Source organism: Lissotriton vulgaris, chromosome 7 (genome assembly GCF_964263255.1).
Source record: "Lissotriton vulgaris chromosome 7, aLisVul1.2, whole genome shotgun sequence".
NCBI lineage: Eukaryota > Metazoa > Chordata > Amphibia > Caudata > Salamandridae > Lissotriton > Lissotriton vulgaris.
Genome location: NC_141695.1, coordinates 170466753 through 170610931, shown reverse-complemented (window position 1 = coordinate 170610931; position 144179 = coordinate 170466753). Strand labels below are relative to the sequence as shown.

The 144179-nt window shown below is 44.3% G+C and overlaps 1 protein-coding gene across 2 annotated transcripts; it reads left to right on the top strand.

Annotated features, from left to right (window-relative positions):
* Nucleotides 1-70197: 70197 nt before the first annotated feature.
* On the top strand, nt 70198-141927 carry LOC147701099 (chemerin-like receptor 1). Of its 2 annotated transcripts, XM_086928571.1 has the most exons (3): nt 70198-70281; nt 86138-86193; nt 137363-141927. In XM_086928571.1, the coding sequence occupies exon 3, from the start codon at nt 137385-137387 to the stop codon at nt 138579-138581; it is 1197 nt and encodes a 398-aa protein (XP_086784697.1). In that variant the 5' UTR covers nt 70198-70281; nt 86138-86193; nt 137363-137384; the 3' UTR covers nt 138582-141927. The 2 variants fall into 2 exon arrangements, with proteins under 2 accessions (XP_086784697.1, XP_086784698.1); XM_086928572.1 differs by lacking the exon at nt 86138-86193 and having other exon boundaries at nt 70209-70281; nt 137363-138802.
* Nucleotides 141928-144179: the final 2252 nt, after the last annotated feature.

Genomic DNA, 144179 nt, shown 5'->3' with positions numbered 1-144179 from the left:
ACTGTATAACTCCTGAATTACAACCAGGTGCCCTTCTGGGATATCATATTTTTCCATGGTCTCCAAAAGACATTTCCTGTCAACCAGGTCAAATGCCACACAGAAGTCTACAAAGCAGCAATGCAACTTCCCTCTTTGCTCCATCGACTTCCGTATCACCGCATATAAGGTGAAACAGTGTTCAATTGTAGAATGTCTATCCTTAAAGACTCCTTGTTCCACCAGCACGATCGACCGCTATTCCACCCAATTCTTCAATCTACCCAGGATTATTGTGGCAAAGACTTTCTCACGGACATCCGCAAATTAATCAATCTATAATTCTTTGGGGCTTACTTATTTCCCTTCTTATGTATTGGTCTAATTACTGGCCCCCTTAATTTTTTGGAGATATGACCAGAATCCCATATGGCTAAGAACATGTGGGATAGGAATTCAGCCCACCAGTTTAACTGACTTTTAATATGATAGCGGGGAGGTTGTCGGGTCCTGCTGCAGGGTTAATGTTAGATTTCTTATAGTTTCCTTTACGTTTTCTACTGTAGAAAGCTTTTTTAAATCTTCGCCATTCCCTACCCAGTTGATTTTTCTGGTTACTACGGACGCTTCACTTGTCCCATACATTTTGCTTAGGTACTCTTCCCATGCAGCTTCTTCCACTACACAACTCAAAGCCTCAGGTGTCGGTCCTGAGGCTTCCTGTGTCAGCTTCCAAAACTTTCATAAGTTTTTTGCTTCAATTATTTCCAGCAGGGTTTCTCAACATTTGTCTTTAAGACTCCTCTTCTGGTTCCTAACTAGCATTTTGTATTCCTTTCTCAGTCTAATAAGATTTAGCAGCCTGCTCTTGTCATACCTTATTCTTAGGCTTTCCTCTTCTCTCTTTATTAACCTTTTCTTATTCATGCATTCCAAATTAAACCACCTTGATCGTCTTCCTTGTATTACTTCCTTGGCAATAGGGTAAGCTTTCTTATTTTTTAGTTCAGCTCTGAGGCATTGTACAACATGTTCTATTGTTTCTTCAAATCAGGTAACTTTCTGGCCCTTGCTATTTCCATATTTATTTTCTGTTGGAGGTTAGCCAATTTTTCTATATATTCATCTGTTAGTCTCGTTGTCAGGCATTTGGGGTACTCCAATTGTTGGGGAAATACTATTTCACAGTGGCTCATTGACCTCATAAATAATTCAAAGTGCAGGGGATTATGATAGCTGCCCACCCTTTAGGTTACCCAAAACCCTTTTGCTGTTGCTAAATTCCCTAAAGGTTTGTATTGCCTGGTGAACAGTTTCCAACCTACCATTTAGATTTAACAACCCCCTTGACCCCAAATACTTCCCTAGTGTTAGATCTTGTCTAGCAGAAATACAATTGGGGAAGTCAGCTGGCACTATATTAGACAAGCACAATATATCATTAAATCAGGGATCTAGTTTTTTGGGATTCACTTTATGATTGAAATCTCCCATTACAATGATCAAATCATTCCCAAACTTTTCCCACAATACATCCATATCTTCCTTGAAATGCCCCATCTCCACCCCATACTCCTTGTGGGAGCCCCATTGTATGTAGACATTCTCAAATACCAAGTTTTCACACTTCCTATCTGTAACCAATAGGGATACCTTGTAGACAAGCAACCATTTACATGTTACGTTTATTGCCGTAACCCTTTACGCAATCCTGATTGATGTGAGTGTCATAAACCCCCCAAGGGTTGACCGAACATTTTTGTCCTAGGTGATGTTGGACTTGGCTCTACAGGCAAGTTCACCCCTAAACGTTTTTGCTTTGATATGTGACTTGGTGTTGGTTGTTTTTTGGCTTCTGCGCACTTTACTACTGTGTCCTAGTGTAAAGTGCGTGCGCACTCTGAGTGCGTGTGGTGAGATTGGCCTGCCCTCCCATAGGAATGCATGGGGAATATGTGTTTTCCATGGTAGTTCCTGATGCATGGGGAGTGCAGGCTCGAGTTTGGTATGTGCAAACTCGTGAGAGTAAATGCTGCGCAATGATGTGTGCGGTGTTAATGTGTCTAGTGTGGGAGTGCCACTTCTAGAAGTTGGCATGTCTGTGTAATAAAGGTGAAATGACTGTCTGGCTTTTGATTGGCTGGTGCTGGCTGGTGTGCCTTGTTCAAGAGTCAGGATGGGTCTGCCCCGGTGGTGAATAGAGAGATTGACAGCCAGATGGGTGGGAGGAGTGCACCTGGGACTTGAATAGGGCTGGGCCATTTCTAACAAGTGGCCTGTGAATTTGGGCGAAACCTTCAATTAAAGTGGATTTGTCACATAGCCCAGTTTCCTGTAAGCAAATAATCTCTGCACACTGGGCTATTTGCTATATACTTCTGACTTTTGTCTGTCCTCCTAGTCCATTTATGTCCCATAATATAATTTTCAAGCTATGCGACAACGCATTTTTCAAATTGTTTTCGTTAAGACAATAAACCTCGTTCTGATTCCACTGGGGTGGGCCTAGATAACTAATTTCTAGACTCCAGTTACCCCAAGGTACACAAGACTCTGAGTAATCAACAGCCATTTTGATGTTTTCTTTTTCCCCACACTCTACGGCTATCAGCCTTACCTGCCTTTTCAGAAAGGCATTTCCTTGTTTGTTACCCTGCTCCAATTACACTTCTGAGATTAACCTCATCCCTTCTTTCAGTACCTCCTTTTCAGCTTTTACAATAGCTGCTGCCTTTAGCAGCCCTGAATACACTAAATCCTTGATTGGGTATTATCAATTGCAATTTTCTTCTTTGTATTTCTCCTTAATGGCCTCTTTCTATTTTCCTTGGGGCTTCCCATGCTCCCTGCTAAAGACCTGTTTTCACTTGAAGACTCATTGATCAATATTTCCGGGGGGTCTTTTAGCGCGTTAAATACTTTTGGCTTCCTTGGTGCCATCCTTTAGAACCCCTTCCATGTCCTGTGTATTTCTATGGATGTTATATTGGAGTTTGGGGTATAGATCTCAGGCTTCCCTCCTACTAAAGTGTTGCTCCGCTATTAGCCTCACCCACCCTTTATAGGCTTTATAGGCTTTCTGGCTTGTACCTGGCATGAGTATTTCTGCAGCAATAATTAATAAAAATAACTTTTCTCTTCTGAGGGTACCCTAACATTGGATACAGAAAGCACTTACCTCTGAGGTGCGATGTCTGGCTGACCGTGTCTCATACTGGAGCACTGACTATACCTCGAGCCTCAGTCCTTTTTCTTTTCCTTTGACTATTTAAGCGCCAGGTAGGCTCCAATGCTGTTGGACATCTCATCCTATGTGCAACACTGTCTTAGTTGCAGTTTATCCCACTACTGTGGCTGATACAAATGGGCAGAAATGGGGTCCGGCAGGGGGGAGTGCTACCACAAGCTGGGGTCTTTAGGCCCCTGCTCCTCCCTTTCCCAATTGCTTGCCTAATGGCCCCGCCCCCTTCCTTAGGCCTCTACACGCCGACTCAGTTTCCTTTGAATTTGGCACAGCTGCTGCCTGCAGCCAGCTGCACACACTTGCCACCTGGACACAGGCACGTGTACCCTTCGCACCCGCGTTCTTCGCCGACCGCTGGCCAACCACCAGTGTCATTGGGGGTGGTTGGGGAAGTTGGATCCCGTGTTGTTTCAAATGCTCCTTCAGCGATGTTGTCCTGTTGCAGGGTTTCAGCATTCCAGCGTCATGTTGCAGGAAGTGAGGAAGTTAGGCTTATGATGTGAAACGCGAGTTACAGCAGTGAGACAACGTCAGTAGCATGGTCAGCTACACAGCAGAGGTCTGTAGTCTGTAGTCTCTCTTCTACCAGCCAGGGTCCCTGAGATGTGTGTTAGATAGAAAGAACAACAATCACACTACTGAGTTTACCAGACACACATACTACCCCATCACTTCCACTGACATTGGTGTGCTTCCAGGGGTGTAGCTTAGCTAGTGAGACTCTGGGGTAAATCTCAAATTTCCGAATAGGGACAATGCTGATTTGCATTAGGTGGGTCTCTGTCTAGAAAGGCAAAAAACAATGGTTTGGAATGATACTCCGAGGAATTGTCACTGGTTAAACTATTTGCAAGCATTTTTCCAATCACATTTAGGGTCTGTGATTGCCGGTAGTATGCATGGAAACTTCAGACAGGTGCACCTTTCCAAGCCTACCTCTGCCAATCATTGTAAATTCCAAAATGTAGTACATTTGCACAAATACAAGGAGCACTCCTAAGGGCTCAGATTTACAGCTTTTATGGTAAATTAGTAAATATATATATTTAAGATCCCAATCAAAAAAGTAACATGTTAGAACCTCAGTTAAATAAGAATGACAAGAAAAACTGACACAGACATAGCAGACCTAACTCAGGGCCCCCAAACTACCAAACCAAGAGGTATATTTACAACAACTTTACACTGCCGTAGCGTAAATGTTATGATATTGCTGCAGCTCTTTTCTTATCACCTTATTTAAAAGTTGCCCCTAACTGTAGTTAGCTGCACTTTTCTGGGGAGCATGCGAATTTTAAAGATTGCCACTTCTGTTAGCGAGAGTTAACTGAAAAGAAATGCAAGATGGGCTTTGCTGTGAATAAACTGCTGCTAGTGCTAACCCCACTTCACAATATTTACAAGGAATACCTTGTATGGTGCAAAACCCCCAAATCTGCCTCTGAGTTAAGTTAGAAGCAGTTTTCTAAGACCAGAAAATAGCTGGGCTTAAAATTGGTGCAAACACTTGAAGTCTCATTTCAGAGGTTTTGGTGCTGGACAGCGCACCACAATAAGATAGGGCATTGCTGCAACAAAACAGCGCTGGCACACTTTACACTGCGCCCTCCTTGCAACACAATGAATACACCGTATTTACTGTACAGCAATCCATGTCCAAGGATTTACAGATATTTTCTTAATCCAGACTCGTCTCTTGGCATTAAAGTCAGCATCGCCAGCATGACACAACTCCAGCAATGCATGTGACAGGCCTATCCCTATGGCACAGCGTCAACTTTACACCCGCCGTGAGGCAGCCGTAGGTTTTTGATGCAGTGGCGTCCTAGAATTGTCACAGTGAAATCTTATAGATTTCACTGCACCACTCCTACAAGGCTCTGTTTGCTTGGGATTGCCAACCCTGTGTACATCCTACCTGCCGCATGTATAATGTGGCATAGGGATTCACAAGGTCACGCATATGTAGAGATGCGTCACTTTGTACAGAATCTAGTTTGGTGTCAAGGGTGTATGATGTCACCTTCCCCAATGGCCAGCTCGGTACACTGACACAAAGGAGCTTCTAGGGTGTGAGCACAGTTGGAGCACCAAGGTGGACTTTGCACGCTGCATTGTTTGCGTCTGTAGCTTTGGCCAAGTGGTAGTGCTGAGGGTGTTGTCGAAAAGTTCTTTGATGGCCTTGATCCAGCTGCACTGGGTGGGGCGATGATGGCGGTGGTGCACGGTGGGCATGGTGAAGGCGTGACTTATCCTCTGATGGTTAGTCCAGGAGACTTTGGTGGTGTGGCTTTAGTGAAAGTTCCAGCTGGAGGAGAAGACGGGGTGGAGTCTGGCTCTGTGGGTTGGTGCAGTGACTAGCTCATTGAGTCCAATGTTGGCGAGGTTCACCAGGAGGGTGGTGGTGTTTGGTAACTGGGGTTATCCAGGTGGAAGTTGAGGTCTCTGAGTAGGATGTAGTCAGTGGATGGAGAGCCTGGAGTGCAATGAGGTCTACAACTGCATCAGTGAATTGGGGTTCATGGGCCGGGGGCCTGTAGACGAGGGTGCGAAGGAGGGTGGAGTTGGGATTGGTCAAGATCTGGAAGTGGAGGTGTTCCATGGTAGCCGTCAGATCATTAGAGTGCATTGTCAGTCGGCGAGTGATTTTTCAGACAATGGCAATGCCTCCTCCTGGGTGCTTGGGGTAATACGTGCGGGTGCATTTGTAGCTGTTGTGGATGATGATGGCAATATCCAATCCAGAGCAGAGGTTGGTCCATGTTTCTGTGAGCAAGGCGATGTGTGAAGAGGTGGTGTTGAGGATGTCCCAGATTTCTGTTGCATGTTTGGGGAGGGACCGCATGTTGAGGAGGATGCAGTTAAGCCAGTCGGCTGCACTGTTTGTTGGCTGGGTGCCAGGAGGTGCTTGTGTGCTGATGTGGCATAAGGAGCGTTTGCAATTTTGGCAGGCACAGGGTGCAAGGGAATACTACAGTGATACTAGATGGCAGGCGGTGTGGCAAACAGGGTTAATGTAGAGGAGGGTGCAGCCATCGTACCGGTGGAGTGTCTCGAGAGGAAGGGTCCTTGGTGCTTGGCGCGGTCCAGAGGTGGACAGACGCTGACAGGCTTAACTTTGGTCCATCAGTAGTACGCCCGCTGCATATGGCTGAACAGCAGCCAGCATTAGGTAGTTCTGCGAGGGCGACTGGACAGCTGGGAGGTGGGAAATGCGAGAAAGAGCACTGGAGGGGATGTGTGCCCTGGGGGTGCGGGGCTGTAAAGATATATTTTTAAATCTTATCTCGAAGCCAGGTCCCGCATCTTCTGTGCGCCTGATCTCCTGAGTCTGCTTCCAGGAGCAGGAAGCAGGCAGCCATGCTCCCTCCACTAAGCCAATCACAACGCTGTTGTGATTGTTCTTGAGCACTGTGACAAGGCGTTCAGCCAGGGGCTGGAGGGGTGCGCATGTTCTCCGTGCAGGCTGTAATGCAGCTTGCACTGCGAACAGGGACATGCGAATGACTACTTTGGGCAGCCTGAGAGGGCTGACCAAACAGTCATTGCGCATTTGAGTGGGCATACCTCCCTGCCCCTCTCCTGCTCCATGAGTAGAGCAGCGCCAACCACCCTCCCGCCCGCAAAGGAAACATGGCATAAGAATATCAGAAAGTTATCATCATGATATGTTTTCTTTTTTTGCACTGCTTGAAAGCAGTGGGGCAACACTCTACCGCCATAGTGGAGGAGCTGCCACTAGTGGTGCATCACCCAAAGGCTCCAAGCCTGGGCCCTACTCGACTCCCGGGCATCCTCTGCTACACGTCCCACCTTCTCCTCACCTGGACATTGACATGGCGGTGCATTCTGCTGCACTCTAGCCAGATCTGTGTCTCGGCCAGTAGGAGCCTCAGCCAGGTGGGATTTCACCAGCCTGGGTACAGCAGTCACCGTCAAGTCCGCTGGGGAACCTCCCAATGCAAGTGATGCAACAGAGCACCCTTATGCATGAAGTTGCAGCTCTCCCACTACACAAGTTTGGTGCAGCTCAGGAACCTCACCCTCCACAGCGCTTAGTCGGCACAACATCCACTGGCTTGCGATGCAGAAAGGCAAGTCCCCCCCCTTGGTAATCCGCTCCGTGCACTCCAGTGTAGTGGTGGCATTCATACCTCACTACATTGGTGTGCAGGAGTGCCTCTACCATTCACAGCTCGTACAGGTCAGCAACAGGTGTCCATTTCACCTGGCAGACTTCACCACCAGGTAAGGGCGACAACGCCTCAATGTATATCACCAAGGCCCAGCAACTCCACAGCACTTTTTCATCCCACTCCAGATCCCAGATGCAGGCACAGCAAGGCCCCCGAGCCCTGGGGACTGTCTCTGGTTTCAAGGTTTTGGCTGCTATGTTGTTGCAAGGAGGGAACTATGAAAAGTGATGCATCACAGGTTTACCCCAGCAATGCACCTATTTTCATATATGTAGCCCTGATTCAGCATTTTCTTTTCCACTGGGACTCTGGCTAGTCATACTGGATGTGGGGGGTTTGGGGAGGTTGTTAATCTGTGCTGCACTTGTCCCTGGCTGCTCCATTCTGCATTCCATTGTGTTTCAGTTTGGGTCGAGCCAAGAGTCAGCGGAATGCGCTGCTCTACGAGGCATGCAGTATTCAGTATTAGTAGTCTGGGCATGCCTACCACTGTTGATTGGTTCCTCCCTGTGCTTTTCCAAATGCTTTTGTTTTGTTTGGTGAATAGTGCCATTTGTCCCTCTTATGGGTGCGTTTGTCAAGCTCATGGCGACTGGCCCCCTTACTTGGGTCATTTCGCTTCAGGCCATTTGATATTCCCGGCGCACTCTTTTTTTACTTGTGTTTTTAGACTTAACACTAGCGCTGGTGTTTGGAGTCACAGAGTACTTGTTTGTTGCAGAAAACCCCCCTCCATCAGAACTGTTGGGAGCCAAGTATGAACTCCTCGGAAGCGCCAACCCTGGTAAACATCCATTTTGTAACAGTTACCAATTACCACACTGTTGCCGCAGGGCAAAGCAGAACAGAAACGCCTGACAGCAGGGGTGAACAGCAGGGGTGAACCTGCTTTGCAGCACGCAGACCGATGTTGACCTGATAATAACCCTGGGCGGGTAACTCTGTTCAGCGAGGGGAGTTTACAGAGATTTGCCTACTCTGCGCTCCATTGCAAATGCGGAGGTAGGCAAAACTCCATCTCTGTGGCGGAGCAGAGTTAGCACCTCATAACGTAGTGTTTTTTTTTTAAGAAGGACGTCAAGGACGCCAAGAGAAGCAGGAAGGTGAGTGGTGAGGCACGGGAGGCGGCAGAATAACAGGTAAGTGCCTTATTTATACCTTTTTAAAGCATTTGGGAGCAGGGAAGGAGCAGAGTGGAGTTATGCGCAGCTCCACAGAGATTTTTCCAAACTCTGTGGAGCTACGCGTAAAAGTACTACACCAGCTCTGCCCAGGGCTACCTGATAATATTATAAAATGCATTTTTTGCTTTTTAAATGCTTTATACAACTGACAACCGGAAAGCTAAGTATGTCTCCTCCCTTCTTCCTGTTCTGCCCTTCTCCCAGTCCGTACATTTGTGCTCTGAGGCCTCTACACCCATCACTCATCTCTCCTCCCCCTGCGTGTTGACACCACTCGTGCACTGAGGCATAAACAGAATCAGGCAGTGGTGCACAAGCATTACTGAGCAAGTAGCAAGGCTCTGCATTGCCTGCCAGAGTGTGTGACTGCAGAAAACGCACTGGACAAAGTTAAATGAAGCAATGCCTTTTTTAATCCATACCAGGCCAGCCAGAAGTGGGGGCTCAACTGCACTGGCTTCCACACTCATTCAAAGTCTCTCTTGAGTGCTGTAGCTGGCTTCGGCCTCACTCATGTGATCATCACTGTAACATTCAGCTGTGGATTGGAGCAGCAGTTCATTGTTCCTAAGTTTGATGCTTTTCGCTGCGCCTCTGCTGTAATTGGTCACAGTAGCATTCATTGCGAAACAAAAGGGGATGATGGACGGAGCGTTTGAGCAAATCAAACACTCACCCCCAGTCAACTGATCTGGGTTTTATCCATCACCATTCTTTAGCTCACTGAGCCACCCCAGTTCAGACATGGCCATATGCAAATCAGTCTGACCCTGTGCCTCATGGGAACAGTCCAGCCCGAACTGCCAAGACATGTCTTCCCTGGACCGTAAACAAGCATCCTGGGACCGGTTTCGGATTCATAATCCTCATCAGCCAGGCTATCTTGAATCCAGTGGCCAAGTGAGCAAGGGACTCACGTCTGAGCATACCCTGCCAACTTAGGGCGAACAAAGCGAAACAAAAGGGGATGATGGGCGGAGTGTTTGAGCAAATCAAACACTCACCCCCAGTCAACTGATCTGGGTTTAATCCATCACCATTCTTTAGCTCACTCAGCCACCCCAGTTCAGACATGGCCATATTCAAATCAGTCTGACCCTGTGCCTCATGGGAACAGTCCAGCCCGAACTGCCAAGACATGTCTTCCCTGGACCGGAAACAAGCATCCTGGGACCGGTTTCATATTCATAATCCTCATCAGCCAGGCTAACTTGAATCCAGTGGCCAAGTGAGCAAGGGACTCAAGTCTGAGACTACCCTGCCAATTTAGGGCAAACAAAGGGAAACAAAAGGGGATGAGCGTTTGAGCAAATCAAACACTCACCCCTAGTCAACTGATCAGGGTTTAATCCATCACCATTCTTTAGCTCACTCAGCCACCCCAGTTCTGACATGGCCATTTGCAAATCAGTCTGACCCTGTGCTTCACGGGAACGGTCCAGCCTGAACTGCCAAGCCGCAGCTGACAGATCTGAAGAAATATTGTGAATAGTTTATGATTTACAGCCGCTTGTAGCACGTGCTGCTGCGGCTTTAGAGAGAGAGAATTAAAGCAGGGAGTAGTGTAAAAACAGGAGTGTTGAAAGAGTAACGAGGGAAAAATGTTGTCCAGTCAAGTATTACGCATCAGACGTGAGACTAACGCATTTCAGTGGTGGTCCGCATCACCACACTGAAATGCATTGTCAGGCATATTCGTTATAGCGCCTCGGCTGCCAAGCCATTAGTGCTGCTATACTAAGCTGGAGTGGTTGGTAGTGCTGCCCACGGCACTGTGCTTGGGGGAAAGATGTGTTAGAAGCTGCTCTAGTGCTACAATGACTGATACAATGCATAAATTAAAACGTTTAAGACCCCCGGTGCCCCTCCTTGGCGATGTATTATGTTCTGAATGACATCATAAGCGCTGTGCGATATTACGTCCTGCTGCCTGAGTTAGGTTTTGGAGGCTGGCAATATTAAAATCAATCATGTGACCACGCCAGAACCAACCCCACGGAACCACAGCGCATGTGGAGGCCACTGTGCAGCAGTGGAGCCTGATGCTGAGCCTCAGTGAGTCTAATGCCAGGGGCGGCTCATCGTGCACATTTGCTGGGGGAGTAAAAGTGACTGCTGCTGCTTACAGCGAGCCAGTAGTCTGCAGAAACAGGCGCCAGCTGGCCTGTAAAGTGCTGTGGCAAGCCTCACAAGTAAGTGACAGTGTCACTGTGAGACAGCACAGCCGAATGTTAATCCATTCCACGAATGAGCTTTTTAGCGTGATCAGCTGCCTGCAGGTCATCAGTGTCTGGAATGGAGTGTCATTTCTTTTTTACATGGTTCATGTAAAGCCGAAAATGATACTCCAGTCCAGACACGGACCCACAAGCAGCTAGCTGATCGTACTGCCACTAAAAATCTAATTTGCTGTATTTAGGCCAGATGAGCCCCCTCAGTGTCATCCGCATATTGGACCATAGTGTCAGTGCGGGGGCAGAGGAAGCTCAATCAGTTGCCGCAAGGGCATGAAATCCTTGTCCCCAGGTCTATCTCTAGCCGTGCCTTGGGGTGGCAACCAGGTGAGCCCCACTCATTGGCCCTCTTGTGATCTGGGCTCAGGGTGCTACTGGGGCACAGGACCTCCCATGCACCCACCTACGGAGGCGGCCTCACTGCTATTTCAGCTCACAGGCTGCACTCCCAAGGCCTGCCTCACCTACTCTGTTGGGCCGCTTCAGCAATACATTAAAAAGCTAATTTGTGGAACACTCGGCTGCACTGAGTCTCACAGTTCAAGATACACGATCATGTACACAATATACACATCTGATCGGAGTTGGGATAATGCAGCAGGTGCATGCACTTACAAGAATGTTTGTATACACCATGTGATGTTTCTTAAACAGTATCTGCCTGAAATGTGGAGTCCGATACACCAGAGTACAGGATGTTTATAGTCAAGTTGGTACAGGATGTGAACCTATTTATATGTGTATGTACTTACAATGAGCGAGAGCATTCCACCGTAGCATTTCTATCTATGTGCAGGCATGTGAGTAGTACGCACAAGGTCTATAAAATGAGTGCACAATGGGGCATATTACCAAAGAGCTATAGCGAGTTATCAGCACTTTATCGCAGCCAAAGTAGCGATAAAACTATCATCCCATTTGCAAGCTGGTGATAAAAGCCAATATCACCGGTTTACCTGCAATAGCAACCGCAAAAAACATTGCCACTCATGACCTAGGCAACTATTGTTAATGAGATGCAGAGTAGACGTTCCTGTTCAAAAAGCTGCAACAACACCACGTCACAACATTCTCAACGATCACCCAGATTGGTGATAAGAACCCAAAACAAGCAGAGGCACACGTATTCCATCAATGTGCAGGCAAAATTGGGCCACCGGGGAATTTCCACCAATGTTGACGCCAACCACCCAGGCACTGTACAGGATTCCTACATCTTTTGACAGTCCATCATCAACCAGCGGTTGATTGAACCTACGTAAATGCACTGCTAGTTGGCAAGTACCAAATGAACACACCACAACTTCAGAATCATGCAACTCACAACACTGGAAAATGAACACGTTTTTAAAGACTCACATACAACATGCCAAACAACATGCCCACCCACCAGACACGGCAGCACAACTTACTGTGGGAACCTGTGCCAGCCATGCACATAAGCCATCAAGGGCATGGCACCTCAGCTACACAATAGCAGATTGTGGGAAGAGGTGGGGACCAGGCATGTGTGAAGGAGGCAAGTGACAGATGAATGAGAATATACACAATGCCAAATGTGGCGTGGATGTGATGGCCAGACTGCAGCATGCAGACTACACACATATCCATGTTGACATACGCCACTGGTGTTTAGAGTGTAGTGGACAGTGTATGCAACCATGTCACCACAGCCAGTGGGGAAGCTTGTGGAAATGTAGCTTGTTATGTCCCCCTGTAAACGTGTGCTGAGTGGGCTGGCCTGACGTACGCCAGGCCAGCATAGGGGTGTGAATAAAAGCACGTAGCTCTGGGCGTGGTTCTCTTGCGGAATGCCCAACGTCTCTGCCAGGGCAGCACCCTCACCCCACAACAAGACCTATGCCGTGAGATGGGTTGCCAGCGATCCTGTGTGCCTGATGCACCCCGGGCCGCTGGTCCCCGAACCAGTCTTGGCCACTTCTTCTGCGCACCCAGGCGTCAATGCTCACCTGCCGGCACTGGTGTGTGTCAAAGAGGGCCCACTACATGCAGGTGCAACCTCCAACCCCAAAGTCCGCTTACTAGGCAGAATCCTCAGACCATCACAGACTCCACGAGCAAGACCAGCTGTACTCCTTTTTCGTTGACATACTCCACCGACTTCCATAGCGGACTAGTAGGTGACACATTTGGAACTGAGTCTTGATTACACTATGGCAGAGAACATTATTTATGGCTGATTTTATGTCACTATACTCACTTCGATATGGCGCCACCAAGTCTGTGCATAGCTTTCCAACCACACTTGTTTGTGGGCCCACGCGGACTACTGCCCTCGGGCCACATTGCGCTTGAGTAGATCACGCATTTGGAACTGAGTCTTGGTCTTGGTCATGCAATGGCTGAGTTCACATGTCAATGCAGAGTTCACTATACTCCCTTCAATGTGGTGCCACCAAGTCTGTACATAGCTTTCCAACCACACATGTCTGTGGCCACTTGCTGGCAACTACTTCGGCCTACACTGCAGTCGAGTAGGTCACACAGTTGGAACTGAGTCTTGATTTATTCATGGCAGAGTTCATATCATTGAACGTGAGGAGAATTGTAAGAGGAAGACGCATGTCAGTCAGGAGGAAAAAAAGATCATCGTTACTGAGGTGTCCGAACCCTACCAACACCTGCCCTGGTGTCACTAACATCGCGCACCAACTACACATGGCTGTGGGCCTCTGCTGACCGCTGCCTCCTGCCTACACTGTGGTCAAGTAGGTCACACATTTGAGACTGAGTCTTGATTTAGCAATGGCAGAGTTCATATCACTGTACTGGTCTTATCTCAGACTGCATCCCCTTTCATCCCCGGTGCTACTAAGTCTGTTCCCCGACATTCATGGACACTCTTTGGTTGAACTCAGGTGGGGTCTGATTCTATGGACTGGGGGTTGTTTTCATTATCATATGGGTGGTAATGACTTGGTGGCAAAAACCAGGCTGTAGCATTTCACTCCATGCCACTTCCGCCTGCTTCTGCCCTCTGCATCATGCCCTGAAGGACACCTTCCACTGTCCCCCGCAACCCTACGCCACATTCCCCTTGGACATAAACAAGGACCTGCTCAGTCCGCATGGTCCTACCTCAGTGCACCACAAGTCAAGTATCTGGTCAGACCATCATTTGATCTACTGTGACATCCCCCTGGATACCATACCCTTACGCCCAGCACCTATTTATTTATTTATTTATTTTTAATATTTGTAAAGCGCTGCATATACCCGTAGGCGTCTTGGCGCTAAAAACCAATATTAACTAAGGAAATGTGAGGGGATAAACCAGTTAAATAGAACAGATGTGACGGAAGAGAAGAAAAAGAGATTAATGAGAGAACAGCCAGGTTTTCAAGAGTTTGCGGAACTGAAGCAATGTAATACTTTGTCTGATGTTGAGGGGCAAGGTGTTCCAGAGTCTGGGGGCCGCCACCAAAAAGCGTCGGTCACCCCAGGTAACTGTTTTGGTGCGAGGGACAACCAGTTGGCTAAGAGTGGCTGATCGTAGAGCTCTTGTGGGTTTGTAAGATTGTAATTGGTCTCTTAGAAAATGTGGTCCTTGATTATTGATTAATTTAAATACTATGCAGAGTGCTTTGAAATGAATTCTTTTTTGTACAGTCAGCCAATGAAGATCTTTTATGTTTTTGGAAATGGGTTCAAACTTTGTTTTGCCGGTGAGAAGGCGAGCTGCTGCATTTTGTATTGTTTGAAGTTTTGCAATTACCTAAACCCAGACTGATTCGCCAGTGGAAAAATGTGGACCAACACACACTGAACACGTCACTCAGGGGAACTGTCCAGCCGATAACACCTAATAAAGATATAGATCAAGACTGTAAGGACATGATGGACTATTTGGCAAAAGCCATCGACCAGATAGCACCCGAGAAACTCCAAACAAAAAATAGTGGAAAAAAGGGAGCCCCATGGTTCACACCCGCTTTGAGGGATCAAAGGAAGGCTCTGCGTAATATGGAGAGAAACTGGAGGAAAAATAAGGATACAGATACCTGTGAACAATACAAGAAGGCGTTTCGCAGCTATAAAAAATCCACCCGGGAAACTAAAGCTTCATTTTATGAGATCCGAATAAATAGGCCGACCAATGTTCAAAAGGAAACGTTCAAAATCCTGAAGGAACTAACTAAAAGAGCTCAGGATGCAGAAAGCAGCATAAACTGTGATACTTTCCAGAAATACTTTCTGGATAAAGTTGACACCATTATGCTCGAAATAAAAAGTATGGGGTACGTCCCAATCGAGCAGCAGACCACTCTAAACCCAGCTGCCAGCTGCCTATCATCATTTCCCCCTATGGACCCACTAATCCTCGAATTACTGATGAGGAAGACAAAATCTGGTTCCCCAGCAGATCCATGCCCCCCAAGTATTTTCTGCTTGGCACGTCCTATTCTAGAGGACCATATCCTAGCCACACTAAATAAATCCTTGAGCACTGGCAGGCTCCCCACTAGCTTTAAAGAAGCTCGTGTAAGACCGCTGCTAAAGAAAGTGGGGGCAGATCCCAACGCCTTAAAAAACTATAGACCCATATCCCAGCTGCCTTTCCTGTCCAAAGTACTCGAGCAACATGTGCTAAAATCTCTGTCAAGCTTCCTGGAGTCTAACCATCTACTCCATGAGAGGCAGGCAGGTTTCCGCGCACATCACAGCACCGAGATTGTCATGCTCTCGGTGCTGGACAAGCTCAGAAGGATGGCTGACAGTAAGAGACCGAGCGCCCTGATTCTGTTAGACCTATCAGCGGCGTTCGATACTGTCAGCCACACCCTTCTGCTGGACAGGCTGGCTGGGGTTGGGATTCAGGGCTTAGCTCTTCGGTGGCTGGAATCATTCCTATCTGGGAGAACCCAGAGAATCCAGATGGGAGACAGCATATCAGGAGTGGGAGGTCTGACTTGTGGTGTCCCCCAGGGCTCAGCACTATCCCCACTCCTGTTTAACCTATATCTGCAGCCTCTGATTAACACACTAGCGGGGATGGGCTGTCGGGTGTTTAACTATGCCGACGACACACAGCTGTTGCTGGGCATAGATGACACCGTACAAGCCCAGTCACACGCCCAGGACATACTCAGATACACAGTCCACTGGATGGCCACTAACCAGTTAAAAATCAACCCGGAAAAAACAGAGGTGCTGATAGTACCATCCAAGTGCTCCTCCTGGAGTGACATGTACTGGCCCCAGGAGCTGGGCCCAACTCCACAGCCAGCTGCCACAGTCAAAAGTCTTGGCATCAAGTTAGACAGTGCCCTTTCAATGACCAACCAGGTTTCCACCGTGGTTGGTACCTGCACTGGTCTTTTAAGACAGTTGCGCAAACTAGTTCCTCTCCTCTCCCAGTCGATGCTTCGCACAGTGGTTTCTGCCACCATAGTGTCAAGACTCGACTATGGAAATGCGCTCTACTTAGGCCTGCCAAAAATGCTAATAAACAGACTTCAGGTAGTCCTAAACGACGCCGCCAGACTCATTTTTAATCTCCCGAGGAGAGCGCATGCCTCTCCATTATTAAAGAGTCTACACTGGCTGCCAATCGGGCAGAGGTCCGTCTTTAAAAGCCTCTGTATAGCCCATAAAGCCATCTATGGGAAGGCCCCGGCTTACATCAAGGAACGGATTGAGACATATAGACCGGAAAGAAACCTCAGGTCTTCAGACGCCCAACTCCTTGTATGCCCACGTTTCAAACTGGCCACAATGGGAGGGAGATCTTTCTCGGTCCTACTACCGAACCTTTGGAACGCCCTGCCTGAGGCACTCCGTAAGGAGGGTAACCTACTCCGCTTCAGGAAAGCCCTGAAAACCAACCTTTTCAGAACAGCACTCAGCTTAGCTTAAGTCCTGCCCCTTCCCTCCACCCTTTTTTTCAGTATCCCGGCTGTTATGTTCTGTGGTCAAAAGCGCCCTGAGACCTGCAGGTGATTCGGCGCTATATAAACCCGCTATAACAATAACAATAACAATAACCGTCCCATGGCGGTGTGCCTGTACTGGCCCCCGTGCATTCTGGACCGCTAACTCTGTGCTCCTTAAATTTTGGACCCTGTCTTCTGAGATATTGGATGGCCTCCATGTGTATGTGGCACTGCGCTGTCCGCTGCCTCCGGCCTACACTGCGGTCCACCAGGGCTCATACATTCAATTGAGTCCTGACTGGCCCGGATGTGGCATCACCACAGGAGGCACACACCACCACCGCCAGCAACACCTCCAAACGTCCAAACACCAACTGCCAGAGTCGAAAGTGTCTTACTGCCAGACTATCAGAGTTGCTCACACCTGTCTTGGATGCCTTCACCTGCCTTATACCCTGCTCGGCACTCCAGGTGCCACTAACTCAGTGCACCACGACTCAGCATCCATTTCTGATAAAGTTTTGTCCTGTGAAGAGCTCACGCAGCAATGTCACCTCAGGCAGTGTGGGAGACCTGGGACGATGATAAGGAAGATGATGCAGGTGTAACACACCCCACTGCATATGCATCAGGAATATCTCAAAGGGACACAATCCTAGACATTTTCTTCACATTAGAGTGCGCAGCTCTAGTGCCCCAACCTCAGTGCACAGCAACTCATGGACACTTCTGTTTACTCATTGGGTGACCTCTATACTTGCACCGGCTACCGCCATGATGCTCCCCAGTTGTATCTGTAATGTTTCTGTTTTCTCTTTCCATTTTAATAGTGTTCACTGTTGTAGTTTTTGCCAGCACCAACCACTCCGTGAGGGCTGGCTTGCACTCACCCAGCATACATCCAGCACAGGCGTCACTGTACATGTGACCATGCCAATAAATAACCAGTCCCACAAACTATCTGCATGTGTCCGTGAGGTCTTAATGTATGCATGAGGGCCTTGAGCAGTACAACATTACATTGTGCTTTGTACAGCGGATGCAACCATGTCACCGCAGGGAACAGGTAAGACCTTGGACATGTACCTTTGTCGTCATCCACTCAATACATAAGAGGAGTGGACTGGGCCGTCATAAGAAGGTCCATCGTGGGTGTGTGAACGGTAATTCTGGAGCTCTGGACATGGTTCAGTACAGGAAATGTACAAATGCATGTGTCTCTGTCACAGTGTGGGTCTCCTTTGTGGAGTATTGGTGGTCCCTGATGGGACTTAGACACCCACATATGTGATGCAGTTAGGCTTCCATGTGCTCTGACCCCACCCACACCTGTTCGGTCATCTCCTTTTGGCATTCTGACAACTGGCTTTTGAATGTTATGTGTGCCTTGGTGGAGTGTTGAGAGCCAGCCGTGGGGGTGGGTGCTTCCTGCTGTGTGGTCTGTTCAGGGGCTGGGGTCTCCTCTATGTGGCTTGGCTGCCCTGCTCCTGGGAGTGGGTTGCCTAAGATGTCCATGAGCTGTTTTGGCACGTCAGTGTCAAAGGTGTGCTGGTCCTCTCCCGCATCACTGATGAGTTGTCTGGTCTGCTCTGCTGGAGGTGTTGTTTGTCCCTCTGCAATGTGAAGGGGAGATGCATGTTGACATTTTGTTGACATGTATGTTGGCACATTGTTCTTGTTTACATGCAGACTGTATGACAATGTACATTGTGACTTTTTGAGAAGTGCTGCAAATTTGATGCGCGACAGTGGACATTTGGACTACATGACGGTTGTGAGGTTGTACACGTACATTTCAATCTCACAGCTTCCTGCTATGTTAGATGTGATTGGCCTGTTTCTGCGCATGAACGGACCCAATTGTGTCCTCTCTTCTGCAGTGTCGGTGTTGCACTTGGTACCACATTGTCGTTGGATGTGCTGTGATTGCTATGTGTGTGTGCTGCTGTGTGCCACAGGGATCAGAGACATGATCCTGGGTCATTGTGTGTGCAGTGTGCTACACATCCTTGTGCATGTTTGACATTGTGCCCATCTCCTCCCGTCCCCCCGTTCCCCCAGTCCCTGGTTGTTACTGACCCTGTTGATGTTTTGTCAGGTCCTATTGAACTGTGTTCATACTCCCAACTCCTTGCTTCGTCTCCACACTGATGACTGTGGCCTCCATTTCCTCCAGCTCCTCCTGTGGCGCATGACTCCCACTTCTTGTCGCCGTTGCTGCTTTCCTGTTGGCAGCGGATTTGTGCTTGGTTTGGCTTCTCACATCATGCCAGCGCCTCTTGGCCTCCTCCATTGACCTCCTCGACACTCAGACTGCATTCACGTTAGTCTAATGGTGGGTCAGTTGATGGTGGTGTTCTGTCACCTCCGTAACACTGATCTGGTTTTCTTGCGGACTGCACCCCATCTTCCTCTCCCTCTTCTCCTTGGCCTTCCCCAACCCCGTTGTTCCTTGCTGGTGGTCTGTTGGGCTTGTGGGGTTCGCGTTGACCTCTGCAATCGGTCCCGGTGCATTCATGGTGCTACGCCCTTGGAATTGTTTTTGGTGTGTTATTGTTGTAGCTTTTATAGTGCATTTTCTCACATAATGCATGGGATTGGGGCCTGTCGCTGGTTTTCACTGCATTTTGTATCGCAATTGGGCTCAACGTTTGTGTTTTGCATTTTTTTCGGCATCACGTTGACTCTTTTGCTGTTATTTGACGCGTTGTCGTAGGCCTATCGCATGGTACCATCGTGTTGACAATACTTAGTTAACACAGCGTTATTTGCCCATGATAGACTGCAATATGGAGAGTTGCTTTAAACTAATTTTGCGGTAATTATCACAATTCTTGAGAATATCCCCCATTGTGGACTGACATTTGTATGGGACCTTTTCTATATTTATGATTAAAAAAACAGCTAGGGCACGGACTGCCATGGTTGTACGTTTTTGCGAAGACTGTAAAGATTCATTGTAAGTAGCAAGTAGCACGTGCACATATGTAAATAGAGAATGGGGCGGCATTCCGATTGCATCTACTTGCTAATGTGCCAACGTCGAATGTGCGTTGTACCATTAATGGAGAGGGAGTTATGAATGATAGGAAGGAGGTGGCAAGGCCTCTCATAGTAGAGAGAATGAACAAGCATTTTGTCTGCTTGATATTCCGGCTGACATTACCACAGATTATTCAGAAAATTATTGGCATTGTTGTATAGTTATTATCATTGTCTTTTTTCCATCAATATTTTGCCATTTTATCACCATGTTATTTTAATGTTTTGTCTAGCTGTGAATGACGCGTTCTCTGGCAGCAGCTGCTGTTTACGCCCCTCCCATACATTCATTTTTTGCACTGTTTACTTAGGCGAATGCAATTAAAAAAATATTAGAAGTGAAAAAGAATACTTGTCAACTACCTCGTTTATTGTGCACCTGGGGATTCAAGCAAAGGCGTGGCAGACCTTCATGAGGCCTCCTGTTAATGTGCCTACCACGGTCTTTAAGAGGCCCTCTCGAAGGAAGAACTTTTTATTGTAATGGCAGTCTGACAAATTTCTACATAGGGACACAGCTGTACACTCAGCAGGCAAACCACCCCTGATATATTGAAATAACAGGTCTAGATTGCTGTCCTTTGTATTTCATCCGGGAGTTAAAACAAAAGGGGCATAATAGCAAGAACCTCATTAGAATTTTTGCCGTTTCCTGCCACTAAAACAGCGATAATTTTAACGAGGTTCTTGCTAATATGCCCCAAAGTGCCTGCTTAATCTCCATCTCGTCCAAGTTTTGACAGTACCAGAACCAGGGATATATATTTAGGGGGTCATTAGGATGGCAGGCGGACTTAGCCCGCCGGCCATCCTATCGGGTATTGGGACCGCCCACCATAAGGGCAGGGGTCCCGTGGGGGATATTAGGATGCGCCCGCCACTGTGGCGGGCGCATCCTGCATTGTGGCGGGCGGTGCTCTCAGCACCGCCCGCCACAATGCTAACAATGCACAAATACATTTGCATTAACAAAGCCACTTTGTTAATGCAAATGCAGGGGTGTACCCCGTGTACACCCCCCACCTCTCTATCACTCTGGGGGCCCGCAGGGGGCCCCAAGGCATCTAACTAAGCCCATGGTAATATGGCTGCCGGTGTCTAATAGACACCACCACCATATTAAACCTTTTCTGCGCCGGCCGCAAGGCGACCGGGGTGGAAAAGCGGCAGAGGGTCTTTCCGTCCACTGCGGTCCCCCCACCATAGTAATATGGCGGGCGGTCATTTATGTGAGGATGTCGGGTGGATTGCCCCCGCCAGGCCGGTGGTGGCTACTGCCAGACTGGCGGGGGCAATCCGCCCACCATCCTAATGGGCCCCATAGTGTGATTAACGAAACATAACTTTATAATGTTGGAACTAATAGTAATGGTTCTACAAAGATGTTTTGTTCGGTGCACTTTCATCACCGGTGAATAGAAATCTAGCCACTGTGTTTATTCAGGGATCTGTAACTATCAGTTGGGCATTGCTGCGTTTTATATGCAGAAAAACTCTATTCATTATTTTCGCAATTGGGCTTACCTTGATGACCATCTGATTACAATAAGCTTCCTTTAATCCTTTCTTATTTTAGGTTCATCGAACGTCCCCCAGCTTCTGTTACATTTGCTTATAAGTCGTCTGTAGGGATTCCCCAACGTTTGATTCACAATGGAATCTGTAAGGGGTTAAACAGTAGTAGATTGTTTACTTCCTGATTTGTATGTCTCTATATTTATTCTGTTATATTCAGTGTTGGGGGTTCCCATGTCTTATAGTCCATCGGTCTGCACCCCATTAAGTTGAAACATAGGTGCCCACCCTGCTTCCTATACTGCAGTTGTTCCCGCTATTACAGCCTCGACTAGTTTTATTAACCCCTTTCAACCTTCATTTACATATTCACAGTGTTTTACTTACAGTGCTTTGCTATTGTCAAGGGTTCCCTACGACTGTTAATTTAAAGAGGACCCCTTCTCTCGCCGCATCTGTACTTTAAACAAGAGCGGTTGTGTGTCTTCCCAAGTCGTATCCGATTTCCCCTTCCTGGGCCCGTCTTACCTTATTTGCGGCTGGAATTTCAGCGTGTTTGTTGTAAACGGACGCCGCTGTTCTGAACCTTCTTTCAATCGTTGACCTGCGTTCTGAGCGACGTTTGAAATCACGCCGTCCCCACTACGCTGCGCATGTCTGGCAGCCATTTTGGGTGTATATTATTCCTCTCTACCGATAGAGTCTATTTTTCACTATTTTCTATCTTGTTGAGTTCTTAGACTGCCATTTATATGTACATTGCCCACATACCCAAATGGTGGAATTATTCTAAATTATTCAAATATTTCCCTGTTAAACTCTCCATACGGAATCTCTATTAGCTACAATTAATGACGTACTCGTGACATTCGATTTTACACCCAGAGCAGCTATTATTCATTGCAATTTGGCCTACTTACTAAGCATGGGCAAATTTTGCAAATCTGGCGTTCGCGAATTTGCGTATTTGCGAACTCGCAATCCGCAAAATCCGCGAATTCTCGCGAATTTGCAGATTTTTTTGTTTTTATAGTGTTCGCGAGGTTTTCTGCCAGTTCGCGAGGATTTTGTACCAGTTCGCAATTGCGAACTTACTTGTCAGCACGCAACGGTCGCGACTATGTTGTTTCTACCTCTGGTTCATCATCACAGGTTCACAGCACCCTCTGTTTCAACACTGCCACCCTCTGTTTCACCCATGCCACCCTCTGGTACATCAATGCCACCCTCTGGTTCATCATCATCACTGTAGATTATGGGGGGAAAAAGCAAACACACCTGCCCTGCTTCAACTGACATGAATTAATTTGGGGTTGATTTATTAATGTGTCACTGTTTTAAAATTCCAGTCTGGCACCTGCTTCCTTATCTGTAATTTGCTTTCTGTTGCAGTGCAATTTTTTTTTCCAGGACCTTTGTGGCCTACTTGTAGCTATTCTATGATCCGGCTGTGAGGGTCAGAGCAGGGTCATACAATTGTTGGAACTAGCAACTGAACTCTGGAGGGGCCCCAGTCAGGAAGCAATACAGGGAATGGTTACTAATGATGAATTTGAACTTTTGCACCTGCTGAGTGCTTTCAGTTTAGCAAAACTCATTTTTCTGCAGAACAGCAAATGTAATGCCCCAAACAAACTTACTTGTGAAAGTTGATTTCTAATCCAAAAGTGATCCAAAGAAAGTCAAAAGGCCTCAAATCCAAAAAAGGGCAGGCAAATGTCAACCTGAGGGGTTATTCTGATAAAAATCATCATTTTCAGAAGGTCAATGCTGCTTGCTAGTGGATTTCTTATGCAGAATTGCAAATTTTGTAATTTCGCGAGTGCGAGATTGTTGCTGCCCGCCGCACCTACATGTTCGCAATTGCGAACTTACGCCACACGCCGCAAAATTGTATCTCCAAGAAAAAGAAAATCCACTGCGTGCGACTTTGCGGATTTTCGGTATATTCGTGAGCGTTCGCGGATAGCGAATTTACCGAAAATCCGCAAAATCCGCGAGCAGAACGGATTTTCCACCCATGCTTACTACTTACATATCAAATGACTTCCCTTATTCCAAAATGAGTTTCAATTTGTGTTAATTATTGCAACAAACGGTACCTACCCTACCAGATTTATTTCCTCATTTAAGAACTAATTATGTTACATACTTCTTAACTATGTGTGTTCTATGGTACTCCAAAAAGCTTGAGTTATTCTCCTAGGTGTTATTAGGGTACCATTTGAAGCTGTTAAGCTCACTCAATATAATAATGCTGACTGTCCCCCCTAAGAGGTTTCACAACCCGGATAGATGTTGCATTACATCATAATTCAAGGAGCTGTTCCTCTGGGTAATCCCTATATATCCCTACCTCATTTTAAGTTGTAACAATCTTCTCCCAATCCTCTCTACTGTTGAGTCTGTTTTTAATAGTGTCAAACCTTACCATATACCACTGTGCCTGCTGTTTTCTACGTTGTACACTGTTACCTCGCCTTCTCTGTTCTTTCATTTTCTCTATGATCACCCATCGTATTTTATTCACTGTATGGCCTTTTCTCTCCAATGATTGACTAGGGGTGCGTTTTCTTTACCGGTATTAATCGCAGATCTGTATTCACAGACCCTTTGCCTCAATTCTCTTCCTGTTTCTCCTATGTAGCTTAGGCCACATAGGCAAAGGATCAAATAATAATGTTTTTGCTTCTGCAATTGTTCAGGGTCTTCATGTCATGTTTGACTGAGTTCAGGGTTATACTTTTCGTGGTGATGCAAAGGTCACAAATGCTACAATTACTGCATCTGTGATTTCCTATCACCTTATCCCCATGGATAGTCAGTTGGTTTTCTTCTGCATCCTCTCTGTATGTATATACTAGTGAATTACGTAGATTTTTGTTTTTCTTAGATGCAAACATGGGTTTAGGTAAAGTGTTCATCTCCCCTTCATTTAAGATTTTCCAATTGTGGTTAATGATGTTTTTAACCTTGTTGCTGATATTGGAGAATTGGCTTACCATAACTATTTTCTCGTCCTTGTCCTGTGGTTGTTTACCCTCTAATAGGGATTCTCTGTTATAGAATCTGGCCCTCTTAAAAGAGTGATTGATGAGTTACTTGGGGTGACCTCGCTTTCTGAATTAAAAAAAAATTTTTTTTTAGAGTAGAGAGCTCGCAAATTACCACCAAGACGATACAGGTGGTAACCAGGTGGTAAAAAGGTGCCCAGAATGCTTAATCTTTTTTCTCAATGGCTGTGTGGTAGGCTCTGATAAGGTTGAGGCACATTTTGGCTGCTGTACAAAGGAGACCAAACAGGAAGGGAGGATTTATAAGGTCAGAGTTACACTCTTTGACCAAATAGAAGAGGGCATTTATACAAAGTACAGGCTTACTAATACTGTTAATTTAGATTTAATAGATGAAATTCACCCTTTATTACAAAGAGAGACATTTAAAGGCCAGGCCATTCCTTCACAAACAAGTGATGTCCTCTGTGTGTCTTTTAGTATCAGGGATTTACCAAACTTTTTTCTGATTTTTAAAAAATGTCTTGAAGCCTCAGTGCTAAAAACAAATAGATACATTGAGTTTCCTCATACATCAGGTGACGGACTAGGCGCCAAGGTTTTATTTTTCAGAGTAGAACAATTCCCTAAGGTAAAATGGTTGGACTGATAAAATAGACATTCCAATCTGTCCCCATCCACATCTCAGTATTTTTATGCAGAAAAAGAAATAAAATATCAAAATACCAAATACAGGTAGTGTGTGTAGTAGTGAATGTACAGTTACTTCCATTGTAGCACGTTATCTAGACAGTATTATTCCTATATGTTCCGCCACTTTGATCAGTACACCGATCTGGCCACAGTACTGCCTGGAGGTAGTTTTCTTTTTGGGTATGCAATACAATATACTTTTTAAAATATGTATATACTTTTTTAATGTGCTGGCTCTCTTATAATATTTAATGTATTTTTTGGTGACAGTAGCATATACTCTTCACCCATGGGTTATGACCCCTTTCGTACATCCTTATTTATCCAAGCAGTGAAGATATACTATAGCACACTGACAAACAGGTCCATATTAGGGCTGAGATTGGGCCTCCTCAAAGGACACTTCCGGTGCCTTAGAGTGCATAAGAGTGGGGCAGCACTGAATTATACATCATACGTATCTTGAAAAATGGTGGCTTCCTCTAGTGTGTTAAAGGACGTTAGTGATGATGACATACTTCCACTTCATGCAAAACATCAAAATGAAGATGCCAACAGAGCCATTGATGGCAGGAATGTTGGAACACAAATCACCAACAACTATTTTTAAAGTAAGTGTTTTTATTATTGATATTTTCCACTTGCACAAAGTATTATTCTTAAATTGTAAACAATGTGTATTTCTATTCCACACAGGCCATTGAAGAACAAAGGGGCTCAGTACAAGGGCGGGCTGACATCAGTCCACCCGCCATGGTTGCGGTTCGGGGGCCTGCCGCCGGTAAGGATGCGGTCCGCCGGGTGCATTAGGATGTGTCCGGATCTATGGCTGGCGTCCAGGGCCCTGATCAATTTGGACGGTGCTGCTGGCTGCTGCACCGCTCGCAATGCCAAAATGATGTGCATGGAAATGGAGGAGGGTACCATGGGTACCCTCTACAGTGCACATAAACCCTCCCCCCAATGGGCCCCCAAACCCAATCCCTGCCAGCCTTTCCATGGCAGCATTGCCACAATGGAAAGGCCTCTTCCAGGACACATCCTACTAGGCAACACCACCATGTTAGTGGCCATTTTCCATCTGCCAGGCAATCGGTGCAATTGCATCTGGCGGACGGACTTTGCTTCCGCTGCGATACCCGCCACCATCCTAATTTTGCGAGGGTTAAATGCTCAGTGATGGCAGATGGACCGCAAACGCCGGCCCAGCAGTGGCGGTCCTTCCGCCATCATAATGACCCCCAAGTTTCGTTGTTCAGCTCAACGTTTAATTATAAATTTATCTTTGATATATTTTTTTCACTTTCCATTGCATACAAGAGTAAACAAATTGGTAATATAACAACATTTTTAGCTTTACTGTCTCATTGTCTTGCATTTAATTAATGTTACTCTGTCAATATATATTGGTATAATAGTGGCATGTACTTCTGGGGTTTGTCTAGTACTGCATCTTATTGTACCTATTTTGCGCAGCCAAACTGCTATGGCTTCATGCCTCTTCACACTCTCATGGTACACATCCCACATCACATTTTGCATGTTTATTTTCCATTTCATTCACCACATTACTAATTGTTTCAACCCTTTACTACATCTTTACTAAAATGTCAGGGACCTTCTAGATAGGAGACTTATAGCAGACACAAGGTGAACTACAGATCTATCAAATCCTTGTAGCACTAGCTATTAGCTAAATGTGTATGCTGATGTTGCTCATCACATCTGTCGGCATTCATTAATCCACAAAGTGTAGATATGGCCTCTGTTGATGCAGTTATTATGTGCATATAGCATAATGTGATTCACAAACGTGATTAAAGCCAGCTGTCATGGATTTCTCTTTGGCACTTCAATTTGATCCAAAAGAATGCATTTTCCTTAATTGCTATTTTTTTTTTTACTTTTCTCACCATTTTGAAAATGTCAAGCTTATTGTAATTTTGCTTTTAAAATTAAAAGACATCGCTGCCCTGGGCCTTACATTAGCTCTATGATTTCACAGCAATCTGCTTCGCATAATGCGTCTTGTTGAAGGATTAATATTCCTAATTATCTGCATAGTTGGACAGGACCCACATGACTGCTATGTATGCTATGCTATGCAAAGCCATAATGATAGTTCAGATAATATAAGCCCCTAACTATTTTAGTGCCCAATTCTATACCATTCGGAACAGTTTCTTTAAGGGGTTTGGCAACACCCACAATATGGCAACCTTAAGACTGGAACTCAGTCCCTGGATCAGTCCTAGACTGACTGAAAGAGGCAGTTTATTTGACAGAACTCCATTAAAAGATGTTAAATATGACTAAAACATTACAGGCACCTGACGACTACTCCACAGCAAGGGTAGAGAATACACTTTATTCCATTGTGCACACGGCACAAACTATATTGCTTTAGGGCATATATTCCCTCCCCACAAGGAAAAATTGGAATACAGTCCGGCTGACCATGCCCCATTTGACTTACAGGTAGACACAGGAAGAATTAGTCCCCCAGTGCCAAATACCAGATGAGACTCCAATCTACAATAAATAAAAGACAATGATGTATCAGAGGTCTCATCACATCCTCTGTGGGCAGCAGGTAAAGCAATAATAAGAGTGATCATGATAAGAGACAGCGCCATAACATGTTTTTCTTTAACATAATTTTAGTGGGTTCCAATGCATATGCAAAGCACACAAACAGGCATTTTATCATTTTCATATAATGTTCAATAACACATCTTAGTTTCTCACATTCATATCCTGCAATCGTTTTGAACTTTTGACCCTCCGCTTCCCCCCTGCCCCCATGAGTTACTACAGAGATTTGTACAAGTTTTAAACATCATTCCATGTCCACTGACGACCTAGAGAGAAGGATGATCTGCATGTAACCTCCCAGTGAAGTGTTCAGTGGTTGTGTTTATGGAGTGTATCAGTTTACTAAATTACTGTTACTTAGGCCTTTACGACTAATTAGTGGTAGAAGCAGGTGATCCCACTAGTGATAGTACAGGTGAATCTGGCTCCAGGTGTATAAGACTATCCCCCAGGGCTTCCCAAGCTCGGGCCACATCTAAGGTGCCTGTTCCCCTCTTAATGTCTCTTAAAACACGCTCCCCTCACACTGCCTGTTTCTTTAATTGATTGTGGCATGTGGTCACCCGGGGACGTACAGGGTCCTTCCAGTTCCTAGTGTTGTCCCTTCTTGCTATATATAAAGCCAGATCTTGAAATCCACTCATGACTTTGGTTTTAGAGGTTGTGAGGGAACCAGTTCAGTAAGCAATGGCCAGGAGAAGCAGGGGCCTCCTTTTCTGTAACTGTAGCTACTATTCTCGTAATTTCTTCCCGGAAGGTGTTGAGCGCTGTGTTACAGTCATGGATAAACCCTGCATGGTCAGGATGTATTAATTTAGTCATGAATGGGATGAGCCTGGCTGCTAGGATTCTGCTTAAAATCGTGTAGCCAATAGTAGGCATTGATAGCAGCCTATAAGATTTGTTGTAGTGTGTGGGCTTTCCAGGTTTCTGTAGGGGCACCACCAATGCCTCCTAGGTAGAGACCGACAGACACCCAGGTACTATGGATGCGCTGTATAAGATTCCCAGTTTAGGGGAAAAGCTCCTCAGCATAGGATGAGTAGTCGACCGGGAATCTATCTGTTCCTGATGTCTTGCTGCACACAAGGTTTATAATCACCTCCCTAACATCCTGTGGCATGATCTCCCTGCCTAGGTCCTCCACCTCCTCATCTGTGAAGTGTAGGTGAGGCAATGATGACAGGAAGGTCTTTAACACCCCCTCATCATGCAGCATGGTGCTCCTGTATAAAGCTGAGTAAAACTGCTGAAAGTGATTATTGATTCCTTGGCCAGCTGAATACCTTGTATCCCCTCTACCTCAATTTCTACTATAACTGACCCCCTTTTCACTGCATTAACCAACCAGGCCTGTAAGCATCCCATCCGATCCCTCTCGGCATGAGTTCACTCCATATATTAACTATATTTGAAACACCACTAGTCATTCCACATGTTCTACCACTTTCTCCTTGACATCTATTAGGGCCTGCAGTAGATCTGGGCTCCCAGGACTGCGCTGTTCTAATTCATGCAATTCCTGTTCTGCTGTCAACACTTCCCTCATCAGAGTTTCCTCAACTCCCATCGGCTCAGCTATGCACTGACCACAGGTCATCACTTTGAAGGCATCCCACTCTATCTGGGGGGAGGATGCTGTACCATTATTATCTGTGAAATACCGAGATCACTGCACCGATTCCGACACAGGCCCTGCTGTGTGGCTGCAAGAACCAACGCATTGTGGGACCTGCTGCAGTTGTGCCGCTGAATCAAGTACCAAAAAACACACAAGATGATGGACCGAATGTTGCACAATGGCAAAACATACACCCCCAGTCACAGATCTGGGTTTAATCCATTGTTATTTTGCTCACCAAGCCACCCCAGTTCAGACATGGCCATATGCAAATCAGTCTTGACCCTGTACCTCATGGGAACAGTCCAGCCCGAACTGCCAAGCCATGTCTTCCTTGGACCGGAATCAAGCATCCTAGGACCGTTTTCTGGCTATCAGCCGTCCTCAGCCAGGATAGCTTGATTCCAGTGGCATGAAGAGTACGGGACTCACGTCTGGGCATACCCGTCCCACTCGGGGTGGCTACTGCAAAAACAACAGGTGATGGACAGAATGCAGGACAATGTCATACATTCACCCCAGTACAGAGATCTGGGCCTAAATCCACTGCATATGGCTGGGGTCAAACTGGAATGACATTGTGAGCAAAACAACAATGGATTTAGGTCCAGTGCTCTCCATGCCACTGGAATCAAGCTATCCAGGCTGATGAGGGTTGAAAGCCCGAAACCGGTCCTTGGACGCTTATTTCCAGTCCAGGGAGGACCTGGCTTAGCAGTTTGGGCTGGACTGTTCCCATTGGGCACAGGGTCAAGACTGATTTGCATATGGCTGTGTTCAAACTGGAATGGCATGGTGAGCAAAAAAATGATGCATTTAGGCCCAGATCTCTGTACTGGGGTGAATGTATGACATTGTCCTGCATTCTGTCCATCACCTGTTGTTTTTGCAATTGTCGCCCCGAGTGGGACGGTTATGCTCAGACGTGAGTCCCGTGCTCTCTATGCCACTGGAATCAAGCTACCCAGGCTGATGAGGGCTGAAAGCCCGAAACCGGTCCTTGGATGCTTGTTTCCAGTCCAGGGAGGACCTGGCTTGGCAGTTCGGTCTGGACTGTCCCCTTGGGGCACAGGGTCAAGACTGATTTGCATATGGCTGGGTTCAAACTGGAATGGCATGGTGAGCAAAAAAACGATGGATTTAGGCCCAGATCTCTGTACTGGGGTGAATGTATGACATTGTTATGCATTCTGTCCATCACCTGTTGTTTTTGCAAGCATCAAGAATCATAGCATCCCCAAGTCTCATACATCGCACTTGGGCACCAAGTCTACAAGAACACTGGGGCTGCAGTAAGAAACCAACGAATCACCTCCCCACACAGTAAGAAACCGATGCGTCACCTCCCCTTAAGTAAGGAACTGATGAAACACTTCCCCTGTGTGGCAGTAAGGAATGGATGCATCACCTCCCCTGAAGTAAGGAACCGACCCATCACCTCCCCTGCGCGTAAGGAACTGATGCATGACCTTCCCTGTGGCCATTCTTCCTTTCAATTTTAACGCATTCAAGGAACTTTGTGTTGAAAATGTTGCATCTGCAATCGGCTTTGAATAGAATTGTTTCTACTTTTTAAAAGTCATATATTTATTACTGTTTTGTGTTTTTGGTCATTTGGTCTTGTTTGTTTTGATAAAGATTTCTTATTTTTCATAACTGGTGTGGTGTCCATTTGTAGTGTTTTCACTGTATTACTGTATGCATGCACAAAAGCTTTAAACACTGCCTCTGAGATAAGCCTGTCTGCTCGAGCCAAGCTACCAGGGTTATTTTAGAAGTGTATCCCCCTTACCCTGACATGGAAGAAGGGTCCGTACTTGGATTAAAGTACCTACCTCTGCCAATTAGAGACCCCAATTTCTAAAATATGGGTAAGATAAGGTATGCTCAGAGAGATGAGAGGAAGCAATTTCGAAGCTGGTAATGACACCACTGGAGGGGTCTCAAACTTAGAGCTTTGAGACTGTATTGATCTCTTGTAGAATCAAATATTGGGTGTTCCATCTGTGTTAGGGACATTTTGGAGTGTGGCATGTGTGGTGGGTCAACTGATTGCACTAACTATCCTTGTGTTACTCATGAGAAGGTATTTGGCTTGGGGGGTGGGTCATGGGTTATGGCAGTGGACAGCCAGTGGTGCTTAAGTTGTCTTTCTTTTCTTAAAATCAATAACATGTCTTAGTCTTTTTAAAGGGGTTGGTACATGATCAGAATGCCCATCATTCAGTTTGTCCATAAGATGACAAAGCTTGAGAGATGAACAAAGCCCTGAAAGTCTCAAGTGAAGTTTACGAACCAACTAAGGCAGAATATGAAAGCTAGAGTTTCACAAAAAATGATATAAAACTTGACCATGGTACTGATATTCTCAATAGCATGTGTTTCAAAGGAACAAGGTATTACAGATCGGGTCTCAAAACATCTAACGCACAAGGTCACTATCTGTTTGAGAATAATAGATTGAAGAGGCAAGTCTCACCTCCAGCTTGAAATCCATTATTTAACAAAAAGCTCTAACCTGAAGTACTTATTCTGAGACAAAACCCAAGCTATCAGAACTCTGTACCAAATTGTATTCAACTTTTTGCCTCCCTAAAAATATTTAAGAAGGCACTCACTGACAGGTTCTATCCAGCTGGTAGACGGGACAGTGGAAAACAATTAATTTATATTGATAACTTAGATTCTCTTCATGAGAACAGAGCGATTTCAGACTAGTCTAAAAAATAGTATAAAGAAAATTGAGGAATAAACATAATTTGAAGTTGGATGATGTAGATGGCCAGCAGCTTCCTGAATTCTTGTAAACACAAAGGCACAGAGCACTGGTGACAGGACCAAGACATCCTGATATCTCTGAATCACAGGAGTCATGAAGAAACACAGATAACTTGAGTCACACATGGGCTTCCTTCTGTAGAGTTCTTCTTAGTTTAGTTCACTCACAGGAAATTTTAATTTGCCTATTGTTAGTGTGTTTAAGCCCACAATAACTGAAAGTATCAGACCACTGAAACCTACTGCTCATCTAAGGAATGCATTCTTGAACAAGCTGAAAATGTCTGTGAGTTTCTCATTAGGCCCCAGGATGGGGATCTTTCAGAAATGAAAACTTAAGAGTGTCTACATTTGTAGACATGAACATTTATAGGGAGATCGATTTAGATCTAAGCTGTTGATGGAAGTAAACTACAAATCAGTCTTGTAGACTTAAGTTATGTTTATGATGGGACACCAGATTGATGTGCTGGAATCAGTGGAGGGAGGCACCAACCATATAATCTGTTGGTTTGGCTCAAAGTCACACGCAATTCCAATTGGGTCTTGCTGGAATTTCCTCAAATCAGCAGATGAACTTGGGTTTTGTTAGAGTACAACAGATATGAAAAGTTGGTTCATGGCTTGAAAGGGTGCTGTGTACATTTAAGAGTGTGTAAATAAAAAGGAACAGAGCTTTGTGGACAGCCACAAGAGAGAGTGGAAAAAGAACAGATGATGGACAGAATGCTGAATCAATCAAACATTTAGCCCCAGAGAGAGTGGATTCATCTTGACCACCTTGCAAAACTGATAACATATAAGAAAGGATGGATAATCTGACATAAGTGATCATTAGAAGGTCAGATAAGTCTGCTCTCATAAGTAGTGTACATAGGATGAACAGAGGTACATTAAGAGAGTTACAGATTTGGTGATTATTATAGAGACCATTGTCATGGTACATTAATTTATTTTAAAAAGAAATTCTAGAACGGATCCACAATTAGACAAATAACTAGCTATTGGCACATTGCTATCTACAGATCTGTGTATGTATTATAAAGGTTGTGTCAGAGGAGTGCAGACCACCAGTCTCCCCTGGTTTCGTCATTCTAAAGCAGGCGTGATTTGAAACTATTGAACACACGTATGAAAAAGCACTTATTTGCTAACACAAAGTGAATTGTGTAGGAATGTGTGGTTGGAATAATATAACTGTAAAACAACAATTACCAGGAAATGTCTCACTAACAAACACTTGTAAGCTAAGACTAAACTGTTTTCTATGAATTCGATTTTTGTACAGCAAAGAGGGAAGTATTTAAGTTCCTCCTTCTTTGGTGTTTCCACAGTTGCTCATATACATTCTTCAAAAATCTGCTGGGTCATTTTCTCTAGTCCTAAACTTATGTGCACTGGTTCGGATGAGAGGAGTACTTAACAATTTAATGAAAATACTAATGAATTTGGTACAGCAAACAATGTGTACTGGGTACTCTACAATGGATTTATTTTAAGCAACCATTGCCCTCACTTCAAGCATCCCAAATGTGCTATCTTTAATTCCATAAACCTATCCTTTTAGGTGTCCATATCAAACTATTACTATTTCTTGTTAAGGTGCCACAATCATTGTTTTTGTGGGTCATTTATCATTATTTTAATTTTAGTATGGGATGCAGATGCTTGGAAAATGTTTGCTTCCTGGATGTTTCCCCAGCAAAATGTGCATCATTCATGTAAGACCCCACATGGCAGGCTGGGAGTAGAATGGCCAAGGATGCTATGCTTTTTCTATCAGTCTTAGTACCTGTAGGTATTTAGAGAGCAGAACTTTAACACAGGAAGGGTTCTTTTATTGTTCCTGGTGATCTATGATTTGAAAAGAAAGGTTTTAAGGTCTTTGTAAACTGAGGTAGAGATGCAATGCTTGCAGGTTAAATGGAAGACAATTCCAACATCTCAATGCAGAAACTGAGAATGCTCAGTCCCTATATCTGGTGGTGTGCGATTTGGGGAAATCTACCAAAAACTGTTGTGCTCAACTTAATGTTCACTAAGGTCTATGCCAGGAGAATCTGTTGATCATAGAATGGGTTAACTTAAATATTGCTCTATATATTACAGACATGGGGACTGATTCACAAAAGTAACCTTAGACCAAAAGTCTAAGTTTAGACCTGAAGTATAAGTTGTAACCCAGGCCGGGGAGGTAAAGCCGGACCCGATGGGGGCCCCGGTCAAATGCCGTCCCTGGGTGGGAAGCCCGCACCGCCAATGTAAATTACAGGCAGAGAGGGGGCGACGAGGATTGGTCCCTAAGGGGCGAGCACAGGCCCCCACAATCAGGGGATTTACAAGCTAGGGTGAGGGGGGATAAAAAGGGCAAGCAGGCCTTAAAATGACACAACCCCTCCACCCCTTGCAGAAGAATCAGAAGAAACCCCTTCCAGGTGGCGAGTCACCATCCCTTTCCTGCCCCTTACTAATCCCCAAAAGCCTGTGTTGCCTTTTAACCCTTAGTCACCACTGAGGACTTGCTTATGGTACCTTAAAAGGTCGCAGTTTATCCAAAATTTCATATGCTTACACATTTGGTACACTCATGGACATACCATTTGATCCTTCAATGTTCATGCTATACATTTACATTATTTATACTTCTCTTTGCTTGAAGTATGGATCCAAACTGCTCAATTTTCCAGGGAGGGGAGGGACCCCTTATCTAGGCCTCTGATTCACGATTCTAGGCGTCAGCTTGCTACCGACTTGGAGCGTTGCAAGTGCCATCCTGCTTGACCTATACCCTTTCGTGGGCCCTCTCTGCTCCAAAGGGCTCCTGCTGTGTGGCATCCCTGTCATGTGCTTATCTAGGTTCCTGATCGATACTGTGACCTTATGCCCCTATTCGGCTATAAATCCATTTATTCCATATATTTGCATAACCGTTCAAGTGCGATTTTCTGTAAAGTCATCTCTGGCCTCACACGAGCAGAGCCACAGAGCCACATTCCAGCATGACTCTCTGCTACTTCCTTTGCGACCAATTAGTGCAATGACAGAGCAGCAGTCACTATCTGATATTCCTAGATAACACTCCGAGTTCTTCAACAAGATAAAAACTTAGCAAACCTGGAAATCCCCGCTTGCTATGTTTTGATTAGTAATGGAACTCTAATGAGCAACTGATAACTATCACTTCCTAGTGACATCTTTAATTGACGTCTTATGTCCAGCAAACTTGCGTCAAACCCGGCACCTGTCAGGTATAAATATTACCAACGTTGCCTTAAGCAATGAGCGAACATGTTGCTGATGCCAGCTGCCTGCATGACCCCGTGTTGGTAAAAACTAGCACTCTGTCGCTGCAGCCTGCTATCCTGTGGTGGTGAAGCTGCTGATTACCATTATCGCCGCTACAGCGCGACCTATGGTGCAGTACGCTTGAGGAGCCGTGCAGCCGTCCTCTGCGAAGACATCCAGCCCATCTGCCCGCGGACGCTGTCACCCCTCCTTCCTCCAGACGCGCTGAAGAAGCCGCTGCCTTTCTCGTGCAGAGAAATCCAGTCCCGGCGCTTCCAGTTTACCCTCGCAGGTGACTGGGATATCGAGAGAGACCCCTGAAGGAGATACCAATCCTCCATCATTCTATTCAGAGGTATGGTGTTGACTAAACCCTTAGACGAGAATTCTTGAAACAAACCTTGGCAAAACCAACTTAACTTAAGCTACTTACTTACTCCCCCTTCTCACGTGTTAGGCTTAGGTCAGGCACACTGGGGTAGGCTTAGTTAGAAGCACCAGTTGAGTATGTTAGCCTAATGTATATATGACTGTATATATGTTTTATTACTTTTAAACCATTGTATGGCTAAGAAACCATATCAATGCTTTTACAGTTCTATTTCGCATTACTTATCTTACTGTACGTACTTTTTCTAATAACAGTTATTGCAATTGTGGCAATACATTTCTCTTGTACGAGAAGAAAGACTGTTCAATAAATGTTAACCTTTATTGATACACGCCCGTCTCTCTATTCTCTACATACTGTGAAAGTAAACTGCACTAGACTGACTGAGTGAAATCTGTGTCTATTGTTTCACACGACCCTAGAGATTGACTCTTGATCTGAGGAGCAAAGTTGTCATGTTGCACGGTTGTTGGAAAGCTGAATCCCTTCTTGTCTGTGCCAAGGAAGCTGATCACTTCCTATGCAGAGAAGAAAGTTTCCAGTGACCTCTGAGCTAGTTGGTAACACAACCCAATTAAGTTTAGCATAGTCAGTGGAGGCCTGGAATACCCGCAGTTCCACGTAGATACTACTGTTTATGTTATTCCAATGCGCAGGGCCTAGTGGGAAACTAGGAACTACACTACATGGCGCCCAACGTTTGGTAAGGCGATAAACTAACGCAAGACTTGTAGAGTAACTCAGTCGTGCATATTTCACACCCCTTTCTCCCGTAAATACTCCAATAGACGTCTGGAGTGGGTGAAAGGTTAAAATCCGCCCGACCTTAGTAGGAAGAGATTCCTATGTAAAGCTCTGGTTTATTCAACGTTGAAGGATACAGTGTTCCAAAATATTGTGCATCTAATCTTTGTCTCCTTGGAGACCTACTCTGCAAAAACTGCATTTATACAATGTCAGTAGAAAACAACGGCACCACTGGGGCCGCAGTAGATGCGACTCAGCAAGGTCCCGAATACACAGACCCGGGTGCTATTATCATCCCGGTCCAGTTAAGAAGATCTATAACTTTAAAACTTATAGAACACGGACTGACACCTCAAGGTGGTACAGTAATTTTCGTGATAGAGGCTCACGAGTATCGGCAGACAGAGGTATTCTATTCATGGATAAACTTTCCAGCGGTAAACGCTATAACACAAGAGTTTCACTATTACAAAATAGAGGAACCTCCGGATGAGTACGCCCCTTTCGAGGAGGTTGAAATTCCACTTAAATTTCAAGAGCACCTGCTCTGGTTTAATGGCGCCCTAAAACACAATGATCACATAACCAGGCTCGGTCCACTAGGTAGACCAGGAGCCACGTGGCCGGTTCTAGCCAGCTACACACCACATCCTGACATTGCAAAAATGTCTAGAGAAGAGCTGTTAGCACAGCTAAACACATTAATAAAAATACATAGGCAATTAGTCCAATATGTAATACGGACTGCAACAGTCCAGCCAGCTGTTAATACACCACAGCTGACCCCTCATCAGGGGAACACAAATAAAATTACACCACAGAACATACAGTCATGTCTTGGTAAAACACCCGTAAAACGGGAACAAATTCCTTTCTGGTTAGCCCAGAAAATCACTCAAATAGAGGCAGTATTTCCTGATACTACCCCTATTGAGAAACACAGAATCTTGACCATCTGCCTTCCTATGGGAATCGCACCACACGTGGAGGACTGCGACACTTGGGGTACAGTCTTTGCTTCCATTTACACAAAAACACACGGTGTTCCGTCTATGGCGGTAATACCAGACGTGCTAAAACAGATTCAAAATGAATTCGGTCCAGAACCAGCTTTAAATCTAGGTATGAAATTACTGAAAGACTTCAAGCAGGTCACGGCTATATTATTAGCCAATGTAAAGGGAGAAGCAGCATCTGTGGCGATTCGCCAGAAGTTGAGGGAAACAGATATAAAAGATCCTGTTGAGCTTGCAAAAATCATAGAAAAATGCTATGAAGAATTAGGTAGAGACAGCTTGGGTGGGAAACCAGTTAAGCCCCAACTGCTCGAAAATCCTGAAAAATTATTTATTAAAAATAATTTAAACACTCCTAAAAAGAGCTGGGATGGAAATAAACAATCCACTCCCAAGGAAAAAGTTTTCCAGTCCAGAGGAAGGTCTCCTCGACGGAGGGAAAGAACTCCGACTCGAGAACGCCAGTCTCCCCAACGGGAGCCCTCTGAGAAAAGATATAACCTTAGAAATAGGGATAATATAAAAAAACCTGACAGATATCAAAGTACTGATACACGTCCCTCTCGATCTTTTCCACAGAATTCGGAAAGAAGAGGACGGTCAGACCCAGGAGAGCACACCAAGTCCAAAGACAAGGAACCTGCTCAAAATAAGAAATCTCAATTTCCTAAAAAGAAGGTAGCCAGTATTAGAGTAATCAACCATGCCGAGAATACTGAGGACACAGTTGAAAAACGGGGAGTGGGCATTGACAATGTTGGACAGTGCAGCAGAGATCAGTATAGCGCGCAAGAACTTGATGAGTCATCTGGAGACAGTGGACACGAATGAATACATTCAGGTTGAAACTGCCGACGCCAGACTTAGCGAGCCCCATAAAATATACGAAATAACATTGCGTATAGAGGGTGATAAGACTAGGAAAATTAAGGGTCTATTTTGGGATAAGCTCTCAAAAGGCTATGATATTCTGTTAGCTGAAAAAGATTGGCCCCCGGAGTTTGTCAGGGAGTGCCCTCGTGGCGAAGAAGTGATTATGCCTGCCTTCTCGAATCACATACCGATTCACAAAAAATACACATATGCAAGGAAATGGGCAGTAGCCCAGGCACCTGCATTGTATAAAAATCATGTAGGATGGGATGAGGATTCTCCGCCTCACAAAATCCAACTAAAAAGTGAACCAACTGCCCAACGGCAGTATCCCATAAAGCAAGAAGCTAAAAAACAAGTCAGGGAGATCTTAGATCAACTTGAGTATCAGGGGGTGATTGAAACATGCACCTCTCAAATGAACAATCCTTTGTTTCCTGTCTCCAAGCCAGACAATTCATATCGTCTAGTTTTGGACTACAGACACCTTAATACATGTTGCAAAACTTTTGCAGTACAAAACTCGCATAGTGCAGCCCTAATGAATAATATAGTTAGGAAAAAATATAAAACGACATTAGACATTTCTAATGGTTTCTTTTGTCAAAACATTGCACCAGAAAGCAGATACTTGACCGCTTTCTCCGCATTTGGGTCACAGAAAAAATTCTGTCGACTCCCACAGGGGTTCAAGAACAGCCCAGGACTATTCTCAGCTAGGGTAACAGAGTTACTACAAATCTATGATGATGAAGCATTATCTTACGTAGATGATATTTATCTCACAGACGACGACTTGGATACTCACTTGAAAAGAGTGAACACCATTATACTTGGGTTCGCAGCAGAGGGTTACAAATTCAACTTTAAAAAGTCCCGAATTGCCCATCTGACAGTACTATTTTTAGGGTACGAATTATCAAGTGAAGGGAAAAGCCTAGCGGACAACTTCTTAGAGAAGTGCGCTGTACTCCAAGCTCCAAAAACGCTGAAGAATTTACAATCAATACTAGGTTTTCTGAATTTCGGAAGAACTTACATACTAAATTACGCAGAGAGGGTTAAACCTCTCTACGAACTAATAAAACCTGATTTAAAACAAATCAATTGGACTCAAAAACACACAGAAATTTTGAGATCACTGCAAACAGACATGTTAGCAAAAACAAAATTAGATACACGTGACAACACACGTGATCTTGTAATCCGAGTCATCCCAGGAAGATGCGGATTCACGTACCTAACCTCTAATGAGGGAGAAAAGGTACCAATTTCAATTAAGTCTCACTTGTACACACAAGCAGAAAAAACATTCAGTCGCACAGAAAGAACTGTGAACGCAGTGCAAATCGCATTAGCAAATGAACGAGAACTAGCACACGGCAAACGGATTAATATCCTTACAGCGGAATCCGCCTTCGAGGCGCTATTCAGCCCAGTAAACCTGCCTACAGTGTCACTGGATCCGAAATGGATACAGTGCATAGATTCTCTAGGAGCGGAAGATGTGAAATACTATTTCGCCCCGCAATACGAAGAACTGAATGATTTAGAATATGAAGAAGAATATCCTCTGCCAATCGAAATCCTGCCTCTCCCACAATACGCATGTATAATCTATACAGATAGCTTTGTACAGCATTTCAACGTAGAGAGAAAATCCTACGATGCAGCATGTGCGATTATTAAAGGTCGTTGGCTGTGCGGTAAATTCAGACCGAAAGTAACAAAAACTGAATCTGTAAGAAACTGTTCGGTTCAGAGAACTGAAATCAGATCTTTAAAGATGGCGCTCGAAAATGCAGAACGCGAATTCCCCACACTTATCGTGTGCGATTCTCATTTTTGCGTCAAATCTTACAACAACAAACTGCAGAGTTGGATCGAAAACGACTACAAAGATGACACAGGTGCCACAATAAAGCATAAATTGCTTTGGGAACAAGTAGCTCTTTTACACAAAGAACTACAAAAGACTCACGTGATTCACGCACAGAGTCTTCAACGTGATGGCGTTCACGTTGCAGGGAATTCATTGGCTAATACAGCCACCACGGAAGCAACTAAACCGGCTTCCGTAGCCACAAAAAAGCGTACAGATAAGTATATAGACGGGGAAACCATGCTAGCAGTAAAAACGACCGTAAAAGGCGACTGTGCAGCACTACCCGTAAACTATCCACTCAATTATGCATACATAATCGATGCAAACTCCGTTCCTTTTGCTCGAATCCCTGGAGTGGGGGATAGAGTAATTCCAAACAGGAGCAGGAGGGGCTTCCTCCTACTGGAAGCACACATGGGGTTGGGTCTGAAACACCAAACAATCAAAGCCTCTCTGAAAGAATTGCAATCAGAGTACTGGTGGCCAGGAATGAGTATAGATATTCAATGTTTTGCTCAAAATTGTGAAGACTGCAACAGAGATCGCAGTAATGAACAGGCCAGTGTAGTTTCAGGATCCCTACTAGACAGCATAAGGCGGTCTATCTGCGCAATCAAAGAAGAGAAGCGCGTCCCAGTGTACAACGTTTAAGACGAAAAGCACTTAAAAAATGAGGCCACCAGCACTCGGCTGACGCCTAGAACTGTTATAAAAGATTAGCGAGTCCATATCGGCACATACGCAATTACCACGTTCCATTCTGACCAGGGTCCTGCTTTCAGTTCTCGAGCTTATAGGGAGGCCATGGCCAGCATGGGAATTGGGTTGCGGTATTCTTGTCCGTCGCATCCCGAAGGGAATAGTGTGGTAGAAAGAAAAAACCGGGACATAAAGCAATCTATAACAGCGAAGGTATTAGGTTCAGGCGCTGGTTGGGTCAAACATTTAATAAGTGTCCAAACTAGTCTTAACAACATGCCAAGAAATTCTCTAAAAGGTTTCAGCCCATACGAACTATTGTTCGGAATAAGAATGCGCGTTCAGGACCTCGATAGTCAGATGTCAGTGGTACAAGAAGAAACAAAGCAGTTTGAAGTAAAAGACCGTTTGGCTGTTTTACAGGAACTGAATGAAACAAGAAAATCATTAAGCAACATAAAGTTAAAGCAACAGCCAAATACCACTGACGAGGCACCACCCGCAACAGCCCCAGCAAGGCCTGTCTGGATTCCAAAGATTGGGGATCTAGTCAGAGAAAAGATTGCGGTTAAGAAGGAATTTGGGCCTTCTTACAGAAAAGCAGTACCTGTCTTAGCAGTCACCGGAACAAGATCAGTTGTGCTACCGCCCCTTGCTGGTAAAAAGGAGAACAGAGTCGTGTCCATCGATCTGGTAAAACCACAAGCATGTGGCCTATAATCAACAGTAGGCCCAGTGGACTCCCAAGAAACAACAGAATACCCAAACTTGCAACAATCCAAGAGGTTCAAACTGAAAGACTAATCACATTCGATCAGCCTGCAGTGCACAATGAAGGACTATGCAATAATGCCATGGAACTCGTGCCTCTTGAAACACAGATTGAAACAGTTCGTCAAGAAACAACACCAGTCTACAATGATGTGGCATCAGAAAGTGCTACCGAGAGACAGATTGAAAGAACAATCCCATCAATTGACAGAACTGCCTCTGGTTATTTCATCAACTTCGACAACTTCTCTGAAGATTTAAACGACCCCGAAGTGATGCCAGAAACAAAAAAGTCTTTTAAAGAAAAAGCAACGGAACTCTTTCATCAACTAAAGGAAATCTACCTCATTTCCCCTTGGCTAGAGTTCTGGTTCGGTCTAGGTGTATTTTTCCTCCTGCTTTGGCTCATCATGGTACTGTGTTTGGGAAAATTCATTGAAGGAAAATATATTACAATGGACACAGCAAGTCAGAACATCAACCTAGTCCTGAAACCACACAGATCATCCCACGTGAAGAAAAGAGAACTGTCAACAGTAAATGTCACAGCAATTCCAATACCTGGTGGGGTAGTATGGGAGAAAACAGACTATGAGATCTATGGTCCGGTCGAAATCCTGAAGTATCCTCATCAACTAAAGGTTTCCTTAAGTGACTTTTTGACACCAAGTACACTCTCTGATGATTGGGACTTTAACAGTATTAATGACATGATGTCTGATTTAGTAATGTCAGCTAGATTCACAGATCATGATTATTTACAAGGTTCATCTAGTTATGAGCAGTTATTCTGTTACACCCACTATGGGGATCATTACTTGCATAAATCTGCACAGCCTAGAAATGTTTTTATGTATAATCAATGGGAACATTGTTCTACACCACCTAAAAGCAGTTCTAAAGCATTTTTTGAGAAATTCAAATATTTTTCAGGGTTTAACACCAGTGATGCAGAAACGTTTTATTATAAACTGTTAGATAAAACAGGAATGAAAACAATGCTGACAAATTCTAAATTGATATATTCAGAAGCATTTTATGACAAAATGATGACATTTGGTTTTGATTATTGGAAAAATAATATTGAAACGAAATCAATTTGGGGTACAAAAGATTGGCAGGTGCAAGGCATAGAAGCACTATTTAGAACCTGCATGATACCAGAACAAATGTTATTTCTAAATGACACTGTACACCAAACATCTTGTCTTGGCCTAGCCAAGAACAAAGAAATGAAAACACCGTCTATACCGAAGCCAATACCTGAAAATGCAACAGCTGATATTGAGTTAGACGTGTCACACATTTTACATTTCAACAGAACACATCCTGATTGGAAAAAGTGGTTAATCTGGCCTACAGACACAAATAGCTGTCAAGATAGATTCCTGAACAAAACACAGGGTTTAAAAATGACCAGATTAGACCCTAGATATTCCCAGAGACAACATCCAGGAATTATAACCACATACAGTGTAGGTAAACTCTGCCTAGAATGGCTAACTTCATCCACACTGGCTGAAATTAAGCAACACTTGTCTTTATTAAAAGATGGTGCTGATTTGCGCGATTTCATTCTTGGACCACGCAAACAGCGTCAAAAGCGTTTCATAGCGACCAGCATCTATGCTGCATACAACGAGGCTTGGAAAGTAAAGCAAATCGAAACTGCTGAAAAGATACGATAAATTGATCGTATTAATTTGGAAAAATCACTTTCTGTAGTAGACAATGGGTTAATGACTCTGTCTTCCAGAATATATTCTTTGGACAATATTGTATCCTCTGCCTTTGATGTGATAGACAGAGATTTGCTAATGTTACAACATGGCCAGTCTCAATTACGCTCTATTATAGAATTAGGCTGGACGCTGCAAAATCTTTGTTCAGGCTATGTGCCTTGGCGTCTGATAAACACAACGTCATTACTTTCCATTTTTAACCTTACTGATAAACAGATCAGTTTGGCACAGAAAGGAGCAGACTATACAATCTTGAGCATCGAGAAACTCGAGAGATTACCATTGACAATGTCAGAGAGTCCTGTCATTGAATGGATAATACACGGAATTATCACAATTCCGATAACAACTTTCCGCTTTAAAAAGTGCCTTGAATACATACCTGCTGGCCAGTATGAACAATTGGGTAAGGGATATGTTAAATCCGAATGGAAATTACCATACACTCATTCTTGCTATAGTGACAGCGACAAAAATGTATTTCTTAGTGGTGAAAATTGTAAACACTCACTAAGCGGTATACTTTTGTGTCAGGGTATTAATTTACACGGAGCATGTGATGGCAATTCAAACAACCTTTCATGCCACCAGCTAGTCACACCTGCAACTCAGATAGAGCCCTTCTTTATGCAACTCGCAAACGGGAGTTACATTCTAAGAACGGATCACAGGTGCTGTGGCCTCGCGCCCGGACTAAGTTATCTAGTAGAAGTAACGTCCATGGTCAAATGTTGTATGCAAGCATTGTTTCCGAGCGGGCCTCCAGACATAGTGACTCCCCTCTGGCCTCGTCTGAATCTCTATTCTATACGAATTGATACATTAAGCAAAATGAAATCTGTGCTTTTACAGACAACAGTGCCTATAACGTCATCTAAAGAGACGTATGATCTTCTAGTCGCAAGGACGGCTACAGAAGTCCATGACCTTTTATCAACAAATTGCCCCGTGCATTTCGTACAAATGCTCGACCAACTCCTTAACATGTCTAGTGCTACAAGCATCCCAGGCATATTTAAGACAGTCTTTACGGGACTGCTAACACCCTTCCAGGCAATTTTGGGAATCTTTCCTAATTTTGTGCACTCCATCTTTGGTGGTATTCCACTATTTTTTGGACTCATCGCAGGGATTCTATTTTTGACCCTCCTGCTACGTTATGGCAAGCCTCGGCTCAGACATAGCTCCCATGGGAATGGAAGAAACAATCCTAGCAATGCGCTACAGGGACAGGATAACTAACGTCCTCGGATTGGCCAGGCTGAGAGATCTAAACATGACCTGGTTCCTTTCATTCAGACCAATATGGCAAAATTGCATTTTACCTGTGCTACGGTGTATGCTTTGCGGCGAGGAATGCGTGTTGGACATCTGTCTTTCACTTCCATCAGCAGTACCAATGGACGTCGATACTTTGCTAAGTCCAATAACGGCTCACGCATTGTGTTGTCCCCAGCGGCTACCAATCCTGATGACGGCATTCGTGGAGACTCCTGTACTACAGCCAAGTGGTAACAGTGGAGCGAGTGACAAAAGCAACATCATCCAGGTACAACGTTCTGTGAGCAGGGCTGGTCCTGTCTTCGATGACAGCAATCATTCTCACACCTGCCAAGTTACAGCGCTATCTAATTTGGTTGAACTATCACCTGATTTTGTAGACCAATTCTTTGCGAGCCTGTCTGATACGATGTTCTCACCCACAGAGAAACAATAACTTTTGAGAAGCTTTCCGACACACGGCGTTCCCATGAACTCTGAATTCGGCCTTCAGTTTTGATCAACATAAAACTGCCAGGAGCTTTGGTAAACTGATTTTTCTTTGAATTGGACAATTTTTAAAAAATATTGACCCTCTCTTTTTTGGCACGACCAATTCTTTGCTTAACGTAAAAACTATTCTTAGAGAACAGAAGCTTCACACTTCTATTTCTAAAACACATCTAGAGACATAACAACATAACACCAGCCTCTAGCACACATATTATTACAATGCATTTTTATGTGATGATTTATCTCGCATTTCTTCTGTCAGAGATACTTCATGTGTAATTCTTTATGCATAATCGTTCATTGATTTCATATGCAATAGTTTTTGAATGATTACTATGCTTTTAAAACTACGTACAGTACCTAAATTCCATGTATTACAAGTACGCCTATTTCGGATGCATTTATGTATTTTGGGGTGGGCTATGTTACACAATGTTACACATGCATCTAATTGCTTAGTTTTAGTAATTTTGATGGACATGAATTCGTGGAGTGGGTGTCATGTGCTTATCTAGGTTCCTGATCGATACTGTGACCTTATGCCCCTATTCGGCTATAAATCCATTTATTCCCTATATTGGCATAACCGTTCAAGTGCGATTTTCTGTAAAGTCATCTCTGGCCTCACACGAGCAGAGCCACAGAGCCACATTCCAGCATGACTCTCTGCTACTTCCTTTGCGACCAATTAGTGCAATGACAGAGCAGCAGTCACTATCTGATATTCCTAGATAACACTCCGAGTTCTTCAACAAGATAAAAACTTAGCAAACCTGGAAATCCCCGCTTGCTATGTTTTGATTAGTAATGGAACTCTAATGAGCAACTGATAACTATCACTTCCTAGTGACATCTTTAATTGACGTCTTATGTCCAGCAAACTTGCGTCAAACCCGGCACCTGTCAGGTATAAATATTACCAACGTTGCCTTAAGCAATGAGCGAACATGTTGCTGATGCCAGCTGCCTGCATGACCCCGTGTTGGTAAAAACTAGCACTCTGTCGCTGCAGCCTGCTATCCTGTGGTGGTGAAGCTGCTGATTACCATTATCGCCGCTACAGCGCGACCTATGGTGCAGTACGCTTGAGGAGCCGTGCAGCCGTCCTCTGCGAAGACATCCAGCCCAGCTGCCCGCGGACGCTGTCACCCCTCCTTCCTCCAGACGCGCTGAAGAAGCCGCTGCCTTTCTCGTGCAGAGAAATCCAGTCCCGGCGCTTCCAGTTTACCCTCGCAGGTGACTGGGATATCGAGAGAGACCCCTGAAGGAGATACCAATCCTCCATCATTCTATTCAGAGGTATGGTGTTGACTAAACCCTTAGACGAGAATTCTTGAAACAAACCTTGGCAAAACCAACTTAACTTAAGCTACTTACTTACTCCCCCTTCTCACGTGTTAGGCTTAGGTCAGGCACACTGGGGTAGGCTTAGTTAGAAGCACCAGTTGAGTATGTTAGCCTAATGTATATATGACTGTATATATGTTTTATTACTTTTAAACCATTGTATGGCTAAGAAACCATATCAATGCTTTTACAGTTCTATTTCGCATTACTTATCTTACTGTACGTACTTTTTCTAATAACAGTTATTTCAATTGTGGCAATACATTTCTCTTGTACGAGAAGAAAGACTGTTCAATAAATGTTAACCTTTATTGATACACGCCCGTCTCTCTATTCTCTACATACTGTGAAAGTAAACTGCACTAGACTGACTGAGTGAAATCTGTGTCTATTGTTTCACACGACCCTAGAGATTGACTCTTGATCTGAGGAGCAAAGTTGTCATGTTGCACGGTTGTTGGAAAGCTGAATCCCTTCTTGTCTGTGCCAAGGAAGCTGATCACTTCCTATGCAGAGAAGAAAGTTTCCAGTGACCTCTGAGCTAGTTGGTAACACAACCCAATTAAGTTTAGCATAGTCAGTGGAGGCCTGGAATACCCGCAGTTCCACGTAGATACTACTGTTTATGTTATTCCAATGCGCAGGGCCTAGTGGGAAACTAGGAACTACACTACATCCCAAGGACCTTACTTGAGCATCTACTCTATCTCCTGAGGCTGAGTCCCTGTGTCTTCTTCCTTTGGTACCCCTGCTGTGAGGAACCCCCCCCCCTCCAGGGTCCTGCGGGAGCATCAGATGTACACTTTCTATGTCGGCACGCCGCCTCTTGGCTCCCTAAGTGCTCCTGCCATGAGGCATTCCAAGGACAAAGTGAGAGCCTAACATCTACCTTTTATTATGTTCTCTGTTTTTACTAACTTCCTCGTGTTTGTTCTGCTCCCCCTCTACCCTTGCGCTGCAACACCCACTTCTTTTGGTTTGGGTGGGTAGGATTCTACTGATTCTTCTGCAAGGGGGGGTGGTTGTGTCTGCTTAAGACCTGCTGGCCCTTTTTATCCCCTCCTCACCCTAGCTTGCATGTCCCCTGATTGGGGGCAGTGCTTGCCCCAGCGGACCAATCCTGGTCGCCCACTCTCTATCTATAAGTTACATTGGTTGGGGTGCAAGCTTCCCGCCCCAAGACATCGTTTTACCTGGGCCCCCATGGGGTCCGGCTTTTCCTCCCTGGCCCGGGTTACAACCTCTTCCAGGTGGCGAATCACCCTCATGGTACTGATATTCTCAATAGCATGTGTTTCAAAGGAACAAGGCATTACAGATCGGGTCTCAAAACATCTAATGCACAAGGCCACTATCTGTTTGAGAATAAGAGATTGGAGAGGCAAATCTCTCCTCCAGCTTGAAATCCATTTAAAAAAAGCTCTAACCTGAAGCACTTATTCTGAGACAAAACCAGAAGAGAGCTATTTCAGACTAGTCTCAAAAATAGAATATTGAAAATTGAGGAATAAACATGGTTTGAACTTGGATGTTGTAGATGGCCAGCAGCTTCCTGAATTCTTGTAAACATAAAGACAGAGAGCACTGGTGACAGGGCCAAGACATACTGATATGTCTGAATCACAGGAGTCAGGAAGAAACACTGATAAATTGAGAGCCACACATGGCCTTCTTTCAGTAGAGTTCTTCTTAGTTTAGTTCACTCACAGGAAATTTTAATTTGCCTATTGTTAGCGTGTTTAAGCCCACAATAACTGCAAGTATCAGACCTCTCCACTGAAACCTACTGCTCATCTCAGGAAATGGTTCTTGAACAAGCTGAACATGTCTGTGAGTTTCTTATTAGGCCCCAGGATGGCGATCTTTCAGAAATGAAAACTTGACAGTGTCTACATTTGTAGACATGGACATTTTTAGCGTGATCGATTTGGATTTCAAATCTAAGCTGCTGATGGAAGTAAACTAAAAATCTGTCTTGTAGAGTTAAGTGATGCTTATGATGGGACACCAGATTGATGTGTTGGAATCTGTGGAGGGAGGCACTAACCATATAATCGTGTGGTTTACCTCAAAAGCACACACAGTTCCAATTGGGTCTTGCTGGAATTTCCTAGAATCAGCAGACGAACCTGGGTTTTGTTAGTGTACAACAGATATGAAAATTCGGTTCATGGCTTGAAAGGGTATTGTGTACATTTAAGAGTGTGTGAATAAAAAGGAGCAGAATTTTGTCGACAGCCCCAAGAGAGAGTGGAAAAAGAACAGATGATGGACAGAATGCTGAATCAATCAAATATTTAGCCCCAGAGAGAGTGGATCCATCTTGACCACCGTGTTAAAACTGATTACATATAAGAAAGGATGGATAATCTGACATAAGTGATCATTAGAAGATCAGATAAGTCTGCTCCCATAAGTAGTGTACATAGGATGAACAGAGGTACATCAAGAGAGTTACAGATTTAGTGATTAATATAGAGACCATTGTCATGGTACATTAATTTTAAAAAGAAATTCTGGAACGGATCCACAATTAGACAAATAACTAGATATTGGCACATTGCTTTCTTCAGATCTGTGTTTGTTTATAAAGGTTGTGTCAGAGGAGTGCAGACCACCAGTCTTCACAGGTTTCGTCATTCTAAAGCAAGTGTGATTTGAAACTAACAAACACATGTATGAAACAGCACTTACTTGCTAACAGAAAGTGAATTGTGAAGGAATGTGTGGTTGGAATAATATAACTAAACCAACAATTACCAGGAAACGTCTCACTAAAAATCACGTGTAAGCTAAGACTAATCTGTTTTCTATGAATTCGATTTTTGTACAGAAAAGAGGGAAGTATTTAAGTTCCTCCTTGTTTGGCGTTTTCACAGTTGCTCATATACATTCTTCAGAAATATGCTGGGTCATTTCCTCTAGCCCTAAAATTATGTGCACTGGTTTGGATGAGAGGAGTACTTAACAATTTGGTACAGCAAACAATGTGTACTGGGTACTTTAAGCAACCATTACCCTCACTTCAAGCATCCCAAATATGCTATCTTTAATTCCATAAACCTATCCTTTTAGGTGACCATAGCAAACTATTTTTAGCTTATATTTACTTTTTCTTGTTCAGGTGCCACAAATATTGTTTTTGTGGGTCTTGTATCATTATTTAGATTTTAGTATGTGATGCAGATGCTTGGAAAATGTTTGGTTCCTGGATATTTCCACAGCAAAATGTGCATCATTCATGTAAGACCCCACATGGCAGGCTGGGAGTATGAATGGCCAAGGATTCTATGCCTTTTCTATCAGTCTTAGTATCTGTAGGTATTTAGAGAGCAGAACTTTAACACAGGGAGGGTTCTCTTATTGTTCCTGGTGAGCTATGATTTGAAAAGAAAGTTTTTAAGGTATTTGTAAACTGAGGTTGAGATGCAACGCTTGCAGGGTAAATGGAAGACAATTCCAACATCTCACTGCAGAAACTGAGAATGCTCAGTCCCTATATCTGGTGGTGTGCGATTTGGGGAAATCTACCAAAAACTGTTGTGCTCAACTTAATGTTCACTAAGGTCTAAACCAGGAGAATCTGTTGATCATAGAATGGGTTAACTTAGTACCCAAATGTTGCTCTATATATTACAGACATGGGGACTGATTCACAAAAGTAACCTTAGACCAAAAGTCTAAGTTTAGACCTGAAGTATAAGTTGTAACCCAGGCCGGGGAGGCAAAGCAGGACCCGATGGGGGCCCGGGTCAAATGCCGTCCCTGGGTGGGAAGCCCGTACCGCCAATGTAAATTACAGGCAGAGAGGGGGCGACGAGGATTGGTCCCTAAGGGGCGAGCACAGGCCCCCACAATCAGGGGATTTACAAGCTAGGGCGGCGAGAAGGGATAAAAAGGGCAAGCAGGCCTTAAACAGACACAACCCCCCAAACCCCTTGCAGAAGAATCAGAAGAAACCCCTTCAAGGTGGCGAGTCACCATCCCTTTCCTACCCCTTACTAATCCCCAAAAACCTGTGTTGCCTTTTAACCCTTATTCACCACTGAGGACATGCTTATGGTACCTTAAAAGGTTGCAGTTTATCCAAAATGCATCTGCATCGAGGTAGCTACGAGCGCTGACGGCATCGGTTGCACGCCGAAGAGAACGGCGCACGCTGCGCATTGTACCCAAGGATCGATCTTTGAAACCACACGTGACACGGTGATGTGAATTTTCCAATGAGGAATATTGTGCAAAACTTTCAGGAGCACGCCCAGGCCCACTCAATGACGGTAAAGATGGCGGCCGTCCTTTGATGCTCTCTATTCACTGTCATGACCAAGACCCCAACATGAGGCATGAATAACCCTTAAGCATACACGGGGGTCGAAATGTAGACTACGCCAACCTCACACACCATAGGACTCAAAGAAAAGAATTGATTTAACCTATGTGTGATGTAACTTGGGAACTTCCATACTACTTTGATTGTAAAGGCGTTTTTTGATTTTAACGCAATGTTCTTAAAAAGTCACAACACCTTTACACAGTCCCTCACAACTTTTGCACTTCCCTTCCCTTCCTCACTGAGAGCACTCTAAATGTAATAAATTCACAATTACATTGAAGTAATGTTGTTGAATATATGAGACACAATATGTTGAACAAATTACGGAAGTAAATCATTGCATAAATAAATGCAATTTGAAATTTGAATACTGTATATTCCTTCTTTAGAATTATTCAGTTACATTCGGTGAAATTAACTTGTGGGGTTTGTCTGTATGGTGTTATACAGAACTTATTTCGTGAATGAATTGATTTATAACTGGGACCTTCTCTTCTTTGTACTGTTTCATGGACCCAGGTCCTCGAGTTCTAAGGGCCCACCCCTTTATAACTCACAGATGTACTTCACCCAGCGTTGCTTTTTTCTGTTACCTCAGTCTCCCTATGATTTCCCAGAGCTCGGCTACTTTTTCTGGCAGCAATCTGCACGTCCCTGCCAAAGAATCCACCTCCATCTCAAGGAAAGACAGTTTTGTTGTTTGCCCCTCGGTTTTGTCCTGCTCAAGGGGGATGCCTACCTCTTGGGCCAAGTTTATGAAATTATTTAGGAGGTTGTCGCATTCCCCTGAGCCTGCCTTCTCAATGAAAAGGAAATCGTCCAGGTAGTGGACCTGCCCTCCATCCGGGGTGCGGACTCCCAGTTCCCACGCTAGGAAACTACTGAATGCCTCAAAGTGTGCACATGATATCGAGCACCCCATTGGTAGGCATTTCTCGTAGTAGTATTGCCCTTCTAATTTGAAGCCCAATAAGCAGTAGCTGTCTGGGTGCACTGACAATAGACTGAAGGCTGACTCTTGGTCAGGTTTTGCCATCATGGCTCCCTTAGCCTCCTGCCTTATGAGCTCTACTGCATCGTCCACCGTTGCGTAGGCCACCGCGCTTGCTCCCTGTTCTAACCAGTCGTTGATGGACTTTGCTTCGGGGTGGGTCCCGTGAGGGATCAGCCGGAATTTCCCAGACTCCCTTTTGGGCATGACTCCGAGCAATGCTATCACCATATCCTTCAATGGGGGAGGTGAAAGAGCCGGCCACTCGCCCTAATTGTACTTCCTTCTCTACTTTCTGTTTCACCAACCCCAGGTTGTCTCTCACTGACTTCAGGTTCAGACTCTCCTGGGCGCTGCTGGGTCCTTTGTAGGGATTGGGAAACCCTGTGTGAAACCTTCTGCTAACAGCTGCCTGTCCTCTACTTTGTGGTACTCTTTTAACAAATATAACAGCCTGCTTGCCTTGATGGTTGTCGGTGGTGTCGGTCCCCACCCCAATCCCTGTTGTCCCGACCCGTTGGGTCCTGCAACTCACTACTTTGTGCCTGTCTTGACCTTGTTGGCCTCAGCTCCTGTGGCCCTTCTACAGCGTTTTGTGGAATGGTGACCCCCGCATGTACCACAAGCGTGTTTAAACCTGCATGATGCCCCCCACTTACACTCGTCCTAATCGAACTTCCAGCATGGTTTGTTTGTCTTGCTTCCTGCCTTGTTTTTCCTTTGAGTTCTTATCCTTGCCCCTCGAATTTAGCATTACTCCAATAAGGATGACAACTGCTCTCTTTCGCCCCAACGCTTTCCCTTGCCGCCACCATGTGCTTTGTGAAACCCTGGATGTCCTAACAGTCCCACCCCATAATCGGCCGAACTTGCATTTTTTCCCTGAAGCCTTCATCAAATCTTATCCATGCATCACCCTGATATTCCTGCTGCAGCTCGTGTACCTTCTGTTCGTACAAGATCAGCTCTGCTGTGCTTTGAGGGAATTTCTCAATGAAGATGCATGCCCATGTTCTGAACGCTTTTAGCCAATTTTCTATTGACCGCTCTACCCTGGGTTTCCAGGTGACCCTCCTGTCATGCTCCTTCTTGTCTTGTGTTGGCAGGTCTAACCCTCCCTGTCGCACTTCCAGTAGTGAACAGATGTCGATGAATTCTTTTCTCCAACTCCTCCCCTTGACTGTTAGTGGGATGAGGTTGGCCAGCCCTAAGAGTTTTGTGGGAGGTTCGCATGTACTCACTGGCTGGCTTTCCATTCGTGTCTTGGTCTCCCCCGTCTTGGCTGTACTTGAGCTCTCTGCCCATCTATCCCCCTGTGTGGCTGCCTCTGTTCCTCTCTATTTCGCTATGCTGCTGAGGTAATATGAATTTTTATGCTCAAATGTGTCCCCTACTACGTACCCCAACGGCTCCATGTACGTGCTTCAAGTACATGTAAGTTCCCTCCACAACCAGCTATGAAGACGCAAATACATTTGCGTCCAACGTTAACATGTCCTCTTTCAGATCCGCCATGAATGGATCGATTATTCAGTTCCTAAGTATGCCGTGCCACCGTCTTTACATGGTGCACTTTCACGTTTTCCTGGCTCTGGCGAGCTAGGCCCTGATTTCTGCCATCGAGCCTTTTCTGCCTTCTGCCTCTGAAAGCTGCAGCCTGGACCTGCATCTGCATCCCTGACCTTTACCTTACTCCCTGTGCGGCGAGCGGTGCCCGGCTCGGTCTGCTCGCCTGCCAAAACTGTATTTTGCCTTCAAGTTATCTGCTCCGCTCCTCGAAAATACATTCCTGTCTAGTAGTTTAGGTAAACATCCTTCCCAGCTGCAGAGCAAAGGGCCCGGCCTTTCTGTCTCCATGCAAGTAATTCATAGCTCCTGTTACCATGGTAGGCCCATGGCCCCTCGCATTACACGTAGACACGTAGTCGCATATGCACGCACTAGCAGTCAGTATAGAATAGCCTCTGCCCGAGAGACCTTTTCCTTCTAGATAATACAGTTCCTCAAACACAAGATATCAGATATGATTGGGTTTAGGTTGTTCTGGCACTCCAGACTTCTGTCTCCCCATATAGTGCTAAATGTCAAGTCCCCTTCACCCTCCAGTTCCACGTCAGTCACACGTCATGCTGCTGCGCACGCATCTCTGCCATATATTTCTGCTGACACTGCAGGATTCTTCTATGGATCCACCCACTTGTGACACTTCTATGTGACGTTTCTAGCACACACCTCCGTGTACGCCCTCGTGCACACCTTCTGTTACGCACATATGTTCTTATCTCGTTTCTTTCAGCTGTTACGCCTTCTGGATCCATCACCATTGTATGCATTGACTATATATATTGTAACTGTTAATAAAGCATTGTGATTCCCTTCCTGAACCCTCGTGGTGATGGAACATGATACCTGGTTCGAACCAATTCCATTTTATGGAATTAAACCCCTTATAAACTCAGATGCCACGGACTCTGCCTCTTATTTTGATTGAGCTATTATTATTGAACCTTACCGCATAGAAATTCAGTATAGGTAATTTAAATTTACCACACTGCGCCTGGTTTACTGACCCTATTTCGGAGGTGGTTGTGCTGGCCCCTTGTGCCCCTGAGCCCCATGGGGTTTTACCAGTGAAGGGGGCACCTACTCCTGGCCATTGCGTCCATGGCCCCCATGCTGGTGGATATGCTGCCCCCCATTCCAGGCCTCCCACTGGAAGTCCTGGCGCCCTTGACCTAGTCCTGCCTGCCACGGGGGTACATGGGCCACGGCCCCTGCATTGCCACATTGCCCATTCCTAGCTGGGTACCCAAATTTATGTTTTGGCTTGGGTTCCCTTCTTCCCTTTGCCCTCTCCTGTGCCCTTGCTTGCTACTTGGTCGGCACTGCTTACCATTCTTGCTGATGTCTTTGCCGTTCTCCCCTGTGTGTCTTCTGAGGGGCTGCCGTGCAGGCTACATGCACCTCGTCCTCGCTGCTCCCTTCCACCTCTGAGCTATCCACCTACTCTGGAGATGCAGCTATCTTGCTCTCTCTTAATGTTCACTAAAGTCTATGCCAGGAGAATCTGTTGGTCATAAGAGTGGGTTAATAACAAATATTGCTCCATGTATTACAGACATGGGGCCTGATTCACAAAAGTAAACTTAGAACAAAAGTCTAAGTTTAGACCTGAAGTCTAAGTTTAGTAGTAGTAAAGTTAGACATTTTGTCTAAGTTTACATCAAAAGTCTAACTTAGACCAAAAGTCCAAGTTTAGTAGTAGTGAAGTTAGACTTTTGGTCTAGGTTTAGACCAAATGTCTAACTCATACCAACAGTCTAACTTTACTACTACTAAATCTTTGGTCTAAGTTAGACCTTTGGTCTAAGACCAAACGTCTAATTTAGCCCAAAAGTCTGACTTTAGTAGTAGTAAAGTTAGACTTTTTGGTCTACGTTTAGACCAAAAGTCCAACTTTGACCAAACGTCTAACTTTATTACTAGTCAAGTTAGACTTTTGGTCAACATTTAAACAAAAACTTAGACCAAAAGTCTCACTTTACTACTACTAAACTTTTGGTCTAAATTAGACTTTAGGTGTAAACTTAGACTCTTGGTGTAAGTTTACCTTTGTGAATCAGGCCCTTTGTTCGATCAAAAATTTAAAAAAAACATGACGTACAATCTTTAAAAATGAGCAAATCAAATTTTTTATATAAATTCTATTTGAGTAACTAAGAAATCTTAACAGCCTATAAGAAGCTCTAGATTTAGGACATACGTGACTGGTTTGAGAGAATAAACCATACAGGGAACCAACCACCATTGTGTGAAGTCACTTTTAGGGAAGTGAGCAGAAGCTCTATCTTGTCTGGATTCAATTTCAGGTAGTTTTTTGACACCCACCACCATTGTGATGGATAAGCTATTAGCTAGAAGGAAACTAGATAGAGGTCCAGTATCTTTCTGGTTTTGTCATTTTCTGGGGTAATACACCAATGACTAATTGTGTATCTTCAGCATGCATGAAGAATTTCGAGAAGAGTTGGAGTAACAATGTCGCCACAGGGCACCTGTAAAGTGCATGGTGGATAAAAAATACTTAGAGCCCTATAAAAAGGCCAAGCCAGGGTCGAGCCTATTTTCCCGGTTGAATGAGCGGCCTGTCATGCAGGATGGTATGGACAATGGTACTGAATGCTGTTGAAGGGTCCAGTAACTAAGGGTCGTATTATGAGTTTGGTGGATGGCTTACTCCATCTCAAACGTGACGGAATCCCATGCGCCATATTACAAGTTCCATTATATCCAATGGAACATAATGGAACTTGCAATATGGCAGACAGTATATCCTTACATTTGTGATGGAGTAACCCATCTGTCAAACTCAAAAGCAGGCCCTATAGCTTCTGGAACCCTGGCATCCATAATCCTACATATATTGTGTAAGGCTGCAGTGTCTACGTGCTCACTGTGATGACCTGAAAAAAATTGTGCTTGTTGACAATACAATAAAGTGTTGGATTTTACAAGGTTTTGCTTCTAGGAGAAAACTATTTTCTCAAGGCTCTTCGACAGAAAAGGTAGAAGAGAAATTACGCGGTACAAAATGGGGTGGTGATGGACGGAGCATTTGAACCAATCAAACACTCACACCCAGTCAACAGATCCGGGTTTGATCCATCACCGTTCTTTAGCCAACTCTGCCTCCCCAGTTCAGACATGGCCATATTCAAATCAATCTGACCCTGTGCCTCATGGGAACAGTCCAGCCCGAACTGCCACACAATGCCTTCCCTGGACCAGTAACAAGCTTCCTAGGACCGGTGTCTGGCATTTCAGCCGTCTTCAGCCAGGCTTGCTTGAATCCAGTGTCAAAGTGAGCAAGGGACTCACGTCTGAGCATACCCTGCCAACTTATGGCAAACAAAACGGTACAAAAGGGGGTGGTGATGGACGGAGCATCTGAACCAATCAAACACTCACACCCAGTCAGCAGATCTGGGTTTGATCCATCACCATTCTTTAGCCCACTCTCGCCATATGCAAATCAGTCTGTCCCTGTGCCTCATGGGAACAGTCCAGCCCGAACTGCCAAGCCATGCCTTCCCTGGACCGGACATGGATTAAACCCAGATCTGTTGATTGGGTGTGAGTGTTTGATTGGTTCAGATGCTCCTTCCATCACCAACCCTTTTTGTACAGAGGAGAAATTACCCCAACATTGGATGGGATAGTTGGATTAAGGGATAGTTTCTTCAGCAATGGCAGCACCATGGCCTGTTTCCAGCCCAGAGGTATGGATCTTGAAGAAAAGGAGGGTTTGAAAACTGTCTAATCTCAGAGATTATAAAATGAATCTATTATTGTAAATATTGAGCTCAGCATGCATATGATGGAAAACTTGTAAAAACATTCTGTTGAATTAAAGCCAAAACGTCATGTTCAGAGAGAAGTGATCAAAATTTACAGTGTTATGGTATTGTGAATTAGTAGTAGTAGTTAAAGAAAACTTGGGGCTAATTCTATCACGACAAGATGGGTGATCAACAGGGCTAAACTCAATTTCACCTCTAAATTTCGTTATTTTGACAGAAAAAAACAAACAGGCTCTTCAAATAAAGACTGGTTTGAAGGGATTGCCTGTGTGCCAGCAACAGGTTCTGCAAGATTGTTGATGATCCCGAACAGTCCTTCAGATAAGGGTCCAGGATAGATGTCAAGTAAAAAAGTCCTCTTTTTGCAGATTTGAAATTTGTTCAATTTGCTCCTGCAAAGCGTGATCCAGCGAATCTTATTGTAGGTTCTTCTGCAGCATCTTTTGGCTCTTCGTGTTTGTAGTTTACATTTGGACAGTTGTTCATCAAACCAAGGATTATTTTTTTAGTCTATAGATTTCCTTATTATGTTTTTTCAGATATTATTTCTTCTAACATTTGAATAACAGTCATATTGAAATAGGTCAATGTTTCATTACTCTAATCGTTAAGGGAAGTTAATATTAAATTGTCCAACTAGCTTCAAATTTCTGAGCCTATAATATTTAGACAAAAAGAGTTAAAGGTCGGTTTTCCGGAGAAAGTGGTCTTTACCTAATTAACAGACCTGGGATTGAGAGCCATCCTGAATGGTATGGCAACATGATAAGTCCAGGCCATAAGCAACTGCACTTCAGGTAAATCACAATTGGCCAAAACAGAATCAAGGCCGTGAATGTAGGGCGATTTGACATGAAAAGCCATGCAGGGTGGCTTTACGTTTCCTTGTAAATATGGAGTAGAAGGTTGCAATGCTGGTGTATTACAAAAAGTAATGGACCGGCGGTGCAAGGGGCATGTAAATGAGTCACTCAGTATGTGTTGTTTGTTGAGGGGGAAATATAGGCAGAATGGATGGTAACCTAAAAATCCCATTTCTCTTAAGGTTTAGTTGGCAAACGTATTCCAGCACACTGTTTATGGGAAACAGGTCTTTCAGCCGAAGAGATTGTTGGGCAGAATTGTTGTAAGATGATAATAACCTTAGCCTTAGGGTCTGTGACCGGTTGTAGGGAAAAAACGCCAGCATGCCATGCAGAGGCAGCGTCCTGGCATCGACAGGCACAAATCCACACCACTGGTGCACCTATTGCGCGAATGTGCATTACTGTGCTTCATGCTTCTGCTGGCAAAAAACACCTAGTGCACTAACCAGCAGACTCTGTTACTTTAAAATAACTAAATAAATTAAAATCGCAAAATAACTTTCACCCAAATTAGCCCCTTAAAAATTGATTGGAGTTCCCCCAAATTGATCATCAAAAATAATACAGAAAAGGAGTACTTGTGCACAGCGTTAGTAAATTAGCAGCAAGTGAGTTTTGCAAATTGAATTTGACACTTAACTGTAGATGTGCATTGCCTGCTATAGAAGCTCCTGCTGGAGCAATAGGTAACCAACTAGTGCACTAACAGGCAGAGCCCTATGGAATTCATAAATGAAGGTCTCTGTGGAAAATATAGAAAGGCTACTGCTTCTAAACTGCCTTGTGCAATCAATAAAATGCCAAAACAGTGGCTTTAAAATAATGAAGAGCAAAGAGCAAACTATTAAAACAACTTGACATTGTCGACTTCCCAAAGTTAGAATGAACACGCTGCAGACTGTCTGCTGTATTGCACTCGTTACTAAATGCAGTTATTTTGCAAATGCCTTTTTTGATATTTTCGCATGAGATCCCATTGTTGTGGTCACGCTTTGCAGATAAATGGAATTTAGTCTGAACATTGCGAACAAGGTCGAACAACAATGCCTCTTGTTGTTCTGTTCTGGTCAAGCCCTAGCACCGAGACATAACATACAGACGCAGCTGTTGTTTGGGAATACGTATTTTGGTCTTATTGGAATACACGGATAAGTAGCACACACTTGGAGAGGTACCTTTCTAGGGAGCAGAGCATGACAGCACCTATGATGTAGAACTATCATCTATAGACTGAGGTACGGGGTCTGCAGATAATACCCAGAGATCTTTTAATATGTAATTATCCTGCGTCTGTGCAAGGGGAGAGAAGTTACGCTACTCTCTCTCTCACTATGACGCTCCTTTTATGATGGATTACTTGCTATGCTGACTGTATTTGAGTTATGCATTTTTCTGCTTGCTGTGGCAGTTATACTGCATATTAGAGCATGCTAATTAAAATAAATATTTTAAACTTGCTGGTGTCTCTGTCAGATCTTAATGTGGACTAGTAAAAGAGTGTGAGCGAAAGGGTGTGTCTTGTAACCGCGATACCTGAGACAGTCTGCAGTGTTGTGTTCTCGGGTGTCTAATCACTGGTTCCTCTGTAAGTGAGTAGGTGAGCAAATGAGACACCATAGCTTATCCGTCCTCGGCTCATGGGTACTAAGGTAGTATGTTACGTAACAAAGCTTTATTTCGATATTAAAAATATCTTAAAAAGCACAAAACAGTTAAAATACAGTACACTTCATAAATAATTAAAAAAGACAAAGATAAGAAAATCATTAAACCATTTTACAGCTTTGATCGTAATTAAAAAAACAATAGCCTTATAACATTTTATCTTAGAACTTTGAGTCTGATCACCCATGCCCAACTGAGAAATTTAGCGACCCCACAAACCAGTGTAGTACTAGGATCTGTCTGAAGGATTCTTAGGGCAGAGACATGACTCCTAGTCTCGAGCTGCCGACAGACAGGTTTTAACCATTTTGATCTTGGTTTATTGTAGGCGCTACACACAAAAAAAAGGTGCGGTATGGTTTCAAGTGCATCATTACAAGACGGGCAGGTGGCAGGTGTTTAATTGGGGGGTTTCCACTTGGAAGTACGTTCCTGTACCGGTAAGGTTCCCAATCTAAACTGGATGTATAAGGCCCTGTCTTTGGGTTTTCTAATGAAATCCATATACGGTTCAAGAGAGTGTACTGTCTTGTGCAGACGAAACTCGTCTGTGAGTCTACCCAAGTTAGCAGCTCTGGATTCTTGGGCATCAACCCACAACCCATAGGCTCGCTTTACCTCCAGTTTAGAAACCGATACACCCGTCTCCCACGCAACATTAAAACCAATAGCCATTAACAACTTCTTAACCTTTGTTAGCCATACAATTTTATGCGACCCCTGCATATTCATAACTTCTCTAAGGCCGTCTGCGTAGCTAGCTAGCTCAGGTGTACGCCACAGGCGAGCCCAATAGAGAAGCGGTCGCAAGATGACAAGATCTTTAATAGATCTATGACCAAGGTCATATTGAAGGGGTTTGTTCGCGGTGCCCCTGGGTAAAGACAGAAGCTCCCTAAAGAACTTATTTTCAGCCATAACAAGGGAATCAACATTATTGAAACCCCAAAGCTCCGCTCATTAGGGTGCACTATTTATAGCTTTTGCGGAATATATCTCCAGTGCAGGGGCTATGGGTCTGGATAATGAGGCTCTGTGCTCCCTACCGATAACACCCAGGACACGTTTGTGATTTGGGGCCATTTTCTCAATATGTAAATTCCAGTTCAGTTGGTCGGATATCCTAATCCCTAGATAGTCAAACGTTTTAACACGCTCTAGTGGTTCCTCATTAAGTGTGAGCGTGCGGTTGGCTTTCCTACTAGGGTTAAAATAAAGGAGCTTGGTTTTGGAGGTGTTAATGACCAAGCCCCTAGAATTACAGAAGACACAGAACCGATCCAAAAGCTTTTGGAGCCACATAGGCGTTTTAGTAACCAGTAACGTGTCGTCCGCAAAAAGCAGAGCAGGGACTTTAACACCGGCCAAACTAGGGGCATCAGCATCAATGTTCGATAGGAAGGAGACAACCCCGTTTACAAACAAAGAAAAGAGGGTTGGTGCCAGGACACATCCTTGACGGACACCTCTATTTACCGGGATTTTAGCAGTTTTCTGCTCCTGCGTACCCCACCGAATGCGTGCATAGGTTCCGTCGTGCATGCGGGACAACAAGTTCAGAATGGGCAAGGAGAACCCCATCTCCTGCAAAACCGCCCACAGACCCTCTCTGGGGACCAGGTCAAATGCGGTTTTCAGGTCAATAAAGGCCAGATACAAACCACCCTTTCCAATGGATACTGTCTTCCAGTGGAGTAGTATCAGCCTAAATGCCTGGTCAACAGTGCCTGTGCTTGCCCTAAAGCCTGCCTGGAATGGGGAGATGATGTTATTCTCCTCCGCCCAGGAGAGGATCCTTTCCAAGAGGACCCTGCCAACTACCTTCTGTCCAGCGTCAATGAGGCTGATTGGACGATAGTTGGCGGGGTCACCCCTTTGTCCCTTCTTATAAATTGGAATCACCTATGCCTCTTTCCATGAGCTCGGAACTGGGGACCCATGGAGAAGGGCGTTAATCAAAAGCGAAAAAAACTTAGCCCACTGCTTGGTGCTGGCACGGAACAAGTCGCCAGGGATGCCATCCTGGCCTGGTGCCTTCCCTTGTACTATTTTGTTAATGGCTAACTCAACCTCTCTTTGCCCTACGGGATCAATGAGCGTCGCAGTGGCAGTCAAGGGTGGAGTGCAATATACAGACGGCTCACTGTTAACTGGTGCCCCTGTCCCTTCATAGAGCCTCCTGAAGTGGTCAAACGATTCCCCATCAGTAATGTGATTGGGTATTGGTTCAGTGTCGCCACCATTTGCTCTTCTTACTAAAGCCCAGAACTGCTGGCCATTTTTGGACTGGCTAGCCAGCTTCAGCTCCTCCCACTGGGAGTCATCCCAACCCCTCTTTGCCACCAATAGTGCTCGCCTGTACACGGCTCGTGCTAAGCGAACCTCAGCTGTATCTCGGGTTTGGATGGCACATATCAATTTGGATTTAGCCCACCTACAATCTTGGTTGTACCACTTGGCTGTGGGTTTCCTGCTCTTTGATTGGCTTGACCCGTGAGAATCAAGAACGAGAGCGGCCATCCTGTCGATTGTCTCCGCATAAACCACATCAGCCTGGGCAGGGCCTAAATCGTTAGTACAGATTGCAGAGAGCTTCTCCGTCTGTGCTCTTACAATCTCCCCCAAAGCGCTATTCTTTTGTTCATTAATGACAAACTTTTGCCATTTAATGAATCTTTTGCAGTTTGAGGGTACGATTTCTCTAGTCGCCAACCTCAGTCTGTAACTGGACAGGGGCTTCCCCTCACTTATGAGGTTCCGCAGACTAATAGATAGAGGGTTGTGGTCGCTGTGGATAGATGGGGTGACAATCATGTCACCCACATGTCTCCACAGTCTCCTATCCACCAAGATATAGTCTATTCTGCTGGGGTAAGTGATCCTATTATAGGTACAGGCACCCGCAAAATCTGAAGGCGTGCGCCCGTTCACAGCTACCAGGGCATGCTCCATTACCAAGGCATTCATTTGAATGACGACCGGTGTCCATTTTTTAATTGGCACAGTTGTCAATTGCGGAATTCCCCATCTGGTGTCCTCTTCAGAGAAGCCTCCGACACCGTCCACCGCCAGTGGTTCAAAAGTACAATTAAAATCGCCAGCAATTATGGGCAGAGAGTCTGGGGGGCAGGTCAGGAGTGAATCGTCAAGCAAGGAGATGGTCGGAGATTTGGCCCCCCCTTGTAGACCTCTAGCATAAATGTTATAAAGCTCCAGAATCGATGTGGCCTGAGGAACCCGGATCATTAACCTCATCATGTCTGATGAGGCACAATGATGGTGGGTAATTTTGCAGTTTAGTGAGATTTTGACCCAAATTCGCAGGCCGCCAGACGGGCAACCCAGTCCAGAGGAAATGGCTGGGGCATAGAAAGAGGAATATCCAGACTTACACATTGGTTCAAGACACCAAGTTTCTTGAAAAATGCAAAGATCATATTTTTCATGAGATGATATTCAGGAAACTATTTTGGCCGTCAGTGTGTATTGGGGCAGGGTCTTTGCCACTACCGTCAGTTGAAAATGGATAGCAAGGTTTTTCAGGGACTATGGCTTCATATGTCCAAATTTTCCATCTCCTATCAGGGGAGAGTGGTCCTCAACAGTCATCAGGCACATAGAATGATTTGAGTCCTGGGTGTTAAAATTATTATCCCCATATAATGAAGAAGGCAAAATTGGAAGTGAGCTATCACAACATACCGGTGACCTAGATCAGCTTCTGTCAATGATGTCAAATACAACAGATGAGACAGGGGAAGCCTGAGAGACCTCTACCTCTACCGAGAGTCAGTCAACAGCTTCCAGTTCACTATACCGGTTGTGACAGGGGATAAAGGATGGATAAGCTGTGGGCCTGACCATTCTCCACTGCGCTAGATACCATCTTGATTAGTCCTCCCACCTCTTTGTGGTATTAGGTTCCAGCCATCATCACTCCCCCCTCCCCAACTATAGAGGTTCAAGTCCCTGTGCACCTCGCGCCTCCTCCCTCCCCTGGCATAGTTGATATCCCTGGTCCAGCTCCACCCATTGTCTGGTTGCTCCACAGGCATATAGAAATAGGATAGGGGTCTAGCCATAATCGTAGTTACATTATTTCGAGGGACCCCCAGGCAAATATGCTCCACAGGTTACAACTACACAATCCCCCTGTGATCTTTTTCTATTGTATCCCACCCAAGGGACTCTCTAGACCATTAGGATGTTACTGAATATATTTGGTGGTAGGGGGTGATTGTTGTTTAGCCAGTGGGATACCTTATTTTTAAGTGCCCAAAAGGGTTCTGTAGTTGAGGGAACCAATTCCGGAACCCCTGTCAAGACGACCACAAAGGGACAGGCATCTGGCAGAAGATTGATGTTTCGACGCTTCCGGGTCTTTTCTTGTTGAGTTATATCAGGGTTTGGGGCGGGAGTGTTGGGGCCAACTGTTTTTTTATTGGTGGGCTCGTTTGCTACAGGGGGTTTAGCTCATGCATTGTTGCCTTCCAAATTAGGGGGGTTCAGCAGGGGGTCTTAGGTATTGCATTATTTACCACTGCTGGACATGTATTCGATGACTGGGGTTTGATAACTGGGACAGTTACATGATTTTCTCTTTTAACCTGATTAGTATTCTGGGATCTAATATCCTTCTGCAAATCATGGAGCTGTTTTTCTATACCATGAAGCCTTTCTTCTAAAATAGTGAGTAGGGTTTTGATAAGTTTCATCAGGGTGCAAACTAGGGGGTCTTCCCTTTCTTCTTTTCTTCCTGTACTGTCAGCTGCACTATCAGCTAAGGTACTGTCAGAAAGGATGTCAGCTAAGGTATTATCTAGAATAGTATCATCTATGATGCTCAGGAGTAGCGAGAGGGTTTCAGGTCTGACCTCTTCTGTCCCTGTCTTTTGCCCATTAAGTTCCATCATCACCTCTGTGCTACCCTTATCACTGAAGCTCGCTGCCTTAGCTAGTTTTACTTTCCTAGCTCCAGAGGTGTTGTTCTTACTGCGCTTACGTTTGGGAATTGCACCCTCCCGTCTCCTCCTTGTTTGGCTATTGCCGTGCTCAGCTTGGGTATCAACTAATGTAACTACCGGAATAGTTTCCGCAGGGACTGGGGCCTGGGGGTCAAGGGAGGACAGGTCATGAAGAACTGGTTGAGCACTAGGAGTGTTATGAACTTCAACATGAATCTGCAAAGGATTGGTCATTTTTTAGTAGTCGGGGTTGCGCGCAGAGGCAATATGGCCCAAGGATGACCTTTTGGTTAATGCGAGGTCTTGAGAGACCCTTCTTTCCAGCAGAACAATTCCCCGATCAATTAATGAATTAGTACATATAATAAAGTCATCCAGTGTGCCCGTCAACTTTGTACCACCCGCCGCAGCCTTGCTTCTAGTTTCACGAGTTGACATTTCTCTTTACTAAAATTTAAAAGCGGAAACAACAGGAATGACACACAAAGGTCCCGAACTGGTTCCAGTGTAAAATTGCGGCTGGTCAGTAAAGAGGGTCCCAAAAGTGGATTCCAGATAGTTCAATAGAAGCAGAGGTATGCTTACAGTACTAAGGTAGTAAGATTACTCAGTCCCTACATACTAAGGTCCCTTAATCCTAAGCATCATTCTGTGTTTGCGTGCAAGCCCTGCAACAAAGTCAGATAATCATTTCTAATGAATGTTAGTGGGGTGAACTAAATAGAAGCCGATGGAAGCAAAGCTAATGTATGCTATATGGGGTAGAAACAGAAGAACGCTGACATGTAGCTACAGGTCTTCTTAATGGGAAATGTTAGATTAAGACAAGGTGGGTGAATGGACACCTGTCCTTGAATGTTGCACCACGACGAATCACTTACCTTCACATGTTGATGTTTATCTAGGAGCTCAGTCATCCTCAGTGCGAGCCTTCCCAAGGCTGAATCCATGGAGGCCCTGGTATAAAGCAGAGGTGAACCATAGCAAAAGTGATGTTCCAGAGTGGCCCTGGAAGCCCACACCTCTCTTGATTGTTGAATCACACACAGGAGTTCATGTTTATAGCAGGGAACCACATTTCATAAATATCACCAAATATTGGTCACCATATGGACAATACTACATTTGCTCAGGTAACTCTTTCTCTTTCCCACTGTCTCTCAAAGTCTTCGTGTTCACAGGCAATCACAGACCATAAGTCAGGTAGCTTTAATGAACGCCTGTTGCAAGTATGTATACAGCCTTTTTGCTGTTGCCAAGCCTGTGATTCACTATATTGTAGGCTTTACTAATACAAAAAGGCTATTTTTAACATGCTAATGGTACATTGTGAGCCAGAAACAGCTTTGTAACTCACAGTACTGTGACTAACTGGAATTTGGAGGCAGAGGGGCACATGAAAATGTCTCCCAATCCACCGTCCACAGCACAATTTAATGCAGAAATGGTGAGCACCGCAATTCCATTCATAAGCGTTTGATTGTATATCAACATCCACATTGTGATGGTGTGAAGGCACACTATGGAAGCTATCCATGAGTATGTCGGCTATCAGCATTGGGGTTGAGCAGACAGTGGTCAAGGAGAGCATGTAGCGGTCTCTTAGACCACTGTCTACTTCCCCCAATGCCATTCTCGGATTTCCTTTGTGTATTACTCCTTTAAGTGACAGAAACTGAACTGCATAGGCTGCTGTGTAATATTATCGATCCTGCATAGCGTCCTCCCAAGAGATGGAGATCTAGATCTAGCTGGGTAACACCAAAGACTGAAACGTTGACGCATCAACCCATTTTCTGTCTAAGTAATGTTAAAAAAGCTTTGTTCTTGAAAATAAAAATCCTTTTTAGGGCAAGCATTCGAGACCTCTTGAATAAACTTTTGCATATACTTTAGTATATATACTTTAGTATATACTTATATGTGTATGTACTTTGTGGGCTCTGGAGATCAACCCTATCACTTGTCTGCTTCCGCTTAGGGACTTGTTTTTCTGTGCAACTGCCTCTATTTAATTGTCTTGATAGAAAACGACCAGCAGAGGTCAGTAAAATACCAGAATCACATTAGTATTCTTTAGATTCCAGTCCATAGAAATTGTCTTCCACGAGCAACCGTAGTGTTGGAGAAAGGTTTCATACGTAAAGAAACTTGTTTGTACTCGGTCCTCTCGAAATAACATGTAACTTATTAATCAACATGTTTTGTGGGTACTAATAATTGCATTACATGACATTTCAGTATCTAGGGGAAGCTTTCCTATGTGCTTTACTAACAGTAACTCGAGTGTCCTAATATGGCTGCCGAAAACGCAAGAACCTTTCTGCACTTGCGTCTGCTACATCTACGTAGTGTGATGTATCTATGCTATTGGTGGGAATTCTTTGCAGTAGCGCAGTAGTGCTAAAGATGGCTGCTTCATTCTTCACACACTAATGCACATGCTCCTGCTCGTACTAAACTTTATAGGTCCTGCTTAACTACTAATGCTATAGTTAAAAAAAGTAATGGGGTTAGAGTAGAAATAAGTGGTATACATTTATTTTCATATTCTAACATGTCTCTCTTTGACTTTATTATTAGCTCGTATTTGGGCCTGAAGGGTGTTGCAAACTCCATTTTGAAAAAGCTGCGTCTGCGCACATGAAAACAGAAAACCTTGAAGCACTGTTGTTGTACTGCAGCCAAAGTCCTGTCTTACCCACAATGTTTCTGGGAACCTGACCGTGTGACCCTAAGAGAGAAAGAAATACTGACAGAATTTAATACATTGTATATGAGTTGAAGCTAATATTGCTGGATGGAATAAAAATCATGGGAAAGTAAATTATGAGAGGGAACATTCATCAATTACATCAATTAGAAATGATCTCATACTGATATGGTGTGATGACCTCTCCTCGCCTTTCTGACCAATCAAATGAAGGGAATACACATATTCGCAACATTGGGAGTGGCACATACCCTGGAAAATGGTATAACTAAAGTAGGTTTAGTTAGTTAGATTGTCCTACTTGTCACGGACCTGTCACTTACCCAACGTATGCTGGAGAAGAATCGTGGATGCCGCAGACCTCAGAGGGCTGGTCGAGCACTCTGAAAGAAGTACCAGGTAATTGCTGAGGGAGAAGACTCTGTCACCCAGAAGGGGAACGAGAGTAGCTGTAGAGGGGGTGTGACACTGGCATTGCACTTAGCGGAGATTACCTGTCCTATCCTGCACCTGTCCTGCACCTGTCCTGTTGGCACCTGATTAGTGAGGAGCCCTTTCTTGTCCCAGCCCGTGCCCAGGGTTGGTTCTGACACCATTCTAGGTAAATATAATCTGTGTGATATGTCCTTGTACTGTTTCCCTTTCTCACCCTTCGCAGGTACCAATTTCCAAAGGTATTTGCTTAATGTCTCACAAGATTTTTGCTTTAATAATTATTTCCTTACTTGCAAAGTCCGTAATCTCACTGTTATGGCATCTGACTCACGAAATATTGCATAGATAAAGTGTTTAAACTTTCCTGAGTCTGTGGTTATTTTCCATGAAAATTAAATGTGGTGCTATGCCTATTATTCTAACACATTTGACCCATCAGCATTTGGACTTAGAGCATGAAGTGACAAGTATTTGGTAAGTCATGGTGTACACGTATAAGTCCTAAAAGTAAATTAAACTCTGATAGGCAGGTAGAAAAATTGATTTCCGGTTCAAAGTGTGAATGTTTATGGGCCCAGCTGAGTTTGAACTGGTAATCTCGTGCCATCAGTAGACAATAATATTTTTTTCCAATCTTGTATTTTGATTGATATGACCACCAAAGGCCCTGCTTTTATATTCAAAAACAGAGCTTTGGACTATACCGTTTCCTGCTGAAAGTCAATATTTCTCTCCATGTGTTCCCATACCTGTCATGTCACGCAAGATGGTGCTTACTTTCCCTCTATGATAAAGAGCAGTAGATGTTTCAGCACTCAGGGCAATGCGCTGCATAGCTATATATATATATATAAGGTCCCAAAGGCAAGACCGCTTGCATTGCAAATGCTTGTTATAGACCGGTTTCCCTTTATACAACACTTGCAGTCAACATTAGCTCCCACTAGTACATGTCTCTTTTATAGAACCCAACAAGGAATGAAACAAAACTACACACTTCATTTCTCTGCAGAGGTGCAAAGTGAATACACAAACAAAATCATGGTTATGATTGACATTAGGTGAAGGAGCCCTTAATAATGAAAGACATGTGATAATCCTTGTTTTCCTCTTGTGGTCACATAACTAAGGGCCATCTTTACAAAACCAATTTTGAGGTCACAAACCTCACAGTATCAGGACATTTGAGACTGCAAAAAACATACAAAAGCCAAATTGCGATTCAGTAACCTCCTACCGAATCACTATTTGGGTTTGTGAATAGGTATTTGGAAGGGGGGTGTTTAGATTGTCCCTTCATAATATTGATTTACAGTGATACGTATGGATGTTTTGTGACCAAATTACAGTCACAAAACATTTGTTATCAAAACCTTAGAGGAGGTGTTCACCATTTGCAAATGGAAAGTGGCCCTCAGTGGACCCATCCCCCATTGTGAATGTTGATACAAATATTTTTCAAGAGAAGGTAGTGGTCCCACGGACCACTGCCTACTCTTAAAAAAGGAAACTTGAGCGTTTCTAGCTTTTCTTTTTAAACACATCCAGTTCTCCTTTAAAGGAAAATGGGCTGCAGTAAAAAAAAAGAATGATCGCTTATTAAAAAGCAATCACAGACATGGTGGTCTGCTGGCCCCTGCAGGTCTCCATCCCTGTGATGACTGCATATCCTATTGGGTCGCAAACTGTGACCTGTTTCATTAATATTCATGAGGTACGTCGATTTGAGACCCACTAGGAATCGCTAAATTAAAATCACTGTGTTTCATGCAGGAATAGCAATTTCCTCATTGCGATTTACAAAAAAATACAATTACTGGAAAGCAATTCTTAAAATTTTTACATATTGCCCAATATAACCAACCTGTACGTGATGCCTTGTGTGAATTTGTGCTTCGCCCTATAAATAATAATTAGGTGCATTTAGAATCTATTTTGATAAATTGAGTACTGTATGCTTTAATTTAAAAATTTCTATTAACAGCATTACAAATCAAGGGCTATATATAAAAGCAAGGCGTTGCCACCCCTCCCATTGTCAACTTTACTTTGACATTCTCTGCTTTAGGGACACTTGTTTTATCCCATCCTGCCACCCAGCTTTCAAATTTTTGCTTTTGTGTCAGATGTTTCTTTATGATAAAAATATACTTGTTTTTTATATATGCTTCAGAATTACTGCACTGGTGTCAAACTCTGTGGTTAATGCATAGAAACCACAAGTGACTAAGCTGTAAGAGTCATTGGTGCCCTCTCCCTGCTGTAGCTTATGCTGTTCCTCTACCATCTGTTGTGAAATAAGTTCCTGGAAGCTACTAAGCTCTAAAAACCTGTTATCTCACTGTGGTTGATATCACCCGAGTTTCACAGACACCGCCCGGCACTCACAACCGGAGCTCTGCAAGGACCTGCTCACTGTTCGAGTCACAAGCAAAGGTAAGTGACTTGGATGGAGGTGAGAACGGAGGAAGCAAAAGAGGGAAATGTTTAGGGAGGTGTGGAGATGGAAAGAGAGAAAGGGTAAAACAAACATGTGGTGAAAGAAAGTGAGCCACAGTAAATGAAAACAGTGGACACTGTGTGTGCGTGCATGAGTGTGTGTGTGTGTGGGCCCAACTGGCGCTTTGTTCACATGGGGACAAATGTGCATGCAAAGGTGGTCTTTTTGCTGTCAGTAAAAATGTATATGTATGTCACCAAACACATCACCCTTCCCAATGAGCATATACACGTTCACAAGCTCACAAAAAAACAAAAACACTAGGCCTCAGTAAATTTCTTTTATGCCTGTCAAATTGTTTTATTTTTTTGAGTGAATTTTCTAAAAAGTCATTAAATTTTGTGGGGAGGGGGAAATTCACACCACCTTTTGTCTGTGGGACACATTTTTCACTGAGCCACAGTCTCCCACTAATATCACGTGACTTTGGAATGCAAGGTATGCCTTTTAAGTTAAAACATTTTTAAGTTTATTGAGGAAAAGCAAAGTAGTAATACAACAATATGATAGCAGTAAAAAAAAATGACATACAGTAAAGCAATCTAAAATTAAAAAAGAAAGAAAATGAATATGTAACTAGTCAGTAAAACATAAGAGTGTTACCTTCGATGTCAAGGTCGTAATATGAAATGAAATATGAACTTATAATGTAATATGAACACAAGGGGAGTCATGGAGACTTAGACACTTCTTGCTGTAAAGGGTCCAGAGACAAAGAGCGAAGAGGCGCTAGTATTAATATACAATGTAACAGGTAGCCATAAATCTGAATGTTTCGATGCCATATGTATGGGATGTACAAAAGCTGTATCCAGTCTACGGTTATAACAGACAGCATACCACCACACCTGATAGGACTGTTTGGTACAATGTTTCTAATTTTTGGTTATCTGTTGAAAGGCAACTGCTAACAACAAGTCTATTGTCTTAACATCAAAATCGCAACTCGCCCAAATAGTAGATTAATTTCCTAAGAACACATGAGAAGCAGAAAAGGGGCATTTGGAACCAAAGATCAAGTTAATTTGAGACCATACAGTTTTCAAAAAGCTATGACAGGTGCACAAGTGAAAAGTAAGTGACATAGATCCGCATGTGGTAAGGAGCAGGTACAGCAAACGTCTGAGCGTTCAGCATCTCTTGTATTTAGAGTAAGTGGGGAAATTAGTAGTCTGTTATATATAAAAAAAAGAGTGTCTGTATAGTGTTTGCTGCTCTACACCTGGTCTACAGATCAACAGACTTCCAAATCCTTTTCCTAAGAGAGTTCTACATTAGTCTTTTCTCTTGGGGTAAGTGAACTGTATAAGTGTTTATATATGACAAAGGCCTTAGGATTAGTAATTAAAAAAGTATGTAATTTATTAGCTGGGTTGCCCACAGAGTCCAAGGAAGGACAGAAAGTTGTGTAATGTGTGCAGGCGTTCTGATTGGCTTGTGTTAAGACAGTATATTTAGATTGGAAGGATTCAGGCAGGACAAAAGAACTACTAGCTAATCTAATTTTGAACATATAATTGGTATACCCAAATTAAACCTCGTTGCTGCCATGATTTCCAATATAAAGGTTTTTTGTGTATTAATATTTTAGTGTTATGCCATATGTTGGGGTTAAGAAAAGTCCATGGGGGTTTGAAGGTGAGACAGGTGGTAAGATTTTGGAAGTATGTTTAATGATGGGGTGGATAAGGTTTTCGGTTTACATGTGAAGGATAAGTATTCTTGAAATGAGAAAGAAGAAAGGAAATATTGTTCAAGTCTAGCCCAGAGAGGACAATCCACAAGAGACTCGGAGAGCCTTCTCAATGCTTGACGAAGTAAAAAAGACTTATTATAAATAGGGACGTTAGGGAAATTAACAACACCCTCTGATTTTGGACGGATCAATTTTGATATAGGCATTCATGATTTTTTAGTACTCCATTAAAAAGAGGACAAATAGAGTTACGTCTTTTTTAAAAAAATTTAAGGGAATAGAAAGTGGAATGTTGGAAATTGTATAAAGAATTATGGGGGATAACATCATCTTTATGGTGTCTAAGCGACCCCACCAGGACAGGTATAGAGGATGCCATTTTGTGGTTAGAGATGACAGTCTCTGTATACAGTTTTCCATACAACGTGATATTGTTCCTGAAATAGATGGAGTAAACTGTAAGCCTAAATACTTAATATGTTTGGGACTCCATATAAAACCTGAGATGGCAAAGTCAGCTTTGAAAGAACATTTTGTAAGAGGTAACATTTTGCATTTGTCTTTATTCAATTTATAACCAGAGATGATTGCAAAAAATCAACCTCTTGCAGAAAGGCGGAGATAAAGGATTGAGGTTGTGAGACAAATAGTAGGACGTCGCCAGCATAAGCTGCCATTTTGATTTGAGTTTCCTTGGAATCAAAACCTTGGATGTTCTCATTTTGACGTATTCTTCACAAAAAAGGTTCCAAAGCTAAGATTAAAAAGAAACAGAGATAATGGACAACCTTGTCTGACACTCCTCCCTAAATTGAAACAAGAAGATATACCACCATTTGCGCACACTGCTGCATGTGGATTAAAGTACACAATGGATATTAAAGAAATCATTTTTGGACCAAAACCAAACCATTTAAGTGTATGAAAAAGATAGGGCCATTCCACTGTATTAAACGATTTTTTTGCGTCCAAACCTATTGCTGCTAAGGAATTTTGGATGTGTGAAGCTTTAGATAGAATATCAAAAAACAACTGAGTGTTATCTGTGATTAGACGTCCTTTGACAAAACCAGATTGTTCCTGTACTAATAAATCAGGCAGGTGGGATTTCAAACATAAAGCTAGGGGTTTTGAAAACATGTTGTAGTCAATGTTGACTAGAGAAATAGGTTGATCGTTTTTACAAAATTTGGATCTTTAACATCTTTGGGAATAAGACAAATTAGGGCATCCGAAAAGGAGCCAAAAGATTCACCTGATTGTAAAAAAGTGTTTATGAGAATATGTAATTTGGGAAGCAGTAAAACCGTCTGACCAGGAGCATTATCTTTCATGAGAATTTATAAAGCAGCAAGAAGCTCCTGTTTTGTTAACTCAGATTCTAAGAGTGCAAGGTCTGATTGTGTATCAGAATGTTGCAGAATTTTGGATAGATATTGAGAGATATATTGATCTGCGGAAGGGAATTCTGACGTATACAATGTTATATAAAAGTGGAGAAATAAATTTAAAAGATCTTTATATTTAAATGTTAGTGTATGATTGTTATCCAAAATAGACTCTATATTGAGTTTGTTTTGCTTAACCTTCAAATAGTTAGCCAATACTTTCTCAGCCTTATTCTGAGTCTAAAAGGAGAACATTATTGAAATGTTACTTCCGAGTTAAATTGGGTTTCTGTTGGATATCCAATTGCATGGTGATGGGAGCATGGTCGGACATTAGAATAGATCCAATATCTGCTGACATCAATAAATGAAATTTGTTGAGTGACATGAAAAAAAATCTATCAGCCGGCAAATAGGATTCCTGTATACATGCAATATCTGCCCCCAATTTAGCCAAATGTGTCAGAACTTTCTGTCTTTTAATGGGCGAATGTAAACCCCTGACATTCCACAAAACAAGTTTTAAAGACATAGGACAAAGATGTGGATGAATAACGGATACCAATCAAGGCAATTTGTTAGGCAACATAAAGTGTACCAACTAACAAACCGACTGTATGTACGTTGAAACAATTTTACTGAGAGGAAAAATAAATAAGAATCTAAATGAATAAGCAACATTTGAAATACAGAAACGAAGAGGGAAAGCGCCTTGAGACCCTCTGGGTATGTAGTGCGCTATATAAATTCTTTGACTTGACTTGACTTGACTTATTAGGAGAAGAAAATAGTAGAAACAAGCTGTAAGAAAAGAAGATAGAAAATAAGAAGAATGCAAAAGTAAAGAAAAAGAAACAAATTTAGAGACTTACAAGTAATCCTTGACATATGAAAGGTGGGGGGAGATGAGGCCACATGGAGCAATGACATGTCGAGACCTCAATCGGGAAGGCGGAAAGGAGAGCAGAACCAACGGGTAATGAAACACAGGGGAGGTGTAACACGTAGACATTACCTGCAGGGAAGAAAAAAAGAAATTAACACTAGAATCAAAAATACTAATGAAAAAGAACCAACGTTATAAAATATTTGAAAGCAAATGCAATTATTAACTACTTAAAGCATTACACAAAGAGTATTGCATGCCAAACTCTAAGACATCTATCCGGTGTGGATGAAGAAGTAGCCATAGAATAAGCATGGTGAGAATTAAGGAAACTTTTCAGTCTCTCGGGGTCCTCATGTGTAGTAATCTTGTTGTTGATGGTCACCTTAAACAAGCAAGGATGAAAGAGGCCATAACGTGCACCTAATGAACAAAGTTGTGGCCTCATCGCTTAGAACTCTTTACGTCTATCCGCAGATTGTTTGGAGTAATCCTGGGAGAAGAATAAGGAGTTGCCTGACCAATTAATATGATTGATTACCCTAGCAGCTGATAAAATCTTGATGAGGTCTGTGTATTCCCAAAAATATAGAATCACTCCTCTCGGTTTTTTCCCTTCGTGAGAAGACATTAAAGGAGCTGGACCCAATCGGTGAGCCCTCTGGATGTTGAGAAGAGCATCATCTGGTAATTTTTATATTTTTGGAATGAAGGATTTGAAGAAAGTAATTGGGTCAGCTCCCTCCACTCCCTCGATAGTCCTCAAATGCAGAGGTTGTTCCTTCTATTCCTATTTTCCATACTTTCAACTTGATTTTGTAATACTGATACTTGAGATCGCAAGGATTCCATTTTCGTTGTAGATGAGTTCAGAGAATCAATATTATGTTCCATTATGGTGACTCTGTCTTCCAGCCTAGACCATCTATCTGTGAGGAGTTGTAGCTTAGAACTTGGTTCCTCAACAAAGGTACACAAAGCACTAATTTCTTCTAGCAATAAGCCAATTGAGACTGAGGAAGATTGTTTAGGAGAAGGAGAGTCCTTCTTTAAACGTTTGCTCTGCGCCTTAGTAACACCAGAGGATATATTGATTGGAGATGTTGTGGCGCCTTTGGGCGAAGCATTCATTGAGTCATCCAAGGAGAGACACTTAAAACAAAAGTTGGAGCGAATTAAGAACTTGCTTGTCAATGACTTTGAATGAGAGGAATCTTTAATTAATTTGCCCCTGCTCCTGAGCAGAATTGTATTTAGTAGGTTAGTAGTACCAGTGCATATATGACTTGATTTCCTCAATCTCAAAAATATCCATTCAACACTGAAATATATGAAAATATACTTCGAGAAAATGGAGTGCTTCAAATGTGTTGAGGGAAGTTGAAAGAAGTTAACACCATGACAAGCAGGTTTCAATTGGTGTAAATTGTTATAAGTCTTAGTACTTCACAAAAATAGCAAGGAAGTGTCAACTTTGGTAAGGAATGTGCGAAGAGCTGGTGCAAGCTACACAAGGCAAGCTTTGTTATTTAAAGGAAAGCTGGTGAAAATATGCCATGCATATTGAATTGTCCTTCATATAAATCAACATGACAAGGAAAATTTCAGTTTCAAAATAAGATGCTTAACTATGCAGAACAATGCTTACTTGGAGAAAGATAGTGCCAAAAAAGCAAAGCAATGCAGCCTCAGGTAATAAAACAGTTGACAGGCACATTTCTTCTCACTCTGCATTCAAAAACGTGTCTCCTCAGACAGGAAAAATAAAATTGCGCCTGTTCCATTAGCGATGCTTCTCTGCAACACAATGAATGAAAAATGTAGCTTACGGGTCACCGCAGGCAAAATGGAGCGTTTCCTGCGATGCACCAAGGTTTCCAAAGGTTAAACCCTCATTTTAGTGACCATGCACAGCTACTTCACGTTTCAGGGCAGCCCCCGTCACCGCAGTCCCGGCAGAGTCAGGGACGGGCCGCCATCTTCTTTGGGTGCTAACCAAGCCCCCCCCCCCCAGGTATTCCTTCATGTTATCGCTCACACATCAAAAATCAAACTATTCTAATACACACATAGGCACATGAACAATTTATTTATTTAATACTAGCAGCCTGTCCCGACCTTGTCCGGGAGCAATCAGGCTTCCCCGACCTCCACCCGCCCCGACATTGTCCAGAAGCCCGGGCCCCCGCCCGGCCCTTCCCCCGCCTGCCCCGACCCCCGCCTGCCCCGACATTGTCCGTGGGTCCCCTTACCTCAGCTGCCGCTCCTCCCCCGCGCTCCTCAATTTACCGGTCCACCGCTCCTCGCTCCTCATCGTCGCTGGTCACCGCTCCTCCCGCCTGTCCGCTGCTCGTCACCTCACTGCTCCTCCTGCCTGTCCACTGCTTGTCACATCACCGCCGCTGGTCACCGCTCCTCCGGCCTGTCTGCTGCTCCTCACATCACCACTCGTCCCACACGCCATGTCCGCCGCTCCTTGTCGCGCTACTTGACGCCGCTCCTCCCCGCGCTCCTGATGTGAGCACGCACGTCGCGGCCGACACTACTTCGGAGGGACTACTTTTTTTTTAATGTACATTTTTTAAATAACGTTTTTTTTTCTTCATTTATATAGCCTATAACCATCTGCACACCCTGACGATTACAACGGTGTATCGAGTGTGTGGATTGGCGCTGTGGTTCCAGAGTTTACCCGCCTCAAAGCCTCAATGTTCTTCCTTTATTATAGTAGTATAGATAAATATTACAGCCTCAACTAGTACTGTTGGTAGTAAATTGCAGCTTTCAAAAAAAAAAAAAACACACACAACTGCTATTCCCATGTCTGCTTATTACCCATCGCTCACAGCACATCGAAGGCCAGCATACCACGTGTCTTTTAGAACCACACACCCACCACCCATCTCTCGTCATGCTTATCAATGCCTGCAGCACAGCTCTCATACATTCACAGCTTCTACCGTGTTAAGATTAAGCTGCTGGACCTATTTGAACATTATCCTGAAATTTATTGGACTGCAGTGGCACTTTAGAGGGGAACAGCTGCAAACTGTCAAAGTAAAAATACCACCTTTCTAAATATTAAATGAATCTACAAGTTCTAAAAAATCAACCAAAGCAGTATATATTGTTACACACAGAAATTTGGTGAAAACATGGGGATGGTATCTTTAGCTGATGTACATCAAATGTATCTCTTTAATGTATTGAAGGATAACTGAGCTAACAGAGGATGACTTTCACTCAGTGCCTAAAGCTTCCTATTTTTAAAGAGTTAATAGCTTTGTGTCAATATTCCCGTAAGGGTGATCATGGTTACTGGTCGCAGCCATCAATACGTCTCAATAGCAGGCTTTAGTCATGTCAGGTTGCCCTCCACAATGCCGGGCCTGCCTACATCAACAACTGCCTGATGTTCCGCAGGAAGCTCCTTTACCCTCCCCCTGGCCCACATCAAACCCACTGCGGAGGTCTTTGCTTCTCCTACCTTGCTGCCAAGACATTGAACAGCTTCCACCTACACAGCTCCGCTTAACTGGAGGACTTTGGGAAGCAGCTCAAAACCTGGCTCTTCAACCACCACTGCCACCAGGCCGAGGCTCACAGAACCCCAATGCCTGGAAACCCCTCGGCGTGACAAGTCACACGTTACAAGACCTTATGATTGGTTGATTGACCCCACCTATCATTGTGACATGCTTTCTCTGCAACAAGGGCATAAGATAAATGAGATGGATGACTTTTACCACCCCTTATCTCCAGCCACACCAATCAAATGTGTTGAAGAGAAAGGCTAAAGGTCCATCTGTGCCTGTGTATCTGTGTTTGAACGTGTGTGTGCGTGTGTGTGTGTGCGTGCATGTGTGTGGGTGCATATGTGTGTGTGTGAGTGGGTGGGTGTGGTTGTACTGTATATTGTATATAGGAGGTTAGGTCTCCAACCTGCGTTTGGTGTGTTGTAAATATGTTTTATTACCTCTTAACTGAGAGCAGTTTGGTTTGTGGTGGTTTCAGATGGGCACTGTGGTTGTATTTCAGTATGTATTTTTTGTACATGGTAGTATTACATTATTGCCAGGAACAGCCATGTTTCTACTTGGATCATTAAGGCACTGATTTAGTATTGTCACTGTGGGTCCTTTTCTATGGTTTTAGTGCCACGTTTTCCTGAGAACACCTGGGTTTTATGTACTTTTCTATGTTGAGGTTATCTTCTTTGCAGAGGGGTCCCTGGAACTCAGAGGTCGAATCAAAAAGAGGATGCATACAAAATGACAAATGTTTTATAGATCCCTAATTTAACAAACGTGGATTGTATGGTAAAAGACATTTGTAAGTTGTGGCTGCATGTGAGTGTTGTATGCTTGGAGTGCTCATGTTGCTTACACTTGTATCTAAACATATTACATGTAAAGTGAGCAACAGTTCACTAAATTGCCACTTTGCACCTGCAGCAAACATTACCAAATATAACAGGATCTAAATCAATTTACAATTAAAATCATGTTAAAACAGAGAGTAAACTATGCAGACAACAGAAAAATAGCACCTCAAAAAATGCTGCATTTCCAGGAATAACTCAAGGAAACATTTTTCAGCAAAACAAGGCAAGTAAGATACCTCTCTTTGCCACACGCCTCTCACCTCAGGGACTTTCAGCAGATTATATCTCCTTATCACAAGGAACTTGTGACTCATCACAATATATTTTCTCCTCCGAGGTATGTTCTCCTAGGGCTTGCAAACATAGGCTAGAAGCCAGATTAGTTATTGCATTATCCTGGGGTAAAGGCATAATTACAAGCAGTTGTACCATTGCAGTGTGGTAAATCCACACCATGCATTGAGAAGTATAAGTCCATGAGAAGGGGGATTACCATGTGGACCTGATTTTTCTGGCCCTATAACCACACAGAATTCCCAATTTCACAGAATATCGATGCATACATTTACCACCTGCTCTGAGTAGGGTCTTGTGTTTGGGGTGGTGAGACTGGCGGTAGTACAGGGCTGATGATCAAGGTCTTTTTTCTACCAGAGAATCTGACTCAGGTATCTGATATGGTTGTACAGCTGGGGAAACAGTTGTTTCTAAAAACCTACCTTACTCTGAATAAGGTGGAGAAAATTATATTTGGTCGTTTTGAACCTCTGTCGCCTTGTGGAATAACCATGAGCTGGATTTAAGATCTCCATCTTCCTGGCAGAGCTCTTTGGGCCCTTGAAGGAGCCAAAATGGTGTGCCTTCAAAAGAGCTACTGTCACAATAGCTCATCAGATGCCACTGAAAGTTTGATGAGTGCCCTCCATTTTTCACTGAAGAAACTTTTCTTGTTTAACAAAAACAAATTCCAAAAGTGGGAGTTTGATTTCTTTTTTTTTCTTATGGCCCCTACACCTAAGGAGATTTTTCTCATGGCATGTGGGTAATTTTTTTCTGTTAGAACCTGCCAGGCTGTTCTTGGTAGTCCCAAACAGGTAAAAGCATGTCATAAGTCTGCCCTAAATAGGGAGGATAGTTTGAGCTATTTAGACTGCCTGTCCTATATTTATAGAGCTGTTGGTCTAAGTTCAGTCTGGGAGAGCCTGAGGGGGCTCTGCTGGGAAAAATATGATGGTTTGCTCAATCCTAAATACAGCGGGTGAACAAGTGGTCTAAATAAACCCCTGCGATGGGGACAAATACTCAGACATGTGATGGCCTCTATCATCTAAGGTATGTGATCTCCTTTTGCTAACCTGTTTATGTGGTTACTCGAGGTCCAGGATACAGACTGGTCTTGTTTTTATTCCTAAAGAAGTTGCCAGCCACTTTTTTTAGTCTCTTAGAGAGGTCAACATACAAACTTTTCCTGTAGGCATAACTTTAGCTGCAGTCTTCGTTACAAGCTTAGAGGAAATCCTGATTTGGATGGATGGAAACAAGAACATTTCACCTAATTTGGGTTACCCTATTACATGTAATAAGTGCTAGCTTTTGATTGGGCACAAATGAGCATTTCATGTTTGGGATCTTTGGAATTGTAATAAAAAAATCCTCATTAATCGTAAAGTCAGATTTTAAATTTCACTTCTAGAAATTTGGTATTTTCCTGCCCTTAGCCATTTCAAGCCTGCAGTCTCCCCTGGGTCACACGACTGAATACAGTTGGCAGTTAGACTTTCTGAATTTCTCCCATTCAGTGCCTGAAGGGGTTATCTGTTGGCAGGAAAGGGGGCAGAAATGGGCACAGCCCCACTTGCAACTGAGTAGGCTGTGCTATGCCTTTACACAAAGGGGTTTGTCTCTGCATCCAGCATAGAGCCAGGGCAGAGAAGTAAGGACATTCTAAGCACTTTAAAGAGAAATCTATAGAAACTTCTCCTAACTTCAAGGAAGCCACAGGTACACAAATAGGGCCCTGGGACCGACTCTTCTGTTTACTTTCTGGACTTGCAGAAGGATTATAAGAGGAGTACCTGCTGCTGTGGCCTGCTCTGTCCACATCAAGACTGCTTTGCTACACCTGGAGGGACTGCTTTGCTGCATGGAGCCTGCCTTGAACCCTCAGAGGCAACATTTTACATTCTTCACAAATCAATCAGTACATTTATAAAGCACACTACTCACCTGTGAGGGTCTCAAGGCACTGGGAGGTGGGGAGGGGCTGCTACTGCTCGAACATCCAGGTCTTTAGGAGTCTCCTGAAAGCCAGTAGGTCCTGCGTCTGTCGCAGGTGGATGGGGAGGGTGTTCCATGTTTTAGCGGTGAGGTGGGAGAATGATCTGCGACTGTCGGTTGCTTGAGGGATGTGGGGGACGGTGGTGAGGGCAAGGTCAGCGGAGCCAAGCTGGTGGTTTGGGGTGCAGAAGGTGAGTCTCTCGTTGAGGTACGCTGGTCCGGTGTTGAGGAGTGCTTTGTGAGCATGGGTGAGGAGCTTGAAGGTAATCCTTTTGTTGACAGCGAGCCAGGGAAGGTCTTTCAGGTGGGCTGTGATGTGGCTGTGGTGGGGAATGTCGAGGATGAGGCTTGCAGAGGCGTTCTGTATGTGTTGTAGTCATTTTTGGAGTTTGGCTGCGATTCCTGTGTAGAGAGCGTTGCCATAGTCAAGCCTGCTGCTGACAAGGGCATGGGTGACTGTCCTTCTGGTTCCAGTGGGGATTCATCTGTAGATCTTGCAGAGCATGCGGAGGGTGTTGAAGCAGGTGGAGTAGATGGCATTTATTTACTGGGTCATAGACAACGCTGAGTCCAGGATGACCCCCAGATTGCGTGCCTGGGAGTCGGTGCAGCTCCCAGTGCGGCCGGCCACCATGAGTCGTCCCAGGCGGAGGTGGTGGATCTGATGATGAGGACCTCTGTCCATTTAAGGCGGCTGTTCATCATCTATTCGGCGATGTCCCTCATACCTTCGTGGAGGTTGGATTTGGCAGTGGGGGGGCCTTGATGAGGGAGAGGATCAGCTGAGTGATGTTGGCGTATGAGATGATGTTGAGGTTGTGCAATCGGACGTTGTTGGCGAGTGGTGCTGTGTAGACTTTGAAGAGTGTTGGGCTGAAAAACGAAACTTGGGGTATACCGTAGATGATCTTGGTGTCTTTGGAATGGAATGGGGGAGGCAGACACTCAGTGAGGAATGAGGTGGTCCAGCCCAGGGCTTTGTCATGGATCCCTGCTTTGTGAAGGTGTGTGTGGAGGCTGAGGTGGCAGGCTTTGTCAAAGGCGACCAAAAGGCCCAGGAGGATGAGGGCTACAGTTTCTTCATTGTCCAGCATGGCCCTGATGTCATCGGTGGTGGCGATGAGGGCTGTTTCAGTACTGTGGTTGCTGCGGAATCCAGATTGGGATGGGTCCAGGATGTTGTTCTCTTTGAGGAAGGAGGTCAGTTGCCTATTGACAATCTTCCCGGTGACTTTTGTCAGGAACGGGAGTAGGGAGATGAGCAGGAAGTTCTTGAGGTCCTTGGGGTCTGTCTTTGGTTTCTTGAGTAAGGCGTTAATCTCCACGTTCTTCCAGCTCTCCGAGAAGGAGGCGGTCTCGAAGGAGCTGTTGATGATCTTGCGGAGATGGGGTGCACTTGTGGACCTTGCTTTGTTGAAGATGTGGCGCGGGCAAGGGTCGAATGGTGAGCCAGAGTGGATGGTGCTCATGATTTTGATGGTGTTGTCATTGTTGACCTGGGTCCAGGAAAGCAGGGGGTGGATGTGGCTGGGATCGGTGGGTCTGAGGTGTTGGTGTCTTTCCGGGGGTCCTGGTTGCTGAAGCTGTCATAGATGTCTGCGATCTTGCGGTGGAAGAAGGTGGCTAGGGAGTTGCAAAGGTCTTGTGATGGCGGGATGTCATTGGAGTTGGAACTGGGGTTGGAGAGTTCCTTCACGATGCTAAAGAGCTTTATTCTATTGTGTGCATTGTTGTCGATGCACTCTTGGAAGGAGGTCCTTTTGGCAGTTCGGATGATTTGGTGGTGTCTACCGATGGCACTCTTGTAGGCTGTGTTGCTGTCCAGTGTCTGTTCATGCTGCCACTTCTTCTCAAGCCTGCGGCAGGCCTGCTTGGATGCCTGGAGGTCGGTTTTGAACAAGATGGCTTTTCTGTTGGTGCATTTGTTCGAGAGTTTCTTGATCAAGGCGAGAGTGTTGGCGCAGTCGTTGATCCATCACCTGATGTTACGGGCGGCAGAGTCGATGTTGGTAGTGTCCGTTGGTGGGTTTTGGGCTAGGGTGGTGGCTAGCTGGTCTTCTGAACCGAGGACTAACATAGTGACTCCAAGGGCTGGAATGTTAGCCTCCTGTTCATAGTCACAGGGACATAACATTCTCCCACCACCTTGAATTTGTAACTTGACCCAACTGAGTCCTAACCCTGCAAGGGGAGCCCTTCCAGTCTTGGACCTTGGGTGGTTGTGCTAAAAGTGCCAGATAGCTAAAATCCAAAACTTGTGAATGGCTGGCTAAAAAATGCTCCATGTACCGAGGGAAGACTGCGACGTACCTGCTCGTCAATCCACCCAAGAAATCACTGGTCGGTCTGACTTTGTTGCTGCTTCCCTATGTTCTTCTCAGCAGCAGCAAGTCTGTTCAGTGGTATTTCGGCAAAGGGATATCCAGCCTCTTATAACTCTCATTGACTATGGCCTCCTGCCTCATTCCACTGAGATTTTTTACTCAAAATGTAGAAATCTTCATCACAACTTCTTTCATCAGCTGTCGAATGATGGCAATCCCTCCTCAGACACATCCTACAGCCTTTCCCTGTGGAATTTTACATTGTTAGCACATTTTTATTGAAAATTCTTCTAAGTCAGAAGGCAACCTTCAATTGACAACCATCGACATTTAGTTTCCGACCTGTGCTCCATCCCAGTTGGCCATTTTTTTCGTCTTTGACTGACCTCTGCGACTAGATGTCCACTGTTGACACTTTGATCTTTAAGTCACTAGATTTCACTAATGATTTTCAAAATACATTACTCTGGTTCTACTAATTGGATTGTTGTCATTTTAGTGTCAAATAATTCACTAGGTTTTTTGTAAGTTAGTGTGGGAGTTATCTTTTATTGGGTTTTAACTTTATTACTGTTTTGTGCAGCATAAATACTTTACTCATTGCTTATAAGTTAAATCTGACTGATTTTTTTGTCAAGCTACCCAGGGTTAAGCAACCACTGATTTAGTGACGTTTTGTGGTTTACACTCTAAGGGATTGGGAACACCCCAGTCAACCAAGAAATCAATTTCTCATAAATCCTGACCCAGTCATGGCAAAGTTTCAAACTTTCTGCATTGGATTTGTGAGTTTCCTGGAACAGCACTACGTTGAGTCGGAGAATGTGTAGTTATGTTATCACTTTTTTCCATGGATAAAATGCATCAGGCCATTAACGTTGACCAAAACTATTCTAAGTGTAGATGAGGTGCAGATCATGTGCATTTATGAGTCTGGGTCCGAGATGGAGGTGTGGAGAAAAGGGTGGGCACCTGTGGTACTGACTGGTGGGGAAGAGAGCACAGCAATGGTCAATCACCCCAGCGCCAAAGCGGCCTCTGTGTATTTATCAGACTTTGAACAGGTAGAGGTTGAGTTCATCCAGGAAATAACCAGGTCCTAGGAGGATATCAGGGCGCATCTAAGTGGTATGGGCCCCATCAGTTTAACATGGGATGGAGGCGGTGAGTTGTAGTCTCCAGGCTTGGAGGATTTTGAGTTCCCCCTCGTATCATATTGAGAGTGTCACAGGAAAGGAGTGACTATGAAATGTGTTTCCCCTTGCAGTAGTATTCCCAGAGATTCCATACTGTCAAGTGGGTACTGGGATATATGAGAATGTTGTGACTCTGTGGTGGTTGCATCCATGGTTGAGTCTGTATCGTATGTCCAATTTTCTTAGACACAGTCACAGGGCCATAAACACTTTCTGTGTTGGACAGTGCTGAGGGAAAAGTCATGTATGATTGTGATACGAATGCCTTTGTGTTGTGCGGACCATGTTTTTTTGCTTCCCTAATAATTTGGCGGACTCCGCTCATGGTGAAGGAAGCATGCGATAATCTGGCAGGGTTCCTCAGATGGTTCTTATGGTATGTACTCTCTGAAATTTTAAGGGTGCTGTAAATTTTGAAAAGTGAGTTCGGGCAAGCAGGAAGCTAGTAAGGCTATCATGTCCATGCCCACCTATTGTTCTTTTAATCCAGAGAAGCTGAGGATGTCTTGACAGCTCTGGACTTCCATTGCATCAGAGAAACCAATGAACCTGTTCCCAATTGATTGACGTTGCTATTTTCTGCTCAGCCAGTTGGAGTCTGTCATTCACCGACAATAGACGAGTGTTAAAGGATGCAATGTCAATGTGGACGGAGAGCATGACAATTGCAGTTTTGGTGGTGGTCTCTCCCACTGTGGCCATGGAGAGTCAGAGCGCACAAATGTCTTTCAGCGTGGCCTCGAAGGTGGATTCAGCTGAAGATGTGATGTGCTCAATCTGCATCATGTGTGGTTTCCCTACCACAGCATCTGTGAAGAGCAGTTGTCGCAGTGGCTTAGACAAGGTTCCTAGGACTTCGAAGAGGCATGGATACTCAGCCTGGTGCAATGTGTAGGTGTGCTTCGTAGTGCAGTTCGTCAAGTGATGGTCTGTGTAACAGAGGCTCTCATAGGGATTATGAGGTGGAGAAGGGTGGCTTGTAGAAGAGAGGCCCTCATCCCATTGGCAGGCAGATGAAATAGGGTGTCGACTTTCCACCGGTTCAGTATCCACAGCCTGAAATGCTTTGTCATTCCTGAATATGCTTATGCCCACTGCACGGTAAGGAGGATCCTGCAAGGTTGAGCTAGGTGCTTTCCACTGACTCTAAGGCCGAACACGACAACACCTGGCGGTCTTTCCCAAACCACCCGGTATTGATTATATCTGGCACACCATCCACAGCAATGGCAGTAGGGTGTGCAAAGGTCTAAAAGTACCCTCCATGGTTGCTCCCTCTTTTACGGAACATCCCTCAGGCAGTCAGCACTATTTCCAGTGCCCACCAATGTTTCAGGGTCCCCGAGAAATGCTACACTCAGCAGATCTCTACAAGTCAGCAGTCATTTACCTGGACTTGTGGCTCCATCCCAATTGTTGAAATTCCTGATCGCTTTGGGGAAGCTGTTGCTGCGTTTAGGTCGGTGGGTGTTGAACATGCAAATTTGCAGCCTTCCAGCGACTCTAGTACATAAACATGCATGTTCACATGTTCTCAGTGCCATTCTAACTGTTGTGTGACAAAATATAGTGAACACAAATATCATGTGGCATGTACTGTGTGCCAGAAATACTGTTTACCAAAATATTGTGTTTCCATAGACATAACAGAAAAAGTGTGTCAAAAATATTGAGGATGAGAATATCAGACAAAAAAGGTAAGAATATAATTTGTGTTCAATAAATAACGTTTATGAAATAACATGTTTAAAAAAGTTAATTATTATAAATGAAATAGCCAACTGTAGCCACAGTTGGCTACCATGCTTGGGCTGGGAACCCCGTAAAACAGATTACCATTTGGTAATTGATTAAACCTGAAACCCTGACATGAGGGTAATTATCCTGGTGAAATACTACAACTTCTTTCCTTATCCTTGTGAACACTCTAATTGACGTACAAAGCCCAGATGAAGTTCTTAACGTGATAAGAACAAAACACGTTGACTGATGGCTGATTTTAATCTATTTACAAATAAAGAACAATATACGGACTGAATTCGCGATTTTGACTCCATTTCTGGTGCGCCTTCCATACAAAGCATTAAACTAAACATATACAAAATAATAATATTTAATACTTTACACTAAATATACAAATATTATAAAAACATATATGTTAAAAAAAATATAATAACAATATTTTAACAACAATAATAATAATATGTATGTTTTTAAAAAGCATAAGAACAATACATTAACAATTATAGAGTTTTACAAAAAATATTACCAAGAATTAATTCAAAATGAATTTATGAAAAAACTATTAATTAAAGTAAGACAATATATAAAAAAAATGGTCTAAATGCAAACACAAGGGGGAGTCAAAGACCGCGGAACGAAAAGCCATGTCCTATAAATTTTAAAATCGGACAACCGAATATAAAATTACAAGTTAACGAGCCTACCAAAGTCACTTGACGCCTATAGGGCCATATTTTCCCCACATTTAGCAACATCCAAGTCAACGAGGCCAGACCAGTCTCCTAGACCGATCAAGCCCTCTTTAAGTTCAACATCCCTGTCCCGGTCCAATGCACACACACAACCACCAAAACTGGAACAGCATCACTGACAAAGCCTGGAACATTGTTCTAAAGATCCACTCATACAAACACGGCAATAAACTTGCCAAAGCCAACAAGAATTTCAATAATTGGATCCCCTCCTGTTCTGAGTTCCCGGTCCCTCTCAATAAAATCAAAATAACAAGATCTAGACCCCAGCCCATTTGGTACTCAGAGATACTGAGCCAGGACAATGCAGATAAGAGTATGTTCAAATTCACCTCAAGATTTTACCACCTAATGATCAAGACCACCAATCGCCCCACTCCAGTAGACTGCATCATTCCCAGCACCAGTAGAAGGGCACACATTTTTATCATTGTGAAGGATTTTATCTCACCACCAGCTGCCTTAAGTCAATCAATCTCTCTCAATTCTTCAGCAACAAAATCACTCTCTTTTACAGCAACTTCAGTCTGCAACCGGACCCAACAAAGCTCACCAAAAGCCTCCTGATGTTATCCAAATCTCTAATGCTAGCTTACGGCCCATTCTCACTCCAGAAGAAACCACTACTACCATGAGGGCCATCTGCTCAATGCCAATACAACACTCAAATTCAGGGACATGCACTATGATGGATCTGCCCCTTTCTGACTGGAAAGACCCAGTCAGAGTCAGCTTGGCGCCATACACCTCGTACATTTGGGACCTCATCTGTGGAGTTCCGCAAGTATCCTCCTTGAGACCAAACAGCTTTATTGCATACATATTGCTTCTAGCCAGCATCATGCGCTCTCATGACACCAACATCCTCCCCTACACCAATGACAAGCAACTCATCCTCGTTGTCATCGATAACACTTCCCGTACACTTTTCACATACAATGCCTGCATGTTTGAAGTCACCCACGGCATGAAGACCCACTGTCTAAAGCTGAACACTGACAAGACTGAATTGGTGATCTTGAAAAGAGCATTTCACTGTGGGACTCCAACAGGTGGTCAACAGAGATAGGACCAACAGCCACTGCCACCATTCATGGAAAGAACCTAGAGATCATCATTAACAGCAAACTCTACATGACAGCACAGCAGTACCAAAACCGCTTCATGCATCCATACCCTGAAGATGCTAAGGAAGATTTTCAAATGGCTGCCAATCAGCATCCCTTCATAAGCAAGCTGAAGTACAAGGACACCATCGATGACGGGATCAACAAAATCTCACCAGAAGCCTGTAGACCATTCAGAACTCTGAAGACATAATCACTGTCAATTTCCCATGCCACAATCACATCAAAACACACCTGAAGGAGCTCAACTGACTCTCCATTCACAAACAAGTACAATTCTTACACATCCTCTCCTCCTGACTCCTTCTTGAATCTGTCCCACAAACATCCTACTGCAACACATAGGAGCCTCCTCCTCACTTCTTGAATTCTGCAAGAACCTGAAGATTTTGGTTTTTGAGTAGTCCCACTAGGGTCTAGGTGACCTTGGACTCACACCTCTCAGCTCTAGGATACCCTGTCAGATGATAATAAACTCTATAATTCTGCATAACATAGCAATGTGCTACCCTTTGCATTTACAAAACGATGCCAACCCCTCAGTGTAGAAATGGGCACACCTCACACCCTAACTTATCCAGACACACCAGTCACCCTGCACTCAGAACCTACACACGATATACATATACACCACTCAACCACCAGACACCTTGCCCTTATCCTGTACACATACAAAACACACACACTGCTCACCCTACAAAGACAACCATTAAGCTTTTGCACAGTCACACACTTCTTACTCTCCAATCGCATCTTCATACCTACTTACACTTCACTCACTTAAAACTCTTTGTTTGGGTTGATCTCATAAGGGGTGTCATAGCTGCACTGTAAAGCCAGACCTAAAAATGACATTTTACTCTCGAGTGCAGTGGTTCTTAAACTTGTGGTCTAGTGTTGACCACTGTTTAGAAAGTTAACTATTATTAACAGCTTGATAATGCATACATACAAAAAAGTGTAAAATGTGATATTTGAAAAGGCACTGTAAATTTGAGGGAAATTGAAATTGGAGAGCAAAAAGTACATTATTATCCATAGCTTAGACGATTGGTGACCTCATTTAAAGCACTTGTATGCGCCAACAAAAATAAAACATGCATTAGGAGTAAAAAGAAGTGATCGGTTAGAGTCTATCAAAGGTTCAAAGGTTCAAAATAAGCTTTATTCGATATTTAGACAAATATCATATAAGCATACCTTCATATACATGATTTAAAATGCATTTCTATAGCAAAAATGAAAATGTCTTAGTTTAAAATTTCATACAAAGCTTCGGAAAGAATAAAAAGTCTACGTTAAAAAAGACAGATTAAAACAGAGAGGAGTAATCGCTATCTCCAATCTCAATCTAAGGTTTTCCTAAATTTTATCACTAATTTTAAAAACTGTTCCATTTTGATTGTCACCTCCTTATCCTCAAGTTCCTGTAGACGCTCAAAAGCAGTTTTACATGTCCTGATATTCCATCTCTTTAGTAGGGGTAGTAATAGGGCTTTTCTCAGAATCCCGTAATACTTGCAGAAGAGAACGGTGTGAATGTTAGATTGTTGTGAAGTAGTATCACAGGGACAGAGACAGGTGATCCGTGACCAGTCATTGCATTTTGGGAATGTTACGTATCGATAAAAAGAGCCCATTCTAAATCTGGTGAGTAACATCCTTGAGTAGCACGGAAAATCTGATGATAGGTATGATTGAAGGCCCTTCTGAGGTGTTGCCCTTTGATATGCCAGGATGGTGTCAGAAGATTTTTGTTTGTTCCATCTCACTGATTCCAAATGCTCCATTAATATCTTTCTCAAATGTTTTCGCGAGATATTTTCAAGTGACGATGGATCTGTAAACCACTCTTGGTGCCCGATCTCAAAAAAGGAATTTCTGACATAATTCAACCAGTTCGATTTGTTGGGATGTTTGGCCCCTTTCAATTTAAAAATGTCTCGTAGCACCTCTCTATTAAAAGCAGTCTCAGGGGTAGTCCAAATTTTGTGCCAGAGAAGGGGGGGTTCAGTTTTTATAGTATCTGTTATGTACGGGAGATCCAGCTCAATGTGCATTTTATATACAGAGGTTGCCTTTGAGGCAGCGAGGAGATACCTTAGAAATTGATTTTCCAGAGTTTGTAACATTGAGATGTTTTTATCTATTCCCCAGAGGCCAGCCCCGTAGATAGCGGTAGATGCACATTTTGCTTTATATATAGTTAGTAGTTGTTTAACTGGTCTGCCCCCTATCTTTCCTGCAAAATCCCGGAGACCTCCAATCGCTCTCAAAAAAGCGAGTTTCCTCTTCTCTATTGCCGCTTTCCAGAGTAACTTTCTATGTAGGCAGATTCCCAAATATGTAAATGCCTCCACTGTCTCCAATCTTTGGTTCTCAATAAAGATGGGGCATGGAATTTTTTGTCTTTTGTTGCATAGCATGGTGTACGATTTTGCTATGTTGACTTTGAGGCCCCTGTCCTTCATAAAAGTCGTGAAAGCTGATACTGCCTTTTGTAGGCCCACTCTGGTCTGGGATAGAATTGCAGCGTCATCTGCATATAGCAGAATTGGAACCGATTGTCCTCCTATTTTAGGGAAGTCACACTCGATGGTTTTGAGATGCTCGCCGATCGCGTTTATATAAAGGGAGAAAAGCAGGGGAGCCAGAATGCACCCCTGTCTAACCCCTCTGTTGATGTTAAAACGTGGCGAGCACTCTCCCCTCAGTCCGTATCTCACTCTGGCTCCTGCATCACGGTACAAAGCCTTAATGAAAAGAAGGATTGATGGATCCATCCCGAAGTGGGTTAAGATATCCCATAGTTGGTCATGGAGGACACAGTCGAATGCTGAGGTGAGATCTATGTATGTTATATACAGACTGTGCCCTTTGATGTCGATGTATTTTGACTTGATTAGATGTAAATTGAGGACCTGTTCAGTTGTACCTCTGCCTGACCGGAAACCATATTGTAGTTTCGAGAGTATATCTTTTTCCTCTATCCAGGTGGTTAATCTTTTCAGGATTATACGTCCAACAATTTTCATTAAGGTGTCGAGGAGAGATATGGGCCTGTAGCACGATGGGAGGTGTCTGTCTCCTTTTTTAAAGATTGGTATTACTATGGCCTCTCCCCAAGTTGGCAGGAGCTTTGTGATGCTTATAGAGTTAAGGACGGAGGTCAATAGGGGAACCCAGAATTCCATCTCTGCCTTGTACACATCTGCAGGGATTGCATCCGTTCCAGGGGCCTTCCCAGGCGGGCTTTCTTTAATGGCTGATTCCACCTCCTCAAGTGAAAAAAGGATTTGGCATGGAGTATCCCGGGTTGGGTTTATGGAATATGGATCCGGGTTGAGGTTATTTAAACATGCGGGTTTAGAATAGAGCTTCTGGAAGTGCGCCGCCCACATCTCTCCATTTATTGCCATGTCAAGGTTCCTCTCGGGCATTTTTACCCATGGCAAGGGGGAATTAATAAGTCTCCAAAAAGCTGACATGTCCCCCATCTCCGATGTTTCCACCAATTTCTGCCATGCTTCCTTTTTCAGTTCCTTTTTTCTCTGTTTTATGGCTAGACGATATTGATTTCTAGCCTGGCGTATTTCTAATTGAGGTTTAGGTTGGACACGCAGAAAATTCTTTAGGGAATTCAATGCCTTCGTACATTTTGAATCGAACCACCCATTTTGAACCAATGTACCTGTTTTAAACTGTCTCGTCAAGAGTTCTTTCAAGGTGCCTTGAATTTTAATGAAAGCATTACAGATATCATCGGGATTGTCCTTATTAGAAAGACAAGTATGGATCTCCTCCCTCCTTTTATTGACTAGGTGTTTGAGGAGGTTTTTTGGGTTGATTTTATCCCATTTGACACAATATCCGTTTTTTGCTCCCAGCGTAATTGGTTGTTCGTAAGGATCTTTATTTGAGTTCCGGCTCAGCGATAGTCCCGGTAAGTCTATGGTCATCGACAGAGGATAGTGGTCACTGTGTGGATGGTCGAGTGTGTTCCAATCTTGTATTAATAAAGCATGTGCTTCAGAGAATAATAGAAAGTCTATGATGGTGTTCCTGCCTCTGCCATGGAAGGTTGGTTTAGGGGGGCATGGGGTCTGCAGGAGCTCATTTACCAGATGTAAATTAAAAGAGGTCACGAAGGTGTTAAAAAGGTCCCCTGTCTTTGTATGCAAAAAATGGCTGAAGGTGGAAGAACCAGGGTCTGAGGCATATGTATCATGAATGTCACAACCATCTCTTTCTGTGTTTGGGCAGATATGGCAGTTTAAATCGCCCGCAAGAAGAATTGCACACTCTCCACCCAGGTTTTCCTTAGTCATAAGCATGGCTTGACGTAACTTATCCATGACTTTCTCCAATTGGTCTACAGGTAGGTTGTTGTAAAAATTTATAATTAGCAATGAGAATGACGGGGCGATGTCCAGTACAATTATCTGGAAGGAATCTCTCAGTAATGTTTTCCTAATCTTCTGACCGACTGTTACACTAATGTAGGTACATAGACCCCCCTTGTGTCTGCCCCATTTAGTAGCGGCAGCCGGTGAATGGAAAGTCTTAAAGCCTTGAAGGTGGATGGGGGAGATCGCCCAAGTTTCCTGGAAGCACAGGATGGAATACTGATTTACCACCTTTATCCAATCCGGTAGAATAGTTTTAGAGGAGAGTCCTGCTAGATTCCACGAGAGGAACTGTAAGTTACCAGTTTTGTTTTTGTCTGCCTTGTTGTTAGAGTATAAATTGGCATTTGTACTAATGGGACAACAACTTAGACTATTTTCTTTGCCCCTGTCAGTGGTTTGGACTCTGTTATTTACCCCGTTATGTGGGGAATTTTTATTTGGGCCCTTTTCATTATTAACCTGCTTATGATTGGAGTGAGCGATGGTACTCTCAGATCTCCTACAGCCGTCATTTACTTGCTTCTCTTTAGCGAGTCATTCTACGTCTTCCATACCGCAGAGTGGCTCAAAGAAGTTATAACTAGGTATATTCCAATTTGGGTGGAAAAAGGAGGGGCGTTGACATGGCCATGTGGATAAAACTGTGGAGTCAGCGGTAGAAAGAGATCGTTTGAGGGAAAGGATATCTGGTCTCTTACTCCCTGGGTAAGGTGGTTATTTCCATACTGCACAAATGAATGTTTAGGATAATGAGATTTATGTGGCTTGGAAGACATTAAAGTTTCAGGGTAAAAGTAGGCTAAGGGTTTTGGCAAAATTGGTCCCCTGTGGAGTCCCGAGAACCAGTCTGTAATATGTACAATGACCCTTGGATCTTTAAAGGTGACAATAACCACATCCCCTTCTATGTCTTTGGGGCGAATACCAACCCAGTCAGTTCTTCTCACCATTATTATGTCCCCATTTATATGAGGGGGTAAGGGCCTATTTTCCCTGAGCCAGAAAATCACCTTGTTTTTTAAACTGTGATGATTTTCGTATCCTCCTGTACTTGAGAGTGGTGCGACCCCCGTTAGTATGATAACATTTTGTGATGCTGTCGGGGGTAGGTCGACATATCTTTTACCTGGCCGTTTATCCTGTATCACGGCAGGGTGGGTTTTTTCCCGGGTAGGAGGGGGATTTCCCATTTTTGCTGAAGCAATGAGAGAGTTGATTTGTGTCGAATTTGCCTGCGTATGAGGAGGCGCTTTTGAGGAAGCAGCTGGTTTTTGAGTGGTTGATGGCTTCTTTATGGAGACTAACGGTTGAATTTTGTTGTGGTTTGATACCGGGGTTTGCTTGATAGGTATCTGTTCTTTTGTCGATTTTTCACAACTAGGTTTCTCCCCCCCGATTTTTGTGATAGTGGGATTAACTATGGTGGTTGTGATTTTTGCTTCCTGTTTAGATTTGTCGCCAGTTTTCAACATGGAGTCAGGATTTGCTACTTGGGCTTGGGTCAGGGTTTCCGAGAGAGTGTGCAGTTCAGTAGCTATTCTTTTCACTCTCTCGAGTATTGGTGTTAATAATGCCTTCACAAGATGTTCCATGGCGTCCACAAAGTCTTTAATTGTGGGAGGGACGCAGGAAATTAATGTTTCCCGTGGTGGTTTTGGTATTCCTTCTACAATTTGTAGCAATTCTTTTGTGAGTATGTCCTTAGCCGGGGTTTGAGTTTTAGGGGTCTTTTTCGTTGGTAATTTTTTCCTCCGTTTTTTGGGCGGCGATCGAATAATAGGCTGGTTCTTTTTGGGTTTCTGTTTCCCTTTAGTCACTTTATCTGACTTTACTACCACTGGAGAAGGGTGGAACATAGAAATCTTTTGTGTGGCCTGGGAGGATGGAATTTCTATGATATCTGGCCCCACGAACTCCGCAGTCTTTGGCAGATTTGGTGTAACCAAGTCTATGAGGTCGGCGGATGCCGTGGTTATATGATTAACAATTTTTAAAGGGGAAGGGAGCAGAGATCCATTATTTGGCGGAAAGTAAGATTGAAAAACTGAGGGCACATTATCAGTATTCATTAAATCCTCTACCGTGATTTTTAAGGTGGAATTAAGTGGGCTGGGCTCAAGAGTAGGTGAGGGAACCGGAATGAGAATGTTATTTTTAAGTTGCTCAATAGATTGTCTCCTTGCAATGCGCCTCTCTGCCAAGGTCAGATCTCTATCAATTTCGCCCTTAACTTTGGAGAAGAACTTGTCCAGAGGGCCACAGATTAAACTCCCTTCACCCAAAGGTTGAGCTTCGCATCCAACTTTCGCCATAGTTATATGTCTTTTAGACGAGGATGCAGGTTATGGGGGTGGCCCGACCCGGCCTAGTCAGGCCTTGGAGGGCCGTAGAGGGCCCGCCCTTTGCCCGGGCTTAGCCCGGCGCCTGCCCGCGCACGTCCCGCGACGCGGGAAGGGATGCCCCTTTTTGTGCGCCTCCTGGCGCGCTCAGCCTCGACGCGACTTCCGTCCAGGTCGCGGAGGCTTCTGGGGCTTGTGGTCCTCAACTCCCCCGCTCGGCGGCAGCACCGGTGGTCAGAGGCTGCAGCGGGGGGAGGAGACCGGCGATGTGAGGAGAGCGCGCTGTGTGACACAAGCAGATCCCGCGATGGTGAGGGAGAGCCCAGCGGAGCCCAGCGGACAACAGCAGCAGGGAGCCTGGGAGCTCCGAACAGCAGAAGCAGGTAACAGGTAACTGGCAAGAAAAGCACTCCCACTCCCCAGCAAGGGATGCCCCTTTTTGTGCGCCTCCTGGCGCGCTCAGCCTCGACGCGACTTCCGTCCAGGTCGCGGAGGCTTCTGGGGCTTGTGGTCCTCAACTCCCCCGCTCGGCGGCAGCACCGGTGGTCAGAGGCTGCAGCGGGGGGAGGAGACCGGCGATGTGAGGAGAGCGCGCTGTGTGACACAAGCAGATCCCGCGATGGTGAGGGAGAGCCCAGCGGAGCCCAGCGGACAACAGCAGCAGGGAGCCTGGGAGCTCCGAACAGCAGAAGCAGGTAACAGGTAACTGGCAAGAAAAGCACTCCCACTCCCCAGCAAGGGATGCCCCTTTTTGTGCGCCTCCTGGCGCGCTCAGCCTCGACGCGACTTCCGTCCAGGTCGCGGAGGCTTCTGGGGCTTGTGGTCCTCAACTCCCCCGCTCGGCGGCAGCACCGGTGGTCAGAGGCTGCAGCGGGGGGAGGAGACCGGCGATGTGAGGAGAGCGCGCTGTGTGACACAAGCAGATCCCGCGATGGTGAGGGAGAGCCCAGCGGAGCCCAGCGGACAACAGCAGCAGGGAGCCTGGGAGCTCCGAACAGCAGAAGCAGGTAACAGGTAACTGGCAAGAAAAGCCTATCAGCCTATAGAGTCTATCATAATACTTATTGTTTTAGAAATAAAATCAAATTTTGAAAAGACCCAACCGTGCCAACAAAATTAAAATTTCAATATTTGTACATTGTTTTGTTGGTGAATTGAATAATGTCATAATGTCGTTATTTGCATGATGTTTATTTTGTCTGTATTTTGTGTGTTGTTTTGAAGTTGTTATGTTACAAACTGATTTGGCCTGGGTCCCTTGCTCCAGTTGTGATACAGAGGGGGTCCACAGAAGTCAACATTTTAAGAAACACTGCTGTAGGGAAATGGGGTTTTAACACAATTCATAGAGTTTGCACAGTGAGGACGGCGGGAGTGGGAGAGCTAACCTGTTTGATGCAATGCGATCTGGCTCCAAAGATGGCATCAGATGTCCATTGAATGACAGACACTTCCGTTCCATGTGGGTCTTGTTGGCCAGGCTCCTTTAGGGGAGAGAAGAAATATATTAATTTTATTTTTCATTCAATTTCTTTTTTTACATTTTTTTTAAAACTTGGTATTGGTTTTTAAATATACCGTTAACAAAGAAAACCAAGCAACACAGTACAGCTACCCCTTCCCCTCCCCACCCGAGCCTTAATAGTTCAACACGTGCCAGTGTTAAAAACAGATAATTACAATTGTTACTTTTAGCTGAATTCATTCTTTCAGGCTACAAAAAGCATGCGAGTCACAAAGTACTACAAATATGCTTTTAATTTTTTAGCCAAACTATGTAAAGTGCAGTGCAATGGAACGTTGAATGTCATCTTTTTTAGTAAAATAAGGGGCATATTATCAAGGGGGGCGACAGGCAATTTTCGCTGCTTTAGCGGCCGTTTTCTGCCGCTAAGCGGCGAAAATACTATCGATCTATTAGCAAGCTGTCACTAAGAGCAGTTAGCGACGGCTTGTAGGCGATAGCGAGCGGTTTGGGGCCCGCTTTGCATGTCAGCGATATTTATCGCTAATGACATGCAAAGTGGGCGTACCCAACCTGTTAGCGACTGAAAACAGTCGCTAACATAGCTATGGCCTATTAACAACACAGGCGTAGCGATGGAAAAATTCACGCTAAGCGCAAATATCTCCAAAAACTAACACCTGCTCAGACCAGTTCTTAGCCATTATATCCAATGGGAGGTGAATATAATGGCTAAGAACCTGTCAGCGATAATGCGTGAATATCGCTGTATTCTCAGCGATATTCACGGATTCCCCCGCTATCGCCGGGAATTTTATCGCTTTTTGATAAAGGTTGCGATAAACAAATTGCCGCTAACCCTACTTAGCGATAAATATCTCTATTTGTTGATAATATGCCCCTAAGTCCTCAGGAAGTTTAGTGACCTGTTCAAAAGTGCAACATAAACGTCAAAAAGGATTTGTGCAAACAATTTGAATAGTTAATAAGCCAAGTTAGGCCAACCTTCCGAGCTTGATCTAAGGAGCAAACATATTGTTAATATTAGTAAACTAAAGTTTTAAAAATAATACTTAAGAAAAAGAAAATATATAAATTACCATATAAATAGCTACCATATCAAGCAAGTCCCATCTGGGAGGTATCAGTGCTGTGGGAACATTTGCACTTTCATATTTATGCTACCCATGCACACAAATCAAGGAAGTTTCCCTCTTTCCCTAACTTTGTTGAGGATTTGTTTGATGGAGCCAACAAGATAGGGGTTCCCAGACACCCAAGTTCCCAAACACCCAAGTTCTTAACAGCCTGTCCTGTATAACTGGAAAGGTGGTAGTCTGGCGGCCAGAGGGCTTCCCTGAACAGTGGGGGAAAGGATCCGTATAAGAGGATTTCAGACTTATCCTCATTACACTTTAACTGTGCTGCTGCAAGCCATTTAAGAACGGTTGTTAGACAGTTTTTTGCTTTAGTTGGAGAAGTATCAGAGTCCTTCAATGTGAAGAGGAGCTGGGTATCATCTGCATAAGCAATTATCTTTGCTCCCAGCTCCTCAGCAAGGTAGACCAAAGTGGTGACATATAAATTACAAAGGAGGGGACTCAGGGTAGATCCCTGAGGTACTCCAGTAGCCACCTTTTGTGGGGCCGATGAAAAAGGGGGTAGCCCCACTTTTTGTGATCTATCTTCCAAAAATTATTTAATTAAGTCAACAACTGCATTGTTTGCAAGGCGAGCTAATAACAGAGAGTGTGGCACCGTAACGAAGACGGCAAAGAGGTCAAATCAGTGCCGCTCTCCCACCCCCATCTAGTCACTCTCTGATAGCTTCTGATATTTCCACAAGCGCCGTCTCCGTGCTATAGGTAGCTCTGATCCCTGACTGAGCAGGATGTAACGATCTAGAAGTTTCAACAAAATTGGCCAGCTGCTTAAAGACTGCATTTTCACATACCTTAGCTACAACTGGAAGGAGGGAAATGGGCTGATAGTTGGAAGGGTTGACCGGGTCTAGAGAGGGCTTTTTAAGCAGAGGGAGAAATTTGGCGTGCTTCTATTCAGGTGGAACCATGGCAGAATGGAGAGACAAATTAATGAGGCAATTAACTTCTGGGTTGACAACTTCTGCCACAGCAGCCAGCAACCGGGTGTGACAGGGATCTGTTGGTGAGCCCGATTTCAGTGATTTCAAAATAGTCAGTGTATCTTGGTGAGCAACAGTAGAGAATTCAGACAAGAAGAAGGACGAGCTGGAGACATCATGGCTAGGACTGGTAGTATTCTGCAGGGTAGCTAATTTCTGGTCAGAGTTAGAAACATCAAAACTACCTTGAATCAACTGAATTTTATCAATAAAGAAACTTGAGAGTTTCTCACACCATAAGACCGACGAAGGTAGGGATATATCCTCTACCCTAGGGGTCACAAAACTATGAATGATGGAGAAAATCTCCTTGCCATTATTTTGGGACTGGGCAATGCGCTCTGCATAGTGCTGACTTTTAGCTAGGTTTATGGAAGTGTAATAGCCTTTCTAAGTGCTATTTTGGCAAGAGGGCAGTAGGCCACTCTCCAATTACATTCCAATTTTTTCAATATCTTTTTTGCTCCTTGAGCTCCCTTGCAAACCAAGGTTTGGATGGAGAGATTCTGACCCGCTTAGAAGACCCGGGCGGAGCTAGCTGTTCCACCGTCTGTGAAATCCAGCTCTCAAAATATTTCACAGCTCCCTCCAAGCTGGTAGAAGTAGGAGGACAAGAGTCTATCAAGGTTAAGCTTAAGGCTGAGGGATCAATTTTATGTATGGGAATTGCCTGAACCTGCTTACTTGGAACATGGGGCACCTGAATGGACCATGAAAAATGGATCAAAAAATGGTCATACCATGTTAATTGGAGAGGCTCATTTACGCATAAGGGAAAATTACAACAGACCAAATCTAAAGTATGCCCTCCCTGATGCATAGGGATGTTAACCCATTGAGTAAGTTGCGCAAGGGTCAGAGAGTCATGTAGCTCCATGGTGTCCCTCCCCTCTACACAATTAATATGGATGTTAAAATACCGAACAAGTAAAAAATTTTAAAATTGCAGTGCGTGAGGAACAAAAATTGCATCAAGTGCTTTTAGGAAAGCTCCAGTGGGGCCTGGGGGTCTACAGACCACCGTGCCACCCACCATAAAATGCGGCGAGATAGTAAAAGAGAAGTCAAGAGCATCTCCTTCTCCAACTGTGGAGATCTCGTAACTTCAGAAGGTCCATTTGTCTCAAAACACTACAGCAACATCCCCCCCTCTTCCCAAATTCTGATCAGCCTTGGAAATCTTATCCCCCTTGGAATGGCGAGTTCAATGGCTGGATTTGAGGACTCATTAAGCCATGTTTCTGTAATGAAAAATAAATCCAATTGTTCATCAGAAAGTAGTTCATAGATTTCCTAGGTGTGTTTGACCAAGGAGTGAGCATTGATTAATGCAGCCTGAATGGTGTGCTCTCTAATAATATGAGCAATTCACAGATCCTGTAATGCTCCTTTAGTATACAAGCTAAAATTGCAGTTCTCACAAGTCAGATGCGAATCATCTTCAAAAGCCCAACCCGCCAACACACTTACCGTCGCTCTAGCGAAGCGCACACAGCTCATTGCAGCTGTAAGTGAGACCTGGGCCAGGCGCCTTCGCAAACAAACGGGCAGCATTGCTAGCGCTGGGTGCTCCCGGGACGCAGACGGGCTTGCCTTAGGCGCTTGATGTAAGGTATAAAAGAAACAAGTTAGGTAATAGGGAGATCATTTTATCTCCGCTTTCTTGGCTTTTAAAGCCAAAAAAGCGGAGATAAACCCCCTTGATAATATGCCCCTCAATTAGTTGACATTTAGTAAATCCCAGGGGCCCACCGGCCTTGTGTGATAAAAAGGCCCTGATGGCATAATATTTAAAGGTCTCACTATTATTCAAGTTGAATTGGGTTTTAAGATCCTCAAAGGCCAGGACCCCTTTGTTCGAATACAGGACCCCCTTTTATCTTTGCCGGATATAAGCCAATTTTGAAAGTATGATCCCTCAAAAATACCTGGTAGATTAGCGCTCTTGTTAGTAGGGGTATAGTAGTTCAATCTGCCAATTCCTAAGAGTTTACACACAGTGGTAAATACCCTAAAGGTTCCCATAAGGATCTTGATTTTTACCTTCTTGTAGTACCCAAATTCGAGTTGACGTCACAAACACACCCATGCATCAGGCCCAAGTAAAAGTTCAAAAGGGGACGGGAGTTCCAATGTCGCTGTTAAAGGATGCTCTTGTATCAATATTGGGCATGTCTGTAAGACCATAGCCCAGTAATATAGCCTTAAATTTGGGAGTGCCCAGCCCCCTCTTTCCTGGGAAAGAGATAAACATTTGAACCCTCTCCTTGGTTTAGAGTGTGCCCATATAAATGAAAAAATATCAGTTGAATTTCAGCAACATTATATTAGTAAACTCCAGAGGGATAGCTCTGAAGAAATAGAACATTTTGGGAAAAATATTTTTGGAGGACATTGCACCGGCCCACCATAGATAAGTGTAAGTTATTTAAGATGGCTTAAAGCCCTCTTTGTCTCTGCAGCAAGGGGTCCAAGATTTCGCTAGTTATTTTGCCTTAGAGACAACTCTTATATCCATCAGTTAATTTTTTATTCACTATAATCTGGGTCTTTCCTTTATTTAGTGCGTATCCCGAAACCACACCGAACAATTGAGCCTCTTGTTCTATTGCTACTATAGCTTTCTAAGGTTCCAGGGTCACAATGGCTAAATTATCCGCATATGCCATGATTTTAGTTTGTAGACCATTTCTATGAATAGCTGAGATTTCCTGGTTTTTTCCAACTTTTTTATGAAGGGATCGATATACATTGCAAAAAGCAAAGGGGGGCAGGGGCAGCCCTGGCGGGTCCCGTTGTGATATCAAATTGCTCAGTTAATAGCCCGATGATAGAAACCTTAGCTGTAGGATATAGGTATACAGCCTTAATGGCCTGGAAAGCTCTGGGCCCCAAATTCATTCTCTGCATAACGCACAACTGAAACATCCAGGAGACCCAATTGAAGTATTAGGGTCATCAGGTCTCCTATGGTCTGTGCCGCGTCAAACAGAGTAATAGTCCTACAGATATGATCTGTTGTACTTTTTTGGGGGATAAACCTGTGCTGCCACTTAAAGACAATATTTTCGGGGATAGATTTTGGAGTTTCCGTTGATGAGTGTGATTGGGCGATAAGAGCCCATTTCTAAATGAGATTTCTTTGTCTTTTTTAGGAAAGACAAGAATCTAGCCTGTTCCCACAATGAAGGTGGGGCTATGCCATTAAACATTTGGGTCATCAGGGGTTTAAAAATATTTTTAATTTGGAAGGAGAAGACTTTATAAAAATTGACAGGTATACAGTCAGTGCTTGCCGCCTTGCCATCTGGTAAGTTTGTCATAGCAATGGCAATTTCATCCAAAGAGGGAGGGTCCTTCGACTGATCATGATCCTCGATTTCAAGACGTGACAGAGAGACAGAATCAAGAACATTGTCCATCTCTAACTTCCTATTGTCCTGTATGCCAATTCCCTCTTCGGTGTATGGGCCTTGATATCATTCTAGGAAGGCTATTTGAATTTCGTCCAGGTCATTAGTGATCACTCCTGCAGAAGTCCTAACGGTCTGTATCCCATTGATGGTAAGCAAGTTCAAGTTCAAGTTCAGAAATTTGTATAGTGCACTACTCACCCATAGGGTCTCAAGGCGCTTGTGGGAGGGGGTGCATTATTTATCGAATAGCCAGGTTTTAAGTTCCTTTATGAAGGAAATGTGGTTCTGTGTGAGGCGGAGGTGAGTGGGGAGAGAGTTCCAGGTCTTGGCCTCCAGGTAGGAGAAGGATCTTCCTCCCATGGTGGATCTGTGGATGCGCGGAACTGCGGCAAGCGCTTGGTTGGAGGATCTTAGTTGGCGGGTGGGTGTGTAGAAGGACAGTCGTGTGTTGAGGCATTCAGGTCCTAGTTTGTAGAGGGCCTTGTGAGCATGGGTGAGGAGACGGAACGTTATTCTCTTGTTGACAGGAAGCCAGTGGAGGTCTTTCAGGTGGCCGGTAATGTGAGCTTGGCGAGGGATGTCCAATATGAGTCTGGCATTTTGGATGCGTTGGAGTTTTTTCTGTAATTTGGCTGTGGTTCCGGCGTAGAGGGTGTTTCCATAGTCCAGTCGGCTAGTGACCAGTGCATGAGTGACCGTCTTTCTTGTTTCGGTGGGGATCCAACGGAAGATTTTTTTGAGCATACGGAGTACGTTGAAGCAAGAGGATGAGACGGCGTTAACTTGTCTGGTCATCGAGAGGGAGGAGTCTAAGATGAAGCCCAGGTTCCGTGCGTGGTCTGTGGGTATGGGTGCTGTGCCCAGGGCCGATGGCCACCAAGAGTCGTCCCAGGCAGAGGGTGAAGATACTAGGATGAGAACTTCCGTTTTGTCTGAGTTAAGTTTTAGGCGGCTGTTTTTCATCCATTCGGCTACTTCTTTCATGCCTTCATGAAGATTGGTTTTGGCGGTGTTAGGGTCTTTGGTGAGGGAAAGGATCAGCTGGGTGTCGTCAGCGTAGGAGATGATGTTGAGGTTGTGTTGTCGCGCGATGGATGAGAGGGGGAATCATGTAAACGTTGAAGAGGGTGGGACTGAGTGATGATCCTTGTGGGACTCCGCAGATGACTTCGGTGGCCTCTGATTTGAAAGGGGGGAGTCGGACTCTCTGGGTTCTCCCGGCGAGGAACGAGATGATCCAATCCAAGGCTTTTTCTTGTATTCCGACGTTGCTGAGGCATTGTATGAGGGTACTATGACAGACTGTGTCGAAGGCGGCGGAGAGGTCGAGTAGGATGAGGGCAGCCGTTTCTCCGTTGTGCAGTAGCATTCGGATGTCATCTGTCGCTGCAATGAGGGCGGTTTCGGTGCTGTGTTTGGCTCGAAAGCCGGACTGTGAGGGGTCGAGGGAGTTGTTGGATTCAAGGAAGGCGGCGAGCTGGCTATTGATGGCTTTCTCAATGACTTTGGCTGGGAAAGGGAGGAGGGAAATGGGGCGGTAGTTCTTAAGTTCAGAGGGGTCAGCTGTGGGCTTCTTCAGGAGGGCAGTGAGTTTGGCGTGTTTCCAGCTTTCTGGGAAGGTAGCGGAGTTGAAGGAGCAGTTGATGACATCACAGAGATGGGGTGCGATGATGGAGTCTGCTTTGTTGAAGATGTGGTGGGGACAGGGGTCGGTTGGCGAACCTGAATGGATGGAGTTCATTAGGCGGATGGTGTCTTCAGTGGTGATTGGGTTCCAGGCGTTAAGGTTGTTAGAGAGCGGTTTGGTTTTGGAAGTGGGTGGGGTGGGCTGTTCTTTCGAAATGTTCTTAAAGCTGTTATGTATGTCGGCGATTTTGTTGTAGCAGAAAGAGGATAATGAGTCGCAGAGGTCTTGGGAGGGAGTAATGTTCTCATACAACAGCTTCAACAACCAACCAACGCACACCATGACCGAACAACCACCCCCCACCACCACCCTCCACGCCTGGACCCCGATCAGCACCGAAGACACCATCCACACGATGAACTCCATCCACTCCGGATCACCGACCGACCCCTGCCCTCACCACGTCTTCAACAAGGCCGACGCTGTCATCGCACCCCACCTGCGAGACATCATCAACACATCCTTCAACACCGCCACCTTCCCTGAGAGCTGGAAGCACGCCGAACTCAGCGCTCTACTCAAGAAACCAACAGCGGACCCCACCGAACTCAAGAACTACCGCCCCATCTCGCTCCTCCCGTTTCCAGCCAAAGTCATCGAGAAGACCGTCAACAAGCAGATGGCCGCCTTCCTCGAGACGAATGGATCCCTCGACCCCTCCCAGTCCGGCTTCCGAGCCAATCACATCACCGAGACCGCCCTCATCGCCGCCACCGATGACATCCGAGCCCTGATGGACAATGGAGAAACAGCGGCCCTCATCCTCCTAGACCTCTCCGCGGCATTCAACACTGTCTCTCACCGCACCCTAGTACAGCGCCTCAGCAACATCGGAATCCAGGACAAGGCGCTGGAATGGATCATCTCCTTCCTCGACGGAAGAACACAGAGAGTCCGCCTACCACCGTACAAGTCAGAGGCCTCCGAAGTCATCTGCGGCGTCCCTCAAGGATCATCTCTGAGCCCCACCCTCTTCAACGTCTACATGAGCCCCCTCGCGGCCATCGCACGCAAACATAACCTCAGCATAATCTCCTACGCCGACGACACCCAGCTGATCCTCTCCCTGACCAACGACCCCGCCTCCGCCAGAGCCAACCTGCACGAAGGGATGAAAGAGGTAGCCGAGTGGATGACGACCAGCCGCCTGAAACTGAACTCTGACAAGACGGAGGTCCTCATCCTCGGCTCTTCACCCTCCGCCTGGGACGACTCCTGGTGGCCTCCCGCCCTGGGCACCGCACCCAAACCGACAGACCATGCACGCAACCTGGGCTTCATCCTGGACTCCTCCCTCTCCATGACCAGGCAAGTCAACAACGTCTCCTCGGCGTGCTTCAACATCCTACGCATGCTACGGAAGATCTTCTGGTGGATCCCCACCGAGACCAGGAAGACCGTCACCCCGGCCCTCGTCACCAGCCGACTGGACTACGGCAACGCCCTCTACGCCGGTACCACCGCCAAGCTCCAGAAGAGACTCCAGCGGATCCAGAACGCCTCAGCCAGACTCATCCTCGACATCCCACGAACCAGCCACATCTCCGGACATCTGAGAGACCTTCACTGGCTCCCCGTCAACAAAAGAATCACCTTCCGCCTCCTCACCCACGCACACAAAGCCCTACACGACCAAGGCCCGAGCTACCTCAACAGCCGGATCAACTTCTACGCTCCCAAACGCCACCTCCGATCAGCCAACCACGCCCTCGCCGCCGTCCCCCGCATCCGAAGAGCGACTACAGGAGGAAGGTCCTTCTCCTACCTGGCCGCCAAGACCTGGAACTCCCTCCCGACCGACCTGCGCCTGACCCAAGACCACCTCTCCTTCAGGAAGAAGCTGAAGACCTGGCTGTTCGAGCAGTAGCGGCCCCCCCCCCCCCAGCGCCTTGAGACCCTACGGGTATGTAGCACGCTCTATGTGTCATTGATTGATTGATTGATTGATTGATTGATAGCAAGCTGGTGGCTACTCTGCTCACTACATTTGTATCCCACTTGTCAGCAGCTTTCTCAGTCACTATAGAGCCAATGTTTGCTTTCATGGATGCTGTTTCAAATTGTGCTGATTCTATTGCTACCCCTGACTGGACAGCACCAATAAGGCTTTCCTCAGCCTTTGCTAATTTTTTCTGGAGTTCTGTAATCTGTGCTTTCTCCTGTTTATTCTTCCTAAGTGACAATTGTAAAGTCTCCCCTTGAATGTAAGCTGTTAAAGTGTCCCACAACACCACAATTTGGGCAGAGCCAATATTAGAATCTAGGAAATTCTGAATCCATCTTTTCATGTGAGTTTGATATCCTGAATCATGTAGTAATGCTCTCTCATAACTCCTGGACGAGACTTCTTTAGAGGTAGCCAGGCCCCTTATATTAAAAATTAGATGATTGTGGTCCGACAAAATTGAGGAATAATATCAATACTGCTTTTGTGAATCAAAGAAGGTGAAACCAAAAAATAATCCAATCTTGCAAAAGAGTGATGACGTGCAGAATAAAAAGTTTTTTAAGGCTTCTAGAACCTTTGGTTTTTGACCAGTATAGCCCTGTTGATCGTTCGTTCCACAGTTACTGGCCAAATTGATGTTGAGTACCCAACATACAGTAAACAGGAGAGCCGAGTGGGCTCATTTCCAGGGAAACCCAGTTGATCACTCCGGGGTAATCCACTATACTCCCATATATGGAGCATAGGGTAAAAGAACATGCTGGAGTTAACCGGCATTCTGCTATAACCCATCGCCCTTGAGGATCAGATTTAGTTCGAGTGGGTTGTAGTAAGCGTTTATGTTGTGCTAAAATAGCAACCTCCCTCGTGAGCTTGCCATGTGACGTTCTCTCGATTAGGTTGCATCCCATTGATTTCAAGAGATGTATCTGTGAACCCTCTATATGTGTTTCCTGGAGGCAGACCATGACAGCCCCCATCAAACACAGTCCTTGGGAGACCTTCTGTCTCTTTCGAGCATTGTTCATACCGCAGATATTCAAAGAAGCAATTTTAAAATGAGTTGCATTTGTCATATCAAAATATTACAATATTCCTGAGTAGATTGCATTCAGGGACAGCCCTGGTGGGTCCCTGGTAAGTGACCTACTAGTGCTAAGGTCCCAGATTCTTGCAAATTCTGTTGCTTTAAAAGAGAAATTCAAGCTCTAATTCATACTCAAAGTGTCACCTAAATAAAAAAACAAAAAAAGCTCTGAAAGCCCCACCTACCGCCTCTCCTATCCCGCTCACCCTTCCTTGGCCCCTGTCCCCTAATCCTCTCCCCTCCCACACCTCAAAATAGAGCAATGAAGTAACCCCTGAATGATACATACCTGCAGTAAAACCCCACCACCTGACTCGCCATGTATTCAAACAGTGTTTAAAGACTTTTCAGGCCAATAAGACAATAGAGAGAAAGGATAGAATACTAGCCTAAAACAGCCTAAAGAAAAGGAGAGCCAAAAGGTGAAAAACCTTTTTCTTAACTTTGTAGCCTTGGACCTTGGCTTGGCCTAGGCCCTAGATTCCCAAGAGATGAAGAGAAGGGTGTCTAACATCCAGATTTTTAAGCTTGTTATACACGAGAATAATTAGCTTTGCCCTTTTCTAGCCTTAATTTCATAGAGATATTCTTGGGCTTCTTTGATCTCAGATAGAAAAGTATGTGAGGAACTGTTCACAATGATTTTTAGTTCGGCAGGATTCATGAGAAATACTTGTGCTCCTAGTTGCTGAAAGGGGGTAAATAGCTGGCAGAGGCGCCACCTTCATTTCACTGCAGCGTGGCAAAAGTCGGGCTTTGCGAAGAAGGACACACCGTCTTCTGGGAGTTTTGCCATGCCTGTTAGAAAACCATATGTCTGAGTAGAAAGTTTCAGAAAAACACCACGAAGGCTCTAGGTTTCTTTCCACCGTTAGCATGTTGTTTCCTCATCGTGAAGAGGAAGCGGTGGGCCCGTTGGATCTCGTGCTGCCAGTTCCACTATGTGTGCTCTGGAAAGGCCCCCTTCAGGAGTTTCTCGATCCCTAGGAGGCAGAGGTTATTTTGGCGCTGCCTATTCTCCTGATCCTTCATCTCCCACAAGACGTATGTCAGGCAAGTGCCTTGGGTGGAGCACTGATCTTTCAAGGTGGTGACTTTAGTTGCTAAGCTTTCATTGAGGCGCTCAATCATAGTGACCCACTCCCCTATGTCTGCGCAAATTTTATTCAGCCTCCTACGTCCCCCTTGCAGTTTTTTTCAACTCCCATGGCTTGTCTGCGAGCTTCTTCCTGGAAATGTCTGATTGATGATATTATGCCTCTGATTGTTCTGGTGTAGCTCTGGTGCTCCCTGCTACTGAGAACTTACCGGGTTCTTCTCCATTGGGGAACGTAAGTTGTGATCTCGAGTAGTCCCATTTTAACTGGCTGTGCTATTCGGAGCGCTTCCCCCTTTTGCTTGCCAGATGCAGTTTTTTGGCATTGGACCTTGATGTTTTTTTGGGAGAAATTGCTACAGTTTGTGTCAGAGAGGTCCCCATCGCTGTATGGAGAGCTTTCTTCAGTCTCTGAGTCAGATCATCAGACACCGAGAAGAAGTGTTCACCAGCTGGTTTGGGGGACACTGCAACCTTAGTACACTGGGCCCTTCCAGTCGTTTGATTGATGAAGAAAAGATCACAGGTTATTTGTTCCTTTTCCTTTGCTGAGGACCCACACGGGGCATAATTATTCTCACCAGAAACTAACAAACGAAGAGCTCTGTTTCAAGATCTTCAACAGAGCTAGTTGTGCTCACCATTAAAGTCTCTTGTCCATGGGGTTCCAGTGCCTGTTCCGGCCCAAGATTTTTTGAGTGATGCAAGATTATATGTTGTGCATCAAGATGCCGCTGATTGCCGGTAAAGGAGTCTGCATAGCCATTGTCATTGCCTCCCTCTGGGCTAATCGTAGTTTATCCCCTTAAAGGACTGTGAGCTTGCCGGTAAACTGGCCATGGGGAACATTTTAGCATTTGAGGGTTGGGAGCTCCCCCCTTCTTTCGGTGCTCCCTCCACAGCAAGTTTGTTTATAGTCCTTTTATTACCACCAGTCTCCCTTTTACCTATCTGCACCAGATCTGTTTCCAAAGTCATTGGTGCTGTGCTGGAAGGTCCCATGCTACCACCGGAGGCAATCTTAGCCTTTGATCCCCTGACACCACGGTCCGCCATGCTCTGCCTGACCCAGTGTGGAGCTTCATTACGAGCCCGCAATTACTCTGTGGGAGACACCGAGATCCAGAGAAAAGCAGCTAACCAAAGAATAAGGCAGTTCCAGGCTGATGACAATGCACCAATAGTTGTGTGCTGTTGCTCCCAATACCAGCACTTGTTCTAGGCAAAAAACAGCAGCAGCAGTGGCTTCTATTAAATAGTCACGGAGCCCTATAAAACAGCGTCCTTGAGTTAGGCTGCACAACCGATGGCCGACTTCACTCATCTTGCGGCCGGCGGTGAGGCTGGGAATTATATAGGCACCATCTTGCTCGCCCATTTTTTATTTAATTTCTAATTCCTAGAAAATTATTTAAGATATATTCTTAATAAATTGATAACTTATATTGCAATTTTTTTATAGCCGCCGAATAAGCATTGTCTTATCCTGTTATTACCAATATGTCACCTTTCCTGTTTTCAGTTTCTATTTTTTGTAAATTCTGGTGGCGTTTTTTCAGTGTTTTTCAGTGATTTCAATGCCTTAAAAAACAGTGGTTATCAGTAATTACACACTTTCTTGCCATTGAAAACAACAGAAACAGTGCTTTACCTGTGTTTATGGAACGTTTTGTTATAATTATTGCTTGCTGTCTGCACTGATGCATGGGATATAGACAGTGTAAATGCAGTCCAAATGCATTCTTAGAAATCAAAGGTATTGGAGTACACCAAACAATACTTCTTCAGTGAATATCTGGTAATGCATGCTCGCTCCTTCCATCCCTTGTAAACTTTAATCTGTGAAAAGGCCCTCTCAACATTGACACTTGTGATAGACAATGCCAAAACAGCCAGTACATAATTTAGGTTACACCTGAAGGTTGTGATTCTCTGGGACAGATTCTGTGTTGAACTGGTCACATATGTTTTCAGAGTTATTGAAGCAGTCAAAAATAAAGTAGTACTTTTCAAAGTCTGGAGAAAATTCCCCTTTATGGAAGGGATCTAGACCTTGAACAGAGTACCACAATGAGACATCATTTTATTTCAAATAGCATGGTTGGTAAATAAACTTTTCTATGCATCATAGCAAGTCATTTCTATTGCATTGTAAAATTACATTTTCTGGATTGCTCCTCAACATTTCTTTGCTTACCAAGTGGCAAGCATTCTAACATGGACCATGTTGCAGTGTCAAAGTCACTAAAAGTGTTGTCCCGCTTACTCTCAAAAAAAATGTTTAACATATACACCAATTAAGCTGAACATTTGGTAGATAAGGGTGATTTCAGACTCTAGTTTCTTGATCATGTCAACTACAGCAGTCATGTGTTCCTGTAAAAATCTAAGAAAGCAGTAGGGTGTACTTTTTTCACATCACTATCAATATGCAACCGAGGATCCTCACATTTCTTGCCTTTAGCATCATTATTGAGCAAATATTCTGTAAACAGTAGCCACATAGATAATGTAGCATTCATAGGCTCTAGGACTGAGAACTAATGGCTAAATTACACTGTTGGGATGACTCTTTCTCTGATGCTACACAATGCACAATATTAGAAATATTTTAGTTTTAGTTCCTACGCATAGCGGAACAGTGTACCAGAATGGACTACAAAGTCAGTAGCATTCTTCATTAACTCTGAAGATTGTAAAAATGCTTTCAGCATACCATTTAGCAAGTTGAAAAAATCTCTAACAGGAAAACACTACAGCTCAGGAATCAATCTTTTTCATATATGCAGCTGAATCACTGCAAATACAAACAATATCACTCCAATCTTTGTTGAACTTGATAAGAACATTTTGCAGCAGCATTCCAATTGACACTGCATTCCATGTTTTTCAAAAGTCTGGCATCATGTTACCACTATCCCACATGCTTGGTGAGAGCACTATTTTCAAATATACCTGTCACCACAACTTTGAATGTTTAAAGCCTGGGGGATTTGGGAATGAACCGGCCTTTGACCCTACTTGCTGGTTAGGTCACACACCACCTGTGTGTTTGTGCCTTCAACCCCCTGCTGCCCAAGTTTGCCGCTGCTGTAAGTCAGCTGCTCCCCTTTGCAGTGTTTTGTATTCTGTGCCCCTTGTATTGGTATTTGGTCCTTTGTTCTGATTTTACTGTTCTAGCTGTATATATTTCTTCATTTTACTGTCCCCTTGCCTCTGTTTTTGCCCGCTAAGCTCCCGCTCGTTTTCCCGCTCGTTTTCCCGTCACTGCCACCCCTGCAGACCCGCCCCCCTAATGCACACATTTGCAGCCTGATCCAGCCTCCCAGCTGCTTCTCCCCTTCCACCTACCATATATGGCCGCCGCTTCACGGCGTCGTCAAAGGCGCACCTCAGGCAAGCCTGTCTGCACCCGTCTGAGCTTGGATTGCGCCCAGCGACAGAACCCCTGGCCCCCGCGAATGCCACAATGCCCTCCCCACTATGACTCCAGCACCCTCCACACACTCAACGCCATGCACCTGCTAACTGGGAGCCCGAATCGTGCACAAGGGCCCTTCCCCTGCCGGACATGCAGCTTCGCCAGCATCTGACCCGCCAACCCACCAACCAGGATAGAACCCAACCACCTCAGATGCATTCTTCTCAACACCCACTCTGCCCGCAAACACGCCGTTGAACTCTGAGACCTACTCAACTCAACCACCCCAGACGTCGCCTTACTGACAGAGACCTGGCTAAACCCCTCCTCGGCACCCGACATCGCCATCGCCATCCCGGACAGCTACAAGATCACCCGCAGGGACCACACCAATGGAGTAGGAGGAGGAATCACCATCTTCCACACGAACACTCTCAGAGTCTCGACCAACACCAACGATACCCTAAGCACCGCCGAACACCTGCTCTTCCAGATCCACATTGACCCAAAACCACGCTCAAAGGAACCCTTGTCTACAGATCCCCAGGACCCCAACCACAGTTCAGCGACTCCATCGAAAACTTTGTCAGCACACACGCCCTCACCTCCATGGACTACATCCTCCACGGTGACCTGAACATCCACCTCGAGAACAATAACAACACCACCCTGATCAATAACCTCGTCAGCCTCGGACTCAGATAACTCATCACAACACCCAACCCACTCCGCTGGACACACGCTTGACCCCATCTTCTTCGTAAGCCCCCACGTCGCCTTCAACCACACCACCGAACTCCACTGGACGGGCCATCACTGCATCCACGTCACCTTTTGAAAACCCACCACACACCACCGCACCCAACAGATGCCTCGCCGCTGCTGGAGCAAAGTCACCAAAGACCAGCTAACCACCACCCTCACCCAGAGCCCACCCACCTACCCCACAGACCTTTACTCCGCTGACCGCATCCTCAGACAGTGGATCGAAGACTGCACCAACACCCTCGCCCCGCTCAAGAAACCCTCCAACAGCCACTCTAGCAAGAAAGCCAGCTGGTTCACTGAAGACCTCCAGGCCTCCAAGCAAACTTGCCGAAAGCCTGAGAAGAACTGGAAGCGCGAACGAGCACCTGACAGCTATGCAGCCCACAAGAATGCCACCCGCAGACACCACCACCTCATCAGATCTGCCAAAAGGGCCTCAGTCAAAGACCGCCTAGACAACAACGCAAAGAGCTCTTCAACATCGTTAAGCAACTCTCCAACCCCAGCTCCAACACCAACGACATCCCACCTCCGCAAGAACTGTGCGACTCGCTGGCCACCTTCTTCCATCACAAGATCGCAGACATCCACGACAGCTTCAATGCCACGACCGCCCCGACAACCATTGAGACCTCCGCCCCCACGACCACCATCCGCACCAACTGCCTGCTCTCCTGGACCAACATAAACGACAACAACACCATCAAGATGATGAACACCATCCACTCCGGTTCTCCATCAGACCATTGCCCGCACCACATCTTCAACAAAGCCAGCACCGCCATCGCACCCTATCTCCGGAAGGCCATCAACATTTCCGTTGAGACAGCTCCCTTCCCAGAGAGCTGGAAGCATACCAAGATCAATACCTTACTCAAGAAACCCAAGGCGGACCCCAAAGATCTCAAGAACTTCCGGCCCATATCCCTTCTCCCGTTCCCAGCTAAGGTCATTGAGAAGACCGTCAACAAACAACTGACCCACTACCTCGAGGAAAACAGCATCCTGGACCCATCCCAGTCTGGGTTCTGCAACAACCACAGCGCCAAAACCACCCTCATCGCCACCACCGATGAAAACTGAGAAATTGCAGCCCTCATCCTCCTGGACCTGTCAGCCACCTTCAACACGGTCTACCACTGCGCACTACGCACATGTCTCCATGACGCCAGGATCCAAGAGAAGGCCCAGGACTGAACCACTTCCTCTCTGGCAGAACACAGAGCGTCCGCCTCCCCCCCCCTTCCGCTCCGAAGCCACCGAGATCATCTGCGGCATACCCCAGGGCTCATCCCTCAGCCCAACGTTGTTCAACATCTACATGGCACCGCTCGCCCACGTCGCCCGACTGCATGACCTCAACATCATCTCCTACGTGGATGACACTCAGCTGATCCCCTTCCTCACCAAGGACCCCCACGCCACCAAAACTAACCTCCACAAAGGGATGAAGGCCATCACTGAATGGATGAGGAACAGCCGGCTGAAGCTGAACTCAGACAAGATGAAGGACCTCATCCTCTGATCCAACCCCTCGGCCTAGGATGACTCCTGGTGGGAACAGCTTCAACACCCACCGACCACGCACGCAACCTAGGTTTCATCCTCTACTCCACCCTCTCCATGACTAAGCAGTTCAGCGTCTCTCTTCCTCCTGCTTCAACACCCTTCCCATGCTCTGCAAGATCTACAAGTGGATCCCCACCGAATCTAGAAGAACGGTCAGCTAGGCCCTCGTCAGCAGCAGGTTGGACTATTGGAAAGCCCTCTACAAAGGAGCATCAGCCAAACTTCTGAAATGGTGGCAACGCATCTAGAACGTCACTGCACTCCTGATCCTCGACATCCATAGCCACATCACACCCCACCTGAGATGACCTGCACTGGCTCCCCGTCAACAAGAGGATAACCTTCAAGCTCCTCACCCCTGCACACAAGGCACTCCACAACACCGGACCAGCGTACCTCAACAGACGACGCAGCTTCTACACCCCCACCCGCCAGCTCCGCTACGCCAACCTCACCGCAGTCCCCCGCATCCCAAGAGCAACCTCCGGCAGCGGATCGTTCTCCCACCTCGCCTCCAAGACTTGGAACAACCTCCCCACCCCCCTATGGCAGACCCAAGACCTGCTGACATTCAGAAGAATCCTCAAGACCTGGCTTTTCAAGCTGTAGCAACATTACCCCTCCCACCCCCCAGTGCCTTGAGACCCTTACAGGTAAGTAGTTCACTTTATAAATGCTATGATTGATTGATTGATAATACTACTTGCTAGAAAAGGGGGCTGTGGGTGAGTGTGATAGTACATATTGGGAAAATTTTTAGTGAAACCAGCCATTTTTATATCAGTGCAAGAACCAAACGTAACCAAAATATCAAATATGATTTTTATATTTCCTGATTCTCTACAGTTTATAAAATATTCAAATAAGACCTAGAACATGTTTCTAAACCCTGCATCTTTAGACCAGAGACCAAAAAACTGAACAAAGCAAACAGAAGAGGAAACAATATTTTAGTGACATCCCTTAACAACAAAACACAAGCAGAATAATGTTAGTCAGTCTTCTTGGTACTCCCTTGTATAATAAAGTTACATTGCATTGACCCCTTTAGGAGGAAATAAAAAAATATTCTTTTGCTCTGCTTTTCCTTTCTTTGAACGGTGTTTATCAGTGTTTATGTGGTTACACTGGTGAGGACTATTTCCCTTTCAGTGGGGTTTTATGAGTTATTATAGGATTGATCCTAAAACAGGATAGCCTACCAATATGCAATCGATGATACAGTGCAAACCCTCTAAGCCAGTTTTGGTGGGTAAATTCCCATTCCCATCAGCAATTTCTCTTTCTTTTAATATGTTCTAAAACAACATTATTTACCTTGATTTATAAAGTAAAAAACAATCTTCCTTTGCAGTATTGTAAAACCTCAGATAGCATACTTTGAACTGATCATAATATGTACCAAACACTCACTGAACTCTCATCACCCAGAAGGCTGAGTTAGGAGGAGAATTCTATGCCACTAAATTAAAGTTTGTATAACTTTGTCTTGTCATTCGTGACTCTTACAGTGAACAGTAAACCAGGCTGCCTGCGATTTCCAGACTTTTTGTCATCCATACATCAAACCTCAAAAATCTGAGATTACATTTGCAAGCTACAAAGAGAACATGCAGATCCCTCTGAGGAGGAGATCTACATACCCACAGTGCATTGGAAAATCACACTTTCGCTCTTGGATAAGGCAGATAGTGTTGCTTACACATTTCAGATTTGTGGGTGCTTGTGCTTCAAATTTGCATGTGTGCAAATATGAAAAGGCACTGTGTTTGGTGGGTCACTCCAACCAGGTTCATAAATGTTTGCGTCAGGGCACTACCCGCATGCACTTATGTGCTTCCTTACATTTTCAAACTTTGTACAAGAGCTCCTTAACTGGTCCTCTTTCCCAAAATCACCTTCATCATCTTGGGAGAGGAAATTAAAGTGCATGCACTATTTCAAGTGCTTCGAGAATACTTAAAAGCAAAGAAAACGTGATGGTTATTAAAGAGTTTAGTTATGTCTGCTTATCGCAGATATCCTTATGGTGGATTTACGATTGGGTTCAATTGAAGGTTATTTTGTGAATGCACTCTGTGGCTGGCAGTGCAGCTATCAACTGCCTGCCTGCCTGGTGGGGCTGAAAGACACCCATGTCATAAACTACCAAATAAAGGATTTCATCCAGTCTTGAGGCCTCATCCTTAGATTCTGTGCAACCAAGACATTATTCTTCAGAATTTAGAAAGTACGACATTCAGCAAAGTATGGCAAACTCAAGCTGGTCATAATAGGTAGATGTACTGTGCTGTCCACAGGAAGAAAACCAGCACACTCCCTCAAACGGATCCTGAACTTGGTGCCCCTGTTTTGTATAAGAGTGTATGCTTCATCAGGAACCCTGTTAGAGCAGTGGTGACCATGAAGCTTAATGTCTTTATGTCTTTAGTCTCTTCTAAATCTGTGAACTGCACCACTCCTAAGATAGCTCACAATGTGTACAAACATGTCACATATCCTGAAGTTAATTTGAGTTCCACCGCAGTAGTGTCTGTCCCAGTGAGGCTTTGCACTGCCTTTACTGCTGTCTCTGTGCTGTGTTGTGATCAGTCAACTGTTCTGAAAAAATGCAGCTTCTCCACTACAAACAGTGCACGCTCGATTATCAAAATATAAGCATATTTTAAACGTTGTTAGAGGCAGCAAAATATGCTTTAGTTCCTATTTTTAGTAAATACATTTATTTTGTATATAATGCTTTTTTGTAAAACAAATTCATTTTTGGGAAAAAAACTTAAGTTTTATATACTGGTGTACACCATAGTCAAATTAAGCCTTTTTTATCGGGATGTGTTGCTTTTAGTGGTGAAACTTTATGTTCTAGATAGCTTCAATGTTCAGCAAATAGTCCCTGTTAATTGGGTAAAACCATGCACGCATTATTAAATGTAATGGTGCGACATCAGCTGATACCTTGAGGAGTTAAGGAGACAGTATTATGGTTTCAATATCAATATGCAGGAATATCGCATCCACAACTTCAACTGCCACTGTATCATCAAAGTAAGTAGATCTATACTTCATGTTATAACAAACGAGGGGGCATATTAACAACGGCCAGCGATAATTATCGCTGGCCGTGTTTAGCGATAATTATATTATCACAGGCTACCTCTGGAACGTAAAAATTCCAGAGAAAGTGAGGTTATTGCCCTTTTGCAGGGAACATCGCTGGTTTTCCAGCGATGTTCCCTGCAAAATGGTGATAACCTTGCTGATACGACTCACAGGGTCATATCAGCATAATCCACCCCCTATGTTAGGGATGGCTAAGTCAGGATTTTAGCAGACTTTAGATTTTTGCGAAAACAGCCATTTTCGCCAAAATCTAACGTGTGCTAAAATCATGTGGGCTGCCTTGTAAATATCGCAATGTAAACATCAGCTATGTTTGCAAGGTAGTCCATCTGGGGTACGCCCAGTAACGCACACTTTGCATCTCATTGGAGATGCAAAAGGAGGCATTGGAAAAAAGGTGCTAAAATGCGATTATGCATGTTAGCACCCTCTTGTAATTAGAGCGATATTTTTATCTTCGCTTTCTTGGCTTTGTAAGTCAAAAAAGCATAGATAAAGCCCTTGTAAATATGCCCATTGGTTATTTATTTGGAGGGGAAGTGAGCCCATCACAAGTAATAAAATTACAAACTTGTCAGGGTAAACAAAATAATCAATCTTTAACATAGAGACAAATTTGAATAGCAACATGACACCAAAATGACAGGAATCCTATAAAGAGAACCTGAGATATAAATGTTTAAAGATTTAAGCCAGAAAAGCTCCATGATAAATCAAGGTTATCGTTAGTCAAAGTTTGTTGTTGACTGGGACATAGACGCAATTTCAGGCTGACTGCAATCGAGTCTGAGTCACGTAAACCACATGGGTCATCCTGGTAAAATATGTTGCCTTTTCACTTAGGGGTCCATTAGGATGACGGGCGGACTTTGTCCGCCCGTCATCCTACCGGTGAAAGGCACCGCCCGCTATAAGGGCAGGGGTCCCGTGGCTAGCATTAGGATGCACCCGCCACAGTGGCAGGCGCATCCAGAATTCCTACCATTGTGGCGGGCGGTGCACTCAGCACCGCCCGCCACAATGGCAGGAAGACATGCTGTGTACTTCCATAAACAGCATGGCAGGCACTACGAGCTGCCTGCCATGTCGTGCATGGAACTGCTGGGGGTACCATAAGTACCCCCTATTTGCACCCCCACCCCCCCGGAGTGCATGGGGGCCCGCATTGGGCCCCCAAAGCAGATTCTGCATGTCTTTCCGTGGCAGTATTGCCACCACGGAAAGGCATCTGAAAAAGCCCATTGTAATATGGCTGGCGGTGTCTGATAGAAACCACCACCATATGAACCCTTTTCCGCCCCAGTCGCAAGGCGGCCGGGGCGGAAAAGCAGCAGACAATCTTTCCGTCCTCTGCGGACCCCCCAGCCATACTAATATGGCGGGGGGTCATTTTGGCAACGATGGCGGGCGGATCGCCCCCCGCCAGAATGGAGGGCGATCCTCCCGCCATCCTTATGGGGGCCTTAGTCTTTAAAACAAGGATGAAATCCTCCAAAAGAACACGGTGGAAGACTGTACCCGAAGAAGTCCACTCGAAGCTGGGTAGCCATTTGTCAAGGTCCAACTGAAGGCCTTGGGTTTTGAAGGAAACGCACATACAAAAAGTACAATTTCTCAACCATCAAAGCCATCATATTGGTGGAAATCTTTTAGCCTTCACCTGGTCAAGATTTTCAAGATTTTTACCTTTGGACTAAGGGCCCGATTTAAAGGATGCAGATCAAATGTAATGAGAGTCCTGCCTGCAAACCACCCAACCTCTGTGCTGATTTAAAAACATGCAGACTTTAAGGGTCTGGTTCACAAAGGTCAACTTAGACAAAAAGTCAGAGGGATTGATTTAGATCTTCGCAGATGGGTTACTTTGTCACAAAGCGGACTGATATCCTGTCCACCAAAATATAAATCGCATTATCTCATATGGGAGTTATATTTCAGCTGACAAGATATCCGTTACCATTGTAACTGAGTTACCCATCCACCACGATCTAAATCAGGCCCTAAGTTTGGACCTGCCATCTTAGTTTAGACCTAAAGTCTAACTATATTTGCGATAAAGTTAGACTTTTAGTCTGAGTTTAGACAAAAAGTCTAACTTAAACCAAAAGTCTAGCTTTACTACGGTAAAGTTAGACTTGAGGTCTAAACCTATACTTCAGGTCTAAACTTTACCTTTGTCAATTACGCCCTAACGACCCTGTCAACAGAGCCCCCATTGGCACAGTTGATGGAATACTTCCTCCGACAGCCCAACAGAGTAGGAGGAAGGACATTACACTTCCCACCCCATTTAGGATGGACAATGTAATGCCTTTTGTTCCAGTTCATCTCTGCCAAGACAATTCTGGCAGTGAGGGGTACAAAAATCTATATTGACCTCCACACCCTAGCAGAAATTCACCAGGGTGTGGGGGTCATTAGTTTTTGTATTTCTGCTTGGTAAGTTTAAAGTTTGGTGAAGCACTATTAAAGATGATGGAGGCCATCCATCAAACTTTTATTAAATTATTAGGAACCGCTATGACAGCAGTTTCCTTCAATGTACAGATATAAGAGCTGGGCTGGTGGTCATCTCTAAACTTGGTAGGCGGTAATCCATCAGGATGGCAGAGGTAATATCCTTTTCCACACTGACAGAGTGAACTCTACAGCAAAACTCTAAAACAGCTTCTTAGTCTTTTTTATGGAGCTCAAAATCCTGCATCACGACAAGCTTAAAACTGTATCGATCCCTGGGAAGGCAAGTCCACTTGGCAGGTCTTCATGCCCAACGGTATCCCCAAAGGAACCGAAACAGATCCTCTCAGCCCTGGCCAGCGTTGTCTGTGAGATCTCCAGAGGAATAGTCCTGAACAGGTAGAGAAACTTTGGAAGGACTAACATTTTCAACACATTGCAGCGACCACAGAGTGACAAATGCAAGTGATCTAGCCTCTCCAACTTAGTGTTGACAGAGTCGACAACCGGAAGAAAGTTTAAATCCGAAATGTTAGCAACTGCATGGAAGATTTTGACCCCGAGATATGTTGCTTCTGTGATAACAGACACATCAGAAAGGGGCATGGCATCCGACTGGATTACCTGAGTTTTTGCAATATTTAACTTATAACCTGAAAGTGGCCCAAATTGTGCAGCAAGAGTCTCTAACTCAAGGAAAGCAGATCCAACATCATTAGTTAAAAACATAATATCGTCGGCATAAGCCAGTGTCTTATACTCTACCCCCCTGACCCTAATCGGATAAATGGCTACGCTCTCTTCAATTTTGCTAAGGAAGGGCTTGATGTACATGAAAAAGAGTAGGGGCATCCTTGTCTGGTACCCCTGCTGATGTTAAAGCACCCTAACTCTTGCCCAGAGATCCGAATTGTGGCAACTGGAGAGATATATAGTGACTGAATGGCCCGTCTGACCTCGGGGCTAAAGCCCTTCCAGCGCAACACAGCCCACAGGAACCCTCAGGAGACCCTGTTGAATGCCTTCTCGGAGTCCAACAGGATCACACCAAGGGGGATCCTGTGGTCTGGGCCCAGTCCATAAGTGCAATGACTTGACGCACATGATCAGCTGTATCCCTGCCCGGGATAAGCCCGTGCTGACGCAACAAAACCAGGGGGGTGATGACATGTGCAAGTCTAGAGGATAAGATTGTAGAATATATTCAGTCAGTATTTATGAGTGAAATTGGGCGATATGAAGAAGGATTTAGCCCAGGCTTACCTTTTTTTTTAACAATACCACCGTAGTTTGACGCCAGGAGTCCGGTATAGCACCGCCCTGTGCGGCCCTAAATACTGACAGCATATCCTGAGTAATCAATGCTGAGAACATCTTATAGAATTCTAAAGGAATAGTATCTAGGCCGGAGGCCTTCCCATTAGCCAAAGATTTAAATGCAGACTCAGCCTCTTCCCAAGTAATTGGAGCAAAGAGTACCTCATTCTGCTCTGGTGTAATCACAGAGGTGTCAAGGGTCTGCAGAAAACCATCTGCAAAAGTCTCACTTTGAGAGCTATCAGAATCCTCATCATACAACATAGTATAAAAACTCTTATAAATGTCCTTTACACCCACTGGTGTATCCTGGATGAGCCCGAGCTGATCCAGAACTCTGACAATTTGATTTGCAATACTTTTCTGTTGTAATCTTTTGGTGAGAATCTTGCTCGAATTTTCACTAAATTCATACATCAGCGTGCGAAATTGCACGTATTTCGCGGCTAGATCCAGACCAAAAAACTCAAGGAGTTTAGATTCTAATATGGCACCCGACCGTTGACTCTGATAGGTCTCACGACCAAGCTGAATATTAGTTGTTAATTCCGGCTCCTCAAAAGGGCTTTTAATCTGCCCATGAGTACTCTTCCAGCTGCAAAGCTTTTGGTCTCACCACGCAGTGTGGCATTGAACGTATCCCAGACAATGCAGTCGGAGGTGGTTCCCCTATTAATATTCATGAATTCATCAATCCACCGTTCCAGATGATCCCGATAAGATTGATCCAAAATAAACTTTCTTTCGAAGGGCCAGAATCTAGCAAATTTAGTAGGGCGCTCCCAAGGACATTCCATTACCAGTGGATTTTCAAGGCTCTCAAGACCGTAGTCTTAAAGCATGGGCTTATTGATGCCCATGATAGGGTCTGATAGGGTCCTTGGCAGGGCGACAATAGTGACCGCCCCTACCTGCTGATCAGAAACAAAAAAATTATCTAGATGGGCCATTTTGTTATGGGAGGTAGAGGAATAAGTATAGTCATCATCGTCTTGATTATGACGATGCCATGCATCAATAAACCCATGCTCTAAGACTACGGTCTTGAGAGCCTTGAACATCCGAGATTTCCTGCCAGGATACTTTTGATCACTCGACAAATTAAATTGAACTGATAGATTGATATTGAAATCCCCACAAAAAAACATTGAATGTGGCTATGCTTCTAATTCGAGATTTAGATATCTAATAACTTCTGGGTTGTCTAAATTGGGCCCATAGATCGTACACACAGATAGAGACCTACTATTTATGACAATTTCAGCTATCGCCCACCTGCCCGCCTTATCCTCTTTAACTTTCTTGCTGAGCCCTAATCCTTTCTTTAGCAGAATGGCCACCCCTCTAATCATGGATGTCTGGAGAGAACAAGCTATTGAACATAACCAGGCAATTTCAAGGAATAGCGCTTCCCCAATGGTATGTGTCTCTCTTGCAGACACAAAATTTCAACCTGCATTGTTTGGACAGTCTTAGACAACAAACCGCGCTTTTTCCCGTCATTCAGCCCGCTGATGTTCCATGCGCTGAGTCGCAGTCTATTCTGCCCCATTAGCTAAGAAATTAGATCCTACTCTCCACTGATAAAAACATACTTTTGATCATAATCCCAGAGCTATTGCTACCCCTGACAACACCGGTACCATGACTAGGACTAAGAACCAGAAAAAAACTCACCCACCTCACCCCCTCACCCTGAGCCCGCCTGAAGTACTGGGTTTTCAAGTACCCAGCGGCGTCAGGGACACGCCCAAAGTCCTCTAGGTTCCCTTGCCTTGGTATACAGAGACACAGAATACTTCTAGGTGGCGGTAGAGATCAAATTTATTAGCTGCAGCTAGTAGCAGAAATCCCAGCAATACAACACGGTGTACAACTCAAGAAACTGCTCAATTTTACTAAGGCGAGACATCCCTATTTATACACAAAAAGGTACATTTAAAATCCACACCCCTGCACCAAATTCAACCAATAGAAAGTACATAACATCACACAGCATCATACAGTAAAGCTCATTTTACAGTGTCCCAACCCACAAGTTAATATTTAGGCATATCTAAATAATAATCTGGAAGGCCCGCACAAACCCTTAATTGAAAGCATAACCCATGAAATGGAGAAATAGTCAGGAAAAGTAGTTTCAGATAATGTGCCAGATAACAAATACGTAAAGAAACTTTAAAAGTTAACAAACGTCTTGAATAGTGATTGGAAAAGGTAAATAACGATCTTGGAGGGAAATTGGCTTGGCAGGGTCAATTCCTAGGTGAAAGGCCAGCTTCTAAAATTAACTCCAGCGCACTAAGAAATCCCTGGTTAAAGTGTATATGTGATTCACAACAGGTCAGACTGCTTTGCTCACAAACTAACTTCTGAAGCCTACATAAAAAGTAACACTAGATGGCAGTCACGACACATAGCAAAAACCCAAGTTTCAGAAAAGAAAGTCTTTAAGGAAAGAAGCCATTTAGATGTTGTTTAAGATTACATATGCGCAAGGAAACTAATGGTTAACAAGGTCCTGAACAGTGATTGAAAAACTCAGACATCGATCAGCTAGCGAAACTGGTTTTACAAAAGGTCAGTTCCAGGTGAAAAGGGTTACTCTCTCTGCAGTTCATTCAGAGTCAGAGAAACCCAAATTAATATATGCACGAAAAGCCACTTGTTCGTTGGGCCCACAGCACTGGCCTACGTGAGGGCAAGATTAAAATGCAGACAGGTTTGAGAATTTCAGAACAACAGACCCTCCTTTTGCCATTACGTAGGCAATAACCTAAACTCATGTCAATCTGAATCTAGGTCTATATCTATTCTCATCAGGTCATCAAGGTGTTGCTGTAACATCATCTTATTATCCTTCACTTCTCTCGGAACTGGTCTTCTCACACAGATCATAGCACAAAGACTACAAATGGCGGGACCACACTGGATGCATAAACAACACGAGAAAAGGATAGCTAACGCCATACCAAGGAACGTCAGAATCTTCCATCCCCATTTGGACAATAACTCCCATAACCATCCCATCAACGACCAGTCTCCTTCGTCCACATGAATAGACTCAGAGATCTTATGTAGTCTAGAGATGGCTTGGTACACTGTCGGGGCATTATCTGGTATGAAAACGCAGCAACTAGATCTAATCAATTTGCATACCCCACCTCTATCTGCAAGTATAATATCCAAAACAAAACGGTTCTGTAATGTCATAAGGCGATCCGCTTGAAGCTCTGCTGTAATATTGCTAAGGGCACCTGCAGTCTCATTTATAGTGGCCTCAACCACTCTCGTAAGCTGACGAATATTCCTACTATTAGCCATAGGACCCCAAAAGTGTAGGAAACCCTTAAAGAAGTCTCCAGCTTCTTGTGCGACAGTATCTTTCGCATTGATTACACCTCTACCATATCTTGTCTTATGGTAGTCAAAAACAGCAGTGTACGTAGGGGGAAGAAAAATTGCCACATAACATGTGCCAGAAAAATCAGATGGCAGCCATGTGTATGCTCTATCGTGACAAACAAAATACGTGCCTTTAGCTGGCACGAACGGAGGAGATTTCTGGGACGTATAAACGTATGTGTGAACACACATACTCTTACCAAGCTGAGCTCTCGGATTCTGACCCTTACCTTGCAAACAAAGATGACCTCGGTGGGGTACAATCCAAATAGGAGGGGACCTTCGCTGTCTTTCTTTCTCCGTCAAGCTAGCACTATATGTCGTCTTATTCCAACCGACATATGTTCGTACCTCATCTCTAGGGATAGCGTTATACGCATCGATATCTCTAATCATATAAACTATTCCCTGTATCAAGGCATTATTACTTGCATTGTCTTTGACGGAACGTACAGGAGAGGCTTCATTCGCATAGATAAACATTGATTGGAGTGCCCAAACTGACCCGTCAGGAAAAAAAGGCAAAACCAAATATGGCATTCCCTTATCTGTAGTATGTGGCATAAGACCGCACACCCCACAATTCGTGGTATTTATAACTAGCTGATGCTGATGCAACATCTGTATAAACGAATTGTTCACAAATTCTGATCTTCGTGTCTGTTCATGTTCAGGTAACATATGAAACTCATGTGAAGAAACAGTAGAAAAAGAAAGAGTAGGTTGAGAAGTTGGTGCAGACGTCAATTGTGTAGGAGAAACAAACCAGAATATAGTAGCTAATAGAATACATAAAAGTATTAAAATAGATAAAGCTATACCACACTTAGAGAACAACATTCTATAATATCGGTTTTTAATCTCTTGCTTTTTATCGTCATTCCTCAATACAATCTCCATTTTCTAATGTCGCTCACGCAATCTTGACAGATTACTTCAGCTGTGATTATTAGCAGGTCGTAGGGACACTGCAAGTCCTGCAGACCTACTGCCACTACTCAGGTCACAAACTGAACCGTTGGTACTCCTACGTGACCCTGCAACTGGCAAATGGTAACCAATCAAAAATTTAACAGAAAACCATAATACAATTTCAGAAAAAGCAAGAGAAAAAGAAAAACAAAAGTCAAATGCAAAATACTTGAAGAAATTGTCTCTTTTTGATCTCAGTGTGGAAAAAAAAATAATGTTCAAAGTCCCTTTATTTATTCCGAGATCGGAGGTTGTAACGTGATTTAGTCGGCACAGTTTGGTCCGTAAACAAAAGTTCTGGATTGGTGGTGTCAATCTTTAGATGAGGAGGCACAGCAGCTTGCAGAACATCATCATCCTCGCGTTCTGACCGTGTCCATGTCAAATGAGCATCACTAAAAGGCACAAATGTGGGGACTCGCTCGCAATCTGTATCAGCTATACCATCCCTCACCCACTTATCATATGGTAAAGGTAAAGGAACTTTTTTCGTATGGGTGGCATGCACCCAGTTTTTCTTGCCAGCTACTCTAACAGCAGTTCTAGTGACCAGCAATACCAAATAGGGACCAGTCCATCTAGGCTCCAAATTCTTGGTACGTTGGAAGTTCTTGATGAGGACGTATTGACCAGGTTGGATCGTGTGCCCTGGATTTGTAGAAGCTGTCGGCAAACTGTCATAGACCTGTTGGTGGAGAACACGTAATTTAGCAGTCAAGTCATGTAAGTAATCCACCAACATAGGGTACTCAATACTGCTGTATTCTTTAGGACGAGGCACACCCCAAACATTCGCAGGACGACCAAACACAATTTCATACGGACTAAGTCCCACTCGAGAATGCACAGTAGTCCTTGTTGACAAAAGAGCCAACGGCAAGGCATCCGGCCATGTAAGGCCAGTGCTCGCTTGTACCTTAGCTAATTTCAGCTTCAAGGTACCATTGTAACATTCAACAAGTCCAGCAGACTGGGGGTGATTTGCTGCATGGAACTTCTGATTTATTCCCAATCCAGCACACACTTTCTTCATGATTTGACCCACAAATTCACTCCCATTGTCCGACCATACGATTCTCTGCAAACCATACCTAGGGAAGTACTCTCTCGGCAAAACCTTGGCTGTAGACAAGGCAGTATTATCCTTTAGGGGGTAGGCCTCTATCCACCTGGAAAAGGCACAAACAACCACAAGGACATACTTCAAATTGTTGCATCTCTCCATATGTATATAATCTAGCTGTATCACCTCAAACGGATACGTAGGAGGAGCAAAATGACCAGCTGGAGTTGGAGTTCCCATACCAGGATTATACTTCAGACAAATCATACAATGTTTCACCACGTTCTCTGCACATTTCGGAATTCCAGCATTTTGCCAAACTGGAGACAACAACTTGTATGTTCCCTTCGAACTTATGTGAGCCATTCCATGAGCCATTGTAACCACTGGGAGCACATACGCATCTGGCAACAGCCATCGCTGGTGTTCTGACAACTCAACCCAACAACCTGTCGAATCCAACATACCCGTAGTTTCTCTCCAAACACTCACTACTTTCTAAGTCGCTTCAGCCTGAATCATTTTCACACTTTCTATTGTGTCTTCACACATTCCACCAGCCATAACCCAATTAGCTGGGCCTGCACCATACATACGGCTCATCATATCTTTCGCCGTTTCCTTCGCAACTTCATCCGCAAACGCATTCCCCCCGACCAACGTCATCCACAACTTTCTTATGCGCACTACACTTCATGATTGCAATCTGCTTTGGGAGAGTGAGAGATTCCAAAAGTTCATTCACCAACTGCCCATGCTGAATTTTTGTTCCATGGGAAGTGAGGAACCCACGCTCTCTCCACAAACGCCCAAAACTATGGGCAACTCCAAATGCATACTGACTGTCGGTGTAAACATTCACTCGCTTTCCCTCTGACAACACGCACGCTCTAGTCAGTGCAATCAATTCTGCTGCTTGCGCAGAATTCTGTGGTATGCGTGCTGTCTCAACAACTGTATGTAAAGTTGTAATAGCATACGCTGCAGTCGTTTCACCATTCGGAAGCTTAAAACACGAACCATCTACCCATAGGGTACCATCAACATTCGCAAGAGGAGTATCCCTGAGGTCAACTCTAGCTTTCGTTTCTTCCTCTGTACGAAGAAAACAATCATGCTGTTCTTGAGGATCTGTCTCTGTAGAGATCGGTAACAACGTAGCTGGATTTAGCACATTACATCTTTTAATGTGAACATGACTAGCCAACAGTGTCAACTCATAACCTGACAGACGTGCACTAGTAAGGTGCTGTGTCTTAGTCCTGTTTAATAAGGTATCCACTGCATGCGGGACCATCACGATCAACGTGTTGTCCAATACCAAACCAGCAGACTGTCGGATAGAAACAGCCGCTGCAGCTGTAGCTCTCAGACAACTCGGCAACGCCTTAGCAACTGGGTCTAACGTAGAGGAGAAATACGCACATGGACGCTGCTTGTCCCCAAATGGTTGTGTCAACACTGACAACGCACAACCTTCTCTCTCGTGCACGTACAACGTGAAAGGCTTACTATAGTCTGGAGTACCCAACACAGGAGCCGAACACAATGCATCGCATAGTTCAGAAAAACTTTTCTGACATTCGTCAGACCAAGGAAGAGGATGCAGAGTATCTTTCAGAGTCAATGCTAACAGAGGTATCGCCAACAGTGAAAAATTGGGGATCAACTGTCTACAATACGATGTAATACCTAAAAAGGCACGCACTTCTCTCTGTGTGGATGGCACACTCATTTGCACAATTGCTTGAATTCGTTCTGGGGTCAATCTCCTTCCCTCCTTCGACAAGAGATGACCTAAGTAGGTCACTTCTTGGCGACAATATTGCAGCTTTGAAGGTGACACTTTATGATGAAGGTCAGACAAATACAGCAACAAAGAAAGAGTAGCCTCTTTACAAATCTGTTCATCATCAGCAGTAATCAACAAGTCATCAAAGTACTGAATAAGAATAGCACCAACAGGTAACACAAAACCGTCAAGCTGAGTTTTCAACGCCTGACTATAGATGGAGAGACTTTCACAATAACCTTGGGGAGCTCTCTTAAACCGGAAGCTTCGGCCTCCTAATGAGAAGCCAAAAATATCCCTGCTCTCCTCAGCAAAAGGAATACTGAAGAAAGCATTTTCAAATTGATGACAGAAAATCAAGCTGCCGAAGCAGGAATCAAAGTCAGCAAAGCAGTGATATCAGGTACCACAGGAAACTGTGGCACGACTGTCTTGTTTACCTCTTGAAGGTCGATCACAAACCGGTACACAGGTGGCTGAGAAACATCAGTACGTTTAAGGATAGGCAAAACAGGACTGTTACAAACATTACCTCTCGTTTCCTCAACTACACCCTTCTCAACCAGATCATAAACAATCCCTAAAAGAGCTCTCTCGCCATCGCTCGAGATCTTGTATTGTGGAATACGAGGTAGCCTAGCATTCGATTTAAGCGTGACAACATACGGTGGAATCTGCAAAAGACCAACATCATTTGGACCTGTAGCCCAAAGCGTATCAGGAAGCGAACGCAATTCCAGTGGCAAATACATTGGGGAAATCACTTTCTTACCAAGGGTAAGTTGTACTCCCGAAGGAGAACAATGTAATGTCGCATACAATCTTTTCAGCAAGTCCAAACCCAACAGATTCTCACCACAACCAGTCATTAAAATAAGTGGAGCTTCCAATTCACAAGGGCCAATCAAAAGGGACAAAGGACTAGAAACCGGATTACGAACTGGGGCGCCTGAAAATCCTACTGAAACATTGGTCAAGCCAGACAAAGGTGCGCCAGGAAGTTTAGAGTGCATGATAGAACTCTTCATCGCACCAGTATCCAAAAGAAAAGGTTCTACCACACCTGATGTATTCACTTCAACATAAGGTCCACTCTGGTCTACTGGAACTGACACTACTCCCTCACTTTGTCCTTGGCTGTCCTAGTTATCATTATAACCAGAACTCTCACCTTCGACATAGTAATCCTCAACATAATACTGGGCAGACTGACCACTCGGAACATTCTGTCTGTCAAAATAATTCGCAGAATTCTATAGGGAAGAGGAACGATCATTCTGAGGGATCACACCACGTCCCCTACCCCTAGGAGCTTGCTGAAAACTACCACGACCTCTCTGACCAGATATACCATTTGCATGCTGTAACAAAGCCGGGCAACTATTCTTGTAATGACCTTCCTCTCTGCAATAATCACACTGATTAGGGCCAGGAAAGAATCGCTGAACATAAGGCTCGGGCTTCTGTAACAATCTCTGAAATTGTGGAGGTTGCTGAAACTGAGGCTGATTCTGACGAGGCGGATACGCTTGCTGCAAAAGAACTTTCGTTTTTAACTCTTTAGTTTTCTTCTCCACTTTATCCTTCTCATCTTTATCCCTATTCGCATAATATTGTGCAGTAGCCAATATCTGGGCCGACGAAGAGACAGCCCATGAACTCTCAGAGTCCTTTAACTTATTAGAAAGTTCGGGAAGCAAATTAAAGACAAATTTATCCACAAACAACCTTTGACCACCCTCCGTACTCATATCCTGACCACTATGATCAATAAACGTTTCTTCAAACCTAGTGAAGAAATCAGATACACTCTCGTCTTTCTTCTGCTTACATGCTGCTAACTTATCCCAATTCACTCGTAAAGTGGGCATCATCGTTTTCATCAGATTAATAATTCTACCTGGTAATTCTGAAACTAGAGGTTCAGGTTTAGCACCTCCCTCCTGTCTACCATCTGCAGCAACAATATTCGCCCAGGTATCACCTAATTCAGCAGCATTATTCTCATGACGAATCTTCGCCCAAAAGGGTTGAGGGACTACATTACCCATCAACATATCGATGTCAGCTAAATTCATAATACACGCTTCCACTGTCTGGGACAACTCCTTGTAATAACCAGCAGGATTCTTACGAGGGTCAGGTAAGGTCTGCTTAAGAGCCAAGACCTCTGCTCTCTTCCAAGGGACATGTACCCATACTCGCTGAAAATGAGCCGGAGCGGCCTGAATACCCTGATTTACATTAGCCTGAACTGCTTCTTTCCATACAGGAGGAACTTCTCTCATAGGGTACTGTTTCACTTTCCTCCTAACAGAAGAATCAGGTTCATACAAGGTCTGAGGCGAAAGCCTAGATCTGAAAGCAAGTATCGTCTCTACGGCATCCGTAACATCAGATTCCACTATCATCCCTTTGGCAAAATCTGACTGAACATCAAGCACATCCTGCGGAATCGGACCCAACTCATTATCTTCCCATTCCTGACGCAGAAAAGTACACTTTACATCAAAAACATACCTTTGCTTAGGCGGTTCCCACTGAAAGAAAACATCCATAACTGCTGGCAAATTATACCTCGAAGCATTTAAAATCCACATACGAGCCAACAAATCCAACACTGTCCGTTCTTCAGAACTAGGAAGCTGACTACGACTCTGTTTACGTTCCGAAACAGGGGTCATATTCAGTGACTCAAACAATGGTGACAACAAATTAGAGACAGTTTCTGTCATTCGTTTTCGAACAGAAGGAGAAGAAGCAGACATAAGAACAGGAGAATAAGTATTCTGAGGCAAGGAAGGCGTAGGGACAAGAACAGTAGAAATCGGAGATGCAGAAGCAGAAGACAAAGGAGTTTGAGGCAAAGCTGGTAGCAAGGCTGGCGACCCTAGAATGGGTTGCGCAGGAGAAGGCAAAACCATCTGTGGAGCACCGGGTAGCTGAACAACAGCAGGAGGTTGAACAACAAAGGGTGGGACAACTGGGGGTAATGGAGGCGCAGTAGCACCCTGCACATAGGGAGGAGGCAATCTCAGTAAATGAAAGATCAAAGGATCTTTTTCAGGGTCTTCCATCACTTTCGAAGGAGAAGACGGCAAGGCCGGATAACATTTATCTATACCCATGCAACGCTGTCTATCTAAAACTTCACTCGCACGCTCTTCTCCATCTTCCTTAAACTGTCTAGCAGCTTGTAATACTGACATATTTTTATCTTTCCTATCTCTCTTTGCTTGTTTAATTTCTCTCTGTTTGGCTTCCTTACGCCGAAGGCGGAAATAGTCAAACATTGCCGGCCGGGCTTTCTTCTTAAATAGCTTAACTTCTAGATTGTCTAAAATCTCTGTTTCAAAACTACCATGTGGGGGCCATTGTAAAACACCATCTTTTTTAGTGTAGCGGACCCATACTTCCTTATAAGTAATAGGGCCCACTCTGTGTTTGGAGTAAAGTTCATAAGTCGGAGTTCCAACCGGAGGTATCGGACATGAATCCTCCAATCGGGAATCCCTGTTACTACCACAAACAAACCAATTACCAAATTTACCAAGACCAGGCATCTTGCTCACTAGTCTGGTTTCAAACTTCAAAGGGAATCAAAAAATGATATACTTGTAAATATACAAGCCCATCGGCTTTGGATACTGCAGCAGCCAAATCAAAAACAATCAAATCAAAACCAAGGAACCAGACAAAGTCGTGGGAGCGACCCACTTATACTTAACTAAATATCTGTCACGCCACCAGAAGACCGTCTATCGTCTCGCTTTACAAACATCAATCGGAGGGTCCAAGACAAGGCGACAGTCAGGGCAGCAGTCCTTCGCAGCCGTTGGAAAGCGGGAAGCCTCGCAGAAAATTCCTTTGGTCCACGCCGACATGCAGGGGTCGATGAAGTGGGGGCCCTCCTCCAGAATTTCCTCACGTGTCTCCTCGCAATCTTCAGGCTTGGACCGGTACCACTGCAGTCGGCCCGCGTTGGTCGCGTCAACTGAAGAACCGGATTTTCAAGTACCCAGCGGCGTCAGGGACACGCCCAGAGTCCTCTAGGTTCCCTTGCCTTGGTATACAGAGACACGGAATACTTCTAGGTGGCGTCAGAGATCAAATTTATTAGCTGCAGCTAGTAGCAGAAATCCCAGCAATACAACACGGTGTACAACTCAAGAAACTGATCAATTTTACTAAGGCGAGACATCCCTATTTATACACAAAAAGGTGCATTTAAAATGCACACCCCTGCACCAAAATTCAACCAATAGAAAGTACATGACATCACACAGCATCATACAGTAAAGCTCATTTTACAGTGTCCCAACCCACAAGTTAATATTTAGGCATATCTAAATAATAATCCGGTAAGGCCCGCACAAACCCTTAATTGAAAGCATAACCCATGAAATGGAGAAATAGTCAGGAAAAGTAGTTTCAGATAATGTGCCAGATAACAAATACATAAAGAAACTTTAAAAGTTAACAAATGTCTTGAATAGTGATTGGAAAAGGTAAATACCGATCTTGCAGGGAAATTGGCTTGGCAGGGTCAATTCCTAGGTGAAAGGCCAGCTTCTAAAATTAACTCCAGCGCACGAAGAAATCCCTGGTTAATGTGTATATGTGATTCACAACAGGTCAGACTGCTTTGCTCACAAACTAACTTCTGAAGCCTACATAAAAGGTAACACTAGATGGCAGTCACGACACATAGCAAAAACCCAAGTTTCAGAAAAGAAAGTCTTTAAGGAAAGAAACCATTTAGATGTTGTTTAAGATAACATATGCGCAAGGAAACTAATGGTTAACAAGGTCCTGAACAGTGATTGAAAAACTCAGACAACGATCAGCTAGCGAAACTGGTTTTACAAAAGGTCAGTTCCAGGTAAAAAGGGTTACTCTATCTGCAGTTCATTCAGAGTCAGAGAAACCCAAATTAATATATGCACAAAAAGCCACTTGTTCGTTGGGCCCACAGCACTGGCCTAAGTGAGGGCAAGATTATAATGCAGACAGGTTTGAGAATTTCAGAACCACACACCCCGAGCCACTCCCACTCACCCCATCGCCCACACCACCCTTATACGGCAACAGTACTGAGGTCCTTGCGATGATTTAGGTTGGTATCGACCACTCTCCCCTGGATCCTACCTCCCCTTTAACCACATTTGAGGACCAGAGCTGATCGCCTAAACATGCGAATGCCTAGCAAAATAGAAAAGAAAGAAAAAGATCATCCCAGTCCGCATTATAATGTGTCATCAACATCAAGTGCCCCGACCCTAGTGAACAGAAAAAAACTGATTATTAACTAAATAGAGCTCAAAAACTCCTTCGCCTGGACCTTGGATATAAAATACTTAGTTTGTCTCTGAAAGATTACTTTTAGTTTGGAAGGGAAGAGCAGGCAGGACTGCGCACCCTTAGCCTGAAATGGAGCAATTAGCTGGCGGAGCCGCCACCTCCACTCAACAGTTACTGGGCAAAAGTCTGGTCTGACGAAAAATTCACAACCCTTCCCAGCCCTCCTCCTATCTGGCCTGGCAAGATCATAGATCTTCTCCCTGGCCCAGAAATTATTGTTTTTCTAGTAACTGATGTAACGTGTAACTGATGTAATTTTGTAATTTCTGTGGAACCTTATGTAAAGCACTCTGATACCTCCAGGTCTAGCCAGTGCTATATAAAACCTCTCAAAATAAAATTAAAATTAAAATAAAATACATAAATAAATGCTCTAGAGATTTTGGAATATTTTAAGTCCCAACATTTCAGAGTTTCTAAAGCAGCACCTCTTGATCACTACTAAGGCTCCCAGGACATCATGGACAGCGTGTAGGGGCCAGTCTTCCATCCAGCAGAGGCCAACAACAAAATCCAGTTCAAGGTCAGTGGCTAGTGGTCAGCTGGACACTTCAGTAAAAGGCTTTTTGAAGTTTTTCTGTCCCTGTAGTCACACAGGAGTCCAAGTGACCCTTTGAGTGAAAGTCTTTGTCTTGGGTACAAGTGGTAGTGGGTGCAACCCTTCAGGTCTCAAAAAGTTCCCAAATTGCTAGTCCAGTTTTCTTTTGTGCTTCTACAAGTCTAGATAAGCTAGGGGTGGGGTACCTCTTTTGGAGGATATAGTATAAAGTGGGTGGTGGTGAACTTGGACATACCTTAACTAATGAGAAAAAAGTTCCTAGGAGAAACCCTTCCCACATGTTCAGAACAGTCAGTTTGCATACTGCAAACTCTCTGAAAGAGCACTATTATAAGTAAAATCTAACATAACACACCCTTTTTGTTCCTGAAGGTGGCTTGTGTGGCAGCCATGAGTACGTTTAGGGAGATAAACAGTCTCCTACAGGTTCTCAAATCTGCTTCTCCTCCCACTGGGCTAGTGCCTATGAAACCAAAGACCTATCTTTGCCTTTGCATATACTCATGAAAGGGCAGCCCTCACCCTGGTCCCTTATAAGTTAATTAAGTTCCTGAATCCTCCCCACCTGACAATTCTGAGCTGATATTTTGCACATGTCTCATACCTAGGTCTTCCTGCAGTTTTCACACTTCATTAATTGGAAGCACTGGCAGGTCAGCTACTGGCAGGCTACTGCTAATTAGCCGACCCGAGGTTCAGGTAGACAAAGTGTAACTTTTTAAAAGACATTTTTTCCTAAACTGTTTTTAAAAATCCAACTTTACCATTGAATTAGAGTTTTCTTATACATTAGAAATAGTTCCTGATTTATTTCACTAGCTTGCTCCAAACCAAAGATAACACAGATGTGATTTTGTTCTGAACTTTACTTTTTCTCATGGGACAGCTGGAGCCCTAAACAGTGAAAATAACTTTTGGGAGTCAGTCAGTGAAATTACATGCCAACACTAAATTATTGCATGTACCACTTTTAAATATTTGCACCCTACCTTGTGAACTAGAAGGCATGCCTAGCGATGATATGTAATATTTAAAAGTAGGGTTCTTTCCTGCCAAAAAGGTTTATTAGTACAGGTTTGCTACCATGTTTAAAATCTGCAGTAGTCAGACTACACAGGAAGTCCTGAAGTCATATTTTCATTGGATGCCTAAAGGATGGCACATGTGCTGCAGCCAACAAGTGAAATGTAACTTTTACATGCCAATGGTGTATTTCCTGCACTATATCCTATGGACTACTCAGAAGTTAAATTTGCAGATTAGTATGTAGGCAATTTTACCATGTTATATGAGTCAGAGCAAATACACTGGGGACTGCAAAGCTGTGCTCCATTGTGAGAGTAAAACAAAACAGCAAAAAATGGGAGTGAACACGCAAAAATAGGCACTTTTCACACCTGTGTATAATTACATTGACTATTTAGTGAAAGTCAATATTGTGAATGCAATATTTGTGCTGGCTGGTGTTATTTACCTCAAACCTGTGGCATATAACCCTTGTGAGATGTTTATTCCTTTAAAGTCCACTATATGTATTTTTGAAGAATAAAAAACGTGACAAAAGTTTTGGCACCCCTCGCCCTTCCACACATGGGGCACACTTTTCCTGTTTGTGCCACCTTAAAACAGGTGCGCCCGGCCGAAAACAGGATAAGTGTGCCCTATTACATTGAAGTTGTGCTGCCCTGGCTACAGTGAATTCAAGTGAAAAACAGAGCGGCTTTGAAGCTGCCGCTCCATGTTTCACTGTGCTGGCGTCAACTCGCCTGCACTTTAAGAGGGAAGAGAAATCCCCTTGCAGGCGGCTGTAGTGAGTGACTGCACCTGACTGCAAGGGAGGTTTAGCGGGGTCCATTGGGTCATCTTTCTCCCTGCAGATGACGGCCATCACAGGGCGCAGTATGCCACCTTTTAGATGGGGCACTGTCAGTGCACTTCTTGACAGCTTCTTTGCCTCTGCGCCTGTGTTTATAATAAGGCACAGGGCAGATGCAAAGGGATTCCTTCATTTGCACACCTCCATGTAAATGAGGGACCACCCTCCAGCGATAGCACTGGTGCTACTATATATGCGGCAGTGCAATCTGTATTACAGGAAGGGCCACACAAACATCTATAGCCCTTTCTGTAATACCAAATTGCCCCGGGGGCGCACATGCCCGTTGCACCCCTTGGGCACTTTCCATAATACAGTTCCTGTTGAGCTAAAAATCGAGTCCTTGTAACATGGTGAATGCAGAGTTTTAAATGATTCCCAGGGGAAAGTCTATTTCATACCAGTGGATCAGCAGTTCACTGGCATCATATAGAAAACACAGAATGCTGGAATATGCCAATTTTGGGCACCATGTACTGAATGCCTTTTGTGAATACTGAAAGTCGTGAAGTTAGGATTTTTTCAGTTTAGTGGTAGTAAAGTTAGGAATACTAACTTTACTACTACCAAATGCCTTTTGTGAATACTAAAAGTTGTAAAGTTAGGATTTTTCTTTGTAAAGTTAGGATTTTTCTCAGTTTAGTTGTAGTAAAGTTAGGAATCCTAACTTTACTTTTACTAAATGCCTTTTGTGAATACCAAAAGTCATAAAGGTAGGATTTTGTCGCAGATTACTTTTGTGAATCGGGCCCACAGAGTTTGCTAATGCAATATACGTTTGTAAAGTACTAAGCCCTCTTTATGAGTTGGCAAAGCATTCCTAACTTAGAACAGATGTTCTGTGACACGTTTTGAATTGCAATTCACAATGATATGTATCAATGCTTTGTGACTGCAACTGATACCTCAGTTAGGCTGCTCTCTGGTTCTCAATAGGGAAGCTGACCCGCTAGAGCAGTTTCCCTTTAAGTCGAGTAGGCAGTGGACCTGGACATCACTGCATGCTGTCCTTGATATCTTCCGAAAAGCACATGTTTTAAAAGTTGAACCTGGTCCTTTAAGAGACACAGGTTGCTTTAAAAAAGCACTGTTTCCTGTTTGGAAATGCAAATGCAGGACGGAGGTTTGCTGTCCCATGCAGTCCGCAATCTCTGTGTCGAAGCAAGAACTATCTAACTAGTATTAATTAGACAGGCTGATTTGCGTGTGTTCCCAAATGGATATTTTGCAGGGAGGTCTGTTAGTATACAGGTCCCATGGCAAAATGACAGGCAGGGTGCGAAAAGCACAATTTGCATCACCTACGTGTTTGCACATCATTCCATTAGAGGCTGAGTAAATCCCTTATTGTTTTCTTTAAAATTTACATTAAGTACACTGTGCAGCAGATCTGAAACTGAAAAATTATATGGAAAGCCAATTTCTCGCTCAGTAGGACAGTCCTTCAGGCATGGAGCACGTGCCACAGAGGACAGTGGAAACATGCTGGTGGACAGGGGGGCCCGATTCAGTGACCATAACTGCTATTAAGTCTATTTAAATGGCAAACAGAAACTGACCCTCGATTGCACCTTGTGGTGCATGAGAGTAGAGAGACCCAGCTGAAAACAAGGGATGTATAGGGTATAGCGAGATAGGCTTGATGAAAACCAACTCCTCATGCACCCAGATGCAGAGGAAAAAAGAACAATATGGACAAATGGTGCTTTCTATCGAAAGTCATAGATGGATTGAGATGGTCAATAAAATGGTCAATAAAATAAATAGAATAAAGGGAAGGATTTAAAAATGACACTTCTTTCAGCTGCATGCTTTTTTTACTATTCATTGTTCATGTTTTATTACCTCTGCTTGTGTTAGGACATGTATTGTGACATCATTCACTGGACTTTCCCGGTAATGTTTATACAACAACAAAAGATTGCGTTTTACATTGTGTTTGTCTTAGTAGTAATGACTTTTTGTACCTTTCAGGAAGCCAGTAGCCACAACAAGAATGGACAAAATCACATTACCGCCTAAATCAATGCGTTCCACTTGGACAGCTTCTGACATTCTTTCTTCAGTCTCCCAGTTGACACATGACTCAGTGTCAGGGGTAACATTCGATTATAGGGACTATAATGAGTCAGGTGAACTGCCTTCCAAACCTGAATACAACAACATTTTGCAGATTGTGTGCTCACTCCTTTACTCCATCGCTTTCCTACTGGGGGTGACGGGCAATGGCATAGTGATATGGATTGCTGGTTTCAGGATGAAGAAGACGGTCAACTCTGTGTGGTTCCTGAACTTGGCCATTGCTGACTTCACGTTCACAGTCTTTCTCCCCTTCAGCATCGCCTACACCGCTATGGGCTTCCACTGGCCCTTCAGCGACATCATGTGCAAACTCAACAGCACGATGGTTGCACTCAATATGTTTGCCAGTGTCTTTTTTCTAATCACAATCAGCATTGACCGCTGCCTTTCAGTAGTAAAGCCTGTTTGGGCTCAGAATCACCGGACACCACGGCTGGCATCCTTCATAGCCCTGGCGGTGTGGGCTTCAGCTTTGATGGTCAGCTGGCCAAATCTTTTGTTCCGGACCACAAGTTCTCCCCACGGAGATGAGAATATTCTTTGCTATAAGGACTTTGGATTGCCCAGTGAATCACAAGATAAGTTTAAAAAGCTAAACAGGCATAGAGCAATAACTTCAGTGACATTTGTTCTTGGATTTCTTATTCCATTCTCAGTCATTTTGGTTTGTTATGCCATTATAGCCAAGAAATTGAGCAGTAACCGTATGGCAACATCCAGCAAACCCTTCAAAATCATTGTCGCTGTCATCATATGTTTCTTCCTTTGTTGGTTCCCATACCATGTCTTCAGCTTCCTAGAACTATCACATATTGCTAATGGTGGACAGGATCCGACAGTACTGGCCATTGGGATCCCAATCTCCTCTAGCCTGGCCTTTCTCAACAGCTGCATCAACCCCATCATCTACGTCTACAATGGCCGTGATTTTAAAGAGAGTTTGCGTGTTTCAATCATAACTATTTTTGAGAATGCCTTCAATGACATTACTGGGCAAGAACATCATTCTCGAGCCTGCAGCAGATCCCGATCCATCTCTAGGGTAGAATCACAACTTCCGCAATATGGTACGTCTTCCACGGCTGAAAATCAAGACACCTTTGTCATCTAGCAACTCGGAGTGATGTCTAGCTGTCCCACTATGTTGTGATTGCACAGTGGACTCACTGTGCTGGTTATCAACTGCAAGATGCCGTCTCTCAGTGTACCTTCCCTTACACAGTTGTGCTTGGGGGAAACCATACATTGTCACTTTTATATCTCAAATTAAATATATATAACTATATAATTCCTTCATTCTTGGTCTAGTCCAAAGCCTGTCCTCAGAGGACCCTTGTGCCTGGATTGCATGCATCTCCATCTGGCCCACAGACACACATATTCATGGAACAGAACCCCAATAATGAAGGGATTGTCATTATGTGGTCCCATGATGCAATGGACGCATCCCCACTTTCCATTAGAAACTGTACATTTGTTGAGCTACATAAATGTAGGGATGGTGCCAGACTGATTCCAGGCACTCTCACCATGCATGTTGTCCTAGAGGCAAGCTAGACTACAGTGCCACCATATGCCCCCCTACACCTAGGTAGGTAGCAAATGGTTTTGGAAAAAACAGAACATGACAAGCCTGAGCCCTCCCAGGTATCATGGTAACAGATCTAGAACCCTTTCATGAATTCGCTCGTGCTCTCTTTCTCTCAGAGAAATATACAAGGAATACAGGAATAAACTGGGGGTAGTTTCAATATTTATTGAATCATCTGATTTTTTGATCGAATATATATGCTGCAATGATAAATAGATAGAAGCAGGTGAAAGTGAGTAACAATATAAGGACAGATAACAGAATATCATACATGCAGTTCCATACCCTAGATGCCTAGGGTGTAGGTGCTTTTGTTTTAAATTGGCCCTGTCAATCTGTCCATTTGAAACAGTCTTTCAGCACCTTCGTGCTGAGAAACCTTCCTTATTTTATTGTTTATTGCAAACAAGAAGCGTTTTGACGTGGTCTTCAAGGGCCTAATGAAGAGTCACTGAGATCCAGGCCAACCGATAGTGCAGACAAGTATTGTGTCATCCGAGACAGTGTTGAGTTTTTTTCACAATCAAGGCACAACTTCCCAACACTGTAAGTTGTCACCACCCTGAGTGTTCAGATTGCACATAACGCAGGTCAGGGCTACTGATCTTTTTTTGCAGTTTTATATAGCGCAAACCCGACCCAAAGGTATCAGAGCACTTAACATGAGCACCAGCTGCATTACGGAAGGACACATGAATTTTTAGACACGGGGAGATTAAGTGATTTGCCCAGAATCACAGGATGTTTGAGCCTACCGCCAGACTCCAATTAGTTTCCCAGTTCCATAGTCCAAACCCTTGATGTTACCTAAGAATTATGCTTGACATCTCCTAGTGTTTAATAGCCAAATCAACTATCCCTTCCAATTGGGGTCTGGAAAATTGTATGTGCCAATGCATAGGTCCCATCTTGTATTTTGTAAACTGATGCCAGTTTTCATAATGTGTGTGTTGTGTTCAGATCTTTTCTCTTACCTAATCCAAGAGATGATGGTTGTTGCACAGTTTTTTTTTCAGGAAAATCATTTGTTGGGGTATCAGGCAAAGAAGCCTCAGTTCCCTGAACTTGCTAGTTTTTGGTTCCCCAAATTGATTTTATATCTATAGTGTGGGAATTAAAAAAAAGCAGAGAATATAAGCTTGCTGCCTGTTAGCATATTTTTCTTTGCAGGTGATTGTGCAAGCCTATAATATTAAGAAGCTGGGTCAGATGTGTCATAAGCAGAAAAATAATCTAACTTCTATGCAAATGTGTTTGAACTCCCGGTGGTGGTGTAGGGCAATGTTACAATTGTGTATAATTGCAAATAGCACATGGAATACTTGCTTTATGTAGAGAACGATAATCATAATGTTGAAAACAAAACATTTTGTCACAAATAGATGTACCCTCACATAATTTATCAGAAGAAAAGATCCTAGAATGCTCTAGATCTATAGCATGTCATGCTCTGTATCAATATCCCAATTTTCAGAAACAGCACTAGAAGTAATTACATAATTCAATGATAGTTTATAAAAATAAGAAATTTCTGAAAGTTAAGTGAGGCCATACACATCATCCTATACCCTAACCCGAACAATCCCAACAGGAACTTGAACAGCTGAAATGTTGGCTAGGAAAATATCTCCTCATTCTCAATGTGATGACGAGTGTGATTTGAGAACCAAGTTCACCAGTTGTACTGCAGAGCATCCTGGGAGATAGTGCCCATCTAGAACCAAGAAAAAACTGTCACCTAACCAATCCAGAGGACTAGTAAAAGTAACAATTGTAATTCAAAGATTTAACCATGGAGAAACAAAGTATGTCCTTTTCAGCCAAAGATAGAATATATACACTTTTAGCCTTAATGATTGAGGCAACAGTGGTGGTGGATCCAATGCATCGGAAGAGAAATCCTCAAAGTCAATAAAGAAGCTAGAGGTTGGTTAATATATTTGTTGGCAGCCCAGCAGGTTTTTATAGAACTAGGTGACAGCTAGATTTGTGGATTGTTGATGTAAAAAGAATTCTTGTCAGAATTCTGAATTGAAATGTGTGTTTCTGTACTGTTTGACTGTACAGTTGTTGAGGTTATAGCAGCAGGCAGAAGGCAAACTTTGTTGTTGTTGATTGATTATGGTTGAGGAATCAAGAAAAAGTATAGATGATGGGGGCTGCATTGCTTTTATTTTGTTGGATCTCAAAGCAGTCTTCGATATGATGAATCATCAATTGCTGATTCAAAGCCTCAGGGATGCAGGAGTGGTCGGAACAATTCTAAAGTGGCTGCAGTCCTTCCTGGACTATCTTTTGTAGTCTTTGAAGATGAAAACACCTCAAAACAAAAGCCCCTCAGATGTGGGGTTCCTCAGGGATCTTCCCTTAGTCTCACTTTATTTAATATTTATATTAGCTCCCTGGCAGAAGTAGTACTGCCTTTTGGAGTACAGATCATCACTTATGCTGATGACACCCAGTTGGTGGTTTCTCTAAATCAACTGGATAACTCAGGACTGGCTTAGCCTTATGCCTTGAAAATATATCAATATGGATGGACAGATCATACCTAAAACTAAATGGAGCCAAGACTGAGCTGATGCTCCTTGGTAATCCTGCCACTCTGAATATGGATTTGTTTTGGCCCAGCTGTTTGGGTCCAGACCCCTCCCCGAAAGAACAGATTAAGAGCCTGGGTGTATGGCTGGACCGTAATCAGGACTTCAAGGAGCAAGCACAACAGATTTCAGCATGCTGCTATGGAATTTTGAGACTGCCTTCTCTGCCAGAAAACTGCTGATTCAAGCATTAATTCGGTCACACCTTGATTATGACAAAGCCTTATATCTGGGAGCCCCACACCTTACTACAAAAAAAAAAAAAATCATGGAAAACTGTGCAGCACGTTTTCTCCTGAATATCCCTAAGCACATATCAACTAAGCCTGTGCTTGCCTCGCTACACTGCCTTCCAATGCAGGAGAGGATCAAATTTAAGGCATTCTTGATTATACATAAAGCACTGTCAGGCAAGGATCCTCCAATTAATACCTCCATCGTTCAGCCCAACCGCTCGAATAGGGCTTTGAGGTCAGATATTAAACAACTGGTGGCAGTCCCGAAAATAAGAAGAACACGCAGGGGTTGGCGTCTTTTCTCGTTTAATGCCGCCAAGCTTTGGAATCATCTTCCCCTCCGCATCCACCTTAAGCCAAGTTACCTGCCCTTTCAAAAATGATTAAAAACGTACTTGTTTCCCTAACTTTGCCCAGAGTTTGAAGCTGCACCATTGTTAGCGCTGGGATGCCTCTGGGTAACAACGCGGTCTAGAAATGTTTCTTCATTCATTGTTGTCTCTCATTGGAAAGAGGATGCTTCATTAGTTATTAAAGTTTCCATCAGAACTTCCTGTAGGGTATGGAGAGGAGGCAGGTATCTACAGATGAGCCCACGTAACTTACTGTTGACGATCAGCTGCATAGTGTGGTTTGATCAGATCAATTGAGACAATTCTTTTGTCTCTGCGGTTGGCAAAAGGCAAACCAAGAACTGTTCGGGTACCTTCAACAGCCATGACAGGTACAGGCACTCTGTAAGATGGCCCACATTCTTTCTTGTCCCCCACTTTCTCCCTGACCAGATCCCTAACTTTCGGGTCCCAGATAGGCCTTGCCGGTACTTTCCTTCACTTCATCAGAGGCATTGCATTTTACTTGGACGTTGCTTTGTCTATCCCAAAAGTAATTCAGTTCCTGTAAAACAACCAAACATTCAGTGACCCACATCTTTACCATGAACCAGATTTCATAGGGATTCCGACCACCCAGGGATTTTTTAGGCAGGTTGTTGAGTGCCCTCTGGACCACATCTAGATGATGGACCCAACTGTGGCCTGAGCATAGTCCCCTAGCTGTTAAAGACTGCTTTAAGTCAGGGTTTTTCCTCTTAACAACCCATTTTCCCTCAGAATGGTATGGAGAGGAGAAAAGCAGGACCACACCCAAACTTCCCATGGCCTATTTGTAAGCCCTAGAGCTAAACGCCAGACCCTGGTTGGAATGTAATGTGCCAACTGCGTATGACCCAATGAAGTCTGAAAGATCCTTTATAACAGTTTGGGCGTCAGCCGACCAAAGTAGCCATACCCATAGTAATCGAGAGCAGAAATCGACTGATACCAAGATATACTTGTAACTCGTATCTCATGACGAAGAGCTGCAGTGGTCCAGGTAAACGCAAACCAGAGGATTGTTTGAAATCAGTAGAGGTGTCTATGGTGTACGTGCCATGGTGGAACAGGGCCCGATTCACAGAATGAACTTAAGACTAAATCCTAAACTTACTACTATTTGGTATTCACAGAATGCACTTACTACTATCGGGATTCACAGAGTGAACTTACTACTTTTGGGATTCACAGAATTAACTTTCTACTTTCGGTATTCACAGAATAGAGGTGGAGATTTCAGCCATGGCTAAATACCCACCTCCGAGCCGGAAGCTCCGCCTCCAAGCCACAATCTCCGCCTCTGGCCCGGAAACTCCACCTCCGGGCCGTAAGCTCCACCCCCAACCCGGAAACTCCGCCTCCGGGCCGGTATTTCTGGCCCGAGTGCGGACGTAAAGTTAGTAGTCTTAAATCTATTCTGTGAATACCGAAAGTAGTAAGTGCATTCTGTGAATACCAAATAGTAGTAAGTTTAGGATTTAGTCTTAAGTTCATTCTGTGAATCGGGCCCTTCATCTCCCAACAGATGGTGCGTCTGTGGACAAAGTCCTTGGTCTGTTTGTAAAGAACGGGCCATCAGTAACTTTGTGCAATAATGAAATTGTAACAGCCACCCCTGCATGTGCAGATGCCACAACCTTGTGTGCAGCTGGTATTAAACCCATCCTGTGAACAGTATTTGGTATTACGCAATTCCCCTATACAGGAATGTGATCATATGAAATGTTCAGTGCATCTAACGTGCAGGAGTACTTGAGTGGAAAGCATTTATGCAAGTGGGTGTTATTGGGAGAAGCATTGAGAGCTACCATGATATCTCTCTCTATCCTCTTACTTGGATGAGAGATTGCAGCAACTGAAGCAGTGCAAACAGTTGCTTTTGCAGCTTTACCAGCCATGGAATTCCCT

Bases quoted from the DNA above. Each gene is read 5' to 3' on its own strand.
- LOC147701099 (XM_086928571.1), top strand. From the start codon at position 137,385: ATGGACAAAATCACATTACCGCCTAAATCAATGCGTTCCACTTGGACA.